Source organism: Aythya ferina (assembly GCF_964211825.1).
Source record: "Aythya ferina genome assembly, chromosome: 20".
Lineage (NCBI taxonomy): Eukaryota > Metazoa > Chordata > Aves > Anseriformes > Anatidae > Aythya > Aythya ferina.
This window is the reverse complement of record NC_140318.1, coordinates 8,877,340-9,021,518: the sequence shown is the minus strand read 5'-3', so window position 1 is coordinate 9,021,518 and position 144,179 is coordinate 8,877,340. Positions and strand designations below refer to the sequence as shown.

General features: G+C 42.9%; 2 protein-coding genes across 7 annotated transcripts; both read right to left on the bottom strand.

The window, feature by feature from the left end:
• Positions 1-9,290: 9,290 nt before the first annotated feature.
• On the bottom strand, positions 9,291-36,498 carry TNFSF8 (TNF superfamily member 8). Of its 3 annotated transcripts, none has more exons than XM_084494638.1 (8): positions 33,838-36,498; positions 30,839-33,189; positions 30,019-30,072; positions 29,308-29,523; positions 28,727-29,031; positions 23,303-23,348; positions 15,660-15,731; positions 9,291-15,283 (listed from the first exon to the last, which is right to left on the bottom strand). In XM_084494638.1, the coding sequence occupies exons 5-8, from the start codon at positions 28,919-28,921 to the stop codon at positions 14,886-14,888; spliced, it is 711 nt and encodes a 236-aa protein (XP_084350764.1). In that variant the 5' UTR covers positions 28,922-29,031; positions 29,308-29,523; positions 30,019-30,072; positions 30,839-33,189; positions 33,838-36,498; the 3' UTR covers positions 9,291-14,885. The 3 variants fall into 3 exon arrangements, with proteins under 3 accessions (XP_084350764.1, XP_084350765.1, XP_084350763.1); XM_084494639.1 differs by having other exon boundaries at positions 32,980-33,189; XM_084494637.1 differs by having other exon boundaries at positions 29,308-33,189.
• Positions 36,499-60,303: 23,805 nt separating this feature from the next.
• Positions 60,304-137,797, bottom strand: TNC (tenascin C). Of its 4 annotated transcripts, XM_084493657.1 has the most exons (26): positions 137,561-137,797; positions 108,203-108,795; positions 105,946-107,259; positions 103,941-104,204; positions 102,894-103,009; positions 102,635-102,791; positions 101,750-102,019; positions 100,422-100,607; positions 99,613-99,702; positions 98,649-98,912; positions 88,430-88,702; positions 86,124-86,396; positions 84,734-85,006; positions 79,779-80,051; positions 77,988-78,260; positions 72,413-72,535; positions 71,158-71,301; positions 69,867-69,986; positions 69,252-69,395; positions 68,287-68,417; positions 67,207-67,339; positions 65,296-65,447; positions 64,257-64,353; positions 63,459-63,620; positions 62,071-62,234; positions 60,304-61,593 (listed from the first exon to the last, which is right to left on the bottom strand). In XM_084493657.1, exons 2-26 carry the CDS (start codon positions 108,663-108,665, stop codon positions 61,483-61,485), a joined length of 5,970 nt encoding a protein of 1,989 aa, XP_084349783.1. In that variant the 5' UTR covers positions 108,666-108,795; positions 137,561-137,797; the 3' UTR covers positions 60,304-61,482. The 4 variants fall into 4 exon arrangements, with proteins under 4 accessions (XP_084349783.1, XP_084349784.1, XP_084349785.1 ...); XM_084493658.1 differs by lacking the exons at positions 79,779-80,051; positions 84,734-85,006 and having other exon boundaries at positions 137,561-137,795; XM_084493659.1 differs by lacking the exons at positions 79,779-80,051; positions 84,734-85,006; positions 86,124-86,396; positions 88,430-88,702 and having other exon boundaries at positions 137,561-137,792.
• Between the last annotated feature and the right edge of the window lie 6,382 nt (positions 137,798-144,179).

The window sequence follows — 144,179 nt, the reverse complement described above, 5'->3', positions numbered from 1 at the left end:
TGGGGAAAAATGCTGATGAACCCAGGGCTCTAGGACTCCACCTGGCCCCTATAGAACTGATTAAGTCAGAAGATGTTTAAGAAAGAAGTCAATATATTTTCTTTTCTTTTTTTCTAATCCTGTTAGTTGAGTGGAGCCTAGGAAGGGAGGGACAGCTCTCTTTATTTCATAAAGGTCTTGAATTATGGCAGAAAAAAATCCCATTCTTTCTGCTGGGGAGGAGAGGGAACTTCCAGAAATATGGCAAAGTATCATTTTCTTGCATTATTGTTCACATGTCCAGTTCTTTCCCACTTCCATCACTGTATATGGTTTCTGTAAAGATGCATCTAGGAAAAAAAAAAAAAAAAAAAGAAAATCTGGGAACCTGTGCTTGTGACCACATGGGATGAAAGTCCCATTGCTCTCCTCGACACCCACTCTGAGAGATGTTTCCTCCCCACTGCTGCATCCGGAGGTTGCTGAGAAGGCTGCTTCCACGTAGAGAACCTGCTCTGCATTGCCCTGGCGAATGAGGTGCCAAGGAATGATGTGGGTGTTGCAGCCGCAGGGAGCTTCGACGCTGCCAAGGGAAAAAAGGGATTTAAAAAATACTTTCCAAGTACCTGGGCTTGAGAGGGATGCAGCGAGACATAACGTTCTCTGCAATCCCAGCTGGGTGACGCTGCTTATTTGAACGAGGGAGGGGGAAGCCCGAGTATCCTAGGAAGGAAAATTCAAATTTGTGCTCTGTAGGCATCTGGCGGTATCATCCGATTTGTGGCAAAGCCAATAAAATACGAATGTCTGATCCAGTGAAATAAGTGGAGGGTGTTCCACTGTTTTTGATGAAGTTCTGAATCAGGCCTCACTACACTGAACTGAGGCATAGGATTGTAGGTGTGGGTGGCAAAGAAAGATAGTTTCTTTACATCATGATAAAAGTCTGGAGGAGTGCGGCCAGCAGACCAAGAGGCATTGTTAGACCCACCACTCTGTTTGGTGAGGATGAGGCCAGATCTGGAATACGGTGTCCAGTTTTGGCTCAGGAGGGATGCAGAGAACCAGATAGAACATCATGGGGACTACAGGGATGCTCGGGGTCCTGGGCACCATGACCTACTAGGAGATGTTGAGGGAGCAGGGCTGGTTTAGTCTGACAAAGGGGAGATGAAGAGCCTTGGTAATGGGCAGATAATATATCAAAGAGCTATTCACAGCCATGAAGGGCATATTAGGAACCTGATGATGGACAGTAAGAGGAGCTTTTTCACTCAGACAGTAATAGAGCAGAGGAGCAGGCCGTCGGAGAGGTGCCCAAATTCCTTCCCCAGGAAGCTGTCAAGGCTTGGCTAAAGAAAGCCATGGCCAATCTGAGCTAGTGCTGGCAGTGGTCTTCCTTTGGGCAGGAGGTTGGGCTAGAGAACCCCGAAGATCCTTTCCAGGCAGTATAAATATGATTCTTTAACTCATCAATTAAAGAGAGGAATGTATCAAGGTGCTTATGTCTCAGATATTGTAAAAAGTGAAAACCAAGTTCTGTAGCTAAATTCCTGCTATTTCCTGAGCTAGCTTCAGCTTTGCTTAGCACACCTGTAAGATACAACCAGCAAAACAATGTTTTTTCAGCACACAGTTCTGACTATTGCTTTGGGACAGGCTTGGTTATCGCTGCATACAAGTTTATATACGAGATAACTTGCTTTATCTCAGAATTTCTGGGGAGACTTCTGTGTGTCCTTAAGACACAACTGCAGTGATAACTGCTCAGTGTGAGAGAAGAGATGGCCACATGCCAATAAGAGAGCACAGGGATAAGAATGAAGCGAGTGAAGTTTCTGTGCCTTTGGCAGGGTGTGTTGAGCAGAGCTGCCAAGGGCACAGTGGGGACCTCAGCTTCTTTTTGATCTCTCTGGGGCAAGTGCATCATTTGCTTCCCCAGGGTGGTGCAGCTCCAGGGAGGCAAAGCAGGCTGCGTGACGGCAGTTGGACTTGCCTTCCACAAGAGCCCGTGCACCAGATGTGGTTGGCAGCAGCTCAGATGCACAAGAGCAAGGACCTGGAAGGATCCCAGGGAAGATGTGGGAATGGGTTGTCACCAGCAGCACTGTGGAGCTGCAGGAGGACAGTGGGTATCGCTGGGACAGGGGAAGCTCTGTCCTTCCCACAGCACTTCCAGATGTGTGGTTGTCCACAGATCAAGGTCCCCTCAGTGGGAAAGCAAGTGTGGAAAAGGCTGTCCCCTTCTGACAGCTCAGCGGGGGAACTAGGGAGTAAAGCCATGTCTCCAGAGGTGAAATACACCTTTACTGCCACCCCCTGCACCCTGTCCTTTTGGTGGGTCAACTGTGAAATGTCTCATGGCTTAGGATGGATCTGGACCCAAGGGCTGTCCCACATAGTTTCTTTGTTCAATCTTTCTTTTCTTAAAGTGTGTATCCCAGAAGCAGAGCTGTCCCTCCCTGTCAAAATGAGCTAATTGTTTGCCAGGATTGACCCAAGTCCTGGAGTCACTCAGATCCCTGTCCGGATGCTATTTATTTTGCAATGTGCCCAGTCAAATGTGCCAAAGAACCGACCTCTGCATGTTGCAGAATGAAGCCAAGAGCAGTGGGAAGCATGTGCAGGGCTCCCTACTGTGCACCGTGCAGATTTAGGTGCAAATGAGAGAAACTACAATGGGAGGTACAATAGGACCTTGAGGTCTTGTGCTGATCTTGATGAAAATATTAAAGTAAAACAATGTCAAGTGGGTTGTTGGCTACTTGTCTGGACCTTTGATTAATATGAAAACTCTTATAATTAATATTTCAAGCCCTTTGAAAAAGGGGGAAGCTCTTTCCTGGCATCAGGGTTGTGGTGGAAAGCAGCAGGAGGTAGGTGCTGTATCTCAAAGGCATGTCTAAACACATGTAAAATAGGAACGTTCAAGATCTGCACCGCAAGGATGTCACTGTGCTATTAGGAAATCACGTAGGTTGTTTTGTTCGCTTCTGAGCAAGAAGCCAGGTATATAAGGGGAGCATGGAAATGCAAGGCAAACTGCTCTGGTTTCTAGGCTTGTGATCTTCCTCCTCATGCTCCTCATGCCCCTTCCTTTGTAATGGAGCTCCTTTCTCAGTTATGGAAAAAAGTGGTAAGGATGGTATCGTTGCCTCCTCTGTCACAGAGGCCTGAAAACAGACAAGGCATATAACAATCCTCTTAGCAGACTGAACAGCAGTTGCTGGCTCATGTCTCATAAAATACTCTCATTCTCCCATCACTTTTTGCTCTAAGCAGTGGCACCTGGGAGCATCAAGTGTCACTGTCTCAGAGACCGGGGGACTTTTCACTGCTTGCATTTGAATCACATCTTCCACTTGTGCAGGACTTGTGCATACCCCTCTTTCCATCACGGGGGTGATCAGAGGTTTTGAACTGACCTCTTGGATCCTCTTCTGCATGGTGTGCAAGTTGCCACCAAAGGCTGGCTGTTGAATTCGGACCAGGCTGCCCCAATGCCTGAAAAAAGAGTGTGTAAAATCACCTCCCAATGGTCTGCCTTCAGTGATTTCCTCCTGTTACTCACCCAAACGATTTGCTGCATTAATCAGAGCCTGTTATTTTTTTTGTTTGTTGGTTTGCTTTGATTTTTTTTTTAATTTATTTGTTTATTTGGAAAATTACTGGGTATCTTTTAGAGCCTTGTATTAGTAATACATATTTGCCATTTTATCTTGTGGCTCCATTTGTATCTGCTGACACACAAGAGGGTCAGGCTGCCAAAAGCCCTTCCTTTCCTGCCGAAGAAAGCCACAGGAGTGACAGGAAAAATACCGGCATTCCCAAAGAAATTCTCTGGGTGGTAGTATCTGGATCACTGGGGAAAGGAACAACCCTAGGGATTTTCCCCTCCTCACCATGGCTATGGGATGTCCAGGCCTGACTGCAATGAAAATCAGGCTGTGTGACTTCATTAACGACTTGCCATAAACAAATGAGGTACTGAGCTTGTGTCGCAGCCAAGAGTCGGCTACGGGATTTGCTGTTCCAGATCTGATTGCAGCTCGGGTTGCGGTGGCTTTGCACTGCACGTAGACAGCTCTGCTGCAGGGGCGCCAACCCGGGGAGGGTGGGGGAAAGTGTGAAAACCAAAACAGTTCTTGGGCTGCATGCTGTGCTTGACAGCTGCTGGCTGTGAAGGGAGGAGGGCTTTTCCTTTTCAGTCATAAAAAGGAAGAGAGGGAAGGTAATGAGAGTCATGCTTGGAGTGAAACATATGAATAACTGCATAAATGTTGTTTGCAAGATTTAGGGTATTCAGCAGCTCCAGGTTAAGCTGGTGGGAGTCTTTCCAGTGCTTATGTTTGCCTAGGACCTTTAAGTAATTTTTCTAAATATTTTCTAAAAACTAATTGAAAGAGAAAGACCTTCCACTGTACTATACAGATAATTATTTTTCTGCATAACATTATTTTTTTTTTGCCCATTCCTTCCAACTCATTATAATGAGTCCCAATTTCTGATACACCATGTCAAGATTATATTATTTTGAGTAACCTGATATATTGCAAATAGAAAATATGGTTAAATAGCAACACTTTGAACAGAGGAATGGACTGCAATTTAAAATTCAGTTTAATAGCAATAGTAAACATTAGCAGAATTAAACTTTACAGCATTTTTCCTCGTGATTTGTTCCTTGGAAGACATCTCTTGACTTGTGGTTGAAGTCCTATGTGTGATGAATGGTTGAAACATCTTCCAGCTATCTTCAGTCTATCTAAGCTGTCAAGTTGCTGTAGTTATTTTGTGTTTTCATAGAGAATAGTTGGATCCTGACTAATGGTACTGTGGGATCTGCCTGCACCACTTCTGTCACAGGGATTGCATGCCTGGGTGTAGTTCATGCACACCCCATAGGGAAAATCGACCTTTTAAACCCGTGTCTTCTATGGATACATTTGTCATCATCATAAGTTTCTCTGTTGGGGTCACCACTGTAATTTTGGACCGCCCGTCTCATGATGCAGACCTAATGTATTGTTAGGCATTTTATTGTGGATCAGAAAGCATAAGACTGAGATGGGATATGAGCCAATGTTTTCAGAAATGGTTGCTCATTTTGTGCAAGTGCTTTTGGAGGACAGTGAGGGCAAAGATGCACCTCAAGCAGTGCCTGTGAAAATGAAGACAGCCTCCAAAGGTTGCTCTTGACTTGCTGGAGCTTGCAGATGATGCATTTGCATGCTGAATGCGGTTTTCAGCAGGATCCTGACTCCAGCCTTGCTGTCCTTTTGCTGTCCCATGCTGTCAAAGCATGGTCTGAGACAAAACAGAAACAGGCACAGCATGAGACTTGGCAAGGGATGTGGAGGAAAAGTAAGCCTTAATATAGGCCATGAACACATCTGTCAACAGATGCACTTGGCCAGCCTCACTGCCGGCCCTGTAGCAACATCACTGGTCCCAGCATCCTTCCCAGGATGGCACTAGCCTTGCTCCATGTGGCAGGAGTGGGACTTGACATACCCTGACCCCCACAGGTGCTGTACCAGGAGCATCCAGCACTGTGACCAACACCATGCAAAGACAAACTCTGCCCTGAGGTCAGCGTAGGCACAGCCATACAGAGACAGTGACAGAGCTGGGAATGCATAGAAATATGAGATCGAAAAGAGCTGGTAGTCAAGTGTCAGAGAGTTTCTAAGCAAGCTGTGTTCTACTCCAACTATTTTTCAACTTGGAAAATCCCAGCCAAAATACATCCTGAGGTCTGGCAAGTCAGAAGAACATTGCGTTCAACTCACAAAACTTTCTTCTCTCTCCTACTCCTGCTACATTTTTTTTTTCCTAAGAAGAGGAAGCAGACATTGGTGTCCCAGTGCCCTTCTGCCAACAAGTTTCTGTCTGCCTCTGTCTTCAAGACGTGGCACCTCTCAGTTGCATGACGCTGCCCGAGAGTGCTGGAGATGAAGGTGGCAGAGACCTTAGCTGGCATGAGCAAACGGGCACAAGAGAGAGATGCACTCGAGGAAAAGGAAAGAGGAAGCACTGGTCAGTAGCTTGCACTTTCCACCTTCCTCTGTGGGAAAACAAAATAAAAAAGAAAATAGGTCCTGGCACGAGTTTTCCATAGATGTCTTTGCTTTTAAGAGAGGAATCAGAGCCTGATGCCAGGAGGAGAGTGAGGCATAGCTGGAACATACATAGGAATGTGGGTGAGGGTGAGTAGTCCAAGTGCTGCTTGGTGACTGATGCTGTTCCACGCGCTCTTCCAAGGGAATAATTTGCAAAATCTGTGGGGGGGATGGGAACTGCCCTCACCAAGGAGTTGCATAGGATTTTCCAGATGAGCCCAACAACTACAGTCTGTAACTGTTGAATTTGGCTCCAGGATTGCTCGTCAGTTTTGCAAGTACTGCAAACCAAAGAATGGAAACCTGTTTTCTAGACCTCTGGTACATGGATAAGGCATTCAGGTTCCCTTGGGTGAAATCAGGACTACCTGCACCACTGACCCTTCCACTGGGCCCCTGCAGTGCTTTTGTTGCAGCAGTAATCCCCAACTGGGAGGGCAGTATCTCCTCTGCTGCCGAGGACAGGGACACCCCAAAAGCATGTTATTTATCCTGCCTCTGGGGAGAGCCAGGCCACCTGGATATTTTGTGCTCGTGTCTTGGTCTTTCTGTGGTTTTGACCAGAAATTCCAGCCTTGTCTTAGCAACTTCTGCTGATAACTGTTTCGGTGAAACTGGTGCTTTCCAGAAAAAGAGAAAAAGTGGTTTTGTTGAAAACTCATGGCTTTCACTTTCTGGGATATTGTTTTACCTTGTGGGGCTGAGCCCTGCAAACTTTGGGGAAAATAAAAAAAAAAAAAAAAAGAGGGGAAGAAAATCAATTTCATCTTATTTTATGAGAACTGGCCTTCTTTTAAAGGCTGGTTGCCTTTAACTTCACCTGTAAGCAACTACTAATACAGAACTGATAAACAAATTTTCTTCTTCTCCTTTGGATCCTGTTCTTTCAGGAAAAAAAAAAAAAAAGGAAAGAAAGACAGAAGGAAATAGAAAGAAAGAGAGAGAGGGAAAGGAAGAAAGAAGGAAAGGAAGGAAGTGAGGGAGGGAAGAAGGAAAGAAGGAAAGAAGGAAAGAAGGAAAGAAGGAAAGAAGGAAAGAAGGAAGGAAGGAAGGAAGGAAGGAAAGAAAGAAAGAAAGAAAGAAAGAAAGAAAGAAAGAAAGAAAGAAAGAAAGAAAGAAAGAAAGAAAGAAAGAAAGAAAAGAAAAAGGGAATGAAAAGAAAAAGCAAAATGGAAACTTAATACACTTTCCCATCAAGCACAGATGCACATTTGGTCTTGGAAGATTGAGAATATTTTCGAATTCTGAAGGATAAATCAACTTATTAAGCCTATTCACTTCTGAAAACAATTAAAGGATAAACTTTCTTGCTATTAGAAGCCAGAAGTATTGCTAATGAACCAGAGCAGATTTGAGTCTGATGGTTTATGTGTTGGCTTATGTGTTGTAGTTACTGTTGTTCAATGCATTCACTGTGTCCGTTTGACAGGTTGTGTTGCAAAACCAGATGATTTCTACAGAAACACAGTGTGTAAAGCCAGAATAGCTGAATGATCTCAAAAATTTAGTAGGCGCTGTGTGACTTGGCTTTTCTTCATTCATGTTTAACTACTCCATCTTTCATGCTTTAGCTTCCACTGCCTACACTTCAGTTAAGGATGGTTCCTCCCCACATTTACTCACTTTCGCTTGGTTTTGTGGATGGCTTAGATAGCAACAGGAGAGAGAACATGTGGGATAGACTGTAAATCCCCTAAAATCAGCTCTGACACCTCAACTGAGGGACATTTGAGTCACATCTACTTTTGGAACATAATAAGAAAAGCCAAATAACAGTGTGTCACTCTGACAGAATGGCATAACCTAAAAATGAGAAAAAAGGCTTATTTTTTCCCTAAATCTCCAAAGAATTCATCTGTGGTTGCTATGCTCCACGATGATCATGAGCTATGAGATTTTAAGCTGATCTGTAAAAGCAATGGGACATTTATATATATATAGCATGCTAAGAATGATAAATGGAAAACATGGTGTGAGAGCTGCGGGCAATCTGTGGGGACAGGATGGTGCCAGGGCACAGGCACCATCTCATCCTTCACCTGTTAATGGGGGTTCAATGGGGGGGGGTTAGGTTTCAGCTGGCAGTCTCTGATAGTTGCTGCTAGTGAAGCCTGTCCTTGAAAATTAATAACATCTTGGTGAGTCTGCCTTAATAATTCATATTTTTCTTTCATTGAAGTCCTGCCATTGGTAAATCTCAGACCTCAATAGAACAAAAAAAAAAAAATCACCTTTTGAATTGTACATGGTGTGTCCCTTGTGGTATTGATTATTTATAAAGCTATTTTCCAGTTTCTTTATCTTTTACAAGTGAGTGCCTTTGTTTGATCTGCACAGAATTTACAGTAAGAGAACTTGCAGGTTGATTCATGCCTATTTCGTTTTCTTATGCAAATTTATGGTTGTTTTAATTTTCAATAATAGTTTAATTTAAAGTTTTAAAAAATCAGCTTAATAATTTTTTTGATCTTTGACTCTTCAGTTCCTGTTATCCTTTGAGTGACTTTACGTAATACCTAAACAAAATGCACACCAAAGTCCTTGGTGCTTAGTGAGTTTTACAACCTTAAAGTTGAACTGAAATTATTTTGAGCTCAAAAAAACATATATATATATATAAAAATTACATGGCAATGAAGGATCAAAGTCCAAGGAAAAGCTCAAGTGACTCTTCACAAATATTGGCACCAGAAAAATACACAGTAGTGAATTGTTCCTGTAATGCCATGGTCCGAAATTGCTCAAGCTTCTCATACAAAAGCACCTGAACTCTTGCACTGTGTCTCTCCTGTTTAAAAACACTCAGGGATTTAAGTGGCTGTGTGGTTTCAGAGCCACCTGCTTGTAGGGAAGTGTACCCTGCAGTGCTCCCCTGAGCCACAGCACAAGTACTGAGAGCTTTCCAGGGCTGGATTCCAAACCTTTAATTAGCACCCAAATAAATGTTTAAGCCAGTCAGTCTTCATACAGACATTTTGTTGTCAGCAGAGAAAAGCAAAAATTCGCAGAGCATTGAAGGATCCTGCTCACTTTGTGCAAATTTCTCTGCCTTTGCGAACTCACTGCAGGCTCGCAGCTTCTGTTATGTTTTTGGGGGCCAGATCCGCCTCTCAGATTCCCATCGTATCACCCAGACACTGTGTTCAGGCGTTTTCCACCCAGATGTGTTTGATTAAAGACATGCTGCACTGCAATATGAATCAGACGTGTTTATTCAGGAAAACACTCCCTCCCCATCCCCAACTCAATATTTTAACTGGAATAATTAACAACATCAAAAGAAAAAACTTACGTCATTTTACATGATACAATTATTTTGACATTTCATGTGTCTATTGCTAAAGCTCCCGATGCACTGTCTCACAACACAGTCAGGTTTATACATGAAAAAATACCCTTTAAATATAAAGGCTCTGATATTCTGCACACAATCTGCTTGCCAAAGGCAGAAGTTCTACTCTTCTACCACTGTCAAGCTTGAGGAACTCCTTGAAGCCCCTGGAATTTACATTCATATAAAGTATTAAAAAACTGCATATTCTCATTTTTAAGCATTAAACTTATTATTCCTCTTAAGCGTAAGCTTTAGAAATACCTATTTTTAAACTGTTGCATATGCCAACACACACTCACATCCTCAAAGTTAGAGTATCAATAGACCTCATTTAACTGTTCAATCAGTTTTTTTCCCAGCTCTTCATGTTTCGGTGGTTTCCTTCCTTTTTCCTCCTTTACATTCTATTTTTTTTTTCCCATCCATTTTTATGAGAATGAAAAATAGAATCAAAAAGAGGAAGAAGCAGAATAACAGAAAAACAAGGAAAGGAGGAATTTTCAAAATTTCTCCGTCACTTCAGTGCCTTCAGCAGGTTTGAAAAAAAAAAAAAACAAAACACCACTTAATAAACAGTTTTAGGTGAACAAATACTCCCTTCAAAACTTAAATACTTAATTGGTGCCTAATTCCAAAATGTTGCTCCCCCCATCAGTTCTGGACAAGTCCAAGCAACATGCACTAGTGGTAGTGAAATGGCCTAAGTGGGAGAGACTTATTCTTTTTTGCACTCATACATCTAACAACTTACTCAGTTGGCACTGGCATTTTATCTTACAAACATGCTCTGCAGGAGAGCCGCGGGCTTTCCAGGAATCTCACCCAGCCTCACAGCACAGGTAGTGCTCTGCTCAGAGCTGTAGAAAGTGCCATAAATTATCAGGCCACAGATTAAATGATCGTTTATCATCTCATCTTGAATGGAGCTGTTGAGAGCCAGGGCTTGGTGGACTGAGTAAAGATTCAGTCACCAGCTGACAGTGTGTAAAATAGGCAGCTAATTTGGGTACTCTGACTCACCGCCTGGACGTTCTTGCTTCAAGACAGCTATACAGGGAAACAGGGATCCTAAATTTAGATGGTGTGGACATGGCTGAAGGGAAATGGTGTGCCAATATCTGCAGGATATGGCATCTGAGGAAAAACTGATCTTACTCATGGTCTACGACATCCTTGTCTTGCAGCAGAGGAGGGTGGTTGCTGCGTACAAGCAGCCCAGAGGTGATGGTGAGTGCGGAGGGGCTGAAGGCTCTGGCTGTGATGCAAAGGTCTCACAGCAGAGCCTGCATGCTGGGAGCTCTGGAGCTTCACTCTCCTTAAGGCATCTGAATTTTGGAATGCGCTGTGCCAGGCTTCTTTGGTCTCTGCCCTTTTCAACTCCAAATCTTTAAGCTCATGGGACCACTTCTGAAAACAGAAATCAGGGGGTCCTAAACCTGAGCTCCCCCAAACATTTTTCCAAGACTCCATATCCTCACAGCCCATCATGTTTTCTTGCAGTTGAGCCTATTACAACCATAAAAAGCTGTAGCTGGAAGAGGTTTTGAAGGTCACTCAGTGCAACTCCTGCTGTCGCAAGTGTTGCTTGTAAGAATTTGCGTCGTTACAGTTGTTCCTCCTACGGAGGATGCCTTTGCTTTCCCTTATTCTTCATACTGAACACCCATTGTATCACTTCCACTTTGGAAAGACCTGCCAGCAGACGCAGTTAGAGGTCCCCAAGATCAAAGGCTTCTTATTTATTTTGCTTTTTGGTTGGGTATTTGTGCTGGTTAGTCCCTTTCTTACTTTAATTGCATGATAGGGTACTTAAAAAAACATAGACCTGCTTGTGCTTTTCATATCTAATACTGAATTATGAAGAATAACATTCAGAAGAAAAACATATTAAGAGCATGAGCTAGTGGCTGAGGCTTCTGCAGAATGTTGTTTGCTCTCCAAAGGAATTTGGGTACGTAAGAGGCATGCGGAGTCAGGCAGTTAGTTGGCAGAAGGCCAGTGCGGCACTGATCCAGGTGAGGTTTTTCAAACAGGACTGTTCATTTTTGGGTAATACACAGCCCCTTGTCTGGCCCATGGCACAGTAAGGAATTTCTCTCTAAGTGACTAAGAATTCCTCCCTGTGGGAAGTGTGTTAAAACATAAAATAAAACAAAACCAGAAGTGAAGTGAATGCAAAACTCCAACTCCATCCATCAGCACTTGTTCAGCCTAACTAGTGCATGTGTGTCAGATAAGCCGTGACCTCATTTTCGGATCTGCACTTTGAGGAGTTTGGGTTCAGGCCAGTTTCACAGGAGGTGTCAATGAGCCCTGTGCAGTGTAATTACAAGCCTGAATTAAAAGCCTCTGCAGCTTTGGGGAAGTTTGGATCCAACTCTGTAATCTCTTATATTAAGCTTGATTTGATTTTGATTTGCTGCCCCCGGGTGAGCTTGGATGGAAGTGTATTGCATTGACTTGACTTCATTTAAGTTCCTACAAACGTTTCCTACAGCAATTAACAATGGCCAGAATTAAACCAGTAATACACACTTTTTCTATTAACCAGGATTACAAATAACAGCATGTATTAACTCCTGTAGATGCTTCTTCCTCAAGCAGAACACGGTTTAAGAGTGCAATTTCTTCAGTGTCTGAGAAGGGCCAAGAAACCTCATCAGAGTAGACTTCCTTGTGAGATTGCTGCAGTTTCCTGTTTCTGGTCAGGTTAGCAATAGAGCATATGCACAGAAAGCCACAGGTTTGCCACATCTGAGGACCAGGAGAGGAATTTTCAAAATTTCTCCGTCACTTCAGTGCCTTCAGCAGTTGCCCTTTGCCATGGACTGAGGGCTGTGGTGGGGCACCAGAGCAGGTTCTGCTGCTGCTTGGGAGCTCCAGCACTTGGGGAAGGGCAGGTCTGGGTGAGGACCCCAGAAACAAAACGGCTCTGCTGCCAGCAGGGAAGCTGACACCACGGGAACAAGTTCTTCCCCAAAGCATTGCTGTTGCTGAAAAGACGTGGTGGTGTGTAGGATCCGCTTGGATTATTTTTTTTTTTTTAAAGTATTGTTGTCAAAAATAATCTGCCTCAAAGAACTAGGAAATAAAAGAAGGAAAGTGATGAAAGAGTGAAGTGACGTGGAGTCTGCCAGAAAGTAAGGAGTCTGTGCTGCTTGGCTCGCGGCCCTGTTTCAGTGAAAGCTATTTAACATTTTTATAACTGATGGCAAAATTGCACGCTATTAATGGGCCCTCTTTATGGCTCTAATTTATTCTTATTTCTCAGAGGCAATGAAGTAGAGGCCAGATTGCTTTATCCTGCGGTATTAAAAAGCCTGGGGCTGAGAAGCTTAGCACTGCTTTGTCAGGATTTTCTCCATCTGGCAAAATAATAGAATAAAATCATCCTATGCAGAGAGCTGCTTGCTTTTTTTTTTTTTTTTTTTTTTTTTTTTTTTAAATAATGGGCTTTCTCCTTCAATTCAAAGCCTTCAGGGAAAGGCAGTAGTGGAGGGAGTAAATGCATATTTTCATTCATTAGCTGCCTTTTCGATATTCAGGAGCTATGATTCCTAACTGCCAGACTATCTTAAACTTCTCTGAGTATTAGTGGTGTGTATCGAGGTGGAGGCAGACAGAGGTTAAAAACCCTGTTCCAAGATGGGATAGATTTACAGGGGCCAGGCAGGTAATGTGATCCGAGTGGAGGTTACAATGTCATAGGCAAGGCAAGGGAATTCTTATAAAAATAATTTTCCTTTCTTTAAGGGGGAAAGAGAAAAAGAAAATATGAATTTAGTTTTCTTTTTTTTTTTTCTTTTTTTTTTCTTTCTTCTTTTTTCTTTCCCCCAGCTATAGATAACAAAGGAATTTTTGCTTTCATCAGTATCTGTCAAAGCAGAAAGCAGGTATCCCTAACAGTGAATGAGCTTGACTGTTCGTGATCCTCTGAAAGGTTTTTGTGTATTTTGAAATCACCTGGTCAATGGATTGAAACCTCAAGTATGTACCAGGAGTTTCCAGTGAAATAACACAAGTAGGAAATTAGTTCCATGAGGAGTAATTTGAGTGTGCTCACACAAACCGTTCATCAGATAAGCCTGAATAATAAAAGACTTCCTGGGTTTCTGATGCCAGAAACTGATTTTTTAACCAAACTCATGACTAAAAGGTTTGGTGAAAACTGTTCACCCAGCTTAATTATGTATAAGGAAGAATGCACAGGTACCCAGGGCTGAGTTCCAAATAAAACAGGCTTTAGTAGAACCTCGGTGATGAAGAGAAAAAGGAAAGCATGAGCCCTTTGTAACTTTTCAATCCCTCCCCTCACTTTAAGAATTACATAGAAAGTAAAAGTCTGTGTTACTGAAATTCACAGAATAAGAGGGCCTGAGATTATTTTAAGTATACTTAATTATCTAAACTTTTAACTCAAAGAATATCAAATGACCTATGTCCACTGGACTGTCTGAAATCATCTTTGGGGAAGTCTGAACCTCAGATCTAAATCTTGGATTTTCCAGGAGTGCAGGTCTTTGGGTGTGTTTGCACACTGGCATGCCGTCGTGTCACTTAGGAAACTGCCAAACAAGCAGAACAGGATTTGAGGAAAATATATCATAACAAACTTTGTTATGTGGCACAAGATTGTTATTTTAATATTCTTTATGGAAAAGTCTAAAAGCCCTGGGTGAAAACAGAGGCTAAGCATTGTGCATATACGAAGTCTCTGCTCCAAAGAGCTTAATATTAAATAGAAAAAATGGATAAATAGTGAAAAGGAAGACACTTGGAACTAAATTGCATAAAGTCCATAGCAGAATGCAGCCTGGAAATGTCTGGTGAGTCCCAGGTCTCCTACATCCTGTCCCAGAGTTTTAGCTACCAGCCTAGGAGTCAGTAATTTCCTCATCTTTACTCTCTATGTTCTATCCATAAACCTGCTCCAGAGTTGTGGTTGCATGCTCTAGTTGAAAAAAAAAAAAAAAAAAAAAAAAAGCCTTAATTACAAGCTTTGACTGTTAGTTAATTTTTTTTAATGACCTTGCCAATGACTAGACCATAAAATTTAGACAAAAGGATTTCTCCATCTCCTGAGCACAGGCACCTTGCCAGCAGTGCATTAGCCAAAAAGCCTTGATATTGTGTACTCTTCCCATAATGTGGTTGCATTTTGGCCTCTATTTGCACAGCATTGTTTTGAGGAACCACTGGCACGTCTGTGGGTTGTGTGCTGGATAGTCCAACACCAGTCCTACCCTGAGCCAAAGCAGAGCAACCCTACTTCTGCCAGGTGTGGGTCTTGTAGCTTTAGATTTCATTCTGGGACACAAAGTTCCTTGTTTACCCTAGCAATAAGGTAAGATAGGAAACATGAAACAAGGTGTAGCCTAGTAAAAGCAGGCTGCTGTCATTCAGAGAAAGACAGAGAAAGTCTGGGCAGCAGTGGGAAGTCAGAGGACTTCTCACATTTCATCACTGTACCTCAAGACCCCAAGAACATTATCATTGGGAAGGGAAATTTCATTCAAGAATTTAGGATGATTAAGTGTTACTGATATCCGGTCCTCCACGTTCAGGTACGTCAAATGGAACTGGAACAAGGTCTTAAAAGTCTTTTCTTGGCACGTGTCTGATGCGCACCATGTGGATAATGTTTGCCGGTTGACTTTGCCGTTTACAAGGAACTCTATCTTGAGGTCCGTGGGGCTGTTTGAACAGTTGGCAAAATGAAAGTTCAGGTGGCAGTAGATCAAGTAGAGGCCTTGTTGCCGTATCACCAGCTCTTCGCTCTTGCACTGGATGTCTTCACATATGCCCTTCCCAACCAAGCTCAGTTTTGAACCATTTACTGGACTTGACACTAGAAAGAAAAGCAAGGAAATTGTAAAACGAGCTGACAAACTTCACTGAGCTAAATTCAAATGTATGGGACATGCAGCAAGGTATTTTCTAGTAAATGGAGACACCTGCTCTGAGGTTGTCCCATAGAAAACTCACAGAGAGAGCCCCGGCCCGGTGGCTGTGAGCTCACAGATGGAAGTGGGGTGCTGAAAAGTCGTACGGACTGTGCAGCCCTTTGGGAAAGCCGAGACAGGGAGACGTGGTTTAAAATGGCCTTCTGCAATATTTAAGGGAAGTGGAGATGCATATTTGTGTGTCTGTGTGGGGAAGGCATCTATTATGCCTTTTGAAGTTAGAGAAAATATTAATGGGATCAGACAGGGCACCTCACTGACCTCTCATGTACGCAGCAGCTCCCTTGGTCGGGACATTCTGTAGAATTCTTAAAAAGTCTTCGGAGGTGTTCCCTGAAGGAAACAACACGTTAGGTGACCAATCCTGATTTCTTTGTACTGTAAGACATACTGTCAGTGTTCGGCACCTCTCCTGTTGCACCCGGGCTATGGACAAACCGCACAGCAGCAGCCAGAGGCGTGCGTGCTTGGGAGCTGGTTCCTGCACCTTGGCTGGTAACACCTAACCTGCACGGGGCTGCCATAGCGCCGCAGCTCCCTCGGTAAACCCTTAACACCCTACAGTGCCTGTAGGACGCAGTTCTCGCTCCCAAACGCGGGCTCCCCGCGGGCCGGGGCTGGATGCGCGGGGCCGGCTCCCTCCCGCGGCCGCGCCCGGCACTGCCGGCGGCTCCGGGGCGCCAGCACAGCAGCCCGGTGCCACAGCCCGGCCCTGCAGCCCAGATCCTGCAACCCGGTGCCACATCCCAACACCACAGCCCTGCACCACATCCTGGCCCTGCATCCCAGCTCCTGCATCCCAGCTCCTATATACCAGCTCCTGCATCCCGTCTCCTGCATCTCACCTCCTGCCTCCCAGCTCCTCCCTGCCCCTATCCCCTTCCCCCCCTGCTGCTTCCTTTCCCATTTCACCTCCCTTTCAGCCACCTTTCACTTCCTCATCTACTTTTCCTAAGCCTCTCCTCCTTACTGAGCGCTGAATGCATGGCACTGATTATTCCTCTTTTATTCTGCGATTATAAAGAGCAGAGTTAGCACAGCTCTGTGTAGCCCGCATGCCTGTGGATTCACAAATGAGATGTACATTCAGGAAAAGAGTGTATCCCCCATGGGGCAACCAGGCAGGTTGGTGGTTGTTCCTCATTGCACTGACCTCTCCTTATTTACATCTCCTGGCCCTGCTGATGCTGGGGAAAGAGCAGCTCAGATGGGAGATTGGGAATTCCCTGTGTTTTATTCCACAGCTGAATACAAGGAATGCAATATGAAGAAATTTCAGGAAAGCCCAACCAAATTATACAACCCTGTCCCAGGGAACACAAATCATCTCTATTTTCCTGTGACTTCATTTACAAAATCAGTATGAGTCATCCACCCAGAAGGGTCCCTGAGGTACCAGTTAATACGCAAAATTAGATATCCAAGACATCAGATGACATATATCTCATTCCTTACATGAAAAGTATAGAAGTTTACTAAATACAGAGTAAGTCAAGAATCTTAACTTCCACAGAATTCCTGAAACTAAAGGTACAAGAAAGCACTTCAATCTCCAGACCCTTACAGTGTCTGCTTAGCCTGATTTTTCAGAGATGCTTGGTCAGGAGGATAGATAAATGCGGGAAAAGCGAGTCCCATACACAGGTCTCACTGGTTTGTAACAGTGCCCCCTTTGCACTCGTACTGTTGGAGGAGGCTATGTATGTCTTGAAAGAACTGTAATCTCTCTCTGACTCCATTAGCTGAAACACTTTTGAGGGGAGCAGGTGTTCCCTGCTCTCCAAGAATGAGTAAATTGTGTATCAAAGTCCCTTTTCTGTGCTGGAAATCCCCAGAGAAAAACCAAAGCCTGCTTTTCTGATGTTAGTCATATCAACACAGAGTTTTAATGAGTGTACAGAAATAAGGAGATGGTGAATATAAGAAAACTCTTCTGACCCTTATTTCAGGCTAATGCTGATACAGTGGTAGCAAGAGTCTTTGGCAATGCACAGCCAGCATCCTCAGCCCACTTGCGTTACTGATGTCCTTCAGGAAAGAAGAGTAGTTTTAGAGAAACTCGGTGCCATTTCGGGGCTTTACCCTACAGAGCAGAAAATCCCCTGCTGCTCAAGCAGACCTTGGAAGCTGCAGCCCCACAACTTCTGCTAGGCAAGCAGAAGTGTTGTACCCGCACGCAAGCACCTTGATGTTGCCAGGAGCCCCATCAGCCCTGAGCTATCTCAGGATTTTCATGGCATCACTCAAAACCTACCCCTCACTCATATGGCTGTGCTTGCACTTTCAAAGCTGTACTTACACCCATTGATGTCAGCAAGTTTTGTACATGTGTGTTTAAGCCATTTGTTTGGTGACATCAGCTGTGTTTCTGAGAAGGCAAGTTATGGAAAAAAACGTATAGAGACATTTCCTGCCCTCGCTCTGCTGAGACAGCTTGTAACCTTTTTCTAGTTTTATTTCTCAAGTTACTTCTTTTATCTGAAACATTTCAGCACAAGCCGGCAAAGACTGAAATTACTAGAGCTTCAGGACTGATCAATGGATATGTTCAATCACATCGCCTAGTTGGCTTTTCTCTAGTAGCAGTGTAAATCAGAAGTAATCCCACAGAAGTCAGTTGGATTATATCAGTTTAAAAACACTGTGAGAAGGAGGAATAGCAAAGCCACAACTGGGCCTAAGTACCAAGGAGCTCACACTGGTTTCATGTCCGCTGTGATGCACGGACGCTGCAGATCAGGTTGCTTGAAAGAAACCTGCCTATAAGGAAGGACTCATAGCAGGAAGCCATTTAGGTTATTTTGCCCTAAGGAAGCCCTTAGGAGACAATGCACTTTTGTCTTCCTGACCCCTTTTACCACAGGATAAGCATCCAGAGGGGGGCAGCCCTGAAGGAAAGGACCAAGCAATTTTTGTGTGCATTACGAAGCTTTTCCCCGCCGAGCCAAAGGGGCTGTGAAACGGCTCAGTGGAGCTGCAGCATCACTGCCACCTCCATGATTTCCACCTGCAAAATGGAAAGAGCCTTGCATTGAAACAGCAGGACCTATAGAGGCTGTGTCTGCCTGCCAGGAGGAACCTGAGGCTGCAGGACACATGGTTGTGTCTGAGCCAGGTCTGAGGAGATGTGGCTCCACCTGGGGAACATTCCTCACCACTTGCTGCCTCAGTTTCCCCACCTGTGAGATGGGTATAACAGGAGCAGAGGCACAGGGCAGTGATACCAAGAGCCAAAAGCGGCATGGCAGATCAAAGCATTGCTACCCAGGAAGGAAAAGCCCCTTAGATGTTTTGTTTGTTTGTTTTTGAGGCTCCTCCTAGTACCAACCACCCATGTGTTACGGTGAGGTTCCTCTGCAGGGCATACAGCATTAGGGCTGGCTGGGAGCTGAGTGAGGACAGACAAACAGATCAAAAACCTATCTTATCTTAAGGATAAATTAAATAAGAAAAATATCCTTAAAGGTAAAGAAGGCAAGAAACAGCTTTCAATCCTTTCTTATACTCTACCAACTTAAATGCTGACAAAATTAGGCAAGGTGACTTCATCTGTTTCTGTCAGAGTGCTGGAGGCAGCAGATCTTGCTGTGCTTTATTTCTTTATGACACCCCACAGCTCTCTCTGACCTCCCCCCTTCCAGTTTCAGTGTTCTGCAAGCAGCTGCTGGCCGGCACTGGTGGAGAGCCCCAGCTGCGTGGTGCTGTGACAAGTGCCAGCTGGGTGATGTCCTCTCCTGGGCTCCACCTGTGGCTGCGCTTGTTGTGCATGCACTGGGTGTCTTTGGTCCTTGGGAGCCCAAGGACAACCACACTGGTCCTTCAGAAGCATCCCTTTCTTTCCTTTGGATTTGGGAGTAACATCTTAGGAACTCTTCATCACAACAAACCTGACTACTGCAGGGTTTTTTGCACAGAATTTAAGGCCAAAACTCTTCAAGGCTTTCACCTGCTTGCCAGTATTGCGTGGGTCACAAAATTTCATGGAGCTGTTTGTATATGTATATATATGTTCATCTATAACTTGCATTTTTAATATTGGAGAGGCAGAGGATCTAACATTCAGCATTTTGGCAATACTAATCATCTCGTTACTAGCTAAATAAGCCCCTCTTATGGCTAACTGGAATCAGGCTAGCAGCAGTTTCCGCTGGATGCTTGCCAAGGAGCATGCCTCTGCACTCCTTCTAGCATTTGCAAGCCCAGGCTTGACAAAATTTTCTGAACCGAGAAACACAGCTCATCTGCCCTGACCTTTCTGAGAGCAGACAGACCCTCATACAGTTTTACATATATTTGCACAAACATGCACGTGTATTGTAGGTGATAAAGCAAAAAAAAAACACTGGTGTAAACATCAAGTGTCCATTTCTGAAGAACCTGTCTGCACTCAGATATTTTACCACAGTTCTGGAAAGACTGTTTGCTTCACCAGCTTCAGCCTGATTTACCCTAGGGTAGAAAATAATGTATAGGTGAATGTCACCTGTATTATCTTTAATTCCTGGGACCAGATTTTCTATTTGGGAAGCTATTTCCCCTTGCAACTGTGAATGGAGTGCTGAATTTCCTTTGAATTATCTTTATACATATGAGCAGTGCACGTGTACCTATGTATCTGCAGGTTTTTTATTTTGTGAATGAGAGCGGATTTGGTTTCATGTCTCTGTAGTCCCAAATAAAAAGAAAAGCCACCAGTCCAGGTTTATAGCATTTCAAGGGAAATGAGGCTTGGTGAGGACAACGAGGAGAGGATGAGGACTGAACATCTCCAGATGCTGGCAAATCATAAATTTCTCTGTGCCTTGTTTTTTTTTTCCACCAAAATGAATCTACCAATCATACCCTTCTGGCCTGTATTAATATTTATGGCAACCTGTGATTCCATATTTATGAATGTGGATGAGTTTCTGCAGAGAAATATTTCCCCAGAAACAACATTTCACAAACATTTACCTCACGATGAATTTAATGCCTTCCCCTGTTGCTTCAGCAACGATGGCACAGGGGTTTTCAGGAAATTGCTATCGTTTTTCACACAAACATTTAATTAGCTGACGTTGCATCTCAGCTACTGCTTGCACATTTCTGGAAACCCATCCATTGAGGACAGACAGCTGAGTCAGGAACGCAAAACTCCTATAGATCTGCTTTAGTGCCCACTGGTGTATAGCTAATAATAGAACACAATCTCCTTGGAAATCTAAATGCAAATCACAGTGTTTTTCCTGCCTTGAGATCACTAAATTAATTCAGGGAAGTAGCCATGTCTGGACCACTGTCCCTTCGTAGTGCAATGCACTCTGCTCGAGTGAGGTGCAGACGTTCCCACCTGCACACTCCTGCATCCCCTGTTAGCATCTCCGAGAAGCTTTGCACAAGTTGGCCCCTTCAGCCTCCCCATTTCTACAGACACAGGGTTGGAGCAAGGCTGAGCACCCAACTGGCAACTCAGCAATGCTCAATTTGCTTTCTCGGCCTCCTTTCAACTCAGGGCTTCCAAGTCCCGTTGTGAAGCAGGGGGTGCAACACCCTCCAAATTACATTATCAACACTGGGGCTGTCCAAGGGGCAGGCACAAATGCAAACCTAAATCCACAGCCACTCCAGCCTCACCACCATTGCCATCCTGCAACATTTCTTATGCTTCTGGTCTTACTCTGCAGCTGCGGGATGGGACTTGCAGCAGCTGCCGAGGCTCTCTGCTTAGAAGTCAGCAAGCGATGCCTGGCAGCGGACGACAGAGCTCCGTGCCGAGGGGCCCGCTGTAAATTACCCACTGGGATCTATTAATCAATTAGCCCTGCTTTATGCATTTTAAGAGAAAAATAAAAGGCCATTGTAATTTGCTCACACTTTAATGCTCCATTACCCCATCAGAGCTGTGCAATAGAGCCTGACAGGCGGGGAGGTGTAGGCTGATCGAGCACCTGCACACACTGCAGACAGCTTTCGGCAGCCCTTCCTGCCTTGTGGCATTTTGCTATGCCCTCCTTTGTCTTACACTAATGGCATCACTGCAGATTTAACAGCAGAATTTAGAGCAACAGGATTCCTGTAATTGATATTGACCCAAAGGCAAAATGTTTTCTAGCTAAGGAAACACGTCTTGTAAATTCCTGGAAAGAACATGCTCCTCCTGCCTGGCACCTGCCAGATGTTGATGAGGAGAAAGAACAATTGGCACAGATTGTGAGATTTGAAAGTAAATAAATAAAATTGCAATGCAACTTTTTTTTTTTTTTTTTTTTTTTTTTCTCAATGTGAGACCTCTCCTTCCTACTTTGGGAATGCCAATATTGCTTGTGTTTTGCTTTTACATAACCCTGACCTACGACAGAGGCTCAGTGGCTCCTCCTCTGTCAATCACTAGACACCTCTCCGACGGCTTTCACTACCTCTTTCTAATCGGTGGTAAAACTCAGCCATGAAAACCAGCGCCGTTCTGGTGATTTCTCTGAGGTTGGGCTGGCTTGTGAGGCAGAGGCTCTGCTCTGGGGCTGCACCGCTCCACAGGCACTGGGGACTTGCTGCCACCATGGGGGATGTGGGCAGCCAGGCTGAGGCTTTGCAACCACTTAGGTTTGCAAAGCTCCTTTCTGGGCAATTTTGGGGATGCACTGGAATGAGGCTGTGATAGGGCTGCCCAAACTCCCTTATTCAAATCTGCCCTGCATGTTAAGACCCTGCTTTATTTCTGAGGATCTTCAAGTACAAGCTATAGTACCAGAAAGCCATAGAAAAACTTAAGGAGATATATAGAAGATACACAGAGAGAAAAAAAAAGCACTGAGGGGAGAAGAAAATCCCTCCTGTTTTACAGGAGTTTGAAAACACACAAAAATGATGGTGAGGTTGATGCAAAGTTCTCAGGAAGGGCAGTGGGACATGGAGGGACAACTTCGTGTGGTATGGAAAAAGCCCAATACAGAACAGTCCTGGATTCAAAAATTCTGCTAGTTAGAGTGTATATTGCCCAAATGCTTCATTATGTCACCTGTGCACAAAAACAGAGGTGCAGAAAATATAGTTATGTAAGGAAGGTTTTCTGGACCTTGATTTTTCAGATTCCTGTTGTGCCAACACCTCTAGATGATCACTGTGCTTCAGTTTTCCCATCTGAGGAGTGGGAGGTGATGCTATCTCATGTCTTCTGGGACTAACTAGGAACTCGTATTTGCAAGTCAAAATACTTGGTGCTAAGGACCAAAGAAACAGGAAGGCAATAGAAATTAAATAAACAGTGCTTCTCTGATTTATACTAAGGGAAAACAGAATCTTGGTAGGCTGTCTCTGCTAGGCTAGTTTGAAAGGTTTCTCCAATTTTGGATTCCCTATGTCCGTACTCTGCCTGTTTAAATTCCCTGCTCCTTGCCTCTTGGTGCTGTTTTCCACTTGCTTCTCCTCGACCTACCCCTTCCCTCCTCCCTTTTTCCTGCAAGCCAGTAAAAAACACGTAACTACTCCAGACCAGAGGAGTTCAAGAGGAGCTCCTGTTGTTTTGAAATATGTGCTAACACGTTTACACCCTGTCCCAGGACAGGGACCAGGGACATTATGTCCCCATGTGCAAGAGCCAGCCCTTAAAATAAGACCTAATAGAATGATGTTCACATCCTCTGGCAAAAATGCTTTCTTGCAAAGACACCTCAGGGCAGATTCAGAAATGCTTGTTATTTCCTCAGCTATGCCCTGGTTTCCGGAGGTACCGAGTAATTTGAAAGTTTTTTTCTTCTTCTTCTTCTTCTCTCTCTCTCTCTTTTTTTTTTTTCCACTGCCTTGGCTTTTCACCAAGAAGTGACTTTATGTGAAATGTTGAGATGTGCATAATTGCCTTACTCACGATCCTGGGCAATACTTGCATTACAAATGAAACACAGCACAGGCTGTCAATTTAGGTGTCTTACCTTTGCGGATGGGTTCTGTGATGCCCTCTGTGGCAGGATCAGCTGCCTGGAAGAGAAATGAGAGTGGGGAGGTTATTCTGGGAGCAGGGCACACCTGTGTTCAAGTGGGACTCTATTTGTCGATATTAAAAGTTTCCACTGCATCCCAGGAAGGCACTGCAGAGCTGGGAGTTACACAGCATATGGCTCCTACAGAGCACCCCAGCATCCCAGTGAGGGAGAGCTGTGGAGCACAGCCCTTCAGCAACTCTGCACTTAGAAAATTCATCCTCAGTCATTCCTCATCACAGCTTTTTTTTTTTGTTTGTTTTGTTTTGTTTTGTTCTGTTTTTTGTTTGTTTGTTTGTTTGTTTCCCTGAAAGTAGTAGAAATCTACATTTCTGACACAGCAAATTTCCCAGTGCTGTAAGAAATGTGTGTGGCTTTTGTTGGGGTTGTTTTGGAAGCAGAAGCCCTGAAGCTCTCCCTGTGGCTTGCAAAGCTTGGGGGGAGTAGGACAGAGTGGGACTGGACACCCTTCAGAGCCAGTGTTTGGCCCTGGGAAGCCTGGCTGGATGAAAATAAAAGCTGCAGAGCCCCAGCACAGGTCTGGGAGCAGCAGTGTTGTCCTGCCTCACCTTTTCTCCTACTTCTTGCTTCTTGACCCAAAGGTCAAAAAGGAATGGGGAATTGTCCTCTGTCAGCATGGCCTGAAAACTTCTCAGGAAACATGCTCCAAATGTGAAAGGCGGTAGGCTTCCTCTGTGGTCTAGCTTCTGTTTTGGCATACCTCTCTGCTTTCCAAACATGAATTCCTCGGGCCTGTGCCTGCTTGTGTACCTACTTCCATGCAGGTTATAGCTCTAACAGCTCATAACTGTACATCAGTGCCCCCAGGGAGCAAACAAATTTTCCTGACAGCTGTGGAAAGAAATTGTGAGTGCCTCAGCACTTGAAACTCTGTGTCATGTCCCTTCGCTCACACACAGTGCTAATTTCAGTATCAGGGAGTGGTTTCTGTTCCCTTCCAGGCTATCCTAAACTGACTCTTTTATTCTCAAATCTAATGACCTGGGCTAATTGTGCTGTGTAACCTGGCCAGGCCCAATTCAGCATGTCCAAGGATTAGAAAGTTGGGAATCTGGTACTAGCTTTGGCAGAACATCTGTTATCTCCTGGGAAAAGCAAGGCAGCCTATACATGTGGCAGGAGACACCATCATCCGCAGTGGTCTGGAGATCTCAAGGGTCTTAAAATATGAGCACTTTATTTCTAGGTGTAAATAGAATAATGTGTGGCATGAGGAGAAAGAAGATGGTTGGACAGTAAGAGACGTCACGCTGTGTCTGTTTCTGGTACTTAATGTTGTGGCCTTAGATGTTTAAGAATACATTTAATTTTGACTTTGGCCTAAAGTGACCGTGCTTTCAACTACAGCTGAAATGTAGAGAAATGTCTGTTCCAGGCAAGCTGAAATTATCCTTTGGTCTAATAGCAAGATATTGCATCCTGCAGATAGAGATTGTATAGGTGCTTTGTGATTTGGGAACCTACAATATCTGAGTCGTTCATTTTCTCTTCCCACACCCATGTAAGACAGGGAGAAAGATGCTATCTCCCCAGCAAGATTACGCTCAATATGATCAGAAAGAAAAGCCATGGCTGTCTATAGAGAGGTTGGTAAAGTAACTGAGATGTTACTATCAGTGAGGTGCTCGCCTCTCAGCCCTCCCTCAGAGACAGCATGCAGGATGAGGCTGATGGCACACAGCATGCTTTGTAGCCAGGGCAACAGAAAAAGAATTAAAATGAATTAACATATTGTGTCCTCACTTGGGAAGTCTCCCAGTGGGTGAAAACATGAGATATTAATTCAATTTATTTTAGTGGCAAGTGACTAGGTATTCAAATAACACTTTAGATCTTGCTTTGAAATATTACTAGCATTGCTGTTTTCTCTTGTGACAGCCAGCACATTGCGTGTAATAGCGTAATTTGGAATGCACAGGGACGCATGCTAGGAGCTCAGAGAGGTTTAACAGAGCACTGGCTCGGGAACAATTCAGTACAACGAATTCACCCTGTCTGCAGTGATCTGGGTGCTGCTGATGAAGGATCTTAGACTTGGCAAGCAGAAGAATTTGAACTTGCTTCATTAGAGAAAATGATAATCAGGTGCCAGTGAAAGTCCTGTCTTTCTTCCTTCCCTTAATTACTTTACAAGAAAGTTTCCCAAGCTGAGACAGACCGATGCTGTTATAGTAGTCACTGAACCACAGAATGGCCCGAGTTGGAAGGGACCCACAGGGACCATTGCATCCAGGCCCTGGCTCCGTTCAGGACCACCCAAAAAACAGACCCTAGGTCTGAGAGCATTGTCTAAATGCTCCTTGAGCTCTGTCAGCTCAGTGCCATGCCCACATCCCTAGGGAGCCTGTCCCAGTGCCTGACCACCACTGCGTGCAGAACCTCTCCCTAACACCCAGCCTGAGCCTCCCCTGTCACAGCTCCACGCCGTTCCCTTGGGTCACTCTAACACTCGGGCTCAGAGCTGAGTATTTGTTTAACCAGAAGTCTCCAAAATGCGTGCCCACCTCTACAAAGCCCAGGACAACGCATCCCAAAACACAGTGCCCCAGAAATGAGCCTGAGATCAGCTTCATGAGGCCCAGGGCTTTCGCAAGAGTGCGTCCCGCAGGTCCCAGCAACAGAAGCTGAGGACATTAATTAATCTCCGGGCTTCAAACCTTCGTTATCCGTGGCTGGCTGAGCCGGGGGGCAAAGCAGACGTACTTTGGTGTTCAACGAGTGGGAAATTGCTGGCAGGGGCTATTTTAATTTCCTTTTTCCTTCGTTTTTGTCAGGGTTGTCCACCAGAGGGGGCCAGCAGGCTCCGATGGGCCTGCTCTCGGCAAGGCTCCTTACAGACCTGTAAGTAGCCATAAATCAGCCAAAGGCAGTGCAGGGACGTGGCTCCTGCAGCCCCACTGCTAACGGGGTTTGCAGGGTAACTAGCGGCAGGACTAGAGGGAACGGCCTCAAGTTGCACCAGGGGAGGTGCAGGTTGGAAATGAGGAGACATTTCTTCTCAGAAAGAGTGGCCAGATGTTGGAATGGGTTGCCCAGGGAGGTGGTGGATTCACCGTCCCTGGGGGTATTCAAGGAAAGGTTGGACGTGGTGCTTGGGGACATGGTTTAGTGGGTGACATTGGTGGTAGGGGGATGGTTGGACCAGATGATCTTGGAGGGCTTTTCCAACCCTAATGATTCCATGATTGACTCCAGTGGCCTGAGGAGGAGACCAGCAAACACAAAGACCAGCACTGACTCCTAGCAGTCAGCTGGTGCCTGAGCCACACTGAGGGGACTTGCCCATGCTGCTTAGAGGGTAACTATATGGCCCCTACAAAATGCAGAGCAGTGACGGACTGTCCCAGACTTCACCCAGAATCTGTTCATAGTGCTACACCTCATGGCCTAGGTGTCTAATACAGCGTACCTTGCAGTACAGTCCAAGGTGTCCTGGGCTTTATGTGTCCTAATTACAGTTCTCTATTCCTTTCTTACCTCTTCCACTGATTTTCTCTCTCTCCATATATGCAGACATCTACATAGGTGTATGTGTGTTTATCTATATCTACCATCTATATCTATCTATATATCTAGCAGCAGTGAACCGCAGCAGGCAGAAGCACGGAGGCCTCATGGCCCTTCTAACAGTGTTAAGAGGGAAAATGTAGGCAAAGGTCCACTATGCAGCAACTGCTCTTGTCTGTGAGGAAAAACAAAAATCACTTCTAAAAGATGTAGGTAAGTGAATGGGCCAATACAAAGTGTTTCTGTAGATGAAAGCTGGGAACTGAACTGACTTCAGCTCTGAATGTAGTTCCAAAAAATGACACTTCCCAGGTCTGACACTGTGCTGTACCGCCTTTCTTGAAAACAAAGTGTAAAGGAAATTTCTTAGGGTGTTGGAAAATGTGGGGGAATGAATAATGTTTCCAAATCTAACACTGTTTCCGAAGCAGCTGCAGTAATGTCATTACTCTTTTAAATGAAAACCTTGACTCTTTCAGTAATATTGTTCCTCTGGCAACTGGTGTAACTGCATTTATCCTGATGGAGAAGTAATTTAATGCTTACTTTCATAATAAGTACAAATGAAAGCCTCATTATATAGGAAAACTGTGGCAATTCTGTAATTACCCAGGCTGTTATTTTAAAGATCTCCCTTAATGTCCCACTATTTATCACTTGAAAATCCCCATGTCTCATTCTAACTGTCTCCAAACTGCTTCTCTTTTGGAAGAACGCTGATTTCAGGTAAATGACTCCTTGCTGGTACAACTTAAAGAAGTATCAGTCAAGCTTTAATGGTTTAATTTCTGGGTAATGAGCATACACAGATACATAAATTGTACAGGATCAATTTAGTAAGAGAAAATATTGTGCTGAATGAACATATTTTGTTTTCCATGGCCAGCATCATTCAGCAGCTCCATGCTGGTGCTTTCATTCTATGAATCATAGCAGAGATGCTTCAGCACTTAGATTTTTGCACTAAGATTTCAAAGACTATAAAACTTCTAACGTGATATTATACTCTGGTAAAATTCATAGCAACATTCCTGGTAGGATCAGAAATGCACCTTTTGTATTCACAAACCTGTACCTCTGTCCTGGATGGACCTGTCTCACTGATTCCCCATTCAGTCCCAGATCCTCTGTATTTTAAGAAGGGGGAAATGTCATTAGGCAGAGGGAAGAGTTCTTTTTCTCAGACCTTGTCTCACTTACATCCTTCAGCTATCCTTGCTATAACTATTTTTGCATTAAAAAATCACTCCCGAGAGCAAGACTGACAAAAACGTTGAGGCATCACGAGGTTCCTTGCCACATCCACTGCTCAGGGTTGTTCAGGGGAGCTCTGCTTCACTGCCTCTCATGGCATCCTATCAGACAGCACCACACAGCGTCACACAGCCAGATGGCTTGTACTGTGTCCATCCCTAACAGACACTGCCAGACCAGGCAAGACCGGACCAGACTATCTTGGACAGCGGTTGCTCTCCAGAGAAGTGGCAGGGGATACATAAGCCAGGCAGCAGACACTGAGGCACTGATATGTCTTCGTTCCACTTCTCCTCCTAACTAGGCTGGACATAGTGTGGATTGACTCTTGGATTATGAGCTTCCCATTTCCATTCATAGAGAAGAAATTGCATGCTAGAAATAATGTTGCCCATGGAGCAATGATTTCTTTTTTTGAAGGTTCTTTGCTCTCCCTCTTTGTTTTGTCCCCTATCTTGTGTGTGTACTCATTACAGATGGCAGAGATTGATCTGCTAGCTACAGAATATTATTTGGAGAGAGGGAGGTTACATTAGAAAATAAAGAAAAAAGAACAAAAGAAAAAGGCAATGAATTAAGTGAGAAATTGCTTACCGTCCTCTGAATGACTAAGACCATGATGGTGGCTAGTGCAAAGACGAGTAATGTGGCGAGGGTAGCGATGATGAAATACAAACATGTTTTGTTAGTGGCTCCAAGCCTCCTTGAAACGGTGTCTTCACTCACATGCATGGCTGATTCATGAGAGTCCTTCACCTGAAAAAGTGTTTGCTCTTGTGCCGAGCACATTCTTATATAGCTCTCAGGGTACTGCTCTGTATCTCCCCTTGGTCAGGTTCAGGTCGCAGCCCATCTCTGTTCCTGGCAGGATTTTCCCCCTTCATCCTGGCTCATGTGATCTGGAAAAAAAACTTCATCACTTGTGGTATGAAGAAAGAAGGACCTGGGGGCGTGATGCAGGTTGCAGCTGTGAAGAGGGGAAGGAGCTTCATGTTCTTGATCAGGGATTTCGCGACAGCCGTCTTGTATGCTGCATTGGAGGTTTCTGATGTCAGAAGGTGAATAGTTACCAAGATCAGTCCCCCCCCTCCCTGCCGCTGGCTTTCTGTGAAACAGAGAGCTATGCAAATTTTGTTTCATTTTATACTCAGTGCAGCTACAGCTCGGTACAGTACCTCACCCCAGAGCGCTGCCTTCCTGTTGCACAGAGTAATCTCTTGTGATTCTCCGCAGCGTCCCAGCGCTGTGATCGCCGGCGCTCTGCATTGACCTGGGCTTTGTGTCTGGTGGCTGCTGCTCCTGCCTCTGAAGTCTGCAGATGGTGGGTGAGATTATGCTTGAACATTTCTCAGAAATTGTCAGGAAGATGTCTCTGATGCAGGACACAAATTCTAGGCAAAGGCATAGACAGAAAGTGGTCACACCAAAGTAACTGAAAGCATGATGTCAGGATGTGCCTGCAGAGCATGTCTGTATTTGCTTCCATGCCTTGACAGCAGCTGCTGAATTTATCCTGGTTTATCCCTTGCCGACAAGTATCTCTGTTCCAGGCTTGTTCTAGCACCCAGCCATGAAGTTTATCACCAAACCCAATCGAGACTTCTCTAACTGGAAGCACCGCCACTGCTTTCCAGCGTAGAATCATCAGTAATACCTAACCCTGCATTTTTTGTGTGAGATGACTGCTTGCTTTCTGGCTAGCCCAACTCAAAAGACATTTTGGTGTTCTGAAAATTTTCACAGTTAGATGCATGCCCTCTTTTGATTCATAACTATGGAAACCAAATAACTTGTGTAACAGATCAGGATGACTAGGATTATTATTTATTTTAGCTATTCCCAGTTCAGTGATATACGGTCATCAGAATGAACAAACAGGATCTTACCAATGGTCCATCTATCTCAACAGCTTGCCTTCTGTAGAGCACAACAGGAGATGCCTTGGGAAAGATATCAGAACAGAAAAAGCAGGTAAAGTTATTTATTGAGTGTAATTATCCAGGTTCCTCTGATTTTGGCTAATGGGACTCCCAAGCCAGACGTGGTACCTTTCTATTTTAATCTAGTTCTGCTTTATACCCCTGACATTAAGACATCCTGGCACCTTACTGTTATTAATACTTAGCTTTAAAAAATATCATCAGAGCACAGCAGTACAAAAGCTTGTATAGATTTCCAAACAGTGTTTTTCAGAGCATCACTTATCACTGTGGAAACAGGCAGTCTATTTTAATCAGGAGACAAAGGGAAGAATCTTCTCCTGAAAGATGAGATGGTACAGTAAGATGCTTGGTCAGGGCTTCCTCAGGAAGTCTGTCACTCAAGCCTGGGAGGTTGGATGAGGTGGATCTTCACCCTCTCAGTCCTGCCTCATGGCAGCAAACATTTTGGACAGCACCTGAAAGCAGTGGTTCTCAATCACCCTGCTATGCACTGGAAATTAGTCTTGATTTGCAAGGAAAAGAACTGCACATTCCTGAAGGCTCTTTTGACCCCTTCCAGCAGCCAGTCCTGCAGAGCTTCAAACCTATCCTTGGGAAAGCAGAGCGTGGAGGCGTTTCCAAAGAGCATCATTGCTCCGTAGCAATGTGACAATTGTGAAATGCAGGAAGATCCAAACTGCAAAGATCTTGCAGTGACTGACGGCATCTATTATACTTTAAAAGACATTAAGCATCTCTTGCTCATGGTGGAGCAGATACATACCTCAGCAAGGAAGATGACTTGCATGAGAGTAATGGTGTTGTAGTTTTAAGAATGTCCCAGCATCTTCAGTGTCATGAGGAGAGCACCGTCCGCTGTGAGCTTGTAGGTGTTTGTGGCTGTGCAGAGATGTGCATGGTCAGTTCTACCTGCAAATGTCAAATACTTGTGCTAGCCTTACGTATAAGTAGATAACCAGATACTGTAGTGGTGATAATGATAAAATGAGATCAATGAAGGCCATTAAAGGGAAATGGAAAAAGTTCAGCCCCTGTGCAAGCAGGTGCAAACCAGATTAAATTTGGCTTGTTACTTTCTAGACTAAATTCAGTCAACCCACTAGCATGGCACTTGAATGCTGCAGTGTTTAGTGAGCCAGCAAAGTCTGCTCGGAAGGTCACATATAAAATATATGGCAGGCACAGAGCGTCTGCTTGTGCAATGATATCATGCAGTACAGATTTCAAAGACAGCAAACACCTAAGAATGCCCCAGGTAACAGCAGGATCAACAGATGATTCCTCTTCTTTCACCGAGGAGGGTGAAATGCCTTGAATTGTCGAAGGGAAATACTGCTCAGCCGAGCCAGATGTACAGCTAAGGCAGCCAGTAGTTTTGCAGCAGGATAACATGACAGGTTGACTGGATGCTTCTGCTCCTGTAGCTTTGTCTTAGGCAGTAGATAAACCACCTCACCTCCCTGTGAAATAGCTGCTCTTGGGGTACAGTGGCTGTATACCCTGGCTTGAGGGTGGTGATGCACTTTAAGACATAACTTTAATGCAATGCTCTGTTACCCTTTATGTCCAACAACCTCACTCTACAAAACCTATCATGCCAGCTGCCTGATTATGCCTGATTTCCAGAGCCCAGTTCACTGTTTTCATGCCTTCTGAGCAATGTTGCATCCATTCTCACAAGCTCCAGTTGAGAGGCTAAATAGCAAGTGCTTGCCCTGTATTTGCATTGACTCTTCAATATGAGGCGCCTGCTGCATCCTCTGCAGCAAAGAGCTTTGCTTAAAAGGACAAAGAGGGAGAAAACAAGTGAACCACAAAATCAGCAGTTCTAATGATTTCTTGGTAGAGTTTTCAAGTGAGTGTCTTTAGAAGAAAAATATGAAATATCCCAGCCCCCTTTTTAATATTTATTTATCTACTCCTCCACTGAAAGGAACCAAATAAACTTTCTGAGAACTGAAAACTCATCCATGTGGTCAATGGAAATTCACCTTTGACTGAAGTTTGTGAGAACTGAAAACTTTTCTGAAAGACATTAAAAGCCAATTCTTCAGAGACATGTATGTGCCCAGCTGCCACTAAAATCCAGAGGCGTGAAGAGTGCAAATGCCTTTAGCAGTTTCTGTTTTGATCCTCAGTGGGAACTGGGTCCGTTTCTCATCAAAACCATCATTCATGTTTATGCTCATATAGTTTACTGCCAGAGCTTTGTCTTTAGATTTCCACGATCTAAGAGAGCTTAGAATATGTACCATGATGTATCTTTTATTATCGTGTATGATTCCTCACCTCATCCCCCTAATTAAGGGTTTTAGATAGCAAATATGCTTTTGGGCTCTTACCTTCAAAGAGACCCTCTTAAAGAAAGAGCTCTTTGACTACAGCTAAATTGTAAATCACTTGAAATGGAAATGCAACATCAGTAAACTGAGGTTACTGCAAAACATCATTAGTACTCAAGGTATGAATCACAGGATTTTAAGTTTCCTCCGATGAATCATTCTCTTGTATTGTGCTTTGGTGTTATGTTTGTACTCCGCATCTCAGCCTGAGCTGAGGGAGATGGATGCCTGGGCCAGGGTCCTTCTGCTTGAGCACTCCTCGCTCCTGAAAAATGCTTCAGTGCTTGATCCTGCAGGAGTAGCACATGCACTCATAACCATGGATCAGCAGAGGTCTGGTCCACCTTGCCTTTCATTTACTGAGACATGGTAAAGTACATTACCTGCTAGATGGACAGGTTATTGTGGGCATCTCCAGAACAGTTCTGCCCCCCACCAACTTCCACCAGGGGGAGGAACTAAGAGGATATTCAAAATCCCAGTGATGCCTAATTTCCATCGAAAGTCAGCAATTCAAGGATTGAGAAAGATCTTTTAAAATGGTATTTATTAAAAACTGTACCTATTTGTGTGATCCTGATCCAAGGCTGGTCACAGAAGGAAGTAAATGACATTCCAGTATCACACTAACACTGCTGTGATGATATTGTTGGCAGTTACCATAAAAGAGTCTTCTGAAGGAGATGCTGCATATCTCATCCAGGCTTTCTTCTGCTCTTGCAACACATTGGAAGGATTCCAAGAAAAGCAATGTTCTTTTCTCATTTTGTTTCTGCAGTAAAATTACGGAATAAAAATAGACATCAGACAGTAGGAAAATAAGAGAAAAGAAAAAAGGTTAGAACTGCCATTGCACAGTATTATCTCCTCGGGAAGCTACGTAATGTTTATTTGTGCTGTGCAACTGTCTTTGTTGTTCAAAAGAATTATATCACTCAGCCTTGTAAGGCAATAGAAACACAGGTATATTAAATTAGCTGAAAATTGGCTATAGGGGGAAAAACATCTTTTTATACTGGAGGTGATATGCACCATCCATCTCTCTAGAAGTACAGGTAGAAAGCAGAGTGTTAAGATAGATAATAAAATGCAGTAATAAAGCAGTATAAATGGAACAGTTATAAAAGTACAATAACTTCCACAGATTTGTCAGAGAGTGCATTTGCTCAGTAGGAGTTATTCTCTTCCCAGACAGTACCAGTTCTGCCCATGTAGCATCCTTCCCAAAGAAAGGAGCTACCTACTCTGGAAAATCTTTGGTATTTTTCAGCAACATTTGCTGTCAAGAGTCAATCAAAACAGAAATGTTCTTTTCGGAGCACTAATCCCCTCTGCATTCTGATGAATGGCTTGGGAGTAACAGGAAGGAGGTAATGCATGAATCACCAAGCTGTAAGAAATAGGAAGATTAAAAACATACCTTAAATCAAAAGTGCAGAGTTCTTTAGAATGTGATTTTTTCAAGCATGTCTGGAGTTTTCAGGTACCTCGAATTCCAATTATTCAGTGAAAAAACACTGGGAGAATCTTCATGCCCAGCATGGTGTTCATCACTTCCTGAACACCAGGCCGTTTCTGAGTGATTCGAGCAGCGTAATCAAAAATGGAGCCACCCAGAGCTATACTCAGGCTCTGGTGCCTACTCTGGATTCTACATTTAAAAGAAGAAGGAGGCGTGCATCACTTTGCATGGCAGGAAGAAATAGCTGTAAGCACTGAAAATTGCAGAACCAAAGGACTTTTGGAAGAGGTCTGCAGAGACCATGCTTTGACCCTCTGCTGTGAGGGAAGGCAGCACTGCAACCTGCCGCATCCAGACATCCCAGGGCTGGCAGAGAGATGCAGCACTGTGACCAGGGCATCTTAGAAAAGGATCTTACAGTCAACATACATAATAGATTCCTAGCTTTTAAGTCACGAAGGGGCCATTAGATCACATAATCTGGCATGCTAATTCAGGTAAAGGCCATACAATATTACTCAGTCATTCTCAGATCGGCCAAAAACCTTGTTGGTTATTTTGTTTGTTTATTTGTTTTCAGGAAAAAAAAAAAAAGAATCAGGTTGATGAGCCATGCAAAGAAACATCAGGTGAGGGCTGACTTGTGAGACAGGCAGATTTTTGTTTTGCTTGAGTTGTGAGACTCAAACAGATTTTTGCAGTTGTGTATGGCCATCCCACCCAAAATAAAGAAGGGTGAGGCACATAGACACCTGGGGCTGCAGGTGAGCAATGGATTTGGTAATGATGACAGTGCCGCTTAGGTGGAAAGGGGAACTGAGGTCTCTTTGAAGACATCAACATAAGTGCCTAGGGGGAGGAAATGCCCTAGGAGGGGCATTGCTCTGGAAAGTTGAGTCTGCAAGAACAGGAATTTTCCTGTGTATGAATATGAACATGAATATGAAACTTAGTAACTGGTAAGAAATTGAATCCTGAACTAACAACTAGTTGATCTGAGTTATGTCAAAAACTATTATTTGTGTTCCTTGCATGAGAAGAGTGTATCGAAAACTTTTGATTGAGGAGCGATGAGTAATTTGGAGATCAGGTGAAAAACAGTGAAACATTTCCAGGGGATCAAATCATCTCTGGTTAAACTTCACTAGAAGGGCAGAATTACATGACACCTGAATTTAGCTGACAGTGTAACATACACAGATCAGAAATAAAGGCCACATGAAAGCTGGTCTTTATTTGATGGCTAATAAATCTCCCTGTGTCTTATAAAAAGGGAAATATACATAACTTGCTCGGTGTGGCATCTGTACCTTAAACCCTATCAGGAAATAATATGTGAACCAGGGAAAAGTCAGTCACATCTAGTTTGAAGCACAGTTCATATATCACAGCAGGAGCATAACTGCATTGTGAAAGCATATTTATAATTCTGGAAAGGTGAAAGACTTCTGTAGTTCATCCTCCTCAAAATAGTAAAATACCATCACTCATCTTCTCAAAGAGGAGCCTGGGAAGTTGTTTATTTTTTCCCAGTCCTTATAATGTGAGGAAGGAAAGAGTTTGCAAAAGCTGTTACGCCACTGTAGGCATATTGTGGAGTACATGCTATTGTATACATACTGTACATACATGTGTAGTGGGTTTACGTGGCGAGGCTTTGGTAGCAGGGGGCCATAGGGGTGGTTTCTGTGAGAAGGATCTAGAAGCTGCCCCATGTTTGGTAAGGGCCCCACTGCTGACCAGAGCCGAGCCAATAAGCAATGTTGTTTTGCGCCTCTGTGAGAGCATATTTAAGACAGGGAAAAAAACGCTGCACCACACAGCAGCTGGGAGAGTGATAGGAGTGAGGAACAGCCTTGCAGTCACCAAGGTCAGTGCAGAAGGAGGGGGAGAGGTGCTTCAGGTGCCGGAGCAGAAGTCCTCTGCGGCCTGTGGTGAGGACCATGGTGAAGCAGGATGTCCCCCTGCAGCCCATGGAGTACCACGGTGGAGCAGGATTCCACGCTGCAGCCTGTAGAGGAGACCACGGTGGAGCAGGTGGCCCTGCACTGACGGAGGCTGCCGCCTGTGGAAGACCCCTGCCGGAGCAGATTCCAGGCCGGACCTGTAGCCCGTGGAGAGGAGCCCACGCAGGAGCAGGTGACCCGGCAGGAGCTGCTGCCCGTGGGGGAGCCAGGTTGGAGCAGTTTCTCCTGAGGGATGGACCCCGTGGTACAGACCCGTATCTGGAGCAGTTCTGGAAGAGCTGCTGCCTGTGGGAAGCCCACGCTGGATCAGTTCATCAAGGACTGCATCCCGTGGGTGGGACCCCACAGCACAGGGGACGAGAGTGACCGAGAAGGAGCGGCAGAGAAGAAGTGCTGTAGACTGACCATAACCCCCATTCCCCCGTTCCCCTGCGCCGCACGGGGGGAGGAGGTGGAAGAGAGTGAACGGGGGGGTGGAAGGTGCTTTTGGTTTCTTTCCTTTGTTTCTCACTTCTCTAGCTTGTTAGTAATAAGCAATAAATCTTACTATCTTCTTATGCCGAGTCTGTTTTGCCCGTTACAATAATTACTGCGTGATTACTGCACCGATGGGCTGAGGTCAACTGCATGAAGTTCAACAAGGCCAAGTGCCGGGTCCTGCACCTGGGGCACAACAACCCCAAGCAGAGCTACAGGCTGGGAGAGGAATGGTTGGAGAGCTGCCAGGCAGAGAAGGACCTGGGAGTGATGGTGGATAGTCGGCTGAATATGAGCCAGCAGTGTGCTCAGGTGGCCAAGAAGGCCAACGGCATCCTGGCTTGTATCAGAAACAGTGTGACCAGCAGGGCTAGGGAGGTGATCGTCCCCCTGTACTCGGCTCTGGTGAGGCCGCACCTCGAGTACTGTGTTCAGTTTTGGGCCCCTCGCTACAAGAAGGACATCGAGGTGCTTGAGCGGGTGCAGAGAAGGGCGACGAAGCTGGTGAGGGGCCTGGAGAACAAGTCCTACGAGGAGCAGCTGAGGGAGCTGGGCTTGTTCAGCCTGGAGAAGAGGAGGCTCAGGGGTGACCTTATCGCTCTTTTTAGGTACCTCAAGGGAGGCTGTAGCGAGGTGGGGGTTGGTCTGTTCTCCCACGTGCCTGGTGACAGGACGAGGGGGAATGGGCTTAAGTTGCACCAGGGGAGTTTTAGGTTAGATGTTAGGAAGAACTTCTTTACCGAAAGGGTTGTGAGGCATTGGAACAGGCTGCCCAGGGAAGTGGTGGAGTCACCATCCCTGGAAGTCTTTAAAAGACGTTTAGATGTAGAGCTTAGGGATATGGTTTAGTGGGGACTGTTAGCATTAGGTCAGAGGTTGGACTCGATGATCTTGAGGTCTCTTCCAACCTAGAAATTCTGTGATTCTGTGATTCTGTGATCTTCTCATCCTTATCTCAATCTTTGAGCCCTTTTCATCATATTTTCTCCCCATTCCTATTTGAAGAGGGGGAGTGAGAGAGCGGCTGTGGTGGAGCTTGGCTGCCCACTCGAGCAGAACCACGACAACATGCTACTTCACTCCCCCCCCCCAAAAAAAAAAAAAGAAAAAGAAAAAAAAAGTAAACAATAAAATAAACGAATAAAATAAAGTAAAAAAAAAAAAGTCATAAAAAAGGAAATAAACCCTTTACCTCCTCAGACAGTGACCTAACCACCAGGACATGTTTTTCCTCAGGATGTGGAACTGTAGAAATCCTAAGAATGGGGCAAGAAAGATGTTTCAGTAATCATTAAATGATGAAATATGGCGCTTTTTATTTGTGGCTTACTCAACAAGGTCAGATAGAAGCCACTGGCAGCATTTGGTTACTATCAGGCAGCAGCTGCTTTCTAGTGGCCCATAGATAAAGGTGAAAATCACCATAAGAAGAGCAACACATTCCCTCCTTGGAGCCATATAGCCCTTGGGCACAATCAGCACCTCTAAATGGAGATGTTCAGAGTCAAGCCCTACTTATTTACAATTACACTGATTTAAAGTTGTGTTCATTTACATCTCCAGATGAGCATTGCTTTTGCAGTGAATTTTCAGAGTTGTTTAGCATCAGGCAAACTTGGTTCTCACAAGCTCTGCCTTTTGACAAGGGGCAAGATTTTCAGAAACCCATTGGACAAAAATTTATCTGGGCTCACCAGGTCAATCCCAAACACAGGTGTCAGCGTGAGCTAGACTGTGCTTCCTTGGTGTTTCACCCAGCCAAAAATAGTTGAGTTATATGGGGTGAATCATTTTGGTAGTGCTTGTGTTCCGAACCAATGTCATGGAGAGATTGTGGAAACAGCCTAGACAAGTTGTTTGGTCTAAGTACCTGTCAGATTTCTAACTCTAGGGAAAATGACTGGGGGATCTTGTGATGTAAGATCATAAGCCCAATGAGCAGGCAGTAGATGAGAGTCTAATTACCAGAATTATTGTGAAAAATCACACCCACTATGTGGGAGAAACACCATCTTTCTGAGAAGGAAGCCCAATTAAAGATAACACACCACATTTGGGAATGAAATAATAAAAGGCCATTATCAAGCAGGAATGAAGTAGGGATCGAGAGCTACCTCGGCTAGGTGCATCTAGGGTGGAGCGGTACCAGGAGGATGCAGAAATCATGGCATCACTGCGTCGCAAGGCAGCCGGGGCTGCCCTGGAACTGCCAGGGTGTAATTGCCTCTGGAAAAACTGCTTGTTCATTTACTTAAGCCAGAGAAAATGTATGAGTCATTGGACGATGAAAAGGCAAAATTAAAAAGACCGTAGCCTTGAGCTACAGTCCTTTTTTGTGCGTAAGAAGGTAAATATCAGGCAAAATAATGCATCTGACAGTATTTTCACCAGAACAGTTACCCTAAAAATGTCCAAAGCTTTTATCAAAGCTGTATTTCTTATCCACAAGAAGGACATCTCCAACATGGATCCGGTTCTGTCTGCCCTCCCTGGAATTAAATTTGGTGTTTCTGTCTTTGATTTCAGTCACTGCATACAAAAGCTCTGTACATTTCCATTGATATTCAGATCATTTCTACTTCAGCTTCCTTTGAATTAATGTAACCCAGGAACCTCAGCAATGTCAGTCTCAATTTATGCAGGCTTAGGCTGAAAATTTTAATCTTGTCTGTTCTTGATTTTTTTTTTCACCAAATTCTTTTTTTCTTTCTTTCTTTGATGCCTTTATGCAAATATGTCAGTGCCTCAATGGGTCTACAGCACTCCACTGTTTGTTTTTTTCTGATGGAAAAGCAGTTTTTTCATCCTGTCCAGAAGAGCTAGACACTGAGATATTCCAAGGACAATCAAGAAAACTCATCAGCATGAACAACTGTACCAAACAGCAAGTGGTTTTCTGTCAATGCTACTTCTCCATACTTTTTCCCCAGACTTTTACACAATGGAGGCCTGCCAGCCAACACAAGGGTATCCAGCTGATTAGAACAAAACAGATGGAATTCTGCAAGAGGAGGCTCAGCCATGCCTTTGAAGGTGCTACCTTGAAAGCAGCAGAACACAGGTACAATTCACAAGTAGCCAGAGAGTCATGGAGTCCACCAAACACCAGCCATGGTTCAATGAGTCAGCAGCAAACACAACGCAGAGCAACTCAGTGGTGCTGAGCTCAGTTAGCAAACCTGACCTGCGGTTTCATACAAACCCTTTTTCCTTCTTTTAGACTACATGGGTTCATGCCCCCTGAATTTCGCTCTCAGTTTCAGGTATGAATGAATTCAAAATCTTTAGGTAAAATTCAGTGAGAAGAAACTACCTAGTTTTGACAGGTTTCAGTACAAACCCAAGCAAAACCACAAAATTGCTCATGGTTTCCAGACCAAACCATATATTTCACCTAGTTTTTTGGGGGTTTCATTATGAAATTTTCATGGAGTCAGAAAAAAAAATAAGCATGCAGCTTAATGTCCCCAAAGCACTTTGAACTGCTATCTACACTTCTGTTTTCTGAGAATAAAATGTTTGAAAGTGTGTATCTTTTCTATCAGCCAACGGTAAGATAACTGATTGCAAAGAGATGGTTCTCTGCACCGTGTGAACCCCCAGTTTGCTGTAAGTGCAAATGGATTGGCTTACTGACCCTCCTTGGCTCCTGGGCTTTGGATTTGATTTTGGTCCTTGTGTTGGGCTTGTTAGTGTAGCTTCAGCCTTGAGTACATGCCTGGAAGAGAAAAATAAATAATTCTCCTTCTCAAGGTGGGAAATCTATGGATGCTGCAGGCACAGCATAGACAAGTCTGCATCTTTTACACTTTCTAGAGTAAAGAATATCTCTGGGTTTAAAGAGACTTGGAAAATACTGAGACTCCAATGGTGTTCTTTCTTATTGCTTAATAGTGGTTTCTTCCAGCAGAGAATAAAGCTTGTATCATTTTTAAGTCAGGTCAGGAAATTCGTCAAGCATTTGGTAGCTACAGCTACTCATACATGTGTAAGTGTGGTGCAACAGGGGCTGTGCATACTAACATAGCTTCGGACTCGAACTCATGATAGTCAAGCAGCAGACAAAAGAAAATAGCAGTGAGATGAAGACACTGAGAGACATATATTTTACTACAGAAAATTTGTCACGAGATATAATGCATTTTCTGTGATACATAAGCAATTTTTTTTTCCTGGACACATTTCTGAAGGCTGTGTCTCACCTACTGAACCAATTCTGTCATCTAGAATACATCAGTACTAATTCTCTTGCTGAATTCCATAGGAACTAGCTTATTGAGCACAACTGAACCAGGAAACTCAACTAGACTAGAAGATTTCATTTTAAAAGACATCTAGCTTTCTTTTCAAAGACTTCAAGCTATGATGGAGTTGCCATTTCTTTCAAGGAGTCATGCCAGTATTTAAGTAACCTCAGCTTCATGGATTTGTTTTTCTCTCCTATGGAGTTGACAGAGGCAGACAGACAGGAAGATAGAAAAGAGGAAAGCCCTGGGGTTTGTTCACCTCATCTGTCATTAACTCTCACTTCCAGTGGTCCAAACTTTCCTTTTCCCAGTTAAATTCACATGGACCCAGCACCAAATTTTCTTAATTCCTCAGTTTGATTAAATAAGTAGACCAAATTGCTTACATTTCTCTAAGTAAAGGCATTTTCTAGACCCTTGATCATATACTCACGCATACCATTATAACTATTTAGCAGGGAAAACTTGTAACAGAGGATTTTTCTCAGAACATGCAGGATGGGAAACTGCACCTTCAAATAGTGCTTCGAATGAAAAAAAGAACACACAGCAAATAATTGAAAGTTAGAGACACCCACTCAGATGCAAAAATATCCCATACCTCTGTGGCAAATGTAAATGTAATTAGGCAGTTTCAGGATGTGTCTTGACAGGCTGTTTTGTTTTGTTTTGTTTTGTTTTAGCTGTTTTCTGGAGAGGTATGGCCTATTGGTAAAACTCAGACTGAAAGGAAATCTGGTTTCACATCCGGGCTGCACCACAGCCTTGCTGTGTGACCAGTGCCATGTCACTCCCTGTGTCCCCTTCCCTGGCGGCACAGGGAGGGAAGCAGCACTCTTCCCCAGGCCGACATACGGCTTTGCTGTCTGGCAGCATCCCTTGAAAGAGCAGAATTGTTTTAGGTGAGGTGGTGGTGACTTTGCCTTAGTTTCGTAGGCCAAAAGCAGAAGGGAAGAAGGGTGGGAGGTGAGGGAATGAGCGCTCTGCAAGGAAAGGCAGCCGTGCACTCTCTGAACTTGTCTGCTTGTTCTGCAAGGAGACAGGTTTGAACCCAGAAGTGAGCAGGATGCGCTAATGCCTTCGGATATATAACAGTGTGCCTGTCTCCAGCATTTTCCTCCCCAGAACTCTTATCTTTTTACAAGAAAGATCTACGTGATTTCTGCCACTTTACAGACAGAAAAACTGAGGCACTGGCTGGAGAAGTGACTAATGCAGCAGGGACATCACACGTCTTTCTGAAGCCTTTGCCAGATGCTTTTTGAAAACGAGATCCTTGGGGCTTCTACTGTGAACTCAGCCAGACTGCAGAAATGGCATCGGGGCCAAGGCTCCGCGTGCCCACGGGCAGTCCCTAACAGTCAGGCAAGCCAAGGAATGAGGGAAGGAGCCTGGTGAAGATTATGAGAAAGAGGAGGAGGTGGTGTAGGTTGTGAGAGAAGATGAAACAGCTTTGACACAAGCAAAGGAAACTTCAAGTTTGGAATTTCAAAAAATCGACTCAACATTTCTGTCGTAGCAGATAAGCATCTATCTGCTTTATTACTGGGAATCATTTTTATTTTTTTTCTGATTATAAATAGAAACAGAATGCTACTTCGTTATTTCCTCTGGGTTTTTTGGGGGTAGGTACATGTGGGTGGTAAACAGCTTGCAAAGAGGTTGTTGTTATTATTATTAGTCAATATGAAGAACCAGAGGGTAGCGCCTGAGGCTGCGACGCACTGGGTATGGGATAGCCACAAACCAAATATAGGTCATTCACTCAAGCACATCTATGACGAAGGGGAGAGAGGACAGCCGAACCACTAATCTGTAGCTGTGATTATTGTTGCTTTGCGATACTATCTGTATTGCTATACAAATTTTTTGTGTGTGCCAAAAGGCAAGCAGAGACACAAAAAACCTCAAGGGCTTAAACTAACAATGAGACATAAAACCATCAATAAGCAGCTGAACAGAGCTATCAGTGCGCTTGTTTAAGAAAACTTTTTAGCCTCAACAAAGCCCTGCTTGTGTCGTGGTAACAGCGAGCAGTGGAAACGTGCGGTATTGGTTGCTGTACAAACATATTACAAGATGCTTTTGTGAATCTGCAGTCTAAACAGGCGATATAAGGTCTGATAGGAAGACAAGCACTGAGCTTGGGTTATCACATTATATCAGGCCATTATGGTGCCATCTTCCAGCCTGAAGTGCATGAACTGCCCTTGCTTACTTGGAGCATCCCCAGTGATGGGCAGCAAAGCCCATCGGGGCTGGGGACGAAGGACTGTCCCGTGAGGCACTGGTCTGGCCTCGGGGAGAGAGAAAGGTAGGGATGACCTGGGTGGGGATTCTGGGGATGGAACTTCTGGGGCACCCACAGGCGTGTGGGCTCCAGGCAGGGTGGGGAGTCCCAGCAAGTGATAGATAGCTGGTAGGTACGTGCCAGTAGGTTCACCAAACACAACAGGAAACTCCATCCCATGGGAGAGTCCTGGGTGCCATGCTCCATATGTGGCTATTGTGGATCTATCAGGCCAGTACAGGCTTTAGAGTGGCCTTCAGGGCAGCCCTGATCACCAGTGTGGCTCTGTCCTGAAAGATGTGACCTGGGACAGTCAGCTGGTCTGTGCCAGCTCCCACACCAGGACAGGTCTTCTGAGTCCTGGTCCAAAACGGGTGCAACCAGCTGGGAAGGATTCAGTAGATTCCCCATCACTAAACAATGCTGTTTTATTGAAAGCTAAACCCCTTATCAGAAAGATGGCCGTTCTGATAACACAGGTTGGAAAATTTAAGAAAATAATAAATTAACAAATTTGAAAGAAACCATTTCAGCATTTTGAGAACTGAATGATTTCATTTTTCTAAAAAAATAATGTTTTGTTTTGGAACACTTCGCTTGATACTATTTTATTTATTCGATGTATTTATTCAGCTCGAAACTCTGGGAAACAATCAAGCCCTTTGATCTCCAGTTGCTACACTTTTGTGGTGGAGAAAGGGACTTTTGCTTTGTGACACATTTCTACACCTCAGTGTAATAAGGACCAGATGACGTTGCACAAAGACATGGGGCGAGGGGTCAGGGACCAGCAGACAGGCAAGGCAGGTGGGACATGGGAAGAGCTGCAGGAGAAGTAAGGAGCAATAACAATTGGAGAGCGGTTGTGAGACTGAAAGATTAAATCCCTGGGTCCACAGGAATAGGGCTCCCTACCTCTGCCACCACTCAATCTCATTTGGGAGCATTGTAATGCACTGGGCCTCACTGGGAAGTAGGTGTAGGGCTACCAAAAGGGGGTGTCTATTCACAGCATAGCCATACACCCCACAGAAGAACTGTGGTGCTGTTGGTGACTCTATTAAAGCAAGATGAGATGGGGCTACCTTCTAAACAAGAGCACATCTTCTTCCCTGCTTGCTGCAGCACTTGAGAGTGGCAGAGAGCTGGGGGAGGGAGCTGGGGTGAGGGGGTGCCTGGGGTGAGCCTCAAGGTGGGGGCAAGACAAGGGTGGAGAGATTGTGAGGCTCTTCTCTGCTCCACACACCTCCAAACTGGGGAAGGGATGGAGATGGCCAAGGGGAGGGCACAGCACAACCGGGCTTTGCTGGAGGAGCAGGTGCCTGTCCTCGTGGGTGACCACAGGGATGGGGGCAACTGCTCCTGCGGGGCAGCAGACGGCCACTGGTGACCACACTTTATGTGTGTGGGGAATTATTGGCTTGGGAATCATTTCTTCCGAATAAAACCAGCGGCTGTGACATCTCCTCCACACAAAGGGGAAATTTCTGTAGGGCACAGAGGAGAATTTTTTCTTCCCTTTCTATATGATGTCAAAATCTAAATATTTAGCCTGACCTACAGCTGACTGCGTGGCATAATGGAAAGGAAACCAGCCAGGCAGAAAGCAAAATGACAGCTCATGGGATGGGCCTGCAAATCAAAGCTCATCTCAATCATAAGGAGACTGCGAAGGCTGATAAGTTTAACCCTGGCAAATAGTGAGCTGAGTAGCTGGATGGTAATAAACCTGTTAGGTTAATTGAAAGAAGAGGAGGAGGTACCACAAGTGTTCAGGTTACCACAGAAGATACTCCTAGATGGCTGCTCTAGATGGGTTGCGCTTTCAGCACTCCTACGGTGGAATTGGTTGTGATAGTCATCTCTCCGAGCAAAAAGCCAGCTTCCATCAAACGCTGCAGCTCGAAAGCTGGGAGAAAATGGCTCAATGAATCATCAGTTCATTGGAAAAGGCACTTTCGGGCTGGTCAAGCCAGTTCATGAATGTGAGTTGAATTTTGCTGAATGGTTGTGGCAAAACCACGTATTGCTGAAAAGTTCTGGAAGTACTGAAATACTGGAATTAAGCAAGATTAAACAGTGTTCTAGGCAGATCCAAGCTGAATTGTTTTGATACTTCTGGCAGGTTTGTTTCTTGCCAAAACTTGAGGTAAGCGATAGAAACATTGTTCCTCTTTCATTAACTCGCTGATGAAGATACTAATGCACACTGTAATAACCGTAGATATGATCTCCTTCTCTGACTAATTCAGAGCACAGATTTGAGCAATGCTCTCCCATCCTCACAAAATTATTATTAAATAATATTCACAAATCAGAATACCATAAGCAGAATGAAAGAGTAGGAAAATATCTGCTAATAATTTCCTGAAAACTGCATGTTAAAATCCCCTCCCTGGGACTCACTTTAATAGGATGAGTAAGTATTAAATAAGTGTGAATTCAGCCATTCATGACCTTGCAGGAGATCAACAGTATTAGTTTTCAGCATTAGTTGGATAGAGAGAGAGCTGTAATTTTATCTTTACCCCAGAAATAGCAGCAATAGGCACTGGAAAGGTGTGACCCATATGTACATAAAACCATTGTGGAGCAAGCAGATGCAGATTGTCAAGGGACACTTAACAAAGCATTAAAAGAGGTCACCACCCACAGTCATTGGCCACTGGAGTGAGTCAGAGCACTGTTCTGAGTCAGACCAAATATTCATTTAGCTGAATACACCATCTGCAAGCACAGTCATCAGATGCTTTGGGAGAAAGTATAAGCAATAGACAAAATATAGCAGTCATTCACCTGAGTAATTTAATTTCTATTTTAGTTCAGATACACACTGTGACAATGAGATCCATAACTGAATTGTGCTATGTAAAAAACAAATTTTCCTTTCATTTATTTTTATGTTTTGAAGGGCTTGCTTTCCTGGAATACTTCTTTGACATGACTGCAGGGGGTTCAAAGGAGGGCCATGAAGATGATGAAAGGGCTGTTAGAAAAAGGCTGAAGGAGTTGGGTCATTCCACTCTGGAGAAGAGAAGGCTCAGGGTGGGGGCCTCACCATAATATTCTAGCACTTAAAGGGTGGCTACAAAGAGGATACAAGCTCTCCCTTCACAAGGACCCACATGGAGAAGACAAGGGGCAACGAATACAAGTTGCACTGGAACAGATCTTGTCTTGATATAAGAAATTTTCTATAGTGAGACCAACAGGAACAACCTCCACAGGGATGTGGCAGGACTCCCGTCACTGGAGGTTTTCAAGATGTGGTTGGGCAGGGTGCTAGATAAGCTCACCTACTCTCCCTTTCCCACAAAGGGCAAGACCTGATGATCTTTCAAGGGCCCTTCCAAACTGGGCTCTTCAATGATTCCGTGACAAGGGGGGATTCACCCCTGGCTCACTGCATCCATGACGTTTGATATTTTCCAGTGCTCCTCCATACTTCATAGAATCATAGAATCATAGAATATCCTGACTTGGAAGGGACCCTTAAGGATCATCAAGTCCAACTCTTGACACCACACAGGTCTACCCAAAAGTTCAGACCATGTGCCTAAGTGCACAGTCCAATCTCTTCTTAAATTCAGACAGGCTCGGTGCAGTGACCACTTCCCTGGGGAGCCTGTTCCAGTGTGCAACCACCCTCTCTGTGAAGAACCCCCTCCTGACGTCCAGCCTAAATTTCCCCTGCCTCAGCTTAACCCCGTTCCCGCGGGTCCTGTCACTAGTGTTAATGGAGAAAAGGTCTTCTGTCTCTCGACACCCCCTTACGAGGAAGTTGTAGACTGTGATGAGGTCTCCCCTCAGCCTCCTCTTCTCCAGGCTGAACAGGCCCAGTGACCTCAGCCGTTCTTCGTACGTCTTCCCCTCAAGGCCTTTCACCATCTTCGTAGCCCTCCTCTGGACACTTTCCAACAGTTTCATGTCCTTTTTATACTGTGGTGCCCAGAACTGCACACAGTACTCGAGGTGAGGCTGCACCAGCGCAGAGTAGAGCGGGACAATCACCTCCCTCGACTGACTAGCAATGCCATGCTTGATGCACCCCAGGACACGGTTGGCCCTCCTGGCTGCCAGGGCACGCTGCTGGCTCATATTCAACTTGCTGTCTACCACGACCCCCAGATCCCTCTCTTCTAGGCTGCTTTCCAGCGTCTCATCACCCAGTCTGTACGTGCAGCCAGGGTTTCCCCGTCCCAGGTGCAGGACCTGGCACTTGCTCTTATTGAACTTCATGCGGTTGGTGATCGCCCAGCTCTCCAACCTGTCCAGATCCCTCTGCAAGGCCTTTACGCCCTCATTTGAGTCCACAACTCCTCCAAGTTTGGTGTCATCAGCAAACTTGCTCAAAATACCCTCTATTCCTACATCCAGATCGTTTATAAAAATATTGAAAAGTACCGGCCCTAAAATGGAGCCTTGAGGGACCCCACTGGTGACCGCCTGCCAGCCTGACACAGCCCCATTTACCATAACCCTTTGGTACTTCGGTTCTTAGGGGTGATGGCAAAGCCCAGAATCTGTTGCATCCTCTAATGCTTTGTGCTGTCCCCTCTGCCCGCTCCCCTCCCACCCATCCCACTCCATCAGGGCTGAGACAGCAGCGACAGCATCAGCAGACATCTGTGACAGGACTTCTCTGCATATTGCACTCCACTTTGTAATCAAGAGCGCGGAATAGGCACTTTTCAGAAGCTTTTGCCTAGCTCATGCTATGTACCTGTTTTGGGGTGCTTTGTGCCCTAGAAGCTGCTGGCTCTCGTCCGTGACTCAGCTGCTGTCGTTTGTGCTATGAGGGGGCTCCATCCCTGGCACACTGGGACAGAGAGCCCAGCCGTGTGGAGGTGCAGCCACCTGAAGTCGCAGCCCATGGGAAAGAATAAGGACTGCCCAAAAGCAAGGTGTGTTCCCCAGCATGAATCCTACAGGGCAGCGAGACCAGAAGAGGAGCATCCCCCAGCAGCAGTTGCTGGTGATACCCAGGGGACAATGAGGGCCAGGAGTCTGTGCCTGTGTCTGCACTTGGAGGAGGAGGTGCAAAAGGTATAAAAATGGCAGGGGACTGCATTGGCATGGGTCCTTGGGAAGAAGCCCAGGACCCCCACATATCCCCCCCAGGCTGCCCCCGTGTACCAGGCAGGGACAAGCTGAGCTGCCCTGCTGCAGCTCGGGAGCTCCTTTACCACCAGATTCATCCAAGAGCAGAAAACCCTACATTTGCAAAGAAAAATTGAAAAAAACAAACAATATTTACACTGTAAAGTATCTGAAGCAGTTTTTTACGTTTGTTTTTGTTTCAGCTGAGGCCAGGTCAGTTTTTCTTTTGATCTATAGTAGTCCCCCCATGCCTTGCGAGGCACAGTGTGAACACACTTTAGACTAGCTGACAGATTTCTGGTGTGGTTTTGTATGGTTTCCTGCGAATCAGGGGCCATTTGTTGTTTTGCAATTTTTCAGAAACCCACAAGTATGCCTAAGTGCTACGAAGACCTAATAAACAGGCAGGTGTTGTGAGAGGTTAAAGAGGGGCAAAAAAACTGCAGCACTGCCACGGCCAGCGCATCGCCTGGCCCCTCGTTGCTGTCAGCAGAGCCGCGCTGAGGTTGCCGGCAGCAGCAGTGAGCACGCCACGCTGAGGGATTTCGCTGTACCGATGAGGCAGAGGGTTGTGGAGCTGCAAGAAAAATGCGGTTAGATTTTACTAGCACCTGTGGCAAATTCCTCTCAGAGGTCCTCCCACAAGGCAGAGTACGAGCTGCACATGCCAACGCAGACAGAGCAGGAGGAGGGAGGTGATGGTGTCATATGTTCCCCTCGGGCTCGCTATTTTATTTCTGAAAAAAAAAAAAGCTTTAGATTTCTTTGTTTTTTCTTATTTTCTTTCTATTCACAGGGGACATTCAGTGGAAACTATTACAATGGCACTGTAGGAGAGAGCCTTGCACCCTCTGTCTGTGTGCTGAGCTCATCCTGATCCCTGTGCCTACAGGAGGAGAGCGCCAAGGAGGAGAGAAAATGCTTGCATGGTTAAAGCAAGGGGATGGCAGTCAAGGGAGGAGGGTGATGCTTCTGGCTCTGGCATTTGTATGGATCAAACCCAGCATTTACTGCCTCAGTGCTTGGGTTTTGACACAGATAAAATGGAAATCCCTGTTTGGAGCAGTGGGGCTACTATCACTTGGCACGTCCGAGCGGTTCCAGTAGGAAGTGCTTTCCATCAAATTTCTCTTTGAGAAGAAAAATTTAAGAAGAAGAAAGATTAGGAAAATATTTAAAATAGAGAGTGGCAGTAAGTAACTCTTATTTTGTACTCTTGCCCATGCCCACGTGCCCCTGGAGTGCACACATTGGTGGCCGTGCTTTTTTGCAATTATACAAGCAATGACATAAGGGTAGCCTTCTCCTATAAGCGTTCATATAAGAAGAAAGCAAGAAAGTTATAGTATCAATGACAATGGGTGATCTATGAACCAAACCATCTTTCTCTCCCCAACCACAGCACCACACAATGGGTTTTCACTTTCTCCCAATGGCCCTGAACATCCTCAGCCCTAGGAGCCGACTGTTTCGGCTAACGTTTCTGTACCTCAAGCTATGAAAACAGGCTGCGGCTCTCACTAGGGAAGGCACTCCTGTGTAATTGCTGATATACCTCTTTCTTGGTTGGTGGGTAAGAAGAATTAAACCACTATCCTGTCTCTTACTCTAGAACATACAAACCAGCTCTTGAAAGGACAATGACATGAAAATCTTGTGGCTCTTACAAGGGCTAACTATGTATCCTTTGGCTTAAAACAGAAAAAGCACCAGGACCATTTATTGCTGTACACTCAGCTAGAACCAACGTAAGCAGGGAAATATGCTTCTGATGTGAAAACTGGCTTTTTAGCCAGTGATCAGATTTGGAGAATAGCTCCACATATCAAGCTTTTTGATGTCCTCCTTGGTGAACTTTTTACTGATTTGCTGAGTATCTTCAGACCCATTGGCAGTCAAAGGGAAGGTCCTGCAGCTGAAGAAAGAAGCCTCCAAACCTGGCCACATGGGAATGGAGTGCCCCCAGCATCACAGGTGACTTCCAAAGAGTGGTCAGCCTGCCTGAAGTGAGAGCTCTTTCTGCCTGGCTTGGACGTCCACAGGCTGTAGGCTTCAGGCTGTCAACAGCTTTAAACCATAAAGAAAGAGAGTCTACCAGAGAAACATGTTGGAGTGATGCTCAGACTGCACTCATGGCTGCTTGGAGCTATCTACAGGTGGTTCAAAGTGATGCATCACTGCAGTAACTCCACTGAAACAAGCTGTGGTAATTCGGGGATAAATTTTCCTTGCTGATGAAGTCCATCCGGCAGCTTACACGCAAGTGGGCAAACACAGCACTGTCTTTGGGGCTGTGGTGCCAACTCACAACACTGCTAAGATGCAAAGCTTTGTTAGAGATAGCTGAGTGGGGTGGCATTTTCTTTGAAGAGGGTTTGCTTTCTGTGCTTTATTTTTTTTTCCAGGAAGAGATAGCTGAATCTCAGAACTGATGTGCTCCAAAGTCTTAAATGCTGGCACTGCTTATTAGTTGTTTGTGCAGTGAAGAATATTCTTCCTTATATAGGCCTTACAGAAACTAGGTCAGAGGATTAACGTGAGTACTGGTTGCTAAAAATCCTCTTTGACAGCCTGCCTTCCTTTATTATTTTCTCGCCTTGCCATACAGAAGCCAGCACCCTCCAGCTTCCCTATTGATTCCTGCTGGGGCAAGCTGTGATGGGCGCCGCACTCCCTGCTGCCCTGCAAAAACCTTGCCCGTGTTTGTTAGCCCCTGATATCAGATGTCATCCCAGGAAGGGGATGGTGTTTTTCAAAGAAATGTGGCAGTGCCATATTCAGTTGATTTGTCAGTGGAAAAATATCTAAACGCAGTTGCCTGCAGGGGCTAAGGGGTGGCACACTCAGGATGCCCAACCTTTGTTTTCTGAAGGCACTGTACTGAGAAGAGGGCAGCTGGGCTGAATGCCAGGTGGGGTGCTGGGTGCTTGTACGATGCTCCCCTTAAAAGCTATCTCTTCCATCAGGGCTTCTAGGAAATAGTGCATTGCAAATAAAGATAATAATAATAAAAGCCTTCTGCGAAATGTTTGCACTGAAACATAAAATGCCATGGAATATTCTTGCTTTTAGACACTGTTGTTAACTCCGAAGGATCAGTCGCCATACATTTGAGCTGATGGGTTATTTCTTGCCAAGTTATTTACAGGAGATGACATCTTTCTGTGGGATACACATATATAGATAATACATGTACCCACTCATATTCACACATGCACATCACCGATAGAAAACTTAAAAACTATCATTATACACCTACTTGTCTAAAATAAAGTGATTTCCTAGCAGGAATGACACAAACTATTAGAAAGATTCAAGGTACATACATATATTCTTAAACTGATTCCTAATCTGTATGCACATGTGTACTTATCTCAACACTGAAGTGTCACAAAACAAGACTCAGAGCACATTTTTACGTCTCTGGATGCTCACTTAGTAAAGTGTGCCTATTTCCAGAAAAGCCAGGTGCACAACAGCCCCTGCCGAAATCTGCTGTACATTCAACACTGTGGAAATGTGATCACCTGGGAGGGAGCAAGGTCCCAACAATGGGTTCTCCTCCTGCAGCTTATCTCGCAGCCTTCCACTTGAAACTAAAGCAACTGAGGTTTCTTTGGCCAGTAATGTATGCAGAGCTCAGTTCTCTTTGCTACAGAAGCCCTAGGCTTGATCGCGTGTTCAGTTTGATTTTTCAGTTGGAATCAAAGTCACTTGTCAGCCAAGCTTTATCCTTCCTGCTTTCTTCCCCAGACCCATCATCAAATCAAGTGTGCGCACAACATATCCAATTTAATGTGGGCACTGACTGTTCCGACAGCTGAGCGTGCCCATGTTTTGCTTTCTGTCTGCTTGCTAGCTCCAGACTGCCCATTAGCTGCAGCTGCCTTTGGTTTTCTTGCCTTTGTGATAGAACCGATGGGATATTCTCTTTTTTACTGCCTCCCATTTAAATGTAAAGCTGGTTTCTTGTCTCAGAGATGCCATGTGTCTCCATTTCTGCTGTACTGTAGGGTTCCCTGGGTAGCCACATAGGTAACGTGATCTGGTGGTGTTTGCTCAGAGTTCAGCTATGATGAAGAAAACAGACTTCTCCAGAACTGAGTGTGCTACAAAGCCTCCCAAATCCTTGCTTTATTGAGATGAGAACTGATGAGAATTGCCAAACTGTAGCAAGGAGAGAAGCTCTGAAGTTACCGAATGTTAAATCCTTCCCTGAGAGAAGCAAAACCTAAGGAGCATTAAACAAAGCTACAATTACACAATTACTGTGCTTACTTTGATTATGTTCCCCACCTGCTTGGGCCTTAGGCTCATGAAGCAAGCTTTGGTCTGGGACAGATCCGACAGATCCTTCCCAGGACAGAGACACCTTTCTGGTTCATCCTTTCCTTTCTTCTTCTGTAATGTACTTATACATATAAACAAGTGAATTAAATATAAGCATATACATAAGTGAATGAAGTGAATCACAGAATCATCTAGGTTGGAAGAGACCTCCAAGATCACCTAGTCCAACCTCTGACCTAACACTGACAAGTCCTCCACTAAACCATATCACTAAGCTAAGTGATTGCTACAGAAGTCATAAAATTCCCACTCATAAACACACTATAACAATAATAAAATCTATAATAATAAAAGAAATGTGATTTTATCACACAGTAACAGTAGAGTGAAGTAAAGTATCCAAACGTGACTGCTTTAGAGTATTGGTGATTTCTGTTTGCTGTAAGTGTGGGGCTGCAGGGATGTTGGAGCCACAAGCAGCTGCTAGCTGAGGGCCAATGCTGAGCTCCTGTATCAGAAGGCAGCAGGAACAAAAGGGTTTCTGCTCCTTTTATACATTGCAAGAAGTGCTGAAATTTATGCTGAGCTGGTAGCACTTTCTGGTCTTTATACCCATGACACTGAGCACGTACCAACCTTGCAATGATTACATAAGTAAATATATGTGTGTGCACACATTTTTACATATAGGTGCGTGTTGTCCGTGTGTATGTACACACACTCCAGTGAACAATGACACACTAGTGGAGCTGCATTTGTGGGCAAGTGCATATCCAGACAGATAATTTCTGAATATGCATAGATAAACACACGTGCATGCATACAATACATATACACGTACACACTGGCTGTTGAAATACAGCTGCCTCGAGGCTGAAACTGTTTGGCAGCTCACGGCAGAGTTCCTCTGCACTTGGGGCTTCATCCAAGCTGTGGAGGGAGGAAGGTTGCCTGGGTGCAGGATGCTAACCCAGTCTGGGCAGCTGCTGGGGAAAGCATTTGCCCAGGCAGAAGCACAGCCCAAAGGCCTTGACAAAGCCACAACAGCCCACACCAGCCTGTGCAAGGCAAACAGGAAAGAAAACGCAAATGGGACAGTACCCGTAGCACTGCATTGCGGGGTGGTGCAGAAGTGACCAGGGATGTGTCACCTAAAGTGACTTATTACATCCTCCAGCACTTGGGGTTTTACCAGGGGAGTTTCCTGCCTGAATTCTTGCACTGGTCTGATGGCATGATGGCAGTCATATGTACGGCAGCACAGCTAACAGGCGCGCACACTTCCGTCTGCACTCGCATACGTGAGCATTGCAATCTGTACGAGGAGCAATCCCGGTCCCCTTGCAGCTGAGAGCTGCTCTGAGAGCAGCACTTCATGGAAGAGATCCTGGTCAAGGGTCTGGGACAGGGGTAGAAAGAGGGCTTAGAAATGAGGCTTTGCTCAGAGGCCCTGAAATTCTGGCAGCTGAGATACTAGCTTGTTTCAATGAGAAGAGTTCAGAGCTGTGGCTGGCACTACGATCGCTTGGAAACACTTTTGGAAAGGAAAGTCAGGCTGGTCGGATGCACTCACACACATGAACCTGGGGAATTCCCTCCCAAGGATCCATGTATCCAGGTACAGCCACAGCTGGAAGCTATTCACTCAGAGCTTCAGAGGTGTCTCCTGGCCTCTTGGCTACTGGGTGGCTGCCAAAACAGTGAGGTGCCTCCTGTGTTACTTGTTCTGATGAGCTTCTTAGTAAAAACGCACCTGCAATTAATCTGACTGATGTACCAGCACTGCAGTGTGGTGCCTTTTTTTTTTTTCCAGGCAGTCTGTCCTGGAAACTATAAGGCATAGGATGCACACAGCTTGTATTTAGAACATTAAAAATGACATATCTGGGGTTGAAGCTCATTTTTACCATTCATTTGCTATGGAAAATTCAAATGGTTCAGGGTATAGACATACTCAGAATACAATGGATTTTTTTTTTTTTTCACTTTATCTCAGCCAGTTACACTTCATGGATCTGTCATAATGGGCTAGAAATTAGGGAAGATAGCATGTTTTTTTTTTTATTATTTTTATTTTATTTTATTTTATTTTTTTTTTGGCAAAGTGCCTTCCTTGCAAGCAGTGCCCTGTTTGCAGGAAACCTGCAACATCTTATTAATAAAAAAGTCCCAGCTCTTCCCAAAGCTCAAGTCCTTTACACCCGGATTGCTGAAAAAGTGGAAATTATCTGCAAGGATAAATCTGGGTAGTTCTGCTCTCTAGTGACATAGCTGGGAATTTTTTCTTCCACGTGGACTAAAGAGCCTATTTCATGTTGCTTCTCCTCTCTCTTTGCCAGTTACAGAAATAGAAGGGCAAAGCAGTAAGTAAAGTAAAAGTAGAGGCAGAGGAAGGGCGGGGAGGAAACGAGCACTTTCAGTCCTGAAAGTAGTTTCAGTTTAAGCAGTGGACAAATTTTCAGGTTCGCTGTTGTTTTTAACCCCTTCTGCACAACCAGAAAGCAGGGGGACGCCTTCGGCAAAGGGAGCCGCAAAAGTGGCAGTGAAAGGGATTGTCTGTACTGAAACCACCCTTGTGTTGGTTGTTGGGGTTTTGTTTTGTTTTGTTTTTTCCCCAATCTGTCTGTCTGTCTGTCTTGCTCTCTCTTTCCTCTTCACAGCATATAATTTACAGTAAAAACACAGGAAACTGAATGATTTCCTCTGAGGAAAGTACCTGACAAAGAGGTGAACGAGTAAAATCAGCGTGCGTTTTGACTTCATCAGTACCCGTGTATCCTCGAGGGTTTGCAGATGCTACCTCATAGCGCAGGCCTTTCAAGTGATTTTGCCCAAGCAGGCCGGCCTGGAGGCACACCAGGCATCAGCCTTTCCCCGCAGCAAGCCAAGCAGAGCTTGCTTTCAATTTGGGAATGCCAGCAGCTATTAGTGGCACTGCCTGTTGTATACCAGCAAACCTCTGAACCATTACTGCCTCTGTCACTACTGCTCATTCTGCAAATGGTGCTTTGGAAGCTCATCTTCATATCCAGAGGCTGCAAAGCGAGGCTGCCAGGCTGGCTCCTGAAAGCTGCAGCAGGAATATGGGGCAGGAGGAGGCAGGTTGCGAGCTCCTCGCTGCGCAGCATCACCATAGCTGCCATTTCAGGTCTGTCCCCTCTGTTCCCCTCTGCAATCTTCTGGAAGTCAAGCTTGGGAAGCAGCTGTGACTTGAACCCCCTACATCACATGACCCCATTGAAAAGCTAAGCTTGAAATGTTGCAATTGCAGAGATCCTGAAGAGGGACTTTACCCTAAAAAAAAAAATAGCCTCAATGTCACCCAAAAGGGCACAAATGAGTAACTTTTCAGATACCATCTCAGTGAGGTCTCAAGTTCCCCATACTTTAAAAGTGACTACAATGAAGTGGGTATTTTAGTGTGCATGTATCGAAATGTAGGAGTAGAAGGGATGAAAGATAGAGATTATAGACTTGGGTAGATCAGTTCCTCTGCTTAACTACAGTGCAACATCTTCCTCTATCTTTCTTTTCCATCTCCTACTAGCTCCATAAAACCATCCTTCAAATTATGGAGGTGTTGAAATGCTTGCAGGTGGTTTTATTTTCCTGTCCTGTTCTCCGCTTAGGATGTCATTTCTACTGCGGAATGAAATAGGCCTGATTCATCTTGCAGAAGGAACATGATTGATACAAGTCCGGATGGAGACTCATTCTCAACCCCGTGGAAATTCCTCACCAAGGTTGCTAGTCAAGTGAAAACCTCTTCAATGTACAATCATCAAGGTTGTGTTACTGCTCCTAAGCTGCTTGGGCTGGAGCCAGGGAGAGTTTGTGAGCATCTGAGGATAAGCCAGAGCTGTTCTTACATTGTCTATTTTTTTTTTTTTTCCTGAGAATTGTCTTTCTCTCTCACCTAAACCAGCTTCTTCTTTACCACAGAGAGGTCATGTTATTGTCTAGATTGAAGGTCTGATTAAGATGTGTTTTTTTACAGTGAGGCTGTCAGCCTTCCAAGAACAATCATCATATGTGCAGCTTTTGCTGATATTTGCTTGCAGTCTCTTGGTTACAACCACTCCTTGTTTATCAGGACAAACATATGTTGTGCCCACATAAAGCTGCTATGGCACTGCGGGCTGAGATTTCTTTACCTGTTGAGGCTGCTGGGGAAATACCCAAGAAGGAGGCATACGAACAAAGACTAAAGACAAGAGGGTTTCTAAGCAGACTTTTTTCAAAGAAAATGGTAAGGAAATCCTGAACAAGGGGTATCCCCACCTGGAACACTAGTGCTGCTGAGGGGTTTGTGTCTTCTTTCCTTTCTTTTACACGAACCATTGTTTCCCCCACTTCCCATAAAATACATTTAATTATTTTGTCTGATAGATAACTCATAGAAGATCTTAGATCTGTGATGTTATATGGTGGTGTCTGCTGTCTGCTTACTGTTTCCCGTCTGTCTGTAGCTCCTGACCAAGTGCAGAGAAGCAGCAGCAAGCAGCCAAGCACTGTCTCAGCACTCCCAGCTGTGCTCCAGAGGCCTGTGTCACCTGGGAGGCAGAAGTATAGCAAGGTACCTATGAGGCTGATGCCACAAGAGCAGATATTTCATACCCAGGAGCTCAGAGCAGGCCCTTCCTCCTCCAGTGCTCTGCCCTAAGCAGACAGTGCAGCTCCTTGCCATTTTCTGGGTGGAAGACCAAGCTGCAGGTGACACCTAAACATTTATATTCAGCTCACATTTCTACTCATCGGGGTCTGACTGAAAAGTATCATTACGTTAAGCACACAGAATGTTAAAAAAAAATAAATAAATAAAAAAGAAGAAGAAAGAAAATAAATGAAAAGAAATCAAAAAAGTACTGCTCCTGCAGAGTTTAACAGCCCTCAGAGTTAATGCGGCCGCCGCAAGAAGGTTTTTGACAGCTGAAGTTTCGGATTCGGGTAGTGAAAATTGAGGCCAAAGGGGTAGCTGGGGCAGCCACTGGACCGCTCTATACTCAACTGATAGTTTTATGTGCTCTTCAAGCCCTAGTTATACCCAAGTGCTCTTAAAGTAAAGCAAGTCAAAAATGTAATTTCGAATGAAGTGACCTTGTACAGGAAACATGGGAAGCAGAAGATGCCTTCTGTTACAGGTCACTCCAACAGTTTGAGCTACTTGTTCACTAATGCAGGCTCAGAGAAGATGCCCAGGTTTTGTGGTTACATTTAGCCCAGCAATAGATGCAATTAATGCCCTTGATTAACAAAGAAGATGAAATAGAGTCAGGAAGAGAGCTAAAGAGCTCCACCTAGAGATGGTGTAGCTGAAGAGGGTGATCTCCTGGGGTCAAACTGAGCTGGCCTTAAGGTCCTGCTCTGGTTCAGGCAAACAGAAGAATTAAAAGTTTCATCATCTCCCACATCACAAAGGAGGGCTCTAGCCACTCGGTCAGTGTGGCTGCACCCTCATGAAAAAAAAGCAGCATTTAGTAGTCTGAGTCCCACTGCAAGCCAGAGGCTTTAGTAACCTAAAAGCTGCCATCACCTCCAGCCTCAGTTCCCCAGAATGCCCTATCCAGCTGTCTTCTGCCCAAAGCTTCAGCAGCTGGCCCGAGGGCCCCACCTCACCCAAGCTTGAGTAAGAAATCCAAGTCTGAGATTGGGGCTTCAGTATGAGAAAGGGTTTCTGCAGGGCTGGGCATGACTGAAGGAGGGAGGTTAAGTCCAGTGGAGCTGAAAAAGATGCTTTGCCACCTACGTGTCTCAAAAATACCCCTTATGGATACTGGCCTAACCCCATGAATTCCATTCACTTCCCAAAATATCTCCTTCCGTACCTCTGAGACCTTAAGACTAGCTGCCCAAACATTTTTGAAACCCTTCCGCTCCTGCCCCCCTGAGGCTCCCACACTGCTTTGTCATGTAAGTGATGTTTTCTTTAATCTGACAAACTAACCAGACAGGCATTTGGTGTGCCCTTGGCAGGTTTATAAATTAATTTCAAGATTGTGTGTGTTTTTAAGCTATTCTTGCAATTTAAAATCAGGAAAGGAGCAGAGAGAAAAACCTGAAAGCAAATAAATGTTAAAATAGCCATGGCTGAGCTGCTTGGTACCAAACCAAGCTTGTGTCAGCTCTGAAGGGTGTTTTGGCATGTGCTACTTCAAGGGTTTGCCAGTTTCTCTCTCACAGTAGTAATCAAGAAAAATATCAAGCAGGGCATCTGACAGTGAGTAATTACAGGAAATATCATCTTTCTTCTGTGCAGCGTGTGCATGTCACTGCTGGAGCAAGGTACAAATCTCAGCCCATCTCCAGCAGTCCTGCTTGGCTCTGCCAAGCTGCAAGACATCACAGTCAGATACAGGCAGCTTTGTGATGTTACCAGAAGCAAGGAAATAGTTTTATAGATGTCTATTCTTCCCTTGAATGTCTGTAAACACACTGCAAGAGCTCTCAAATCCCCAGTTATACAGATTTAGTGCAATTTTCCAGTAACAGAAAGAACATCTTTAAAAGGGAGCATGTTTCTTCATTACTGGGTTTGCTTTCTTTTATAGTGCCAATCACTTGCTCCAACAAACAGCAAAGAGGGGCTGTTAATTATAGAGAATGGATTTAATATGGTGCTGCAGGTCAGCCCCTTGGCAGCATTCTGGAAGGTTGAAGGAGATTGTGCTCCCTGTGCGAAACAAACAACATGCACTAGTACAAATTCACACTTGGAGGGGGGGAGAGGGGAATGTGTTCAAAGTATGTGGAATAATATTAATGAAGAAAGTAAACAGGAGTTCCTCTTTGTCGTGCTTTTGCTGTGACCTAGCTCCTACTCCTGGAAGCCCCCCAAAAAACAACAAAGAAACAAAAAAACACCTTTTCTCACAGGTCTCCTTGCAAAGTTTCTGCTGCGTGGCCACAGGGCAATGCTTTACTACATGTAATTATTTTTTCTAACAAAGACCTCGGCTGCAGAGACAACACAAGCAGCTGGGAGGCTCTGCGTAGTGCATGCCACTGTACAAGAAGGCAACAGCCAAAGATGGCAATGTCTGGACCTGGATACCTGCAGGATTTATTTCTAAGAGCTGCCAAACAGACCGGGCACAGACCAAGACAGGCTCCGTGTGCCACCTGCCGGTGGCCAGGCCACAGCAGTACGCTTCAGGTGGATGAGGAGAGGAAGCCAGACTGACAATAAAGACACGGAATAGAAACCATGTCAACAGAAGACCCTCAAAGTTTCACTAATTAGGTCCTTCTCCTGCATCCCTAGCTAAGCATTATCCTTTCTCAGACAAAAAATCGTCTGTCCCGTGCAGCATCTTAGCCTGTGGCCCTAATGTGTGCTCAGCAATGAATAGCTGTGCGCTATCGTTCCTAGGAGGTGCACTGTAAATACCTACAAACATTACACCTACACTAAACATTGCTGAAATACAGTTGCTGAGACTGATTATTAATAACACACAGCACACGTGCTTTGATGCTTCTGTCTGCAGCACCATGTGTCTCCGCACAGCAGTTCCTGCTGTCCTTTGGTTCCCTCACAGTGACGCTGGTCTCTGCACACCCGAGTGTGGGAGGTCCCCACCAGGCTCTCCCCTCTGGGGTGATGCCAAAGTTTGAGTCAAGACTGTGAAGAAGATGGCCCAGGCACATAATCATTCCCAAGGGCTAATAAACACTCAGCTAAAGCTCTGAAACGTGAGAATTGAAGGACTGCAATAATATATACATATAGTAAGAAGAGACATCAGAAATTAGGAAGGAGACACCCAATGGCGAAGGGAAGTGATTCCTTCCTTCCTTCCCTCCCTCCCTCCTGATTTTGGAGCTTTGTAGTGCTATTTTTCATGCGCGCACACTTTTTATACCCTGTGTCAAATCAGCAATATGTGACCTTACTTTGTAGCACGTACCATTAAGTCTTATTCTCAGAGCTGATCAGATCAGAAGACTGAGAGCATCTTCCTTCCCGGCCGCCTCCCAGTGTCGGCTGAGGAAGGGGCTGAAACACTTGTTCTGTTTGAAAAGGGCAACCTTGAAGCAGGGCAGAGAGACTGGGTTAAAACAAAAGATCTTTTATTGTCTCCAACTGAAGAGCATGATACAGAGGAACTACACAGAGGTTTCATTCATACAAAAAGAGAGCCCTTTATTTACACAAGTGTTCAAAGTCACCGGTGGTACCTAACAACTCTGTACTTTCCTTGCTTTCTTTTGTTAGTTCTTCCCACCTAGATGGAGCGAGCGTTGGTCAGTAACACTGAGAAAAAACATGTAAAAGCTTTTGGGCAGGAAAAAAAAGAAGCATGTTCTAAAAGAAATCAAATCCTTAGAGGCCTTTCACTGTAACAAAACCAGCAGAATACTTACAGCCAACCACTAACAAAAGGAACAGTTTTCAGTATGGACTCAGCAGCCTGATCATTTTCAGCCTTCCTTTTACTTCCCCATGTAAGTAAATATACCCTGGACATGCACAAACTCAACATGTATGAAAAAAGGTAGAAATTTATTTAAAAGTAATTGTGCTTTTATTTTTTTTAAAAAAATTTACAATCAGACACTGTCCTGCTGTGTTTCTGAAAGCATGGTTCTCATAAAAATGACAAAAACTTAGCTTATTATTATCATTATTATTATTACTTTGTCATTATATTAATAATATTAATTTTATGCTTAAGTTTAAAAATGCACTGCTTTCCCTTCCCCACCCCTTCCTTATCTGTGGTACTTGATATATATATAAAAAAGGCTTTCCAACAACCAAAGGATTTCAATTATATCTAATAATAATAATAATGATAATTAATCGTACACATTTCTGTGTGTAAAAATATGGCTGGTTCTAAAACAAACTACCAATATACAAAGCTGTTCTCCCTCCCCTACCCTGGGCCACCCAAGAGATAGTCAGACTGTGGAAGAACTTCATCCCAGAGGCTGAGAAAAGAAAAATTAACAAAACAACATACAACCCTTGAGATCGCTGTCTTTGGCGTGAAGGACATTACTGGTGGGCAGCAGGAGCTGCTCTGCTGGAAACGCTGGGGCATGTAAGGCTTGTTGGTTGGACTGCTGCAGAAGCCTCTGTTGCGCCAAGGGTCATCAATGCTTTGGTACAACTACCAGCTCCTCACACCCCTCCACCCCAGTGATGCCAGAGGATTCCCCCACACCCCCTGTTCTCTGTCCCTCCCCCCCATTGCCCTGCCTGTAGCCCTTTCACCACCCCAAGGCTTTACGCTCGCTTTCGTCTTCCTTCCAGATTTCGGAAGCTTGAGGGTCTCAGCTTCATCTCTGCGAACTGGATGGAGTACTCATGGCCCTTCCAGTGGAACCAGTTAACACCCTGCAAAGACAAAGATGAAGCATGAGAAGTCACACATCCATTTCTTACCCTGCTGTCAGCCTTTGCTGCTTGCGTTTCAGATCTTGTTTTCTAACTTGGGAACAGACAAAACAAAGTAAAGGGACTTTGGGAAGTACAGGGGCCACTAGCACACATGGCCTGTACAAGTCAAGTCACAAGCTGTCCCCCAGAGCTGTCACTCTTTGCCTGGCCTTCATGGCACGAAGAACATTTTGTTTCACATATTGTAAACTATGATTATTAGACTGCAGACTTTAGAGATGCCCATGGAAAATGACACAAAACCATCAGTATTTCCCCAGCTGACAAGAAATTTTTGTTTTGTGAGCAACTGTCTGTTGTCTGGGGTGTGGGCTTGGTTGGTGGGCTTCTGGCTAGCTGAACCACTGGACAGATCCATAATTGCAATTCCCCTTCTTCTCATGCAGTAGGGAAGCCTTCGAACACCAAACTCACCTGACTGTGGTTGTTGTCACCGTATCTGCCCATCAGATTGACTCGGTGACAGTTCTTGTACCAGAATGCACCCTTGTATGACAAAGCACAGTTGGTGATAGCAGAATCATTGTCCTTGTCAAAGGTGGAGAAGGACCTGCCGTTATGGTAGGTCATGGAGTCACCTAGGTGGGGATGACAAAAGAAAGAACCAGGTCAGTGGCTTGTGTGGTTTAGATTACATGGGAGTGACCATTCTGCACAAAAATTTGGACTGTGTGTCTAAGTCATTTCAAAATTGACTTGTTTTGCTTCAGAAGGATGTACACAGTTTTTGTTGTTGAAGGCAGCTCAAACATTTTTCCAGTTGGTCTGTAACCCCCAAGTCATTCAGTGGTTATTCACAGAGCTGTTCCTGCACATCTGGTTGGAAGCTGGACTTCAGCCCTGAGCAGAAGGCAGTGTGAACAGACTGATCCCAAATGGACCCCCATAAAGCATGGGCAAAAACCAAAGGAGTCACCACACTTAGCTGGTCCCTGCAATTAAGACACCCATCTTCATTAGCCTGAAGCACAGAAGGAGAAATGTCTGCCTGCAGCTGACTTCCCATTCCCAAGGCCTGGGTACTGGTTTATAGATGGGTGCAGTGGGAGCAGCCTTCAGTGCATATGTGCCATAGGATCTGTGTTACTGTAACATTAACCTTAGCCCTGAACACTGAAAAATGGGAAGCAGTAGGACTGAATCCTAATCTCTGTAGCAGCTACTACTGCTCTGCATCAGTGTGTTTGCCCTAAGCAGACATTAATTCTACTGCTGCTTATCAACGTTTGTCTGCTTCCTTATTAGCTGTGCAGAAAGTTCATGTCAAGGTCACAGAGCAGAGTCCACACGCATCTTTGTGGTCTGGTTTTTGTACCTTACAGTAGTATTTCCCTTTAAGACACTCTCTGGAGCTGGATTTCTCTCAGTCCTCTGAAGCACTGAAGAGGATCCAGTAAGGGCTGCAAGCATTGCCCCAGTATGACAAAAGGCAGATAATTTGTTCAGCAAATTAGAAACCATGTTATAGCAGTACTTGGCTGCATATTCCACTGGCAAGATGAGACTTTGCCAAGTTATTATTAGCTGTACAAATGACAGTCAAGCACTGACCAAACAAGATATGTGGCTGTTTAATATACTTGTTTATATTCTGTCATAAGTATGCCATAAAAAGTGGCACCTAAATGACTGGAGGATTTAGAATGGAAATATAAAAGATATTGTTATTTTCATATTTTCAAATACCTGACATACAAGAAAGAGGTACCTGCTGTGCTGCTCATCTGCAACATTGACACAATGGTAACTTGAGCCAACTGGGAGGAAATTGAAGAACAGAAGCAAAAAATATTTCAGCTTACCTGCTGTGCCGCTGTACCCATCCACTCTTAGCCGGTACCGGGTCTTCGAGTCCCCGACGCTGAACTTGTCGTACACAGCGTAAGCTGTCTCGCCTCTGTCTCGCAGATCCACACGCAGCTCATACTGGCCCTGAGAAGTGATTTTGTGGAGGTTCTCAAGACCTGTGGGAATACATGAACAATACGTTTGTCTTATAAAGGGCGTTTAACTGGCCTGTGTAGATACACCAGGACATCAATACTGGTTGGGAGGGTGAGCTATTTCAGTTTTATGGTAATGTTGGTGCAAAACCAAAGAGAAACAGGCAGATTTAGAGACCTTCTCAGCCCTTCAAATCACAGCAGCATGAAGCCCTTAGAGAGATGTAATCAAAGCTGGTGCTGTGTGATTATCTTTCATCTGTGAGCAAATAAAATGTAGTGCAATCTTTGAACATTTGCTTTTTACTTCTATTTACCCCACTTTACTTTGTCGGGTCATGTGCTCTTGTTGGGAACACCCTGGGAGTACAGCAAGTTTGCAGTTGCTTCTCAGGTTACTTTCTGACTTCTTACAGAGTACCACTGGGCATTGGTTTGGTACATTCAGTGACCCAAGTGTGACATTCATGAACTGCAACTGAAGGGCTGGACCCGGCAATCTGTCTGCCCTGCAGCATGCTGTGCCGAGTCTCCTTTGCCTGGACTATGTTCTCCTTTACAAATACTCTTGCCAACTGAATGGAGGCTTCCAAGTGTCTCCTAGACTTTTGGGCTCTGTGTTTTATTTTTAGAATAAGATAAATTCTTGCCACTTACCTATCCAGAATTCATCCTTAGGATCGCCAAAGCCAGCCGCATAACTCTTCCAGTTCTTGTAGAAATCTTCCTTTCCATTTTGGCGCCTCAGGAATACCTACAACCACAGCATGCAAATGTTGTTGCCAAACTGCCTTTGACGGAAGGGACACCAGCAACATAGCTTCTACAAATGCAGAGCTTGGCACCCCTATCACTCAAACCAGCAGTCTCACTGCAATTGTTCCAAGTCAGGTTAACATTCTTTGTATTTTTTAGGTAAGTCTTCTCTACCGCGTTCCCAGGATACCCCATGTGATGTGGTCTTTTAGTTTCTATTCTCTCCTTTTTTAATGGCCCCACACAGCTCTGTATTTTTCAGCCAAGACTTTCTACATCCTCGCCTTCTACCCATGCATTTCTCCAGCTCCTTCTTCTTTTCCCTGCCCTGGGTCCCTCTGTCACGTTCATATTTGAGGATGCCAGCACAGACAGCTGGCATTTTTGTTGCCATTCATTTGTTGTCTGGGTGGGACACAGCTTCTGTAACAGCCTGGGAATCCTGGCCAGCCACCATGTCGTGTGGCTGCTGAACAAATGCTTTCTCTGACCTGGTTCCCCCTGTTGTAAAGAGGGCGCCTCTGCTTTAATGTCATTTACTCTCCCATCTAAATTGAGTGAGTCCACCCTTGTCTCACCTATTAACTATTTAAAAGTTATTAAAGATGGTCATTTCAGCTCCCTGTCCATCCAGTGAAGAGACATCAGGGTTTGGGGGCAGCAATTCATGCCTTTCTAAGTGCTGAGAACACTGAGATGACCCATTCCCTGGAGACATCCGTCCCTCCTCCAGCTACAGAGAGCTAACAACCTCACTTCTAGGCACCTAGGTGTCCTATCTGTGATAAAATTTGCCAAATTTATAGACAAGTCAGCTCTATTCTGATAACATTGCTCTGTGAGTGACACTGTAGGAACACAGGGATGGGATCTGCTACCCCTGCTCTTGGCACAGGCAGACGAATGCAAAGGTGGCATGGGCTCCCTCCCCCTTACTCACAATCCATCCGCCCCCATCTTCGGCCATGTCACAGAAGACTTGCAGAGGCTGGGTCCTGTCGCCATTCAGATAAATTGTGTAGAGCCCAGAGGCGACTTCTCCATTCAGGAGAGCCTGGGAGCAGTCTTTAGGGTAAGGATAGAGAAGACCAGCTGCATGAAAAAGAAAAGACAAAACAGTCCTTAAGAAATCAGCAATTACAACAAACCTGCTGAACTTAAATGACTCATGAAAATCTGTGGTGGGTCAATGGCATGGCCAGGTACAGAGCTCAGGAACTGGCTTGTAATTACTAGCCCCCACACAAAAAACTTTCAGTTAAACACCAGATGATGTATATTTTTCTTTGGAGTAAGCTTTTACACATCTGTCTATGCTTTTGAAAGAATTGTGAAAGCCAAATAAGTACTCCCTGCTATGATGGGAGTATATCTGCCAGCTAAATACTTGAATGGCATGCCCTATGTTTACAGCACCTTTTGGGTAAAATCAAACCTACCAATCTTTGCTTATGTGACAGAGAAGGAAGGTGGAAATGGAAAAGCAGAACTACAACTAAAAATAAATAAATTGGGCTTTGTTTTGCTAGCAAATACAGTATTAAATACTATAAGACCAACGTTTTAATTAACAAAAGCAACAATAAAGCTTGAAACTACAAGGAAATGTCACCAAGCACTTTTTCCTGATAATTAATAGTATTGTCACAGCCAGGGCAATTTCTAACTCCAAAAAACTTTTTTTCTTTTTAAATCCATTTTGTCCATTAACTTTTGTAGCCAATGGTCTAATTAATTAAGTGATGTTCTTGGTATGTCCATCAGAGAGGTTTTAGCAGTTGCTGCTCATAGGGTGGCTGCTCCCCTTCCAGTGTGCAGCACTTCACTGTCTGTGCCTTGGCTACCAAGAATTAGCAACAGCTTTGGGATGTGGGGAGAAGCAGCTCTCTGCAGGGAGTGTTTCCCTCCCTCCTTCAGTGTTTCCCTCTCACTTAAACTAACCATACATTTAATGTAAAGCCCAGACTCGAGCATCTGTCTGGACAAGGCTGATGCTGCATTTGCCTGGGGCAAGAAACCTCATTCAGTCCCTGTTTATGGTCAATTTGCCAAATGTCACTTAAATACACGCAGATTTAATTCTATTTTTGGTTGCAGATCCCAGCCTGTTGGTGGTATTCACCCTGTTTTACACAAGGGCTGACTGTGAGCAGACTCGGGGCAATGTGACTTTTATGAACACTTTTGTGAGTCCTTGGGCTAAAGTTTGTGTAAGGGTAGAAGGAGCAATGGAACCAGCCTAAGGGCCTGCTAGGTCTGAAAGGCTAAAAGCCGTGAAAAGAGAGACAAACGACAGGCAAGGCTTTCACAGTTAATACTGAGCAACATTTTATTTTCCTTGCCATCAAAAGATGTGTCCATGAGACCAGTGACGGACAGATATGTCAACTATGAAGTGACCTTCAGAGAACCCAATCTATTCTGGCACTCAGCTTGCTGGAGAGCTGTCCCTTTAGAGTTGGAACAGACATGCCAGCATCACCATGTGAAAACTGATCTCAGAGCGAGGAGAAAAAACCTGTCCAGAAATTCTGCTCTGAGGACTGCTGAACTGATTTTTATGTCTGTGCATGTGTTTTGCCTCATTTCAACCTAAAATGTGGATTTGTTTTAACAGATTGCTGCACATCAATACAGAGATAAATCAGGGTGTCTGTCTGGATTTTAAAAAGTAATGTCCCTTTTAGCATTTTACATGGGAAAAGCAGGATGTTTCATCAGAAAGAGGACTGTAGAGATGATATGGATGTAAATTTCAACCTGCCAGTTTGGGGGAAGCAGATGGCACAAAGACTTAGGGAGAACAGGGACTTTTGCACTTTTGGCTGCTTACACACTCTAACGTCCTTACTTGTGGTGAAAATAGTCTGGATTGTTCTGCTCTTCAGGGATCTGTTCAGTGCCTGGAGTTTTACCGTGTACTGGGTAGATGGACTCAGCTCTGCCAGGGTGTAGGAAGTTGTCTCAGGGTCTAGGATGACTTCCTATGGGATAAATAATACAGGGAAACCTCAGTAAGAAAATTATAAGTGGACTTGCAACATATTTTAGTTTGTCAGATTATTTGTGGTAATTATGATATTTTAACCATTTAAATTATTTAATACAAAATGCGTATTTCTCAAAGATTTTTGTCATGATAACATTATTTAGAAAAGCTGTCTGGAAATGAATGTTAAATGTCATAGTGTGTAAGTTGTGTGGTTTAAAAACAGGTCAACATAAATGTTTACATACCTTGAATGTTCATATTATATACACGTCTCTGTGAAACTCATAAAAAATTAGGTAGGAACACCCTTTAGGACAAGCCTGGAAATATCAGCCTCTAGTCCTCAAAAGTTTTTTCTTTGCAACCATAAAGGACTGATTTTCAGTGTGCTCAAGTAATCTGTTTTCCTGAAAATCCCTTTCTAACATCCCAGGCTGGCCATTCAAAGTCATCTGTCATTTTTGCTAGGAATTACTTCATAAAAGTTTAAGCATCTAGTTTAAACTAGTCATGTAGGAACTAAATAAAATTATTAGATAGCAAGAGGCATTTCCAAAGGCTTTAGGCACCTCACGCACACAAGGCTGGGTTCTCTTGTGTTAGAAAAAGGCAATCCCATTCTATGGGGTTGTGAGTTTGCTCCATGACACAGGTTTGGAATAAGAGAAAATAGCTGCATGTGCCTTTATCCTTATTGCTGAGAGATGACCATCAAAATTCAGGCTGCAAATAAGCTTCTGTTTCAGGATATAATTTAAGAAAGTACTTTAACACGTTTTAAATCCATTCATGTTCAAGCTAGCACTGTAAAAAGTACATAGTATTTTACCACGTTTCTCTTAAGGCATGTGCTTAGGTAACCAGTGCTGGGCACTTCTGAGCATCTCTACTGCCTAGTACTGAGGCACAGACCTTCTGGTGTGGATGTAAATGCTATACCTTGACTTTGCCATCAATGGACTCATAGATCAGGAGATAACCAGTGACAGGAGCACGTGGAGGCCTCCAAGTTATCACAGCTGTTTCTGACTGAACCTCGGTAGCACTTAAATCTCTTGGAGCATCCATTCCTGAAGGAGACAGTAGACCAATTACAATCACATTGATTCAGAGCTTAGTAGAGAGGCTGTCTTATGAGCGGGGTATTAAAACAGGCCAGGAAAACAAGGTTTCCCTCTGAAGAAATTTTACATAAAAAAAAAAAAAAACAACTTTTAATTTTGTGATTTAAAAATACTTTCCCCTCTGGAAGTTTTAAAATACAGGTATTTACTTAATTTAAGTTAAAAAATTGGCTTGTCTCAGGTATGTTGGTTTATAAGCAGCTGCATTGAAATGTCTTTTGAAACAAAACCATGCCTTTCAGTATTTCACACAAGAAGACAGATCAGTATTTCCATATTCCCAGGAAAAAAACTTTGGTTCCTATGATGCCTCTTTTGAACAGGCAAACCTTTCACAGTCGGTCTTGCTACAGACTCCCTTCTCCACCATAATTATAACTGAATTTGCTCTTGGCTTTCTAGTAAACTCCCTGGGACAAGTCAAATAACTTTCTATGCTCAGGAAAATGAGAAAGTGCATGATTTCCTTGATGTGCATGAGTCATAAGGATGTAACCAACTGGATACATTCAGCACTGGTACCCCAATATTACCCCTCAAAGATGCAGCTACTGCTATTGTGAGAATCTGTAGAACTGGTGACAGAAAACCACCTCCTGGGCCAGCCACACCAGCTTTGTAGTAGGAAAAATCTCCTGAAAATGCTATCAAAATTCAGGTGTCTAGTAAAAAATTATCGACGTGCTGGCTGACTTTATGGTAGTAGAGAAAAGTAGGCCTGGTAGGACTGGGGGAGATACAGCCCTCCCCCTCTCCCTGCAGTGAGGTGGGAGACAGCACCTGTAGTGAACTGGGTGGAGAGGGTCTCGCTTTTTTGTGTGTCCTTCACTGCATGGACGCTCAGTGTATACTCAGTTGCAGGTCGAAGGCCATTCAGGTCATACTCCACAGTGTTTCCTGATACCATCTGAGTAACTTCTGGCTCTAGGAAAAAAAAACCAAAAACACAGAAGAGAACCCGGTATTATTCAGACACGTCATTATGTGCTCAACTCCACGCTCCACTCAGTGATCGTTTTGTTACCAGCTGGGAACCAAGTGCAAAACAGTGAAAACTCAGAGCTTGTCTCCCTGCTCACACCTTTGCTGAATCTGAATTAACAGAAGAAACCTTTCTCTAAAAGTATTAGCACTCTCTAGTGTTCATATGAATTATAACACCATGTTTTCTTTTCAAGAATATTGGTTACCTTTGTTCATGGCTGAATTAGGAATGCATAACTAAAATTATGTTATTTGAAATGCTTCAAGCAAGGCTTCTCCATCAAGTAACAGCCCTGCTCCCCTTCCCCCTTGAGCCTATCTTCCTGGAACCACATTGCTGCACCCATTTCTGAGCATCTCTTGAGAGCTGTAACACTGTCAGCTCCCTGACCCATCATTAACTCTTCTTACCATCCTCAGAAGCATAGGAGATAACGTAGTTATCCACAGCAGCAATTGCTGGCTGCCAGGTTGCCAGAGCCTCCGAGTCTGTAATGTTCACCACCACTAGTCCTGATGGGCTGTCCAGCGCTGAAAGAAAGAGGATAGCAGGCTGAAAGGGTTTGACAAATACTCTCAGCTCTGTGCAATTCTGTCTTGGAACTATATGATGTAAAACGTGCAAACATTTCTGCTTGATGCAGAAGCTTTTATGATTCCCTTTGGAACAGTGCAGCTCTGTAGCAGAGACGTCAGTGCCTATTAACAGACACCAAATGTGTCTACTGGAAAGCGAGGTCAATGCATGAAAAGATTAAATGCTGGGAACAGATATAACTAACTACATTCTCAGATCAGTCTTGATATCAATCTTATTAGCTTTGACAGAGCTGACATATTTCTCTAGGCACCCTCAGGTCTGGACTGCTTTTTGGAGCAAAATCATGACACAGAGCTTGGGAAAAATAACCATCGTGACGGCAATTGATAGCCACCATGACCTTCCACCAGTTTGCCCTCCATGTTTAAAAATAAACCAAACAGCCAGCTAACCATCCAAATTCCCCAAACATCCTACCTTGCTTCATCATGGGACTTTGTTTTGTACCTAGTTTTATGCTCCTGCACTGGGAGAGATACCTGCCCTCGGTACAGCTGGAATAGGCTATAAATTGGCTATAAATTTGCTATAAATTTCACTTTATTGTCCAATATGCATCATCTTGTCCTTGCCACAGTTCTCTGAACACTTGTCAGACTCCAAAAAAGAATGAATGAACAAGACTTCAAGGTGGCAAAAACAGGACCATAGTGGAACCTTATTTTCCATAGGGATATTTAAAGATAGATTGAAGAAGTTAGAGTTTTTGCATTTAGGACACTGTCTGGAACTTGAGAGATATGGAGAACACACAACAGAAGCTGGGCTGAACTGCTCAGCTGTTCTGTTTTCCCACATCTGCAAAATAGGATTAATTAAACTTCTGTTGTTTTCTGATGTATTAGGACTGTGAACCCATGAAGTGTCCCTGTCACAAGGAAAGTCAGTTCAGCTTTAGCAGAATGGAAGCCTGATGAAACTTACAATGTCTCCACTCATTTTTAATACAGACACAAAGGGAGAGTGGATAAGAAAAAAGTCCTACAGTTTGTGTAGATGGCAAAAGTGGGATCTCAGTGGGTCTTCAGCTCCATTTCTTAAGTCTATCCTATGGCACAGAGAATGTATTTGAAAACCTGCTATTTCTTCTTCATATATTACCTGTTTTCAGAATTCCAGAGATGGGTTCACTTTCTTCAAAGCCTTTCACAGAGATGATATTAACATTATAGTCTACACCTGGGACTAACTTCACCAACTTGGTCCTTGTCTTACTTCCATCGACTGTAACAACATTGGGAGTACCTATGATGAATACAAGTGCAAGGGATTAATTGCAGTTCTCCAGTAAATGTTTGAAACATGTGTTTCAAGTTAAAAACATTGTGACCAACATGGATGTACTTGTATGTACAGAACGAGATGAATTTTTTGCCAGTAAACTGCAATCACTGATGTCAAGGAGCAGCCTTGGGAAAACATATTGTGGCCATGACATCTGAATCTAAGACACTGTTTTCTGTTTTTAACTAGTGGAATGTCAACAGTAAGAAAAAAAAAACAGTAATTCTGTTCAGAAAAGTAACATAATTTATTTTGAAAACACAGTACTGTCTACATACCAGTTCATAAACCTGTGAGGACAGGACTTGCTAGTTTAGATCTGCTTCGTTTCTTGTGGGAGATGAACAGAGACAAACTTTTTCTTTCACCCATCTCCTTTCTAATAAAGATGTATCTTATATCATTTCAAGTTGTGAAGACTTAGGACAGATGCCTATTTCAAATTCTGGGTTTATTCCAGCAAAACACTTAGGCAAGTGCCTAATTTTATGACTGTAGATTTCTCTGAAGATTTTTTTTGTGGTATCATTATGTATTTAATGCTGCACATGTGCTTACATACAACATTATCCAGAGGCCTATATATTTACCTGTCTTATTCAACAGCATTTCTTTATGGTCCTGATGTCTGTAGTGTTTGCTTTTTAGTTGCTTCCTTTCAGAGATGTCCCTAAGTTATGCTAAAAATTTGCTTAAGTATAGGAAGTTTTTTAAACTGAACACTAAAACAGGGATATAATAGATGCAGTGAAATAACACTGGGGAGCACTAAGAAAAATCACTACCTTTGAAAAGTATTACAACCATGGATTATGATTATTATTTCTGAGGGCCATCTTTTGCTCATAAAGTGCCTACAAAATAACAAGGCAGTTTTGGAATATATCCTTATTTAGGAGGCAGAGTGTTTTGTGAATGTTGCCTGATGAGGGGCACAACAATTCCAGCATCTAGCTGTGAGCTCCCTTACAAGTCTTGTCCATGGGACAAGATTCCTATGCACTGAGAGTTGGATATCAGTGCAACAAAACCTTTCTTCTCTCTCCTTTGCCATGTCCATTCCCACACTTACCTCCTGTGACAGGGACGTAGGAGATCCTGTAGCTGTCCACGCGGGTGCGCGGGGCTATCCAGCTGACTGTAGCAGAGTTTTCTGTGATATCAGAGAATGAGATTCCCTTGGGAGATCCAACAACTGTCAGTGGAGAAGAGAGGACAGACACACCACATAGAAAGAAAAGGTAAATAATTTGTTTATCAGTTATTAGTGCTGCAACAGTGATTTGTTCCTGTATCCCAAGAGCTGATGCTACCAATACTCTCTGCACAAAACAACATGAATCCAGGGAGTAGCAAACAGTTAATGGTTTTATCATGTAGCCTACTTGGTCTAAATTTGCCTTTTTCGGTAACAATACAGCAGTGCATAGCTTCAAAATACCCTAGACATCTATCGACAAATCATGTTCACAAAAGTAACAGAGATTTTTCAGTGTTACAGAAAATTATGGAGCAATACTTACAGGAATATTATGCTATTACCCAGAGTCATTGTACTTATCATTTTTTCTACCCCAGTTTCCACAGAGTCTCAGAGCCCTAGCTGTGACACATGGCAACAGCAATGCTTAGCAATGGGGAGATGCCTCTTCTTCAGCATAAGGTTTCTACCACAGGATGCCTAAAAGAGACCTGGACTCAGTTGTCTGAGTGCATCAAGGGTTCATCCTCTCAAGCACTGACTGCCTGTAACTTCTGTTTGCTTAACACCAGAACATTGGATTTGCTTCTTGGAATCTCTGTTTGAGACCATGATGTTTCCTAGGTACACCCATCACCAGAAAGGCACTTGTAGTTCACTGCAGCTCTTTGTCATACAGCCCAGCCTCACCCAGTATAAACCTGAGCACTAGGTTTGCCTACATAAATAAGATCAGCAAGCTGGGACAGATTCATTAGGATGACCTGGTTGTTTTGCTTTGCAAACAAAGCCTAACAATTTTTGCCAAAATGGCCCAATTTTAAGATGCAAGCCAACATATCACAATCTGAAACATTCTACTTTAAGGCTTAATTAAGCTACTGAAAACACAAATTGAAAGGGCTTCTGGAAGGACATGGTCGAGACCTAACCCTTCAAAGTTTACATTGAGCATCTCACTTCCAGTTTGCTTTTTTGACTGTAACCAAAACAACCCTGACATTTGTTAAAAGGAACAAACAGCCACACATAGTAGGGCATTAGCAGAAAGGGGACAGATACCAAACATGAACCACATTAAGAGTGGTGGAAACAGGCTGTGGGCAGGGGAAGGGGGACAAATGAAGTCCACAAGTGACTGCGCTTGAAATAGCTTGGAAAGAACGTGTCTGCAGGAAAGAAGTCAGAGAGGGCTGTTTGTTCCATGTGTCCCCAAAGATCTAGCAGCAATGCAGTAAATCAAGTGAAAGTCAAGGAAAGAAAAACAACAGAGCTCTCAAAGCTCTCAAGAGAAATGTAAATTATTTCTCCGGAGTTCACAAGACATTTTGGGCTTAGAGGGCTTTGCTCATGTGGAAAAGCCAAAGAAATAAAGATAAAGAACTAAAGATAATGAAGAAAGCAAGGTGGGGTTAGTAAAGCTGCATGGCACCCAAAGTTGCTACTGGTTTAGCTACAGTGTGAAAGAAACAACCATAAATAAAGAAAACCTGTGAAAAAGAAAGAAGCTAAAATCACACTGATCATACTCTATGGTGTAGGTGCCCTTAGTTACTGATGAAAATTGCTAGTGATGACTCTGGAGAGCACAGCTCTCTTTGGACCAGCATTTGGGGTTTTAACACACTCACAGACTTCAGCCTTGCCCAGAAAATCAAGTACCTAATCCATCCCACCTGAACTCTGCTGTGCATACTTCTGTAGGCACAAGCTTCATGCATGTTTTCTGCACCAGGTAAACTGCCATGTAACAAAGAACAATATACAAAGAGCCTTGGCTATGTGAGAGTCCAACATCCCCACTACTCCAACTACTTTTCTGGGAGCAAATGTGACAGACAAAGCATATAGGACAATCCGAGTAAGCATTGGTCCTGGAATGAGTCCCAGGCAGGTAACGGAGCAGTTCCTTTGAGCACAGGGAAATGAAGAAGCAGCAAATGAATCAATCTTCTTAGGCTACCTGAAAGCCAAAATTAAGCAGGCATAATAAAGCTTCTGTCTTGTCACTCACGAAAAGCGCAGCACAGCTGTTGGACAGATACAAATGATTAGCATTATCCTCCAGCACCATCCCTCATCCCTCTATGAGAGACTGAGGACTTTCTGTGAGGTTGTTGGAAAATCCATCAAACCTGAGTTCTTGCCCTATTTTTTTTTTTTCTTCTAAAAAAGTTCTTTCCTCATTAACAGACCACTGTCTTTCTTCAAGCAACAGGAAGCATCAGACTACATTTATCATGTAAATAGATCATGTGAAGTGTTTGGGGAGCCTCTCAGATGAAAAATGCCATCACAGCGTGGCAAAACATCATTAGAAGAAGGGGAAAGTAGCAGCATGAGACCCACACTTCCTACCAAGGATATTAAGTGGCACATGGCCATATCGTGGTCCCCTGCTGACGGCTGAATTGCATTTCAACAGACATTATATAGATGAATTTCCAAGAGACACAGACCTCCTCTGAGAGCAGCAGTGGGCAAACTTTCTGGTGCCAACTCGATTAGGCACTGCTGGTCTGTACAATGCTGCCTCACACTGCTCTGATTTTGTGATGTATGTTTTCTATCACACTAGAATTGATGAAAGTAAAATGACAGACAAATGCAGAGAGTGGGTACCATCATCACCCCAAACAGGATAACTTTTAACAATGTTATCAGCAGCAGTTGGGGAGGGGGGAATTACTGCTCTTCACTTGTACGTACAAGTAAATGTCACCTGTTATGGAGGAAGAACTGTTGGTGTTGGCTGGAGGAAAACAGGACTTCATCGTCAGCTCCCATGCACAGCAGTTTCACACCATGCCCCTGGTGTGATGGGAGCCAGGGAGATCAGCCAGGCGCTGAGCCACCAGCTGCAGAACCAACACAGCTAAACGGAGAGCCTGACAAATCCCAGTCCTGCCCGGCTCCCTCCTCACTGAAAGCCCGTGGCTGTCACTGCATCGCCCCCCTGGCTGAATTCTTAAAAGAGAAAAGGAACGAAACCCTAGAGGAGGACAAGGCACCTAACGGTGAACACTGTGAGGTTTTTCCTCCTTCTCCCTGCTTGCAGCAGCTGGATGGTTTAACACACGAGGATAAGAGGTTGGACCCTCAGAAAGGATAGCTCAGTGATGCTCAAACCAGACAGCTTCAACTGCACTCATTTATACCAACTGCAGATCTGTCTCTGGCGGCTGTGTTTGTGTATAGAAGGCTGTGTGCCCATGTAGGGAAGAAGGGAGAACTGTGAGCGATAAATACAGAGAAGGAGTTTCAATACAGATTATTTTCCTGACTTCATTTCTATGGTAATGTTTGGTTTAGGTTTGCTGGTCTGTTTGCTAGCCGTCTTTGTTCCTACTGTGATTTTACTGTTTCCTCTACTAAAGCTCAAGACTTTCTAATTTATTCCTTGCTCGCTCATATATTGTACGCAGGCTAGAATAAAGCAAGGCTGCTTACGAGTCTGTCTGAGCTACCCACTCAGAGGCAGCAAATGTTTCTTTGCCAGCAAACTGGAAATGCTATAAATATACACGTGTTTATCTAAATAACCAACTCCTAAATAAGAAACTAGTTAGATGCCTTGGTGGCCCTGGCTGCCCAATGTGGTAACATGCAGTCTGAGTTATTTAGCTGGATTTTTGTGGCTCCGACTTTACTATCAATTATCCATGGACTATTTATAGCTGAAAAACATCTTTGGGGCTATTGGTGCCACTAGGTGACATGTGCTAAATCTCTCTTAAAAACTGAATAAGAATGTAGTCACAAGGAAAATGATAGCTGTTAGTGGTTTACCATAAATATCCTGGAAGTCAGTGAAAATGGGAACACGCTGCTAACAAGTGCAATTGAATTTAAACATCCTTCTCCATTAGGAGACAACCCACACGAGCCTGGAGAAAGGCAGCTTGTGATGGATGTATGTTCTCCCTCATGTAAAGGCCTGGGTGAGTGTGTATATGCTCATGCTGCTTATTCAGAGGATGTGATGGCAGTCAGTGGAGCTGGTCAGAAATGTGCATTTCTAACAACTGGCACCACAGACATTGAGGTGAGTCGTGAGGCCATGCTATTTGAGGACAAGTTGTTTCATATTGAGTTATTGTTGGTCCTTTCTGTGGGCTGTCTGCAGTACACTACTACAGCTGGGCACATGCTTCTTTTACACTTTTTTGGTGGCTTCCTCACACGCTGAACTTAGTTGTCCTCTTCTTGGCCCCCTCCTCCCTGAATTAGGTCGATCTGAAGTAATTATTTTTTCAGATCAGCAAGCCCAAAAGTTTTCAAAGAGAGGATTTGTGTCAAAGAGCATTGCCTCATTTTTTATATATTTTTTTAAGATTTAACTATGTTTCAAAATGGAATCATGATATCGATGGAAAAGAATTTGAAAAGTTTCCTTCAAAAGTGCCAAAATGAAATACTTCAAATTAAGAACCCATTTTTTGTTTAAGTTAATCTGAGGAATTCAACCTAAGCCTCAAGAATTTTTTACATGACTAGTATCTGCAAATTTTCATACAAAAACAATATAAGAAAAAATATTCCAGTTATAAATAGCAAAAAAATTTCTTCCTCTCCCTGACACTGAGAAAACAAGGCTGTGTTCTGGTAGAGATTTTTCATAAACAGAAGTTTAGGCTAGCTTCAGGATACTAGACATTTACAGTTATATTTACAACGCTTCTTCATCATTGTGAGACTATGAAAGGCAAGAACTCTGACTTTGTGGAATTGGCATACTGCAATTGAAAATCAGGGCCTTGGAATTTTTAAACAAAATAGCATGAATTGGCAGTCATCCCTGCATCTTTTCCTCATGATGATTTTATCTAGGCTAATTTACACCAGGATTTTTGACACACAAGAATGACAACATATAGCAGCTTCTGCTGGGGGAGTTCAAAGTTTTGATTTTGCAAGAATGTCTAGTTTATTTTGAATTATTGAACACATGTTGCTCCTGTTAAAACCAGTCTAAGTTAATGGTGCTTAGTCCTTTGCTGATAAAGCCATAAATAAACTTCTCAATACCTCTGTTAAATTCATTTTGTCATCTCTCTTTTATAGGGAGGTAAATTATCGAGGAGATACACAATTAATCTGATGAAATCACTGAAAAAGGCTGATAGTCATTATTTCCCAGCTCTTAAAGCCAGCACTTTGAATGCTAGACTGCTGTCTAATTCCAGATCATGGAAGTAATTAAGTGAACCATATTAAATAGGCACTGATGAAGCTAAGGAATCTGAGACGATTCACTATAAATAACTACATCAATACACTACATGATTCACTATAAATAACTACATCATGAAAAAAGAAACTCATAAACGACATGCAGGAGACAGTTCGAAGACCTCGGTAACAGCTCAAATTGGCTAGGAAAAGGAGAAATGTTAAAACAAACAGGCACAAACAGATTATACTTTTCCTACTGCAAAGACAATACCTGTGGTTGCTACTGAATTTATGGGTTGGGAACGCCGTCCACTGCTAACTCCATAGAGCTCAATTTCATACTCAGTACCCTCTTTCAGCCCTGTTATATCGTGGGTGCGCTCATGGCCTGGTACTATTAGTTCCAGTGGATCAGATTTCCTTTTGGTATCCCTGATTCTTAGAACAAAACTGTCAAAAACCCCATCATCCGCAGTCCAGGACAGACGGAAGCCGTCTGGAGTAGCATCTGAAACCAGAAGGTTGTCGACCTCGGGTTCTGCTTCTAAAAAAGGAGAAGATAGCAGTAGGGGAAAAGTAAGTGATTGTTTTAATCAGTTCATTAGTGACCTGCATGAGGTCTGGATATAGCATACTGCAAGAATCCAACCACAGTTCAAATAAAGGGAAACAATCTGCTGGCTAGTGAAAAAAAAAAAAAAAAAAGAAAAAAGAAAAAAGAAAAGAACATTAGCATTTTACAAATACTGAAGATGTATGTGAGTGTGTTTGGGTGCATTCAAACAGTTCAGTCTTCAACAGCAAATCCACTACATGGAAATACACCATTTGCCTCTGCCATGCAAAATTACACATGCTAATAGTAAGTTCAAAGTGCATTTGTCCCTTGCTTTTCATTGCATTACCCATCATATGTGAAAACTTCATGTAGGATAAAATCAGGCTTTTGTTATAGATCTATAGGCATGCCTGTAATACTGTCAGGTCTCTGTCTGTTAGGAGGACAACACAAAAGCTGCTTGAAAGAGTCTTTTCCTTCATGCAAAACCCTTATTCCATGCATTTCTGGCCTCTGTGATACCTCTGAACAGATGAATCCTTCACTTTGATAATAAAAACAGGCTGAAGCAGCAATGGGGAATCATGAAAATTCATATTCCTTAGCACACTTAAATCCCAAGTGCAAGACCTACTGTCTTTAGCAAACAAACCCACTCAAGAGGATCCCACGAGCTGTAAGACATTAAATAACTACAGCACATCTTCAGCTCAGTATGGTCAAGCATCACCACCTACAGAAATGCTGCCGGAGTGGTTACTGTCTTACAGCATCTCTAATGCAATTCTATCTTCCACAAGAAGATGTTCCTATTTATTTTTTTGTGAAGCTCCAATCAGGTAATCCCCAGCTTTACTGCTGCATAATCAGTAACATGCAGATGAGACTTGATGGTAATAGGGCTAGAGAATCGGTCTGCAATGCCTTTTCAAGAAAATTCAAATGCTGCTGGAAAACAGCAGCTATGATGAGGCTGAGAACATGAGCTAAGGTTTTGTGGAGAGCAAAATGCCATCTTTACAGTTGGCAGTGATCACACTCGATTGTCTGTGTGTGAAACCCACAGACAGAGTGAAAGAAATGAGGCCATAGGCAGGAAAACCAATATGACTTTCCTCCTGAAGATCCTGACAGTTGGCAAGTTGGGGAATGCTGACGTGCCCAGCAGCTGTTAACAAGATGAGCTCCCACATGCAGCTAGCTGTCTCAAAAGACTCCAGTTAGAAGTACCTGCATGAACATAGCAGAAATTTTCACCCCTCAACCCACGTCATGCGTCTCTACAGGATCCCTCACAAAGACAAAAAGGAAACGTCAAGTTAAAAGGAATGGAATTTCATTGGTGACCCTATCAATCACAAGGAGTTATGTGTAACCACGATGCAAAAAAGGATGCAAAAGCCAAGGTTTGTTTTGCAAATGGACCGCATAAAACATCTTCCATGTGAGAAGAAAAGCAAGAAAGATAGGGTGGGAGAGAACAATTCATTCGCATTAAAATACCTGTAATGGCCACAGTGCTTAGGGGCTTTGTTTGGTGCCCCTTGGCAAAACCATAAAGCATAACCTCATAGCCAATGCCAGTAATAAGGCCTTTAAGCTTCAGTTGCCGCTGGGCTCCCGTAAGGAGGAACTCCTGTGGGTCCAGCAGCTTGCCAGAATCCACCACGACTACAAGAAAGCTGTCAAAGGCATTCTCCGATGCCATCCACGACACTGTGAACCCGTAAGGGTTAATATCAGAGACAGTTAGGTTTCCCAGTGGGGGCATGGCCTCTAAAAGAAGGGAAGGTGCAAAAAACACACACACACAAAAAAAAAAAAAGAAGCAAAAAAACATTGCAAATTAGAACGTGTCACAGATTCCAACACACATAAATCACATTTTTTTTTCCCCCAAATATGGATTTAATTGAAGTGTATAGTCCGGACCACAGGACTAGGATTTTCAATGGAGCCTCTAAAAGTTAGATGCTCAATTGTTCATTTTCCTCAAGGGTGTCTTAACACCTCATCTCACAAGCTCCTTTGAAATTCCTTCAAAGCTCAATGTGCAAGCACATTTCTTTTGTTACACATGCACTAGAAAGCAGTTATAACAAAAACTGTTTGAGAAATTCTACACATAAGGCTTTCATTTCCTTTCACTTGTCTCCATCACGGGTGCTTTAGGGACAATTTTCAACCTTGACATTCACAGTTCCTATATTTTGCATTCTTTTCTCTCTAATTCACACGAATATCTCCAGCTTTTTTTTTTTTTTTTTTTTTTTTTTTTTTCTTTAAACAGTGGAGGGGTCAGCAGTGCCAGAAGGACTGCCAGAAGCAGGGCATGAATCAGCCAGGGTCATAGCTCTTGCAAGTACTAAATACTTGCAAGATGGCTTTTTGGGGGGGATAGGAGAGAATCAAGAGTTTGCACTGGCAGAGGGCAGGGGCTAAATGACTGCAAAACAGAGCAATAGCCTGACCAAAGAGCTTCACAGGCAGCTGCTAGGGTGGCATGTTGACAACTTAAAGAAATTCCAGTGAGGGGGCTTTCTTTTTCACATCAGCATGACACTTGCCAATGTTTAGAGCACGCAGACCAACTTCTCAAAACTTTCCCACCATGTCTCTGAAAAAAAGGCCAAATTTTCACAAGATTGTTTCTCAACAGTTTTTTGCTTGCTCAAAATCTGACAAGTCAAATAGGAAGATCAACTGGCTCTGTTAAGCCCTGGCCTTCATCCAGGTTCCCGGGCATTGCTAAAATTCTTTTAAACTATTTGACAAACCTTGTTTTGTTGGCCCAGGAGCTAACTCATCAGATCTTCCATCGCTCAAATTCCACTCACTTAAGAAAGTACCAGTTCCCAAAGATCCCCATTTCAGTTTGGTAAACAAATAATGAGCCCCAAATGCTGAAATTATTTTCTTGGGATAGGTGTTGAGTGACACCAACGTGCTAAACCCAGAAGGTTTATGAGAACTGTTGGCACATCCTAGTGCTCTGTAGAGTGCCACATATTTATCTAGCTGTGGGAAATTTCCTCAGAAAATAGCAATGTCTACGGTTTGTTTTCAAGAAGGAAGCATTTGTGCTCTGGTGTAGCAAAAGATCAGGAATTTTGAAAGCAAACACTTGCTCACTTCTATCTACACGTCATCAGGGGGCAGATCAATGTTGGTGCAAAATGCAACCATTTTCCCTCAGGGAAATGATCATGGTCATTGCCTTTCACAGAAAGTGCTGGCCCAGATGCTGAGGGATGCTGCTACTGTGACTAGTTCTCCCACTGTGCATTAATGAAGTGAGGGGGGAAAAAGAAAAGGATTCAATTTCTGCTTAATCCTATTTAGGCTGTCATATGTCTATGTGACAATCCCTAGCAGTGCATACTGGCCACATTGTACATAGAATGTGAACTCCGTGGTATTTATTTGATGAGTTAGGCTTGTGATGTTCAATTAATCCCAGTTAAAATCTAGCCAAATTATTCAGATGTAAGGGATATGTAGAGGGAACATCACAGAACAAGAGGTGTTTTAATATCCAGTCCTCTCCCTCAGATGGAGCTACTGACAAATTTCTCCCTTAAACTTCAGGATTCGAAGAAGATTATTACACATGGGAGAAAGACCCTAGAGGGCTCTTGACTCACTTTAAACTATTACTCCTCCTGGACAATTTTTTAAGGCCAACATGCCTGCTGTGACCCATTCCTGCATGAAGCTTGCAAATGAAAGCATTGTTGCTGGACCAGATATTCAGTGCTACAGAGAGTCTGCTCTTTTATCCATGCTGGAATATATATTTTTATAAACTGATAAATATACCCCAAACCTTTAAGCAGGTACCTGTCATGACAAAAGCAGTGAGGGGCTCTGTGTGAACACCTGCATCGGTAGTGCCCTTAATGTTAATGTCATAGCCAGTGTAATCTAGCAGGCCTGAGATGTGAGCGCTGCGAGCACCTCCTGACACCGTAAGCTCCTGGGGTTCGTGTGCTGCATAGGAATCTCTAATGTGTATAACAAACTTGGCAAAAGGCCCATCTCTTGTGGTCCAGGAGAGGTTGAAGCTGTCGGGGGTAACATTTGTGAGTGTGAGCGTGCCCAGCTGTGGCTCAGCCTCTGAGGGAGAAAGGAACACAGGTGAAGAGAGAGCATTACTTAATAGGGTGGGGGAATTAGCCACGGGAGGTTATCGATTCTTGAAGCCAAAGCTGAAGCTTTTAGCCTTGTTTTGCAGTGGTTAAAGTAAAGAGGAGCACCATAACAGCTATTTTGTAAGGTTTTGGAAAGAAGCCAATGAAATTAGTGCTGACTTTTTGTTGTTGTTGTTGTTGTTTTCATTCAGTATTTTTAAATACACTCAATTTTCCTGTTGAAATGTGGCCTGATTTACAGAAATGCCAACAGCATACAGCCCCATGGTAAAACCATGGGAACTGCAGTAACTCAGCACTAGAAATGTAATGGAGATATCCAGACCCAAAGCAATTCCAAAATAGATGAAATAGGATTTGGGCAGGAGTTAGGTGGGTCCAAACCAGACATCCTTGAAATCCCATTTCAGCTTCTTCTTAGTGTTCCTGTTGCCTGGCAACGTAGATACAGAACCCTGAAGTTCACCAGGGTTTTCATCCTGGTAGTGATCATCTCAAGCACTAATCTCAGGCCAAAACCTCCCTGGATTCCACAGCTAAGGTGTTCCTCATCCCCTGATTAGGCATAATCAGGGAATATCTAATGGACTGGACAAAGCAAACAAGCAAATGAACAAAAAACACAAAACCAAGAAAACACTGCTGTAGCTCTCCCTCTTTCCAACCATTCAATGGTAAGGGCTTTTCTTGAGAAAGCGAAGACTTTCCTTTTCTGCAAAATGAAATTTAAAATCACCTCTCTCCCCTGCTAAGGGAGAATCTCAGCTTTTAGGCTATAGAAGGGGGAGAGCTTCCCACCATTCCTGTTTTAAGCTGTTCCGTTTAGCATAAAATCATCAAGGATTCACAAGAGCACAGAAAGACCACAAACGTGACCCTGCAGTCAGGTGGTCAAAGAATCCTGTGTCTGCTCTCAGGGCTGAATTTCTATTTTTTTCTCTTGCCAATTGAGTATAAACCAAGAACACCTTGGGAAATGCAGCCTGTGAGATACAGGAGAATAACTGTGTAAGTGATAAATGTTGAGAGAAAAGCAAGAAGGACTTGTCACACTGACCAAGAGAACAGTGCAAGAATGAATTCCTTTTTTAAACTAAAACATGAACTGCTGCAAGATGTTCCAACTTTTAGCTGCCGTCCCCAGTGGCAAGACTTTTAGATAACAGTCCACCTCCTTCTCTGGAAAAATCTTGGAAGAGGTGAATCCAAGTGGCCCCGATTAAGGACACATGCTGCTGTCATGCTGCCAGCCCGTGGCCATCAACGCCCTCATGGCTAACAGTGATGAATTCACCATGTAAGCACAATACTTCTGAAGACAGGGGAGGAGATGAGAAAATATCCACAGTGCAAACAGGCTTGGGAGGAGAACCCAGTGAAACCGAGCATGGAGCCATCAGCCCTGCATGCAGCTCAGAGCTGACAAACCAATCCTTTCCAGTCTGATTCTGAAATGGCCACATTCCTTTGCATGCCATTTGCATCCAGTCAGGCAGGCTCACATCACCACAACCAAACTCCGAAGAACACTACATGCAAAACGAGTGGAAATTTTCTTTTTCAGTGAGTCCTGCCATCACCAAAGGAAAAGCTCTGATATCCAGTGAAAACAGACAAGTTTTAAAGACTCAGAGATAGCAAGGCAAGTGAGAGTGGTGGGCTGACCATCAAGAAAGGGTGTGCTTCTTGTTTGAGCCCAGCTCTCTGCTGGGAACACGTAAAAATGCCCAGCAGAGGAGGAACACCAGAACCAGCACAAGGTGACCAGACCACTCCATGCAATCTTGGCTGGTCATTTAGCATGCTGTATGAAAATCACATAAGAGATGCAAATGTCTTGGAAGACATTTGGTTTTAAGATGAAAAAATCAAAACAACATGCAGGTGCCTCTCTGGTCTGACAAAGATATGAAGGCCTCCCACCCACAACAAAGCAAGAGAGGATGGGACAAATGGAAACATTCAGATCAAGTGCAAAGATATTCTGTGAAAAACATCAGCCATCTGGAGCATGTCAGTTATATATACACAGTACTTGCAGATAAGTGTATATATAATGAAACCAATCATGGTTTACTACTGGCTCCCTTAATGCTGGGGGCACTTTTTCAGCCTTTTCCATCGTCTCAGATATCTCTTTTTCCAAGTGCTCACAAGCTCATTTTACTTCAGCCTCCCCTCATGGTGATCTTCCTATAATTTACCAAAGGAACGATGATGAGTTGGAGCCACGTTTTAGAGCAGTTCGGTGGACACAAAAAGAAAGAAGAGAAAAAAGCAAACCTAGAAGGTGAAACAAAGAAATACCTGTGGTTGCCAGTGCTGTCAAGGTCTGACCACCTTGCCCATCAATTACACCATGGAGTTGGATAGTGTAATTAGTGGCAGCTTTGAGGCTGGTGACTACATAGTGCCGTGAGGCCCCTGGCACTGTTTGCACCAGGGAGTCCAAAGGGAAGTCAGAATTTCTGACTTCTAGAATAAAATGGTCAAAGGCATTGTCCTGCGCCTCCCACGTGAGCAACATGGTGTCTGAGGTAGCATTTGATACAGTGAGTTTGCTAAGGAGAGGTTCCTCTACTATAGGAAGAAAAACAAATGGAAATACGTTGCAATTATTAAAACCCAAAGCAACAAAGTAAAATTAAATAAAAGTTTGAATTCACCCACAGGTCACAAAGACCAACTAGCCCTATATTTCTTGATGTTTTCCACATCACAGCCCCTGTGGTCACCCTGCCCACACTACCTATGACTCAGTGAGGATATTTACAATCTGCTGATGCTAGAAAACGCAGTTCTATATTATCTTGAGCACTCATGTTTGATATTAAGCTCAACATCACTGACTACCTTAATCTATTGCTATGACAAATTGCTGTGACTTTTCCTAAGATCATGTCAGCAGAAAAAAAAACACAGTAATATTAAATGTTCAAAACATGAGCTATTATCTGCCTGCTATCAGAATACACCTTCTGCTTTTGTAACCTAGTCCTCTCCTTCCACTTTCACACTGTAACTGTCTACAGCACATTTGACACTTAACTTCCTTTTCTTTGAGTGTTTTCTGGAAAAACTGTCAACTGTAAAACCTCAGGATGTGCAATATGCCAACAGCTAAATGCCTACCTATTTAATTTACCAACATCAAGTAAATGCTCTCTTTCACTATCTCATCTAACATAAACTGAATTAATAAATGTATCAGCCTTGTAGGAGTCTGCTGACACAGACTGAAATGTGCCTGAAACCCATTTAGAGAATCAGGATAAAAACTGTGTCTAGAAATTGGTTTATCTGAGAGAAGGAGTGTGTCCTCTATGCTGTCTGACAAACGCATACTGCAAAAATAACATAATGAATCATCTCCCACTTGCTTCCTGGGAAATTTATTTTGATTCTCATCAACAGCAGAAGTTGTCCCTACCCTAACGTTTGAACAAGAGCAAACATATTATTATGTGAATGAAATCACACCATACTGTGATTGACTGCCTTTGCTGGATGGGATAGTGGAATAACATTCACAGTTCAAAATGTCTGCAGCAGGTCGTCCTTAGAAGGTGTCAGACAGTGAGGTAGAGAATTTGGCAGTGGGTAGATTGGTAGGGTAGCTGAGGGCTAGGAAATGGGCACAACCTGCAACAAAGAGTTAGAAGAAAGCAGAATTAGCATTGAGGTAGGTTTTATGTACCTGTTGTAGCTGCAGAGCTTATTGCCTGTGTGCGGAAACCATTAGAGATCCCATAGAGGTAGACAATAAAATCAGTGCTGGGGGAAAGCCCTGAGATATGAGCTGTTCTTGAATTGCCTGAGATGTTGAACTCCATGGGCTCCAGCAACCTGTTAGAATCAATAATTTCAATAGTAAAGACGTCGAAGTCCCCATTGGTGGTTGTCCAAGAAAGGTTGAAGCTTTCAGGAGTAATGTCGGAAACGGTTAGCTCACCAACTTCTGGGTGCACTCCTGAGGAGGGAAACAACATTGGTCAGAAGGGAACAGCCCAGTGTCTTCTCCTACTAGAAATGCTGTGCTTCATTCTGCACATGCTGACAGCACTCCATGCTGCCCTTGGAGAAAAGGGTTTAAATGGAAGCTTGCTACAGCAGGCAAACAGGTTTTAAGGGGAAGAAATCAAATGAAAGCATCTCAAAATGCTAAAAAAGAAAAAAAAAAAAAAAAAAAAAGGAAAGGAAGGTTTAAAGCTATGGCTACTTCCCTTTGCAGCCATGTGTCTTTGAGGTCTGAGCATGAAAGCAGTTGCAAATGAACATTTCCAAAAGCCCCAGGGCATTTGGACAAGTCAGCTTCCAGTTTTAGGAGAAGCTAAAACTAGAGCCATTACTGTATCCAGAGGAAAAGATTGTGTTTTGTTTTAGTTCTTCTACTTTCCCTTTCAGCTTATGCCTATGAAAACTGGCATGTAATTTGGGAGCTGGAGCCAAAATGCAAAGCAGTGATAGCTGCCTTGGGGTTTCTTCCTCTCCGTAGGCATCCCTGACATGCTACAGGAAGGCTCAGAAAATTCTGACAATTGCAAGTCCCCAGAAAGGAAAATTTTGAAAAGCCGGATGCTGAGTATGACCCAGAAAGGGAAGGGAAAACCTCAGCAGGGCATCTTCTGGTGTTTTCATTAAGTTAATAAAAGGAGAGAACATTGCATATTTAGGCAGGACACCCATGATGTCTGTTTTCTTGTTTGTGCTTCTACTGCTTCCCTTGTCTAGCCACATTTGTCTATTTTCAATGGGCAATCTGCTACCAGCTCATACTCAAGACTCTCAAAGCAAAGGACTTCCAGACTGCAGCAGGACACAGCCCAAGGCAAGTGCCTTGTGCCACACACATTTCTACTTAAGCCAAGCTGCTTAAAACACTATTGAAACAAGCAAGCTTTACCGTGTATAATGTTTTTGTTTTGTTTAGTTCTTACATGTACTTTTATCTCCTTCCGTGCTGAGTAATATGTGCTTGGGAAAAGTAAATAGAGCAGCAAACTTTTGGCTGTCCCACAATTTTGGGAGGCTGGGAGGTTGCAAAGGTCTGTAAGGAAGCCCAGAGGCAACAGATATTGTCTACAAGAAATAGTTCCATCACTGGTGCCCCTCTATTGTCAATTCATACCCTGTTTGTTATAATGATCGTAACACTTGGAAGAGTCAGTGAGCCATACAGAACAGACATATGTTTATATTTGCTTCTCACAGTAGAAACTTGTGATGAGCAATCCTTTATCCAAAATGCAGTGTTTCACAAGATCAGCCAGAAAATTATTTCTGTAGCTCTTGCTTAGTTTCATGCAAGCTTTTGATAATGTGGGGCTTACCCTCCTTCTTTCAGGTCAGTTTTATCCAGAGTACTTTGGTTGAATTTGGTCTTGCATTGTAATTTTTTCAGAACAGTCCAACTGTTTAACAACCTTATGTGGCTCAATATATGATACCATGCTTGGAGGAAACTCACTTGTGTTCTTTTCTATATGAGAACATACAGAAGGTGTCTGTCCTTGGGTCAGACACACACACTATACACTTGAGACTGGATTTATTAGGAAGCTGGCGCAGAATTTTGGAAATAGCTTCTGAAGGGTAAAACACAAACATGCTCCTGGGCTTTGATTATCTGGGTTACAAAGAGCAGATTTTATAATTTTTACAAGGCAACCTGGGCTTTCCTGAGCATGTACAACAGCCAGTTGGGTTTTGCAGTTAGTGTCAACCAGCAGAGAAGCAAATAAAAGGAACAAAACAAGCCATTCTGAGGGGGGTAAAAAGAGCATTCCTGAAAGCAAATGGCTCCATGGGGGCGCTGAGACTCATATTGGAAAGTCTGATCATGAGACATTTCCATGCCAGAGATGTTCAGCCAAGCTTTAACGAGTTCAGCGCGCCCCATGCAAAGCAGACCGAGTGAGCAAGCTTTGTCGAGCAGTTGCAATTGCTCTGGCTCATGTCCCTGTCTGCAAAGGAAGGGAGCCATGAGACTGGACGAAAAGATACCTGTTGCAGTTTCAACAGAAAGGGGTTTGGTTCTGTAGCCGTTAATCACACCATAAAGTGTGATGTTATAAGGTGTGTTGGCCTTGAGGCCTGTAACATTCATAAAGCGCAGTCTGCCTGGGACTGTGATATTCCGGGTTTCTTCTGGGTTGTCAGCCTCCTGCACCTGAATGACAAAGTTCTCATAGGCCCCGTCAGCTGCTGTCCAGGTGAGCTGGAAACCATCCCAGCCAGTCTCTGATACTGATAATTTTCCAAGCTCAGGTTCTTCCTCTGAATAAGGACAGAGAGTCAGTCAGTTACTCAGATTACAGACTGGTGGTGGTGAGGTATTACTTAATGACTTTCAGAGCTAATGAACTTCATTTGTAAGCAAGTGACACGGAGATGCACCCCCACACACATTGACATTCTCAGCTGCCCCGGATAACTCATAAAGTCTCTTCAGAGACTTGGCAAGACAGAACAGAAAGAAAAGATCCATAATAATAAATAATATTCACAGTAATGCTAAAAGACTGCTTACAGAAAGTGGTTTAAAGACTGTCTTACAGCTGCGAGTGTTTTGCCAATATTAATTACAACTCCCTATGAGACAAGTAAGTATTACTATAACCACTTTATTCCAGCTAGTAATGACTTGGTGTTTGTCATTTTAAAGTGACTGTGAATACTGCAGTAAGCCTATCGTAAGGCTAGAAGGATGCTGAGCATCTACTACTCGGGATTCTGATGTTTATGCTTTTAATTGAAGGATGATATTTATTCTTCCAAACTATTTCTAATCAAAAACAGTTAAGAAGGGAACATTTCCTTCAAGTCTACATGTCTCCAGTTTAATGGAGTTATCTTCATTACATTACATTACATTATTCTGCCCTGAAAACCTTTCTGGAGGCAGAGAAGCTTGGATTTTCAGAGTTATTGATATTAATCTAAAATTGAAATCTACATTCACAGAAATCAACATTTTTGTATGCCATCACAAGGGTGGCCTAGGAAGTCAGGAACCATCAGAACTAACTCTCTGATGCTGTTTTATCTGAAAGTTTAGGTTGTTTTCTCAGCAGGAATAGAAAATCCTCCAGTACCGAGGATTTTCTTAAAAGTTAGCAGTCACATGAGAAAATGACCCAGTAATACCTTATTTTTTCTACATGGAAAATCCTGCTACATGATCTATCATTGGCCAGTGGGCTGGGATAAGTTTCTAGCACTTTTCTCACTTCCTTGCATTGTTAACACATCGGCATTACAGTAAGAACTGAGTCTAACTAAACAATCCCAATCTGCCTGCCTGAGCATTTGTAAGAGATATGACACACAGAGGGAAATGGATCTGAATTTTTCAGTTCTAAACTTCAACTTCAGACTCTATGTAAATTTTGAGTCAGTAAGGCTCTGAAATAAATGAGAACTAGGCTTAGCAACATTATTCATATAAATTTTCTTCCTGTAAAAAACAGAAAATCTCTTGTGTGACTGCTGCATAGCCTTGTATAGGTAGGTAGGGCTGCATTTTGAGAGGTAACACTCATGGGTAACAGTCAATTACCATCAGTGAGATTCACTAAAGTATAGCAAATACTACTATCCAGGAACATCAAAGTCTTGACAAGCTTTTTCTATCCTGCTAGAAAGGAAGAGATTGTTTATGAAATAACACCATGTTCAACAAAAAAAATGCATGAATCCTAGAGCTGTTTAGCTTCCTCAGTAACAGGAATGAAATACTCAGAGGCAAAATATAAATCATGTCAAGATAGCACCATTTAGCTGAAAAAGAAAGCAGAACAGAAAAGGAACGGGTTGAATCAGAAATAATGATCTTTTGGTGGCAACAGAAATAAATAAAATAAACACATTGCTTAAAATGAAAATGAAACTAAACCAAAAGTTAAAGCAAGGCAAAATATTTCACATAAAAGCATGATTATAATAAGTAATGCAGTAACCATCACAGCTTAGAAGCAACTCAAATTTCTCCAAAGAGTACTCAGTTTCATTCACCTCCGGGATGCAGAGTCCCTTTTTCTCCTGTTTATTTCTCATGCATGCCTGAAACGGAAGCGCACTCAACCCCATCATGCTTTCTAGGGACAGAGAGATTCTCATATAAAATCATGCACCAGGTTGGACAGCTGGAGATCTCTGAAAGCCTCATCCGCAAAGCATTCAACATATGTGACAAAACAATGATAATGTCATGGCAAATGATATCAAGGGATGATGTTTCTTAGCTTTTAAAAAAAAAAAAAGAGAGAACAAACCATTGAGAGATAAGACTGCTCTAGCCATGTACTAGGTTCACAATGATCTTTGTGTTTCTATGTGAATATATTATCGCACATCATGAATTTAATTCTTGGCTGATGGTTTGCTATAGTCATTAGTCTCTGGCTATGTTCTTTAGGAATTAACTTTGACATTGTTACTTGAAACATTATTGAACTGAACTCTGTGGCTACAAGCCTGTTTCCTCATGAAATTCATTTAAGAGGGACAAGAGGTAGAAGTTTTCAGAAAGGTATACTCCCAATGTGTTTCAATCTTTTTTTTCCTCTAACATCACCACTTCCATGCCAATGCTGCAAACTGCAACCTCCTTGTGATTTTTCTTGGATGCTTTGGACCACAATCCCTGTAATATCTTGCTATTTTCATGTCCCTTGTAAATAGCAGATGCATCAATGCTCCTCTTTGCATGCAATTTGAAAAGAGAGAATTGATGCTACATCACTTTAAAAGCTGTATGGGGCATTGTCCATGCTACATAACCCAAAGTTCTCATTCCATAGCAATAAGAGTTTTATCCCGTGCAAAAAGAAGTAAAAAAAATAAGAAAAAAGGAATCACTCACAAAGCCTAGCATTTCTGCAGTGGAACAGCAGTACGAAAATGGAGTTCTGTATTTCAAAGCAGAAAAGGAACACGTGGCTAATGAATCCATAGAAAATACCTGTAGCAGCTAGAGCTTCCAGGGACCAAGAGAGCTGACCTTGAGTGCTTCCTTGGAGGTTAATCTGGTATTGTGTGCCAGCTGTGAGATTGGTAATTTCTGTTTCTCGTTGCTTTCCCAGCAAAAAGATTTCCTGCGTTCTGTTTGAGCTGGACAGGTCTTTCAGAGTGATAAGGAACTGATCAAATACCTCATCCTGTGCTGCCCAAGACAGGGTGAAACTACTGGAAGTCCTGTGCGTTATATTTAGGTCACGAAGAGCATCAGTGACTTCTGAGATGGGAAGGTCAGTGGGCACCACAGGCAGAGCATGAGAACCAGGACTCGGGTTTGTTAAATAACTTAGCTCTGTAGGTGCAGGACTGGTAGGATTAAATGATGTTTCACTGTTTGATTCTCCAGGTGATGTGACTAGATGTGCTAAACAAAGGTAAATTACAAGTTAAAATTTTCTGAAAATAACCTCCCAAATATACCCAGTGACAGCTAACACCTACTACAAAACAGTTTCTGTGTTTTCATTAACAAGCTCTAAGAACAGAGAAAAAAAAGGTAGGTACTTCTATTTTGGAGACTGAATCCAAGCCACAAGCAGAAGTAGCATCACCAAGCACAACCTGGTTCTCGCACAGAGCCACACTAACCAGGAGACCCAGAGCAACAACCTTTAAACACAGATAAGCTGACATGCTTTCAGTGGAGAAATGGATAGGTACATTCTCACTTGATGTGAATCAGGACAAGCTCCAAAGAACTTCACTGATTTACATCAGTGAGGATTTGAACCCTCAGTCTCTCAAACATGCCTTTTATCTTTACTACAGCACGTTGTTGCTACTGATACAAACCAGAAGTGGAATGCATGCCAAACATCACAACAATATCCAAATCCAAACAAAGAAACAAGACACAGAGAAACATGCTAAATCTCTTCCTACCCAAATAAAAACATGCTTGGAGGAGTTATCCACTCCGATACATGCAGAAATTTAAGAAAGGGGAAGGGACCCTTAACTAAAAACCAAGACAGAATGAACTTGTGGGATTTTTCTTTAAAGAGATCCAGAGGGATGGAAGGGAAAAAGGCTTGGCCTTCAACATGCTGAAGATCTGTGACAGTATCTTGTAGCACAGTCAGGTTCTGAAAATCTGAGAGCTGTGGAAATCACAACAAATGGTTTCTGATCACTGCTGCAAGGCAACAGGCAAGTGATTTTTCTGACACTTCAATTAGCCATGCAGAATTATCTCCTCATTAGTGGAAAACCACATCATTTCACACCTCGATGACTGCCTTGCTTTCATGCTCCATGGCATTCAATTAAGAGAGAGTGAGTCATCTACCACCATCAGTTCAGCACAAATACGTACTCAGGATTCAGTATCTGTCTCCAAATTCACACATGTATCAGAAAAAAAAAAAAAAAAAAAAAGGTTTTAGATGAGAAAGATCAACTTAAACTGTTTTCAAATAAATGCAGAAATTTTATCTTGAAAATATACTCTCAGGAGAAGTATAGACCTAGAAACGTTGCTTTCTGCTCACCTCCAGAAAAGAGCAAAGCCTGTGAGGCAGTGACTTATATTTACATATATTATATATTACATATATCATATCAGTGACAGTTGACTTAGGTAAGGGTCCTCCTAAATTACACCAGCATGTGATCTGAACCAGGCCCTACATATCGTGCAACCCGAAGACAGCAAAGTTGTCATCACACCAGCATATGTGCAATGGTAACTGCTAGCATAGTTCATTCTTTCTTGGAAAATGTGCTGTCAGAACTATTCCCTGACCACACAAGGGTGACTGAACTTCTGTAACATCCCTATGGAACAAAGCAGGAAGACATGCAGCACTGAACCAGTAGCCTTCTCTGACTCTCAGCTGCTTTTGCACAATCATAGTGCTGGGAACACGCAAAAACCTATGGCATCAAGCAAGTGCACTGGTACTTGTTCAGACTTAAAGAGGCTTAAAAATACTTAACATGCATAGTGGCAGCTGGGCTTTACTGTGGATTATTTCTGCAGGAGACATGCATAAATAGAGGGAGTGAACAGACCAGCACAGAGGAAGAGAGCAGTACATTATACAGGTAAGCTCCATGCCATGGAAGGTCCCACTGGGGAACAGCCACGCACCTTGAATTCAAAAACCAGGACTAAGTGTCCAAAAATAGAAGGGAAAATGAAAACATGAGGCTGTCCTTAAGCTGGCATACTAAGAATCCTTCGGAAACCCCAAGAAATATTAGTCAAAATTGGCTTCTCATTTCCCCTCATTTTCCTTGAGCATCCCTATTGATACTTATCCCAAATTCCCACCAATTATAGTATAAACACACAAATGGGAAACATAGCAACAGTTCAACTGCATTATCTAAAAAAGGAGGGACCAATTCCTGTAACTGGCATTTTAATTCAGCATTTTGCTGTCACAAGTGGGTTAATTTTTTGTGACATCTTTGACAACTACATGGGTGGTTACCATGTACAGGCTGTCCTACAAAGCACGTACAATTTATGTAGTTACATTATCTCTGAAACTTTTTTCAAACCTAATTCGGAGTATTATCTTGTGTTTAATGACTGACTCCACAAATGAATTTGTGGTCGAGAAAGGGTGGTCTACTGTCTACACGCACATATAAATGCACAGGCACACACCTATTAGTACATTGTGTAATAGAGGAATATGTGGCTTTGTGTACAAACATGCAATGGGTAGAAAAATGCAAGTGATATGAACATGCAGAAAACACTTGGATACCATAGATAGTATCAGCATTCAATGTTTAGCATACAGAATATTAGCTACAGAGTGGATAACAGAAAATTTGGAAAACAAACTGTAGGATATCAAGACCAATGGAGATCAAACACTTGACAAAGCAAGCAGGGCAATATATGGGAAGAAAACAGAGCTATAGGAGCTCTAGGTGGGTGGCTGACAGCCAGACAGGCTGATGCATGATGGTGAGATGAATAAATAGTAAATGCCAAAGAGCTGAAAGTAAAGAGGAAGGGAACTGGATGGACAATAAACACGCTCTTTCTCAGACTGGAATATTTCTTAATATCATTCTCTTAGTAGAATCTTCAGGCTGAATATGGCCTAAATATGTCCACACTGCTGCTGCTGGCCTTTTGAGGAATTCCACTGTAATGCTTCACTGGAGTTTTTACTGAGAAGAATGTTAATGTCCTGCCAGGACATTTCCCCGGTTACTCAGGATGGAGCAAAGAGTATTCTGTATTATTTCTTGCTTCCGTCTCTTGGATTTTACATTATTTTCCAAGAAGGGCTATCAGCCAGTTTCTCTGCAGAAGTTCTCATCACATCGACCTCACTGTAGGATATGGCTGCAGTTTCCTGAAAGAGGGTTGCAGAACCACAGCCTACCAAGATATTTGTGTTCTTTTAAAAACCCTTTGGCTAAATGGCTTTCCCCTCTCTCAACCAGCTGATTAAGTGGTCTTACAGTGCCTTTGCACCCTTGAGTTCCAATAATAAAGCATTTCAATAATATCACAGGCCAGAAATAATACAGAAACTAGAGCTAAAAATCTTCATATTGAAGTCTGAGATCCCAGGTACTCTCAGCAGAGGAAACAGGTGAAGAAACGGACAACCTTTAGTGGTCAATCCATTTTCCCAGCAGTTGGCACTGCAGTTTCCCATTGAACTAGGTCACCTAATCACTCGTCCTAATGTTCCTTTGAGTTTGTATAAAGAAGGGTGGTGCAATCTGAGACTAGTAGAAGCCAGGAGAGGAAGAGCAACTGACGCATGACACAGACAAGGGTCTTTGGTAAAAAACATAAATTTTCTTAAAAACATTCAACAGAATGGAAAACTTGCTTCTGCAAGCCATGCTCCTATGTGCAACTCATTTCCAGAGGCAAGACAGTATCTTATCCATGATTCATCAGCAGTTGCTGCACAATCTGGGTCCTTCAGCAGAGGAATGTGAGGTTGGCACTTGGTTTCTCTTATGTTCACTCATTTATTTCCACAGCCTTCTCATGCCTGATGTATTGCCATCCCTCCTCCTCCAGGACCCACATTGTGCTACGCAGGCAGGGCTCCAGAACCAGAACAAGAAGGAACAAAGCTGCAGTCTGAGTGCTCAGCTTTCTCAGAGCTGGGTTACGTGCTCGCTCTGCAGATTAGTTGTCAATCTTGCACAACATTCTCCAGACATGCTGCCAGGAAGGTCCCTCCAACTAGTAAAATGGCTCATTTTCTGTGACTTCTGAAGTAGTTCTAAACCAAAACCTGAGCACAATGCTGGGAAGGACCTTTAACAAGAGAGACCCTGCTTTGTGGTACCTTAGTTAGTAACAGAAAGGAGGTACCTGTTGTAGCCACAGCTTCCAGAGGAGGGGAGCGCTGTTCTCCAGCCAATCCATACACCTTGATTTTATAGGAAGTGTTAGCTTGGAGGCCTTCAATCACAGCACCTAGGGAATCTCTAGGAAGGAAGGTTTCTGCAGGGGACCCAGCTGCCAATGACACTTCCTTGTACTCCACCACAAAACTAGTGTAGGCTCCTGTGTTCACATACCATGAGACACTAAGGCTGTGGTCTGTAACCCCTGAGACCACAAGGTCCCTCAGTGCATTGTTCTCCATCCCTGAGATCTCTGGGGCAACAAAGCTCCCAGAGCCAGAAAGCTCCTCTGGGTCAGGAGTCATTGCCTGCATTAGGGTTAGACTACGTGAAGCTACAAAGAAACAAACAAGCAAATGACAGTGTGAAATATTCAGTCTTTCCATTTCAGTAGAATAAAATAACATTTAGCTAACTGGTCACTTTATAATTTTTAGCATCCCTTGAATGCAGAATCATGGACATCAGTATAAAAAAGCTTTCTATTGAGCAACACTTCATCCATATAAAGAAACAGAAGCAACATAGGGCTGCCATCCTGCGGTGTGAAAGATTTCATGATGTGCTTTGCTAAAGGTCTGTGAGCTCTCAAGGTTTTGGCCACCTGTGTGCGCTAAACTGTGGAAAGATAACCAGGAGAATGTGAGAGAGGAGAGAGCACCAACAGAACATCTTCAGTTCTGGGGCTGAAATAAACCTTACTCTCAGTGACAGATGATTCACTGTGCAAAGAAACAAAAATAATCTGCAGGAAACGAAAGCACTGAAGCTTCTGGATACCTGCAGGCAGAGAAACCTAACCAAACTATCAAGAGGCTGGGGAGACTATAAGATGAAAAACTGGAAATCTGAAGAAGCAAAGGGAACTGAAAGAAAATGTTCTCAAGCCTCCCACAGTCCCTGACTCCCATGCTCAGTGAGGACAGCACATGCCCCTCTGAACAGCAGGACTGTCTCCTCCACCCACCAAGAAGAGCTAGTCCAGGCTTAGCTGTGCTACTGGCACTTTCCACATCAATCATTGCTCTCTCTGCATGGTTTCTCCAAAGCACTCTCCTCAGCAGTGCAATGGACCTGAGTTCCCCCAGAGCTCTGCAAGAGAGGGCAAAATAACAAGTTTGTTTTGCTTAGCCTGAGGACTAGAGGACCCCCCAAGTACTGGGAACACGGAAGAGGAGGCCTGGCTAGAGGCTGGAGGAAAAAGTAAACCAAAGAAGTGATCTCTTGTCTTATAACCCCCAGGCTTACAGAGCACTTCTGCCTCCCCATGCTCTTGTGTTTGGATTTGCCCATTCCTATACAGGAGGAAGGTCACTGAGGCAGGTTATGTCAACTACTGCTGTTGCTTCTACACAGCACACTGCAGAGAACTCGTTGTTTACTGGCTGATCTGAGTAAAGACATAAAACAAATGCGCTGGTCAGACAAACTTGTTACAAGAAAAATAATAATCCAAAGAAAAAAGAAGGCATCTTTTGGGACTTTGGAAGCTGGTGCTGGAAAGACCAAACTGTGAAATTCCACAGCATGTTGTTTCTGCCTTTTCACCCTCTACACGTACTTCTTTTGAGACTGTTCAGTCTTCAGACTGATGGGGAAACAGATAACTTTGGAAAAATTGAAGCCTACTCACTCAAGACACATAACCTTCAGCTTCTTTTTGCATGGATGTGCTCCAAGACTTCCTAATTTTTCCCTACATGGGACACAAACCAGACTTATGCATCAAATAAGTAATTCAGGACTAAATCTTTTCTGTAGTTTACACCATATCTTATAACTCTCTCCTGTACTGGATTACTGACTCTGTAAATTCATAGGTGCTGCTGGCATGAACACTGCTAGGGAATATGGCACTGTTGGTTTTTGTTGTTGTTGTTGTGTGTGTGTTTGTTTGTTTGTTTTTTTTCCCCTCGGGTCAGTTGTATACAGTTATTAGTTTGTAAAATCCACAACTTCTGGCACGTGGTTACCTCATAGGTGGTCTTTTGTGGAGAAAAGGCTAAAAGCCTATGTGCTAAGGAGACTAATTCTAGCCCAACTGATTCTGATTTTACTGCCTCTGCTGCCTTATAGCAATTGAGGCTATGCCTCAGAAGATTTAGGCTGAAGGCACTTAAAGATTCAGGACTCATTTGTATTCTATACTGAGATATGATCTGTATGCAACCAACTTTGGGTCAAAAAGTTTCAAAAACAATAAAACCTTATTCAAGAAGTGGTGCGTTGATTCTAGTTAAATAGAGTTGTTTGTACAAATGGAGATGGCAGAAATGGACCCTTTCTTTGCAGACAAGTAAAACAGTCATGGTATCCAATGAAAACAGTGACTGTGACCAGATTTGTGACAATAGCTTGTTTCTGCTTTTGGATGAGAAAAGTGAAAAAGGGCAACAACAGAGCCCTGCTGACCCTGCTGAAGCATGATGGGTGGAGGCATGCTGTGAAGAGAATTCATTAGGCAAGAACAAGCAATGTTAAACACATTCTGGTTGCTCTTCCTCTTGGTTTTTGGCTGTAGAAAATAAAACAAGTTATAAGACACAATGTACAAAAGCACAGCCTCATTTAAAACAAAGGACAAGGTCTGTATTTTCTCCAGGACAAATAGCTTTGTTCTTTGTGAGTCTTCTCAAAAGGAAAGCAAGAAATCCTTGAGAATATGGAGCTAAACACAGTAGTAAGGCAAATACACAGCTATCCCTCAGTGAACCTGTCATGCTAGAGAGAGCTAAGTCTGCTCTGCAGGCAGTGGATGTTTTCATGCAGTTCCCCAGAGACGGCTTACAAAATCAGGTGAAGTTTTACTTGGGCTAGTCAATGACCTTGCACACGGCACTCATCAAAAGCTTTTACTCACCAGTTGATCCCTTGACAGTTGTGGGTTTGCTTTTGTGTCTGCCCTTCTCTGCCACCAGACTGATGGTGTATTCTGTCCCTGCCTCTAACCCTCGAAGGATAAAAGAGGTGCTATCCACAGGGATCTCCACTTCATTCTTCCTTCCAGAAGGACTGACGTAAGTGAGGCGGTAACGATCAAACTTGGCCACTGGTCTTCTCCAGCGAAGTGACAGGGTGGTTTCTGTGCGGTCACCGACTTCCAAGTCCTTGGGGTTATCAAGATCTATGGGTCAAAAAAGCAAAGTTAAGCTGTCTTGGTACTGCTCTGGGACAGTTTTTCAGGCATCTGTAGACACAGCAGCAACTGTACTGGGTGCCTAGTGACAGCTCAGAGTCAGATCTGCCATCTGAGCTTTTGAAGCCCTGCTGCTTGAGGTGGAGGAAGATGAAGTTCTGTTTTACAGACACACCACACTAAATCTAAATTTCCACCACTTAAATTCACTTCAGCAATCACTACATGAAGAAGAGAAAGAATTTAATCCCCTACAGCATTCACCCAGGGAGAAAAAAAAAGGGAGTGTTGTAAGAAAAGTGCTGTATTTGAAGGATAGTCAGGACTGTTGAAACCCCTGAGGCTATACTCTTTGTCCAGATGACGTTTCAGCCATAACCACCATTCCTGCCAGAAACCCTCACAGCTAGAGAACAATTATTATAAAGCAATCAATTATTACTATGGTGAATAACCAAGAGTGTTAAGAGATCCTGGTACAGGAAAAGAAAGCCAGAGTCAAAGATCAAGATCTCTGGGAAAATACTTTTTCTTTCATTTGTAGGGAAATGTCCCATTTGTACCAAAAAGAAATCAAGAATTTTCTAAAATATTTCTTACAGCATTACTTAAAAAGGGAAGAAGCACCAGAGTGGCTCCAGCTATCTGCTGCTTCCTGCAGAGTACAAGAGAGGATCAAGCTACTCACCAGTGCCAGCATTAATGGTAGCAGGAGCACTTTCCCTGTCCTGTTTCACTGCTGTCACTCCAATGCCATATTCAGTTCCAGGCCTCAAACCTAAGAGATAAGGGATAGAAGCATGAGTCCCTGTCCATGGAATTTGCTTATTGGCATCTGTTTAAATAAACGAGTCTGAATATATGCAAGATTAGATACATGCTTTTGTGCATATGCAAAGAGTTGAGGTTTCAGTTGCCCTCCAGCTGACCTGAAGTGAATAAATCCTTTTCCACAGACTTGCCAGAGGATACAGACTATGGCTGGCTGAGATTACATGCTGATCATTGTGCAAATGCATAGTCAGAGATAACTTCTACTTTCAAGAGATTGCAGTGTAGGTACTCCTGCCCCGAGAAAAAGATCCACATTAAATGAAGAAATCTACCATTGTAGGCCAGTGTGGCAACTTGCACACACTCGGAAAACCTGCAGGCTGGCATCAGTAAATACCATTCCTAGCACATACAAAAGCCTCTTGAACTTAAAGATGTCAAGCCATCTCTGCGAAGATATGTAGCAACCTAGAACCCAGGCGAGTGACTAGTGGGGTTCAGAGACGCACATGGAAGCAAAATGGCTACACGTCTGCTGTTGGCTAGTTATCCATCTGAAGTACATAAATACACATCACATGGACTTTAATTTAATCATTTCTACTCAAAATGTGTAACCTCTGCTTGTAGCTCTTATGTATAGTTACCAAAAGGTTTTTTGGTCCTGTGCTCAAGGGTGATGGCAGCAGCATGACATTAATAACAATCTCCCAATTCCCTTACCTGTGAGTGTAGCTCTGGTTGTTGCTTGGCTGCCCTTTGGCACTGTGATCTCAGCATGGTCTCCACCAGAAATGGGAGCAAACTTAATTCGGTAATTATCAATGTTTGCATGGCTATTCTTCCACTCCAAAGTAATGCTATTGTCTGTCTGTGAAACTCGCTTCAGGTTTCGTGGAGCATCCAAGTCTGTAATAAATACATAAATAAATAAACACATAAATAAATGGAGTAATGCTCTTATGACAACACACTCTTATGACAGCCATTTTTAGAAACTCAATATGATTCATGAAGCTGACAGATTTCCTCTTATATGATGCCACTATATTCTCAACTACATTAATTAGATGTCTTTTAGCATGAAGTGTAGAGTTTGCTAGCTTTGGGAAACAAATCAGTGGAAGAAATTCACCATTTATCTCCTGAAACAAGCAAAAGAAAACCATTTCAACTTCAGTAATTAATTTTTATTACAAAATACATAGTTGTGGGAAAACATATTTGGATGAAATAATACTTTACAAATACCTTAGCTTTCCAAATGAAAAAAAGTTGCTAAGAAAAAGTAAAAGACCAACTCTAGAATGTCTGTTCAGTTAATATCTTGGGCACATGGCTGAAGGGAACTTTAAATCTCAAAATGCAAGGTGAATATTTTATAGAAATGCAATAGGCTTTCCCTGTTTATACCTATGGTAGGCTCAAATCGTGCTCTGAATAAACTGCCACATTTTGGGATGAAATGGGAGGTAATTCGCCATGTACCATCTACTCAGGTCCCTTAATATATCCAAACATTGACAATATGCTGAAGGACCCACATTTTCATAAAGCATTCACAGGATAACAAAGGAGCAAAGAAAACTTAAAAAAAATACATGAGAGAAAACATTTGCAGACCTGGAGAAGGAAAAAGAGCAATGTTCTCTGCTAATCTGCTATGGGTTTAGACAAACAGAAATAAGGTCTTTGATGGAATAAGAACCATGGAAGATATTTAGCTCAGCAAACAGAGAAGTAATCCGGAGGAATTTGTTTTATGGAGTAAAGATTTATGGTATGATAAGCAAAAGCTTCTAAGTGACTTAATAATATAATTCCCATTTTCAAAACACATTTAGAGACTGGAGGGGCCTAAATATTTTGATGAGCCAGTAAAGTATACAAGACACAGAAAACCCTCCATTTTCATGTACCTCTATAATACCATTGTTTCTGTGTTGATCTTGTAACTATTAACTCAAGCAAGACAATGCAAACAGCACAGGAAGATTGATGGTGATTACATTAAACTCCCAGAAATCTGGATTGGTACCCAAGCTTCCTACCTGTGACAAAGACTTCTTTCATGGGGTCACTTTCCATGTCCCCTCGCCGAGAAATAAGCGTCACTTCATATTCTGTGTGTGGTCTCAGGTTTCCAATAGAATATTGGTTTTCATCCTCAGAAAGGTCAATGGTAGTTCTGTCCCCTGGAACATCCTTGGGGCCATAGGTGAGCTCTATGCCTTCAATTTCAGCCAAGGGTTTGGACCATGTGATCAGAGCTGTGGTGTCTGTGACATCTTTTGCCTCAATTTGGCTAGGGGCATCAAGCTCTGTAACAAAAGAAGAAAATGTCTTTTTTTTTTTTTATTTTCAATAAAGCTTACCAGAAAACTATAGCACTTAGGCTTTTAATTGCTTCAGAACAAAATTAAAATGAATGGCTCCTACAAACTGAAGCTTATCTTCATATTTTTCATCCTTTACTTTTTACAGCTGTAGAAGAAAGTGCCAGATGGAGCCAATTCGTAAGAAACAAATTCATAAAAATTCATTAACATCTGAAGTTGCCAAAACAAAGACAAACAGAAACCCTAAGAGTCCTGCATAATGGAAGCTCTCCCCTAAGTAATTTCTTTACACCAATACGACCAGGAAGAAAGAAGTTCTAGTTACTATTGATGCACCTTTTAAAAAAGGATAAAAATAGATAACTGCTAGCTACCTTCTAAATAAAATTAAATTTACTTTCCTCTTCAAAAAGGTAATTTAGGAAGGAATTAATTTATCTTCATGTCTTCCTTAACAGCTCCAATGCTTCCCACCCCCTTTTTTTTTCTTTTCCCTATATAAAGCTTAGCTTTCCAAAAAAATTTTAACACTACCAAGACTACATCAAAAAGCAACTGTTTAATTGGTTGCACTATACCAATACAGGTTATGCTTACTTGTGGTTATCACTTTGGATAGTCCTGGTCCCCTGGTATTGTTTTTCACTATATGAAGGGATACATTATATTGTTGCCCTGGTGCCAAGCCTGGCTGCATATATGATGTCTCTGGCCTTTTCAAGCTGCTGGTTATATCTCCATTATCGTCCTTTTTCTGTAATACATGAAACAAGCATTTATTATAAAAACAAAAAATTCAGGATCTTTCACTTGGACAAGAACCAAAGCTTCTGTACAAAGAACATTGCTTCCTTACCATATTACGGAAGACCAGCTCCCAGCCATCAAATGAAATGCTCAGAGGATCCCACTCTACCTGGACAGATGTTTCTCTAACAGATTTGAATTTCAGACCTTCTGGAGCAGGCAGATCTGTGACAGAAATAAATAAATAAATAAACAAGTAAATAAATAAATAAATAAAGGGGATAATTACATGTGCAACAAGTAATAAGTGAGGGCACTGGGGTGGGACAGCTACATCTATCCACAGCTATAACTTTCCACAGCTTTCCATAGTTTTTCACAGCTATATCTATCTGCCATGTAGGGAGCTGTATCTGAGATGTTTTAACTCACTTCACAGCTAGGTATTCTGCCTTTGGACAGACATTCCTCTGACCTGTTCTAGATTTCACCTTAGAATAAAATAAATGCCCTCGAAATGCCTGTTTTTGCCCTCTTGAAAGAACCTCCTGTGGCCATTTGAAGTTAGGTGAGATAAATCCTGCCCCAAGTCTCTCAGAATGAGAACAATGACAGAAGTCAAAGAGCATCTTTTGAGACTGGCATGTTGAGATATGATTGTGATGGGCACAACACAAAAAGGGAAACGGACAACAAATTATCAGATAAGCAGATAGAAAAGCAAGTTGTGGTAAAACACATGGAAGATGTAAAACCAATATAATCTCCATTTTAGTCAAAAGATTTTGAATCCAAGTGATTTCACATTACTCTTATTGTACTTTCTGTATTTATTTATATATATATATATATTTACTTATTTATTTTCAGGAAGCATTACCAGAGTTTATGAAGAAACTGAGGGTTTTAATTTACAAAGACCCCACAATATTCATTGTCTTGAGATGGCCTCAGAGAGCAGAAGAGCTAACAAACATTACTTTTAACACAGACATTGGTATTGAAAAAGAATAGAAAATGAAAGTATGAAGGCTGTCCTTGTCCAGAACAGAAGGTGAGCAGGAAATAGAAAATACAAAAGGAAGAAAACCCTAACAAAAATAAATGCTTGCTGCAGAACAGACAAATGAGTGAATAAAGAGAATATTAAACTCACATGTTGCTACTCTGGCACTGACTGGAATACTCTTCTTGTTTTTAAGGATTGCAAAGACACGGATAAAATATTCCACACCCGGCTCCAGTTCATGAATGGTGGCAGATGTCTGGTTTCCTGGTACAGTGAACTGCAGATCTAAGCCACCACTGCTGGTAGGGACATAGGTGACAAGGTACTCATTGACGAGATTCTCATGCTTCCATTCCAGATTTACAGTTTTATCTGTTACATTTGTTACAGTCAGCTCTGTTGGAGGAGACACTAGGGAGGGGAAAAGCAAAACAAAACTTTTCAAGGCTCAGAAAATAATGACCTACCCAGTTTCACATTTTCCCAGAAGCAGTTTATAAGAATCATCTAACAAATAGGGAATGGGGAAGCCATGCCACACAAATTAGCCACTTGTAGAAAGGAATGTTCAGTTGATGAAGACTACAGATGTTTCCAAAAGTCATGGGCCAATTTCTACTTTCATACTTGCATATAACCTATGGCTGACTGTGTTCCAGATCCTCCTCTCATGGCTACTACACAAGACTACTATAGCTGGGTCGTTAGGGATTCAGATGATTAACTCAACTGCCAGCAACACACGATTTTATAGTTGGAAGTGCTGGGGTTTGGATATACAGAATTGCACAGATTTTCCACAGTAAAATAAAACATGATTATTTTTGTAAATACTTTCAATAGATTACTCCCCATTTGCATGCACAAGGACACAGAATGTGGCTTGGGAGCCTTCCAGGAGGAAGAGATGAAAAATGGGAATTTCTTTCAAATCGTATTCATTGTCTTTTACAATGTTCCCAACCCCAAAGTACTCTTTGATTACTCTACAAAGATCTTAGTTCTAAAATACCTCCCTTGGGATCTCTTAAAAAAAACCTGCCTCCTTTATAGCGTAACACCTGTCATTATCTAGCTGCCAACATTTTCTATCGATTTCCATAGAGTCAGTGGTAATGGGAAACTAACCTGGTTTTATAGCTAAGTTTCCACTCCAGTTGATTCCATTATTTTACTCTAAGCTTTGTCAAATCTAACAGTATATATGTTCCATGTATATATATAATACACACACACATATATATTTTATTTTAGTTAGAAAAATCAATTTGGTCACTTGAGTGAGAACCAAGGCCCCTGCAATAATCCTGAAAGCTTGCATGACAGTATTTGTGACATCTGGCAATTCCATCATGATGGGTGTCTCATACTCAGATAGGACAATCTTATTTTCTGCTCATGCCTTGCCTCCACCAGGGATCCAGCTCAAAGGTCCATCTTCAAAGTAAGGTCCTTGGGGTCTGAGCCCTTAGGGTCTGACAGCATACACTGTCAGTGCTATGCATTTTGGTTTCAGCTCCCACAATAGTGATAGCATTGCAAATGCAAGTTCCCTTTGTACTGGTCCAGTGTGGGACTGTGAACTAGAAACTGCAAGAAGTACTTGATACCTAAGCTCTTTATTCCCTGAAGTTCTTACCCACACCGCCTCATTCCTGACAGCATTATTTTTTAGGCAAAATTCTGTCCATATTCTCTCGACTAATTCTGCTTAGTATCTAAGTAAGAAGTTTCTGAATTCACCTCCCTCTTTCTCCACAGCTAGTACAGTTTCTTTAAGATGCATCTTTTTAGCATCATGAGAAACCAAAAGGTAATAGTGACAAACACCCATCCGGTGATAGCTACAGCTCCAATGGCATTGTATCAGGAGCAAATTTGGAGACAATAAATCGACTATTACCATTATTAGCCTTTTAGATTGCTGACCACCACAATTCAACAGAAACCACTACACTATATAACCCTGAAAAAGTAAGGGAGGTGAAGTGCTTTCTCTCAGTGCTGCAACTCCATCAATTCAACTGTTCAGACTATGATGAAGAAGAGCAGAAATAGCTACATGGAAGACATTCATGGACCCTCCAAGGCTGATAGATGGACACAGAGGATTACCCAGGGGAAGCAGATGGAAAGGGTCATTGCAACCTACCATCAGAGCAGTCGATTCCCATGTAACCATCCTCGCAGACACACCGTCCATCGATGCAGCGGCCCACATTGTTGCAGTCATTGGGGCAGGACCGTTCACGGCAGTCTTCCCCAGTGAAGCCCTCGTGGCACACACAGCGCCCGTTGACACAGCGCCCACGCTGGTGGCAGTCGTTGGGGCAGGACAGCTCACCACAGTCCTCCCCTGTGAAGCCATTGTCACACACGCAGTGCCCCTCCACGCAGCGCCCACGGTTGTGGCAGTCGTTGGGGCACCTCAGCTCACCACAGTCCTCTCCCGTGTACTCCTCGTCACACACACACTGCCCATTGATGCAGCGCCCGTGGTTGTTGCAGTCGTTGGGGCACCGCAGCTCACCACAGTCCTCCCCCGTGAATCCTTCGTGGCACTCGCACTGCCCGTTGATGCAGCGCCCGCGGTTGTGGCAGTCATTGGGGCAACGCAGCTCCCCACAGTCCTCCCCGATGAATCCCTCGTCACACACACACTGCCCGTTGACGCAGCGCCCGCGGTTGTGACAGTCGTTGGGGCACCGCAGCTCCCCGCAGTCCTCGCCGAGGTACCCCTCATGGCATACGCAGCGCCCATCCACACAGCGCCCACGGTTGTGGCAGTCCTTTGGGCACCTCTTCTCACTGCAGTCATCCCCAACGAAGCCCTCGTGGCAGACACACAGCCCGTTCTCGCAGCGCCCATTGCCATTGCAGTTGTTGGGGCAGGTCAGATCCCCACAGTCCTCTCCGGTGTAGCCCTCCTCACAGAAGCAGGTCCCGTTGACGCAGCGCCCACGGTCAAAGCAGTCGTTGGGGCAGATGAGCTCGCTGCAGTCCTCACCGGTGTAGCCCTCATCGCAGACACACTCGTTGTCCACACAGCGCCCGCGGTTGTGGCAGTTGTTGGGGCACAGGGGCTCGCTGCAGTCCTCGCCAGTGAAGCCCTCATGACACACGCACCGCCCACCCACGCACCTCCCGTGCACGCTGCACCCATGGGGGCAGAGCTCCTCACTGCAGTCTGTGCCTGTGTACCCCTCAAAGCACACGCAAACCCCATCCACGCACTTGCCTTGGTCGTTACAGTCGGAAGGGCAGGAGGCCTGGCTGCAGTCCTCGCCGGTGAAGCCCTCGTCGCAGATGCATTTGCCCTGTAAACACACTCCCCGGTTGAAGCAGTGGTGCGGGCAGGTTGGTTCAGAGCAGTTGGGGCCTTTCCATCCAGGCTCGCAGACACAGCCGCAGATCTCGGTGCTGTAGTTGCCATGTCCACTGCAATAGGGTGTCGTGTCCAGGCGGCCTGTATCAAGAGTCAGGAAACCCGTTACCCCCTTACCTCTAGGATGTGTTAGGCCAGTGTGACACACAACCTAAAAGGGTCTGATTTTCCCTGTTCCCTACAGGTCTGATTTACAGAATCACCAAAGGTTTTGAAAGACACGCTCCCACTCTCTCGTAAGATTTAGTTTACCAGGAATGCTTTAATTCACACTGCTGCCAGGGAAAAGCTGCTGCCAACTAATAGCTAAATGAGCATCTTAGATTCCTCTGCTCTTCTCAAAATCTCTCTTCCACTGACTAAGCAGCTTTCCTGACTGCTTCATTATGGCACACACCCGTATTCACCAGAATGTGTTCTATGTTCACCAGAACATAGAAAGCCAGGCAGCACACTGTGTCATCCACAGTGAGACCAGATCTGAGTTCAGAGAGACAGATTACAGCTGTACCTATGTTTTCTCTATCTTATGACCAGCGACTTACCTCAGTTTAAAAAACAGCAGGAAGTATACTTTCTTTTTACCTCTCAAATCATTTGTGCTCACTAGTACTCATCTATTGCTTATATCCTGCTATATTTTTATTGGTCTCTGTTAAGGAAAACTTGGACATGAAAACAGTTACATTGGCAGCCTGCTTAAGGGGACAAAACATGGAGCCAAAAGCTTAGACTGTGTGAGTTTTAATCTAAATTCGACACTGACTGTTACCTTGTCCAAGTGCCATACATGCTCAATGCCACCACTACAAGGCAGCCCAGACAGACTCCTGACCCCCAGATCCACAAAACTGCAAAACTGTGAATGAACCAAGCTGGCAAACACATTCCCACTTTTGATTACATTTCAAAATTAACAGGTTGACTTTTGCTCATTCTTGAAACAGATTTGAGTATCTACTCTAAACAAGATCTGCTGCCAGCGTAAGAGTTTCCCTGAGAGTGGCTCCCCAGTCTGCCTTACCTTCTGCTGTCTGCGAATTAGGACAGCATCCAGCCCCACTGGCACACTGCTCCCGGAGGGAGGATACCAGCCCCTCCAGCTCCTCTAGTCTGCTCAGCAGATCCTTAATATCTGGGGCAGCTGCACAGCCACAAGCCCGGCGGGGGATGTTGATACGGTGAGTGAAGACAATCTGGTTCTCATCTTTCACCGTGTGCTCCTCGTAATTCTTGACAGGCTCAATTTCTGCCTTTAGGTCTGCATCACCACTTGCTGTATCCAGGTCCACAGAGCAAAGGGAGCCAACAGGCAACTTAATGTTGTAGACATGGTTAAAAACGAGGGGCTGGCTGTCCTCTGGTAAGGTCACATTTAGCCCAGTTTCCCGCTTCTGCCTGATAATTCGCTTGATGAGTCCACCACTGACATGCTGGTACAGCAAACCTAAGATTGCACAGGCCAAAACCTGCATGGGGAGTCCCATTGTGGCGTTCAGTTCCTTTTCAAAGCTGATGGAATCCTATGTTTCTTTGGCCTTTGTAGTCTGGAGGGGAAATTGGACAGCCAGTTCAAGCCAAGTTGGATTTCCTTTCCTTTTCTGTCACACTTGTTTCCTAAAACAAGAAGAAGCAGTGTAAGAGATGATCTGCAGCTATTCCACCCAACAAAAGGCCAGTGGCACTGGATGTGTGCTGGTGTCCCTTAAAGAACATGGCTGTGGTGCTGCTCAGTGTACGATCTCACTTGATCAAAATTGCTGAACTTGCTCTTAAATTACAGTGCAGATAGAGGTATGTACAATAAATCCATGTTCTGCTACTGTTCAACTCATGGTAGAAGTCTGCATTTCCTTCACCCGCTAGGGCACTGCTTGAAGGATACTGCAGGCTGGACCATGTGAAAAACTTGAGACACTGTCAAAAGGCCTATTAACACTAATAAGCCCATAGCAGCCCTTTTCCATATGCTTTAATTTGTTTCAATTTCTAGGGAATCTGAACTCTAGGGCTTGAAGCCCAATAATAGGTTTTACTACACTGACGATCTGCCTACAGCATGAAGATAAACAGAGCTCTCTGAAGAACACTGCAGGTTAAGGGTGCTAGTGTCAGTCTTTGCATCATCATTCTAGCAATATTTTAGCATAAAAGTAATGAGATGCAAGAGATTATCCCAGATGAGGCTCCAACAAGGGAGACACCGTGTAAGAAATATCAGCAGAAATATAGGAAATCTATCAAACCATTGAGTACAATAGAAAACTTCAAAGGACAGGAGAGCAAGCAGGTGGGTAGGAGGGAAAACCAGGGTAAAAGAAAATGCACACAGATACACCAAACTGGGGCTGGAGGGGAGGGAAGAGAAGGAAAAGAAATCCTTTGATCATCTCAGTTCTCCCAAAGAAACAGAAGGCTTTTTATGAGTAGAGGTGTAAAAAGTCTTTTTAGCAACCAATAAGCCTTTTCATTACACAACATTTCTCAGTGTCTTATCTTTCACCAGCAAGTATTTCACTCAATACCTTGCATAGGGTTGCAAGCACCTGGCTGGGATTTACTAGCTCTTCCTGAAACTCACTCTTTTCAAATAGCTTCAATATTACCTCTTCCTCCTCAGTCTGAACCCATTCCTTTCAAATTATATGAGTCAGGGGAGCTGAAAGACATCTGTTGACTTCCATGCAGAATCAGCCCTTTAGCATGCACAGTGAGAACTAAAAGCAGTTAATGGACAGACTAAACAAGTGTACCTCTTAAATGTCATCTTAATATTTGTTTTTCTTTCTGCTCGTTTAAATAGTTAGGTCAGTGACTGCGCTTTCACTAATTGTAAGCTTCTTCCACTCTTCTGCTTCCCACAAAGTATATAGGATCATTTTTCCCATATTATTCCAGCTGCTTTTGTGAAAAATAACAATCATACATCACACACTTTACTGAAGTAACTCTGTGTAGACAATGTTGAGCTCACAAGGAGTGAACTTCACCCCTTTTTATTGGCAAATAAATCAGAAGTAAACATGCAGTGGTGGAGGCTTTTGTCTTGTGGAAAAGCATTCAGCTTGAAGCCATTTCTAACACTTACCCTGTTTGTTCAAATATGTCTGCAACCCCTATCTGCACCAGAGGAGATCACAATTAGATTAGATTAGGTAGCTAATAAAGAGTAACAGAGACAGACATGGTCCAGGCCTCATTTGTGACTCAAGCCAATCCCTAAATAGGGCTGCAGTTCATGAAACATATTCAGGACAATATCTGAAGTGGGATTTAACTTTCAAGCACCCCTATATGTTTGCAAACTGCAAATTCCATGCAGTGGAATCCCATGTGCTAAATACGTTTTGCCCTGAGACAAGGTTATAGAGCTGAAATTGATGCTTAGTCCTCAAGTAGTTGTTTAAGGTACACACTGCTTGAAAGAACAGAACAAACTATGCACCTAATTCTCACTGAATTTCAGTTTGAGTCTCAGTTTATTTATGGCTTCTGTAATTCCCAGCCTACAAGAATATTGGCCTTGTCCAGACCTAGAAAGCTGATGGAAGTCTTTCTGCTAACAGCTGTGAGCTTCCATACCATTTTATGGGGATACAAACTGCGATTTTTGTATATGACTGGAAAATAAAAGCCCTGCTTCTGACAAAAGCTATTCACTGTTGCCTTCACTACAGATGAAAGCCACACTAATACTATTAGTTTTACTGGATATTCATCACATTAGAGTCAGCCAAACCTCTCAGCCTACAGACAATACTCAAGACATAATGTATCTTGGCTGACATCCTTTTGAAGTTTATGAAGGGTGGTCTGGAAGAAGCATTCCAGTGTCTGATCTGTGACCTCTGTGTTTTGAAAGTGAATGTGATGTCTGAGCTAATTTGGATCAGGTGTTTCTCCTCTGATCTGCCAAGGGCCCAGCACGATAAGCTGAGCTCCACTGCTAGATCTGAGATCTACAGAACAAGACACCTTCATACAATTATTTGTACATTAGCCTTATTTTTGGCTGGAAGAAAAAAGATGCTGTCCTCCCATCTAATATCCTTCAAACATATCTACATAACAGCTCAGGCCATGATGGACCACCCAGGAAGGCACTTCTAGAGAAAAATGGAAGACAGCAATTGCCAGGCTCAGCTGTTCCTTCATTTATTTTCCAATCTTCTTCCTTTCAGAATGGCCCAAGTAGATTTTGCTTAAAAGTTGCAGACACACTACCTCTTGGAGACAAACTTTTCTTTGCAAACATCAGCTGCTGGATTATTTACAGGGACCTAGAAGTCTGGCAGCAAGAGTCTGCAAATGAAGGTGACTTTTCTCATCATGAGCTTGGACGTGCTGCAATGCATATAAAAGGTGTTCGGTGATGTTTGTGGCATGTTTGTCAGATATGCTGAGTGACTTGTCTGCCCCAAAATGTGTTCTATTTTACAAGCAATTAGTCTAATAAGAAATCCTACTTGTTTCTTACGAACTGTGCCCCCTAATGTCTTACTACCATCCTGACTACAACATGACTGCTTCAAAAATCTTGGCAATGACTATGTGGTTCTGCAAAATCTTCTGCTTGTCATGAAGAACACTATATTCTAACAGCTCCTCTCATCCCACCTAATTACTGGCATCTTTCTGTGGCCATCACCCTCACTGGGGCAAATCTTATCTTTTAGTTCTCTCCTTGTAGATCATCCCATGCCAGAGAGCCTGCAACCACAAAATAAATAATAACAAAAGGCACTGTGGCTTCTTACACCTGTCCTAATTTTACTGGATGAGATGTGACTTCCTGCAGGCCTGAATTTTGCAGTCATGTCATTTAAAGTGTTGTGGCTAAAAATTAAGAAGCTAATCATGGCATTTATGCAGTACTAGCTGACCCAGAACGTATTAGGAAAAGGAAATGTCCTGTATGAATAGTAAGTGTAAATATTAGATGTTATCCAAAGAGGGAAAAAAAAAGACCATTCCTAGAAAAACACTCCTTAAAAACATGATCACTACATGGTAATGCCCCTAATAATATGTGGTGGAAGTGAGATGGACTGTCAATAGCACAAAGAAAAGAAACAGTTTTCATTTCCACTACACGCCCTTTCATCTGAGGATCTCAAAGCGCAACATCTGTTTGTCTGATTGTCAAAAATGAGAAAATATTAAGGTTATTTTTTGTTTTAGATGACTCCTTTCCCCTCATTGACATCATAACTTTTTCAGCACATTTATATTTAATTAAAATTTGTTTCTTAATAGGAAATGGTCAATCCATCTTGGAAAAAGCTGAGGAACTCCCGAGTCCTAGGAAACACTCAGCAAAGGTAACATATGAATATTTTCCTTCCCCACAGATGTATTTGCTGGAAACCAGCAGGTGTGAGAAATTAAATTAATATGTTTGCATAGTTTACAGTTCTAGTTTACCGCTTTGGTCTCTCTTGCAAATTCAGGAGTGGCAGAGCTGTAAGATTATTTGCCAGCACATGGAGCGATAAATATGCAAATGAGATCCCTGTGTGAGTTTAATCAAAACAGATTGCAGCAATGAAGAAATGGAGGTGTTAAAAAAATATCTCAGCTGTCCTTCTTAAAGGAGGCAGAAGGTTGATTAGATTTGCTCAGGCACCCTCTACATGTCACGGCTTGGAAATTAGACTTAAAGAAGGCATGATGAAAAAAGAGGGAGAAAAAAGACTACAAATCCTCTCCAAACAGATACTTCCAACATCACAGCGGGAAGGGATCACATGATCTCAGCATATATTGTATTCAAGCACACCTTGTTAAACATGGATGGAAGTATCAATGGGAGGGATTCTGACAGAGGGGAAGACTCAGTTGGAGGAGAGCCACAGCCCTCTGCAGAAAGCAGAATGGTGCATTTTAGGGCTTAGTAATTGCTCATGTCAAAATAGCTTTCTGTGATTTTTTAACAGAAGAAATTCTATATTTCAATAATTTCCAGCAAGGTGTGATCTAGCCATCTGTTCCTTCAAGACTGGGGTATACAGCAGTGCCTGTGTCTCACTGGCCTCATGATATCACAGTGCTCTTCTCCTTATCTATTGACACACAGACAAGAGTCTCGCTGGGAATTTGATGGGACCTGGGAGACTCCCTCATTGCAGACACAGGGAATTTGTGCATTTTCTACAAGGAATAAAAGCAGTACTGTTGCAGAGGATTAATAAATTGAAGCAGTCTGCCAGTGTGCATTTTTACAAGGAAGATTTTCAAAAGATGCAACCTTTTGAAGAAAAATTGCTAACAATATAGCTTTGCCAAGAGCATGTGACTCTAGAGGCTCCAGGCATCTTCTCAAACAGATGGATTAAGTCTGAAGTAAATTGAAATGTTCACAAAGAAAGAGACTGAGGGAGACTGCAAGTTTTGACACAGCAGGCCAAAACATGAATAGTTCTGATTTCATCATCTTTCACCGCTGTTTCCATAAATTTGTAACTACAGAAAATCATTTTCTTTCCATTCCCAATTGCAACTGGGCAACGGAATCAGCAGGGAGTCTCAGTGTAGGTCAAACTATACTATGTCACAATTTAGAGCTGAAATTCATAATAGTCCTGAAATATCAGTGACAAATGTTTCCAGCAGACACATCCAAAGCCAAATTGTTGCTGTGCTTTTCTCCTTTATTTACATTGTAATCATTTTAAGGAGAAGATTTTTAAGGCAGCCAAATCTGACTCAGAAAACTGGAAATATAACTCAGAAAATCCACTGTTTTCTCTGTACGTGCAAAGAGAATTTGCAGTTGTTTCAAGAACAATCAGAGACCACAGATACAAACAAGACTTTAGGAGGTGAAACTCCAAGGGGCAATATTCATAATTCAGAAATTTTCTTTGAAGTCTTAAGTCAACTGTAGAAGCAGAGGAAAACCTGTTTTCACAAGTATCAGGGAAGAAAGAAAGAAGCCAACTCCCTTATTCCCAAAAGTTCTATCAGCTGAAATGCAGTGTGATAAACTGTAATCCATCCAGGTTCCCAGTTGCACAGTGAGGATTTACCTCTAATTCATGTCCAAACAACTTCACGTCTATCTCTGGCCAGTTCATGAAGAAATTCAGTCTTGTGTGTGTTCTAGGGATTCCTATGACATCCCTACATTTCTGTAGGGAGCTGGGTTTTGTTTGTTTATTTATTTTTTAACTGAAAAGAAATCCCAAACCTGGTAAGCCCCCAAGCAAACAATGGATCCAGACCCAGTGATCCCGCCTGTTTATAAATGACAACATACAAAGGCATGGATTTCAATGCCTTTCTCCTACCCAGCTCCAGATTTGCAGACTGAACCTATTCCTGAAAATCAAAAGGAGAGAAAGGATTAGCCAAAAAGACCTTTCTGCCAGTGGATGCCCAACAACACCAAGAGGAAGAAAGCACTCCATGGAACAATGGTACAGAGACAGAGGCAGAAAGGAAACAACTGGAAAGGAAGTTTTTAAATACGCTCAACTAGAGAAGCACAAAATCTAAAGACATGGGGTGATATGGGTAATAAAATCCTCTTTCTGATACAGAAATGATTCAGCAATATCCCTAAGTCCAGAATGAGGGTCCCTTGGCATCCACATGTGTTTTGGGGGGAAAGAGAGGGGGAGGAAGGGGGGAAAGGAGGCAGAAAACCTTTTTTCCAAAAGTTTTAGCAGTTAAAATGGAGAGACAAAGCCTCATTCCTCCATTTTAAATATGGGAAACTGAGGCACAAAGAGACACTGAGACACCTGAGCTCCTAGAAGCCTCTGTTTTAGGAATAGGCATGTCTCAAAGCTGAAAAAGGGTCCAGTTTTGCTAAGTCTCATCACAGCAGTTCAAGCACAGGCACCTCACAGCACCAGACCCTAGAACCACACTTTCTTTTTCCTTATTCTGCCTTTATGACTTCAATTCTTACTATTTAAGAACAAACTGGCATTTTCTCTTTGATGTGGTTAAGCTCCCACAGCTCAGAGCTCTGGATACATCCTGAAGCCATCTGCGTTTCATCCAGTGCTGGCACTGGATGTTTGCAAGGAACCTTGGTTCCTGGGGCTGAGAACACTCACACAGACTGGCACTTTGCACGCTGAGATGGGAACTGATTTTCGCAATTAATTCTTGATCGATTTCTGAGCTCTCCTAGATTAGAGTTGTCATGTGCAGAATGCATGCATTATATGTTCTGCGGGCCTCATCATGCCAATGTACTTACTCTTATAAATAAAAGATTTTAGACTACCATAAATGAGCCCTGCAGTAGGTCCTGGTGATCATTTGAATTACAGTCAGACTTGTACCTCAGACTGGTTCAAAGAGCAGCAATAAAAAAGATTCACACACACTTTTTGCCCCATCCAGCCCCTGAGGTCCTACATTAAACACCACTCAGCTAAGCCTGAACTCCTCACTCCAGTTAATTTTTCATCTTTGGCTTCAGCTCTTAGGTAACATTTCTGCTTTTGGGAAGCTGTGTAGTTTCTGGTTCACAGATCCTACTGTACGTCATCTTTAAATAAAACCATTTGGATTCCTTTTAGCCTCCGCCCATTCTACCTTGGCTGAAAAGCAGCATATAGACAGGACTTTGCCAAGGCTCTTTGAGAAGGAATTTTAATTAATTGCTTTGTGTACAATTTAGAATTTAGCAAAGGCTCATATTTCAAAGGCATCAGCATGACAGTGCCACAAAGAGGGAGGAAAAATAACCCACTGAAGCCAACATCCATAAAAATGTGAAAGAGCTATGGTAAATTCTGAATGATAAGCATAAAAGCAGCCCCTTGAGAGACTAAACCTTCTGTCGTACAGTGACTATTTTGAGTTAAATTAGCATGATTATTCCATTATAAACTACTTTGTTTCAAGAGTTTAGTATTCTTAGCCATGGAAAATCTCCCTAGGTCTATCCTTGTTCAGGATCTCAGAGAGAAAACAGACATTTCTAAACTAAACAATGAGCTTGGCTGTTTTTCAAAGCAGAGCAGAAGTTCAGAGATCAGAGGTGGTCTTCTTCCAGTATCAGTAACATCTTTGATCAGTTAAGTGTTAGTGAGCAAATCTCATGAATTAAATGAAAAATGAAGTCAACTGGCAGAGATGCAGCTGGGAGAAAAGGACTGCTGAAAACATGCAATAATTAAACAGAAGTGAAAAACACATTATATGATGAGGTGCCTGCAATAACAGGATATTGAACTCTACGACCAAGAGGTGCCTTCCAGTTTCACAGTCCTAAAGACTTTTTTGATTTATGTTTCTTACAAATTACCTGGCTGATGATGAGAAAAGCAAAGAAACTCAGCCTGAATATACTGCTGCTGCTGCTGTATCATCGAGAGCAAAGGAGCAGGAATTCAGAGGACAGCCAGGTGTACGGAAATGGCACTGTGTTGGGACTTGTGAGATCTGAGGATGTTCCTAATTTCTGGAATGAGTTTAGCCAAGTCAATTAACATTTTGATTTCTAATAAGTCTATAGGAGATTTGCATCCTAAACAAGTTATAAATAACTGAATCTAAATGACTTAATTCCTTTGATACTTCCAATTTCTTTGAGAGATTCTTCAGTCTGCTCTGTAGAAAACTTTCCCTCCTCTCAGTTTTTCTGCCTAAATTCTATGATCTTTATCTAAATGAAGTAAGAGAACCTCTGGTACAGAGTATCTACCTATATTAGAGCAAGCCAAACATGTTAAGGAATAGCAGCCAAGTGGCTACAGTTCTTAACAGGAGGTTTGATCGCAGTCACCTTCTGAATGGACCACAGATGGACAGTAGATAGGATTAGCGGTGAAAAGGGTGAGTGAGATGTCTTTGGATATTTTACATTCTGGCTGGAGCAGAGCTGCTCTGAAACAACTACCATGTTGTTTAGGGCTGCTGGATATAAGATACTCTTGTTAAGGCCATGCCTACGTAATTATTTATAGATTAAACTCAATGCTTCCTTTGGAGCCATTCCAGAGGCCAGCCACCATTGGAGGAAATTAAATAACAAACCTGTGTTTAACATTATTAAAAGAAGATTAGCCTCATAGCAATGCTCTGTGTTACTGAAGAGGATTTACATTTCAAGTGCATTCTACACATCCCAGGACAATACCGAGAAGAATAAATCCCCTCCACCTCCCACAAGGAACAGGAGCTGAAGAGTGGTGCTTCCCCTTGCAGCAGCTTTGCCTGGGCAGATCCGTGCGGCATGAGCCCCCAGGGACTGCTACAGATCTCACCTCCTGCAGAACACCCCCAGCATCCATCCCCTGGCTGCTCACAGCCAGCTGCTGGAAAATGGCTTCAGCAGGATGAGAACAGCCACCTACCTGGGGTGGGTTGAGGCGTGCTTATAGCACCTGGAGTAGGGATCAAACCACTTTATGGCAGGATGTCAGACTAACAACAACCTGGTTTGATCTTTCTGGGGCCTCGTTTGGGGCAAATCAAACTTGTGTGCAAGGAGAAACAGCTCCTAGGCATAGTCATGGGCCAAATATTAGAAGTAACCTGCAGATGTGCTCCTTCTCCAGGTAGCTGAAGGGGTGGGTGGTTGCAGCAATAGCCCCAGACCTTGTTTGCACAGCCAGCACTGCAGAGCAGAAAAAGATGCAGCAGAACCTGCACTACCCTGAGTGTCACCTCCTGCAGATAACTTCAAAGACATAAATCCATCCTGCCACACTTAAAAAAAAAAAAAAAAAGCCTGCTGTCCCTTAAAGAAATGTAAAGGCATGACTTGTATTGTAACATGACACACTCATACTATCTTGAGCATATTGTCTTAATCAAAATGATAACAAATATCAACTAGGAAATCTCAAGAACAAGGGTTTGCAACATCTATTGTCCTACCAACAGGTATCACAAGTGTTATGCAGAACTCACATTTTCATGATCAGACCCTAAGGGAACGACATCTGCTTAATCCTATAATATCCCAGCTTCTCTTGGCTTGTGTTTGAGCCTTATGACTTTTTAAACACAGTTGTTTTATATCCCATGTTTACATAAGGAGACTCCAACGTGGCATTATGTAATAGTTATATATAGCCAACCAGACGCGGGAAGAGACCCATATTAAACACAGAAATCAATAGCTCGTAATAACTCACTTTTGGTGTCACTGGAATTGGTAAATTTATCCGAGTGTCCTGGTTTCAGTTAGCACAGAATTAATTTTCTTCCTAGTAGCTGGTGGAATGCTGTGTTTTGGCTTAGAATGAGAAGAGTGCTGATAACACCCCGATGCTTTAATTGTTGCAGAGCAGTGCTTATACTAAGCCAAGGACATCTCAGCCTTTGCTCTGTCCTGCCAACGGGCAGGCTGGGGGGTGCAGTAAGAGCTGGGAGGGGACAGACCCAGGACAGGTGACCCAAACTAGCCAAAGGGGTATTCCATACCATCTGACGTCATGCTAAACAATATATAGGGGTGGCTAGCCGGGGGGAGGGGGCCGGACTGCTCGGGGTTAGGCTGGGCATCGGTCAGCGGGTGGTGAGCAATTGCATTGTGCATCACTTGTTTGTACATACTATTATTACTTTCGTATTATCACCATTGTATCATCATTATTATTATTGTTATTATTATTTTGTTATTTTTTTTTTTTTTTTTTTCCTGTCTTATTAAACTGTCTTTATCTCAACTCACGGGCTTCACTTTCCATTTCTCTCCCCCGTCCCAGAGAGGGAGGGGGGAGGGTGAGCGAACGGCTGCGTGGTGTTTAGCTGCCGGTCGGGTTAAACCACGACAGTCTTTTTGGCGCCCAACGTGGGGCTCGAAAGGTTGAGATAACGGCAGATCTGATCAGAGTGTGTTAAACTAAAATTGGTGTAAGGATTAGACCTGCTTAATAGTCACTTGTCATGATGCTGATTGCTTTAATCACAACTCTGCTGCGCCTGTTTTCCAAATTGAGTATTATAGTACATTATTTTCCGTATTTGCTCTCTGTAGTGTTGTTTCTCCTCTCCGGGCCCTGGTTTCAGACCATTATGGTACTAAGTGTTATAGCAATGGCTTATGAGACGATAAGATATCTGGTCATGACTCTAACTTGGTATTTATACTCAGTAACATCGTGGACTCTGTACTTTGGAAACAGCAAGTGCCAATTGCTACCACAACTGTGCACCGGCGGCAATATCGCACCAACCGAGACTCCCTGATTCCCATCCATAAGCTAATTCGTCAATTGGAGAGCCAAGGAGTGATCAGCAAGACTCATTCACCTTTCAATAGTCCCATATGGCCAGTGCGAAAGTCTAATGGCGAGTGGAGACTAACAGTGGACTATCGCGGCCTGAACGAAGTCACGCCACCACTGAGTGCTGCAGTGCCGGACATGCTGGAACTTCAGTATGAACTTGAATCGAAGGCAGCCAAGTGGTACGCCACAATTGATATCGCTAATGCATTTTTCTCCATCCCTCTAGCAGCAGAGTGCAGGCCACAATTTGCCTTCACTTGGAGGGGAGTCCAATATACTTGGAATAGGCTGCCCCAGGGGTGGAAACACAGCCCTACCATTTGCCATGGGCTGATCCAGTCTGCACTAGAGCAGGGGGAAGCTCCTGAACACCTGCAGTACATCGATGACATTATTGTGTGGGGTGACACAGCAGAGGAAGTTTTCGAGAAAGGGAAGAAAATAGTCCAAATCCTTCTGAAAGCCGGTTTTGCCATAAAACAAAATAAAGTCAAAGGACCTGCACGGGAGATCCAGTTTTTAGGAATAAAATGGCAAGATGGACGTCGTCAAATCCCAATGGATGTGATCAACAAAATAACAGCTATGTCTCCACCAACTAACAAAAAAGAAACACAGACTTTCCTAGGTGTTGTGGGGTTTTGGAGAATGCACATCCCAAATTACAGTCTGATTGTAAACCCACTCTACCAAGTAACTCGTAAGAAGAATGAGTTTGAATGGGGCCCTGAACAACGACAAGCCTTTGAACAAATCAAGCAGGAAATAGTCCATGCAGTAGCCCTTGGGCCAGTTCGAACAGGACCAGATGTAAAGAATGTGCTCTACACTGCAGCCGGGGAGAACGGCCCCACCTGGAGCCTCTGGCAGAAAGAACATGGTATTGAATGGGTGTATCACATCCCCTATCATGCACCAGCCTCCGGGAAAGTTGAACGATACAATGGCCTGTTAAAGACTACCTTGAAAGCAATGGGCGCTGGGACGTTCAAAAACTGGGATACGCATTTGGCAAAGGCCACCTGGTTAGTCAATACTAGGGGATCTACCAACCGAGCTGGACCTGCCCAATCAAACCTGTTACGTACTGTAGATGGGGATAAAGTTCCTGTAGTGCATGTAAAAAATATGCTGGGTAAAACAGTCTGGGCTACTCCTGCCTCAGGAAAAGGCAAACCTATTCGTGGAATTGTTTTCGCTCAGGGACCTGGATATACTTGGTGGGTGATGCAAAAGAACGGAGAGGTCCGGTGTGTACCTCAAGGAGATTTAATACTGGGTGAGAATAGCCCATGAACTGAATTGCACCATGTTAAATAGTATATTATACTGTATGTTATCACTACCATGATTACTATAGGTGACTAATTAGAATGTATGGAAAAGAGTGTAACCTGAGCATGACATAAATGGTATGGAATAAGGGGTGGATAGATGTCCTGGTTTCAGTTAGCACAGAATTAATTTTCTTCCTAGTAGCTGGTGGAATGCTGTGTTTTGGCTTAGAATGAGAAGAGTGCTGATAACACCCCGATGCTTTAATTGTTGCAGAGCAGTGCTTATACTAAGCCAAGGACATCTCAGCCTTTGCTCTGTCCTGCCAACGGGCAGGCTGGGGGGTGCAGTAAGAGCTGGGAGGGGACAGACCCAGGACAGGTGACCCAAACTAGCCAAAGGGGTATTCCATACCATCTGACGTCATGCTAAACAATATATAGGGGTGGCTAGCCGGGGGGAGGGGGCCGGACTGCTCGGGGTTAGGCTGGGCATCGGTCAGCGGGTGGTGAGCAATTGCATTGTGCATCACTTGTTTGTACATACTATTATTACTTTCGTATTATCACCATTGTATCATCATTATTATTATTGTTATTATTATTTTGTTATTTTTTTTTTTTTCCTGTCTTATTAAACTGTCTTTATCTCAACTCACGGGCTTCACTTTCCATTTCTCTCCCCCGTCCCAGAGAGGGAGGGGGGAGGGTGAGCGAACGGCTGCGTGGTGTTTAGCTGCCGGTCGGGTTAAACCACGACACCGAGTTCAAACTGAATGAAGATAATTGCTGACTTAGATGTGTAATGTAGAAATATTCAGTCCGTGCCCATAATTTGGTGATCAATTTCTCATGTACTGTATTGGTAATTGTACAGAATTAGAAATAAATAAATGGCACATCTCAATCCATGTTGAGTATGTCTTGCCTTAAAGCATGCTCCTGGGCTCCTGACTATGGATAACGTGACTTGTACCAAACATACCTCCAACTCGTGACTTGGCAGGATGTTGTCATGTCAGTTAATTTTACTTCATCAACGGCAGAGACTTTTCCTGCCTTTTCTTGGAGACCGTAAGGTCTCTGCTGCTATACATTATATCCAGCACAAGTGTGTCTGGGTGGGAGGCTGCATGGCTCTACACGTCCTCCTCTGCATTCACAAGGGAAATACAAACTATGTCTTTGCTCCGACATTTCAAAGCACCTGGCTAGAAAATATCCACGTACTTCCTGAGAGTGGCTGTAAAAAGGATATTCTAAGAATATTGATGCTGTCAGTTGGTAGTGCTAGAAACCCTGAGAGCACCGAGACAATACAATAGTGCTGCTTCTTATACATTAGGGAGAGATGTGTGCCGCCTTCTGGCAAAGGGTTAGTCTTGGGAGTGCTGTATCTGATGCCAGAAACATTCCCAGAGCCAGCCCTTGGCTGTCGAAGCTCCAAGCACCCAACAAAACCAAGACAGACAATGGAAGCTGTGAGTGAAAACCAGACTTGCTCCGCGACTGCAAACCTGTGCCAGAGCTCCCTGGTTCCAGGAGGGCAATGGCCCAAAGGCTTGGTCCAGCCAGCAGCTTTTGAGTGCACAGCAGGTTATTTGTGACCAGGAAAATCTGCCTCTTGTGCTGAATTTCCATACACTTTTAATCCCAGTGACTGAGGAAGACGTTGGCAAAGCTTATGCCCTGCTGAAGGCAGGCGAATAAAGCACCTCGCTGCAAACGGAGCCTAACATTTATTTTGGGTGTGCGATGGAGTCTGAATTCATGTGATAGAGTAATTCTGTCGATGAGGTCATGTGTTCCTCTGAAGGGACTTCTTTGTACCCTGGGTTAGTTAGCAACGCTTTTCTGTTATCAAGCATCTGATTAAACTCACAAAGGAAGGGTCTTTAAAAAACAGTCTCGAGAAGTGAATAAATAAATTGTTGTGGTTTTTTCTTCCTTTTTTTTTTTTTTTTTTTTCTTCCATTTTATCCAACAGGAAAAACAGAGAGGAGTAAGATGGGGAAGGGGCACCAGAGAGGGAGTCGTTCTCAAATGACAGAACAAAGCTCTTAATCTATTTTTAAATTTTCTACAGCACCCAACTCTGTGGCAGGTAATAGTTATATGCATCCATATGGCACGTTTCACCTTGAAGGATCACAGTGCACCATTCTAATAGGGAAAGCCTTCCAGAAGCCATCCTATACCACTCACTGCTGGAGTGACACAGAACCTACTTTCTGCAGTAGTGAAATCCTTACCAAAACACTGGAGGTAAATTAAAACATACCTCACATTGTTATTTGACCTGGAGAAAGACTCAGCCCTTTGTACGAGAATGTTTTGCCCTGCAGCTCAGACACCTTTTCTAGTGTTTTGTAGTCCCCTACACCATGTGCCAGGAATAGCAGCTCAGCTCTGACAGCAGGGAAAGAATGAATTTAGCTAAATCATCATTAATTTCCCTTACAGGACACAAATCCAAGATCACCTTAGATTGTGAAGTCTAAGAACAGCAAAGCTCAAGATGTTAGTAAGCTGTAAGATACATGTTTTTAAATACCTGTGCTTATTAGAATTGTATTAATTCACATTAGTTATTTGGTTACCTCAGTGGACCATTATATTAGAAAACAAACAAAAAAACCTCAGCTCCTCTCCTTGTGGATTGTTTCATTTAGTACTTCCCTGCCCTCTCCATTGGTTCTCTTGGCAAACAAACAGCTGTATAAACGTAGGTCTATTAATAAAAGAGCAGTAGAAAACAGCTGTGACCGACTGATGACAAAGTAACAGATTGTCCTGGTTTCAGTTAGAACAGAATTAATTCTCTTCCTAGTAGCTGGTGGAATGCTGTGTTTTGGCTTAGGATGAGAAGAGTGCTGATAACACCCCGATGTTTTAATTGTTGCAGAGCAGTGCTTATACCAAGCCAAGGACACCTCAGCCTTTCGCTCTGTCCTGCCAACAGGCAGGCTGGGGGTGCAGTAAGAGCTGGGAGGGGACAGACCCAGGACAGGTGACCCAAACTAGCCAAAGGGGTATTCCATACCATCTGATGTCATGCTAAACAATATATAGGGGTGGCTAGCCGGGGGGAGGGGGCCGGACTGCTCGGGGTTAGGCTGGGCATCGGTCAGCGGGTGGTGAGCAATTGCATTGTGCATCACTTGTTTGTACATATTATTATTACTTTCCTATTATCACCGTTGTATTATTATTATTATTATTATTGTTATTGTTATTGTTATTATTATTTTGTTATTATTATTTTCATGTCTTATTAAACTGTCTTTATCTCAACTCACGGGCTTCTCTCCCCCGTCCCAGAGAGGGAGGGGGGAGGGTGAGTGAACGGCTGCGTGGTGTTTAGCTGCCGGCCGGGTTAAACCACGACACAGATACAGCTGGTTGAAAAAATTTTCACAACCCTTACTTTGCCATTGAAAGATACCATTTTTCATTCAATTCTGAACACTCAGCAAGAAGAAAACCAAAGTATCAGCAGCATTTCAGGAGTTTCCTCTCTCAACAAGAAATTCTACCCTACACCTGAGAAACCATTCTGAGGAAGTCATCTTTGAAACCAGTAATTTCTGTTCTGTGGGTTTGCTTTGAACAAAGTGGCATTTTTTAAAGAATAACTGCCTCAATCATGTCTTCAGCCTTCTTCTTCCAATAAAACACAACACATTGCCTTCAGTTACTAAATGAAAAGTAATACCAAAGTGAAACTACAGTGCTCATGTGCTCCTCCATCCCAGGACAGGAGAAAGAAAGTGAATTTGCATTCACTTAAACCTCTAAAAGTAAAGGGCATCCACAGGGAAGTAAAGGCATGTCAGTGCATTGCAAAACACCATTAGACACCAGACGGAATTTTCAGGTACCAAAACACTTCAAGAACAGCGGTACAAATGCTGACAAACTTTTTTCTGTTGGTTACTGATTGTGTCATTACTTTCCTATTTCTGATCATCTTGGGGGCACAGATTCTTATATTTGCAAGGCAAGGCCTGCTAATTCTACAAAGCCCACCACAACTATCATAGCTGCTGGTAACTAATATGCCCTCCCACACCCGCAGCACACTTGGCAGGAACCAGGCTTGGCTGAAGATGTGAAACAAACAGCTTGAAAGCCTGTGAAAGGAGAAGAAAGAATTGTTGAGGAGGGGTAGGTGGGGAAGCAGAGGGGGCAAATACTCAGATGTCTCTGTTTTCTAATGGGATTGTGCTGTTTTGGTGTACCAGCCAACCCCACTGTCTCTTTCCCTACAAAGCATGTTAGACCAGCTGGTGAATATGACCTGTGGCACTCCAGTGACTCTCAATAGCTAAAAATATGTCTCAGCGTTACTTTCTGTAAAAAATGCAGGGTTTTTTTGAGGCAAAATGAGGATAAGATCATGTAAAAATAATGCCTCTCAATGAATTCATGTGAATAATGCAAACTACAGTGGGTTGACTGAAGCAATGTCTCGCATGGCTTATGCTGCAGCTCCTTTCTACCTCAGGGCTGCGAAGCCCAGGAAATGAAAATGTTCCATCTACAAAATACTTTTTTTTTTTTTTTTAAACAGGTTAAGTGTATTCTCTTTATGATATAGAGAGATGAAACTGTGAATATTGAGTTGAAAAAGCCAAGCTAATGTTCATTCAGATCAAGATTCTTTTTTTTTTTTTTTTTTCAAAGTTATATTCTAGCCATTTGCAACAGTGGTTTGTATGTTGGTGTGATTTGGGTCCTGCCATGCAGGCAACAAAAAAAAAAAGGAGTAAATATCCTCTGGATTTGTCCTGCTGGGACATGTGGGAGGTGACTGCAGGCAAAGGAGCGCACAACTCCCTGCTGCTATACCACAAAGCTGTGGTTTGTGGTGCTGTGAGGATGGACATCTTGGAGACACTCCTTTATGAAACTGGGGAACACAAACTGCCAGATGGACCTACTGGGGAGTCAACTGCTGACTGATGGGAAAATTAAGATGGAAAAAAAATAATTGAGATGAACTGATGTCTAGGGCAGCCAAAGAAAACATCCATATGGGTGTGACAGTTCAATGGCACGGTGAGGCGTACGCTGCAGCCTGGTAGTGTCATTGCAAAGTGAAAAATGAATAGGTCTCCCACTGAATGGATTCCCCAGGCCTGGAAAAACTACCTCTCAACAGGAGTTGAGACAAAAGCTTCCCAACCAAGGGTCTGCAGTCTAAGTCTTTGGAACCATAAGAGGAGAAATGAAGCTAATTAGAGCCAACTTGTTAGGGCTGGACGCGTGGGGTTCCCACAGAACCGTGTGCCCCCGGCAGAGACTCCTGAAAGTGCTCACAACCTTGGGATTAATAGTGGTGTGGCCTCGTGGTTAGAACCCAGGACTGAAACTCAAGTTTCCTGAAATGAAATTATTTTACAAATTGTCTGGTATGTCTCAGTTTATCCATTGGTAAAACCCCACAGGGGGAGCATACTGCTTGGTGAATAAAGGATTCCAAGGACCTCACGGGAAGGTACTGTCAAATTCTTATTTCAATACTTAGACACTTTCCTGAAGACTTCTATAAAATTGCCAGAAAATATATACGGAACAAAGAACTGGAGAGTTACCCACTACAATATAAGGATGAAAAAGAATCTCAGAGAAATACCCCTGGCACTGGAGAAGAAAGTCTGACCAGAGATGTGCAGCAAATATGCAGATAACTACATGACTGCTGGAAATTCTAGGGTAACAATAAGAAACTGAATACTTAATCTGAAGCCAAACCATAGGATGTGCCAAGCCAATTACCAGAATAAAAAGATGAACCCATGGAAATAAATGATAAGGTTAACAAAACCCACAGAGAAACACACCAGAATTTGAGAAAAATCTGTAACTGAGACAAAATAGAAGGGCCCAACCAACTAAGCTATATCTACAGAATGCCCTTTCATCTATAACAGTCTCCAGACATTTTATGAAATCAGCAGAGGAGACATTCATGCACACACGTACACCCAACCTTCCTCCACAATGAGATGTGTCCACCGTTGTGTAGCAACGCCTGCTGCTGTTACACAACTGCCGTGATTCATGCTTTCGGGCAGGAAGCAAAGAAGAATTCTACATCCAGCTCAAACCACACAAGGAATTTTATCCAAGCCACAAGAAACTAGCTAGTTATTTTAAGGGGTAGAATACTCAAATGTGTCATATATAAACTGAAAGAGAGAAACTCAGAAGAGGTAACTATAGGAGAACCAGCACCAACTCCATCCAGCCTAGCTCTCAATGACTGAGACGAGACACGAGTTAACAGGAAACCCAGTGTGCACTTGGGGCTCGTTTTTTTTGTTAAGAGCTCAGATACCTGAGCATCAATTTTCGGAAATGGGAACTCAGAAAAGAGAAACAAAACAAGCAGGTCAGTGGGGTGCTTTTGAGCTGCATTCAGACTCATGGCAGGGTGCACAGCAATCAGCCCAGTACAACGATTTGCTACAAACTTTTGAGATTAAAAAAGAAGAGAAGAAAAAGAAAAAGAAAAAGAAAAAGAAAAAGAAAAAGAAAAAGAAAAGAAAAGAAAAGAAAAGAAAAGAAAAGAAAAGAAAAGAAAAGAAAAGAAAAGAAAAGAAAAGAAAAGAAAAGAAAAGAAAAGAAAAGAAAAGAAAAGAAAAGAAAAAAGAAAGAACTGTGCATCTGTTAAACACTTTTTTTTTTTTTTTTTCTTCCATCTGCAAAGCAATCTCTGCTCTTTCTGTAGCTTTCAGAGCTGGAAGAAAAGAGCCTTTGACTGACACAGCCTAGACAAAAACAGTATTTCCTTTTCCAATATTTAAAAACAACAACAAAAAATACCACTTTTCATAACAAAAGCAATTTTTGTACACAGTCTCAAGCAGAAATCACTCTTGCCCCTGAATACATACTGTACCTTTTAATGAAGCCTTTCTAATAGCAAAAGCATTTGCTTTCTCTCTTGGCTTTTTCCTCCCCATAGCAAAGACGTATGTAGAACTGGAAAAGATCTACAGTTTTCTAAACTTGTCTTTGGAAAGTTTCTTTGCCAAGTTACACTTTGTCAGGAGCTCATTATTTTCTGGGTAGACACTAGAGACTTCACTTTGAATTATTTTGAGGGCTGTGCTGATGCCGTTTCAAACTCTGTGATTTGTATGCTTTTTTGCATGAATCACAGCAACTTATGTTCATTCCACATACAAAGATCTGTTTAATTTCCAGACCCTTCTCCATAGTGTTTCTCCCAAAACCATCCCTAGGTTTTCCACAGCCCATTTTACAGAGTGTTTTTGTGATAAGATAGGAAGGGGAGAACTTCAAGACTTCTGATTTTTTTTCTCCACTCCTTTCGCTCCCTGGCTATATGATGCTGGTCCTCTCTCCATTCCACATTTGAATCAAGACCAAGGTTTGATTGAATGAATTCATACAATTCTGTCTTCATCTGCACTTTAGAGGAGCCATCCTGGATTGACAGTGAGACTGCATGTGGCCCAGCAAGCTGGACTGTGTAGGACTGATGCTATCTCCATCAGCAGAAAAAACAGAGATGGACTTTGCAAGGCTGAGCCCAGAAAACTTAAGACCTCCTAAGTTCCATAATGAAAACTAGAGAGAGAAAGTAAAAAGCAATGTTCACTACAGAGTACAAAGGTCTCAGAATGCTAGTTCAACGTCAGGCTAAGCAACAGTTTCCGAGAGCAAAGCAGAAACCAATTCTGGGGATAGAAATGTGGACAGTTTCATTTGCCCCTTGAATTTGAATTCACAAGTGAGGTGTGAAGCATCTTTTTTTTTTTTTTTTTTTTTTTTTTTTTCTCTACTGACAACAACAGAGAGGAAATGAATCACCAATACTACTGCCAAGTACAGTATGAATACGTTAATAAATAGGTGAAGAGGTGCGGCTATAAGCAGGTGCCAAATTCCTCATCTTACCAAAGATGCTAGTGAAAACTACGCTGTAGAAAATAGGATCTTCGCATTCATAAGAACCATGAGCTAATGACACATTAAACAAATACACACATAGTATGCAGGTGAATAGCTTAAGCACACTGAGACGACATTGCTTTTTCAGTGTCTCTGATGAAGCTGTTTTTTAAATTGCTTGTGCTTCTAAAAGAAGAGGTAAGCCAAAAATCCACTCCATATACCCAACATCACATTTTTTCCATATTTTAAGTGAGTTGAGCTGAAGGAATGTCACGTATATAGGCAAGTGAAGTGGAATTCTGTTTTAATGGCTTTGCTCTAACCAAGTGCACAAATAATTTACATGTGCATTGGTCTGAAATAACAAGAAGTGTTTAAGAAATATGAGTTGCTAGAGATGATGCTGGTCAGCAGGCAGCAGGATACGTTCAGAATTCATTGTGGATATTCACATGCAGTTTGTAATTTTACTTCAGTTTGACCATATGCTTATTCTAGCACTGCAAATGACACCTCTGAACTGTCTCAGAAGTCAGCCACAAAAGCCTGCGTTATTTTTGGCGATCAGAATTATTATTACTTGCCTCCTGTCATTAAGCAGACTTTGGTCTTCTTAACAGAAGCTGGGGAAGCATATAGGTAACCCGTCCCCAGAAAAGTCTTTGTTTTTCAAGCAATTATTAGTTTGTCTGGGCGGCTTTTCCTCCCCACCAGAGCTCCTCTGTCCTTGGTACTAGCATCTGAAATGTGCAGGAATGTGCGCTTTTTTTCTAACTCACAAAACCACAGAAGGAGTTCCTTGAAATCTGACTTCCAGTAACAGCCCCCAGGCTAGCTGGCTGCTTGGCCTAGTTCTGTCAGCTGCCGTAGCATCAAGAATCTCCATGTTTGGCAAACCAGGGTATGGTAGCAAATTTTAGCAGAACAAAATATATAACAAAGAGTGACGATGAAGTGAAATCAACCATAGTGTGGCAACACAAAATAAAATACAAATTTAGATTCACAAAATACGAAGCAAATCGCATGTGAGGCACTTGAAAACAGAGAAGGGGCCATTTCTAAACAGTCCAGTTGGAGGATTTTTCTCAGTGCTCTGATTTAAAGCAGAAGCACTTATATAATGTAATGGAAAATACAGCCATATACACAGCTCTGAGCAAGTGATTAGTTGCAACGGTGACTGAACTCGGACAAAACTCTGCCCTGCTGTTTCAAATGTCAACAAACTGGGCACTATTACACTAATGGGAGACTTGAGAGACCTCCACCACCAGCGCTCTGACCTCCTTTTCTTAACCCGCAGTGACTTGAAACCTGTCTGTGTTAATGTCTTAGCTGACAGCAATTTGAGCCATGGAATAAAAGAAGGGATGTGGAGCTCAATTATCCAGCAACAGATCTCCAGTGAAATCAATGCAATTGTGTCACATGAGAATTTGGCTGGCAGCCTCGGAGGTCTGCAAAAGAGAAAACCATCCCTCAGAAATGCATGCTGAAATGAAGCAGACAAGGAATAATGCAATGAAGTGCTGCTTTATGCATGAAAAATGCTCGGTGGGTTCTAATTTCCTCTCCGTTAGACTGGTCCTTCCCCATGTAACTCCAGAAGCAGTACTCCTGACCTAAATGAGCACGGACCAAATCAGATCAAGGCAAGGCATCTTCTCCAAAGAGAAATTTCTCCACCGTATGATTAAGACAATGACAAGCAGGTATACTGTAAGTATATTCAGCACCCCGTAAAACTGCTCATGTCAGCAAAACAAGCTATCTCTCCAGGTGAAACAGCTAAAGTTAGATACAGTAGACTTTTATTTGCATTAAGGCCCCCTTTTTATCAGTCTGGTAGGGCATAGTTATAGGATATTAGGATATAGAATTATGGCATATGTAGGGCATATTTATATTTATCAGAATGGCACATTTCTTACTTCAAGTGTGATGTAAACATAAATCTGGAGACTCCCATATCTGTTCTGAATAACATAACTTGCAGAAACGAGAATCAAGCCACAACCTAGAAAGCACGGTGTAATTCCAGATCATTTCCCTTTTCTTACAGATGAGCCTTCACCCACATGAATAGTGCCTTTGAAACCATTAGTAATGTGGAAATGTTTTCACAGCCAAATCTGGAGGGATTCTACCCAAATCAAAGCATATAAACTCATTCAAAATGACCTTCCTCAGCACTGACATGGCACTACCATGTCATTGGTAAGCACGGGGCTTCTACTGAACACAGATGGGACAGTGACACTGGGATCCTGCAGACACAAGAGGCTAAGCACCATGTCCACTGATGGGGAAAGCATGGGCAGGCACACAGGCTTGGCTGGCAGAGCAAGACATATTTCCCTCTTTCTGCCAGTGACCCTCTCAAATCCCAGTGTACTGTTACATATAATTAACAGTATATGAAATAATAGCCTGAGAATGACAAGAAAAGTGTAAATAGCATCTAATGCATCTGAGCAGGGCTCTACCTCTCCAGGTCCTTCATTCTTTCCATCAAATCTGTAACCACAGGACTTTTGGTTCTGGATCACTGTGATTGACTTGCTAACCTGTAAAGCGTGTAAGTCTACATCTTAATTAACACTTGGCAGTGGAAATAAAAATTCCCTGGCTTGCAGATGGTATATCCTCCTATAAACACTTCTCTTGGACACCTATCTGGAAAAATAGATAGGACATTCATAAGGAGTGCTCACTATGGGAAATGCCAGCATTTTTTCCTGGAAGCTATTTACACTGCCAAGATACTTCAATAAGAAAAATGATCTGAGACCTTTCCCTTAATATGCATCCTGTTCTCATTTGACTTGTAGTCTACAGTGTGCAGCATTCATTCTCAGTCAGACTTGAATTACTGCAGTACAAGCAATGCAGAAGGGAAGTACAAGCCACAAGTAAAGGAAAAATATGTGTTACACTGTGTTGCACTAAGAGGAATGGATTGCCTATACATCACAAGCTACCTTTATATCTTTCTTGGCATAGACCTTTGTCACACAGCACAGAGAAACTATTTAGGAGGATTCAGCATATCCAGAAGAGGCTGGTTTTCCAAAAGAACCAGTAGAAACAAAGAACCAGTGCAAAGTGGACACTGAGCTCCCTTTGAAAGCCTGACAAACTGACTTCTGACAAAATGGGATCATGCCAGGCCAAGAAGGAAGACAGCCACTAAGGTCTTGTACTGTGCTGTACAACACATACTGCAAGTAAAGCTGCTAGCCTGTCCAAATAAAGGCTTTTCATCAGACCAAAGAGACTGAACCCCAGTCACAAGTGCTCAGCTCGCAGTTGGCTGTCCCACCTGCTATCCCCACACCCTGCCTTTAAGGCAAGTCCAAAACCAATTGACAAAATCTGTCTATTCACAGATCTTACAATTTCTTGGGAACAAGAAGCAAACTTCTTTCCTGGAATTAAACCTTTTTTTTTTTTTTTTTTAAATCCCTTTTCAGCAGGCAATCCTTAATGGTGGAAATAACAACTTAGCCAGTTCTGATGAACACAGAGGGAAACGATCTCACAGTTTAATTTCTGTTTATAGTCAGAAGATGTTTACATCCCCTTTTAGTTTTGTGCTGCCAGAAAGATGTAAAAGAACGTTAGTTTAAAGAAGAATCAAGACAGTTTGGGTTGATATTTTGGTTAATATCCTAATCCCATAAAAAGTTATTATTTGGAACTTTAGGTTTACAAGGTTATGATGTTCCAGTGCATCCTGGGAAAAAGCACAAATGCTCAAGTACTTCGTTAAAACAAACCCATTACAGTGGAATTTCTCTGGGCACCGAATTTCAGACCCTTTGAATATCTTGGCCAATATCTATACACATATAGTCAATGGTACAGCCTGGCATGGGTAAGAGGCAGACTACTACAATACACCTTTGTCATGCCTATGATTCAACCAACTGGTTTTGAAATTTGTTTAAAAAAGATTTCTGTTCCACCACCCTGTTCTTTCTACTCAATTACTAAAAGGAATATGTTTTCTAAGCATGAAACAATATCATTTTTGTCAAGGGTCTGGAAATTGAGCACTTATATGAATTGAAGAAAGCTTCCTTTCTCTTCCCTGTGCAGTTCTGGTTACAGGGAAAGAGCTTTCTGTGTGAGTAATCTTTCTAAGTAGGAAGCAGAGCTCCCCTATTGCTAGGGAAGAATGGACCTCCAGTAGGCTAATATGTGATGGATGACTGAATGCAAACTTGGCAACGTTGTTCTCCGCTCCCCAAAGAATACAAAATGCCACAGGCTATTCGTACACAGGGACTCGCTGGTTGGAAGTTCTGAAAACTTGGCAACGTCCCACCTTAGTTTAATTGAAACTACAGTGGCAAGACAATTAAGGATGTGAATTTGGAGAAATTGCTTCCAACAGGATGAATTTATCTTTGGAGGCTGACTCATGCATAAGTGAAACAAAAACATACATGGAAGGTTATTCTTGTTGACTCCACAGCCTGAGCAGCAAAATCTCACATTAGCTTTTGATGAGTGCTTCATGGGATATGTCAGGCCTTGTGTATTAACTGGTATTCTTTAAAGACACTTTAACTACATACACATAGACTAACTGAAGCTGTAGAGGTTATTTTGTTATGTCAGTAGCAGGATATGCAGTATGTAGAAGAGAGAGAAATGATGCATACAGAAATCCAGTAAAATATTACATTAAGGCCATGTCTAGTTATAATTTCATGTATATCATCCCAGCAAACTGTAAAGAGCTTTCTCCTAATAGTGAATGTTAAAAGAGATACTAAGTAATTGAAACTTTGTACTTTCAGCAGAAGGATGTCTATTATATTCCTTCTTTTAATGCCCAATTACTTTCTGCAGGACTGAGAGACATCTCTTGTCAGGCAGAATCCCTTTCTGCCTCCCTCTCCTCAGCCTGCCCACTCCACACAGTGCAGTTACATCATACATTGAAAGATTTCACTAGCTGGAAGAATGCCCAGTTTTTAACTTTTCCCACATGTGGAAGGCATTTAACTTCAGTTCAGATTGGACAGAGGATCGAACGCACGAATGGACAGTGAGCGCTGAGCTAGGGGGAGTTTCACACTTGTATAAAACCCAGAGCTCAGTGGAAACTGAGACAGCTCAACATTGTCTGTCAGGGCTGTTCATTTGATCTGCCTTCCAGTACTCCAATTCCTTCTTCTTTTCTCTTCACAACACAAACAATTTTTTGGACTGCTAATGATAGCAATTGTAAGTTCTTTATGGCAAACAGCATCACCTACCGTGTCTGTTCACTCTTTGTAATACAATGAGATGCTAAAATGTTGTAGCAATAGTAATAACATCATCAGCATCTAATAAACTCCCACACAAAACCATCAAGCCATAGACAGCAAATCCACTTCGATACCAAGCAGTTTAGTCAATTAAATCACATCTTATAAACTCAAAAATAAGGAGTGTGTGCAGATCACTTCTATCTCCTGAGTTCAAGTTTTGATATTTTCTGTCCAGAGCTAAAAGTTACACATCCTACAATTCCTTGTGCCAGCTTTGCAAACTTCTGAGCTTGGATGATGATAAAATATTTGCCCATTAATTTTATAAGCTGTAACAGTTATTTTCCCTAGTTTCCTAATTTATTTGCTAACACTGATTATTCTGAAATAATAAATCAGCCACTTCCTTAAAACTACTAGGAGTAGCTACTACACTTAACAGTATTTCCACACATTTACTGTTTGTAGCCACTGGTTTTGATGGCAATGATCAGTCCTTAAGAAGGGTACACTAAGTTCACACCAGAAATTAAGTCAGAGAAACTGACTTAATGTTGGTAAACCAGGGCACAATTTGAAAGCCCAGTATCTCAACCTGCCACAGTTCAACACAAACACCTTTTTATTATTGAGAAGCTGGGATTTCTAACTTTCCAGTGATACAAATCATACATTTATAAGCCTGGAACTTCATGAGACACCAGACCTTTAAAATGTCCCTTTCCCTTCAGCTCAGCAGTACTGTGATGCTATGTTTCCAAAGTCGAACACATCAAGTCACAGACTTCAAATTAGAGTAACTTTTGCTAGTCTGAATTTCTCATGTTTCACTGTGTGCCATACATGTAGGACAGGTAAATGTATAGCTGATAACGATGCAGAAACCACTCTGCATTTATACTTCCTTCCAAATGTAATGTCCAACTTAGATAGACAGCAGGGTTCAGTAATGGAAACAGCCACTGAATGAAAACTTTCTCCCTTACAGATTTGCCAGTGTGGGACATCCATTTACACCCGACTACTATTTTATACAAGCTATACTATTTTACACAAGCCAGTATACTTCATTACTGCTTAGCACCACTCAAACCTCTTGGAGCACACCCTACAAAGCTATAGGAACAGATGAACTGTCATAGGAAAAAGGCAGACAGCAGCACAAACAGGTCTACTATTTTGAATGGTTTTGCCAGAGGGATGACAGGGTTAAAGCTCTGGCTCCAAAGCAACATCACTGTTTCACACATGCACTTGCTCCTTAGTTCTGCTTTGCTTTTGGGAAGGAAAGGATGAAAAAGTCCCGAGAAGCACAGGCCTTCCCGCCTAATCTCATCATTTTATCAAAAGTGAAACAATACTCAAGTAAAAACTTTGACAGTCTCTTTACAGCAAGTCAGAACATCTTCACATGCAAATAGTCTTCAGCTTTTTTTAGACACATTATAAAAAGCAGTAATGTTAAAAATAAGCTACTCCTGGCTGAAGTTTGAACACCTATAGAAATGCTATTCTAGCAACAGGATAGTTAAGTTTAAGTGAGTACAGGGGAGACATGTTCCACCCTTAAAGAAGAGGTGGGATCAAAGAAGGAATAGATTTGCATTAACAAAGACCTCCAGCTAACAAATTACCTGTAGCTTTGCAGAGCACTTTTTAGTCTGAGTATAGGAATATTTCAGCTAAGCTCTAGCATAATTAAGCACTTATAATTCAATGGGAGGATTGGATTTGGCTTGTTCTCTTATCATATGTCTATTTCCACAGTATACCTGGATGAGACTTCTGCTACAGAATATCAGATTCCCTCCAAATGAGACATGACACACTAATCTGCAGTCTGTATGCTTTTCAGCAGATCCTTTGGCTCTCCTGTGGCTTTGAAAACACTGATAATGTAACGGTAGTTAAAGGATTAAGGACTGGAACTTGCAAAGAATTTTCTCTGGGCTGGAAGGAACCAGAAGATAAAATTAATGAGCAAAAGACCGTGGCAAACAAATAGCAATTTGCTGAGGATAGTGATGGTGATAGAGTCAGTGACACTCGGGATAAGCAGTGTCCTGTACGGCATCCCTCTTCCCTCTGCCTCTTCTCAGCTGCTAATCCCCCTGCTCAATTCAGATGCACATCCTTCCCTGGGTGATGGTGCAGAGGTAGCAACTGCAAAGAGGCTCGCCCTGAACTCCCTGATAACTCTTCAAGTGCTTTCAAAATTCACTGCCAGGGAAGGTCAACTGCAGACAGATTGTGTCTCTTACTTTGGCTAAATACTTTCATTTGCTCCTGGGTTTCTATTAGCAGTAAGAAAAGAAAAAAAAAAAAAAAAAAAAAAAAGACCAAAAGACCCCATAACCCTTTTCTGCAAGTCCTCCTGGAATTCAAAGCACAGTTGCTACCCCCCGCTGTCCAGCTCATTCACTGACTTAGAGCAACCGTAAGGTTTCACAGATCTAAAAAGGCAAACACAGAACCTCACCATAATAAAAAGGAAAGAAAAAGAAAAAAAGTATAACATTAATGATAAACTGTGTAAAATGAATTTTTACTATTATTTTTTTTTTTTTTAATGGTGAAAAAACACATAACAGCTTGACATGAAGGTTTTTGCCCAGTCCATGCACCTCATTGATTTCTATTCTTTTTCATAAGGAAAACCTGATAAATACCTTGCTATGCTTTTTAATTCCATGTCTCCACTATGCAAGGGGACATGCCCCGGTCCTGTCAATCTGATCGTATCTCCTCCAGCATGACACAACACAGACTTTTCAGAAGTTTAGAGCAATTACCAAACACTCAACCTCCCAGTAGCCAGAGAGTGAATTAGGTAGGGAAAACACTGCAAAGGTGATGTAACACAGAGTTTTGAGTAAGAAGGCTTAAGTCTTAAATGAAGCTAGGTGCAATGGTTTTCTCCCAGTCAGTTCTCTGTTTTAAGTCAATTTGAGGCTAACTGGGGAGTGCAGAGGCAGTGACGCAGAAACCTCAGTGCAGCCGGCAGCAAGCAGTTAAAGCAAGTGCCGGGTTTTTCCATGATGCTGGAAGATTTCACTCTCCTGCTGTCCAGAACCCACCCATTTACTTGGCAATAAGATACCAGTTGAATCTTCCTTTGTCTTTTGCTCCCCACAGCAGGCTCAGATGTTATGGGACTTCTAAAAAAAACTAGAGCCAGAGGGGGCAGGGAGGAAGGTGACAAAGGTTCAGAGCAAAGCAGTGTGCAGACAGCAAAGGAAAAGGGCCCGATTCTTTCCCAAGTTACACACAATAGCAAACGAAGAGGAGTTACCTGGGAGGTTTAAGAACTGCAAGTGGATTGCACCTGGTACACGGTGTGAGGATCTGGACACATTTATATTACCTGGCTAGTCAAGAGGGAATCCCAAATCTGATTTTCTACCCAGCCTGTCAGTCAGGTTTCTGCCTATATTCCTGTAGATGTCCAGCTTTAACTTATCCATCCTTCATTCATTCATTGGATCAGATTAACATCATTGAGAGGTTTCTTACATTATCATTGCATCGGATCACACAGACAAACCAAAGGCAGGCATGCTCCAGTTCAAAAATCTTCCCTCCTAAGCTCCCTGACTACTCAGACTGAATAACGTCTTAGCCGTGAGAAGCTGAAGGCTGTGTTATTGCAAACTTGGGTGGGAGAAGAGCTCCTGGGTCTTTTAATTCAGGAAGGAAGCAGACTTACCTTACAGACTCTGACAGAGATTAGATCCTGCTGCGAGCAGCCTCCATGAAATAAAGATGTTAAAGTCAGCTATCAGCTTCTGACTTTGTTGCCGTCCTGTCAAAACTCTGAGAAGTTGTGATGCCTAATTCTGTGTGAGTGTGTGTGTGTGTGTGTGTGAAAGAAACGTTTGACAGTAAGGCAAACTGGTCAGATCAGCCAGATTCTGCTGGGTTTATATAGCTGAGCTGCAAATCCTGATCCTTGGCTCATTCTGCTGTAATAGGATGCCTGAAGGCATTTTTTTCAGTTTTGCTTTAAAGGAACAGCCTCTCTCTTTGGCTTAGCTTCTGAAGAAACACACACGCACTCACATACACACACTGTCATACACAGACACACACACAAAAAAAGAATTTGCATGCAATTTATGGCTAAAGAAGGAAACCCCTGAACCATTAAAAAAAAAAAAAAAAGTCAGCTCAGGGCAAATGACTCAGAAAGCAGAATATTTTCCTTACAGCATCAGCAAAGTACATTATCAGGAGTTTTAAACCCCTCATCCCCATTATTTCAACGTTGCGAAAGAGTAGCAAACTTAAATAAAACCAGGGGAATCACAAGCAGGCTTTCAGTTCCAGAAACTCCTACAGAACATGCTAGGACTAACGAGCAGTTAGTGCAAATCAACCCCACTTCACTGGAATCAACTAAAAAATTCAGATTTACACAAGCTGACGATCTGGCACACACCAGCATTTTTAAGCTTGTGATGTTTGCATCTCAGTGTACTGCCTCTGCTCTCTCAACAGCTGGAGGGAGAAAAGGGCAGAAATCAAGAGAAAAGTCTCACAAGCAGAGTCCTAGAAAGATTCTTTGTTAAAAAAAAAAAAAAAAAAAAAAGAGAGAGAGAGAGAGAAAGGGAGATAGAGATAAAAGCCCAGGGAAGAACATGGGAGGGCTTCCCTTTCTTCTCAGATCTGATGAAAAGACATTAAGTGGTTGTGTGTGTGTAAAGATAACGCAACCACTTGTTCGAGGCTCATGCTTTTCTGGTCACTGCATTCTCTCTGTGTCCCATCCCGGAGCTATCAGGAGCACACATGGTGCTCACCCGGGACAGCTGCAGGGGCCTTGCTGTCTCTGATTACCTCTGAACTTCACTCAGGCTCGTGGCAGAGTTAAGATCACAGTTAAAGGATTCTCATTAGCACTGACCTGCCTCTTACCTGCCATCACACCAAGCTCACTGCTGCTGTAATGCTGTTGTTTTGGTTTGATGTTGGTTTGCTTCTTTTGAAGGTTGAAGGTGGTGGAGAGGGAAAGATTGGGTTTCATCCTTAACTTCCAGGTCTACCTTCTAGGATAAAGTATGAAATTCATATAACGACTCAGGTTGGAAGGGACTTTGAAGATCATCTAACTCCAACCCCCCCGGGTTCCTCTGCTGCTTCATGATTTCAGAAGCAAGATTTATCCAAATACTTCTGAAGACAACTTTACATAGCAATTTCAAGAGACTAGGAGCTTTCCAGTAAGAAACAATGGGATCCTACTCAGGAACAAGGATGCTCACAAGAACTAAAATTACTTGCCCAGGCCCTTCTGATCATTTTCCTTTTCTGAGTGCACCTTCTCCCAGCTGCCCTTTCTCTGGCTCCATGGACTCACATCACTTTTAGGATTTTTTCCTCTGCTGTTTCACAGGCACAGCACTACTATTTTCAATTTCTGCTTTAATTTTTTGACATGCTGTGTTTGAGAGCAGTCATGCCCTAAGAGCAGAGAGGAGAGCCTATCAGACAGACTCAGAGCCATTGACAACTCCCCAGTAAAGGCATTGGATCCTCTCTGCTGATTCTTAAAGGTAAAACTTGTTCTGGTCATCTTCCTTGATCCCAAAGGCAATGGGGTTACTGTACACCCCGATAAATCTTCACTTTTTGCATGCAGTTCTCAGAATATTGTCCAAATGATCCTGGTGCGGGCCTACATTAGCTCTCCCCCCATTACACAGTTCTATGAAATTCAGTTAAAATTTGCACTCAAGGACAAAATCTGGAGATATAACACAGATTTTCCAATAAAATCTGATGGAGACTGAGAAAAAGATGGTTCCCCATACACTAAGCCACTTGCTGTCTGTTACTTCAGTAGTCCTTTCACATAGATGTGAAAAAAAACACATTATTCCTCTGTCCACATCCACAAGTTGAAACAAGACAGGAAGCTTGTGAGTAAACTACGGGAAGCATTATGCAGGGTTTGTTTTTGCAGTGTTTGCTAATAACAGCTTTTTTGCCAAGAGCTATTGAATTAAAATTTAAACTATTTTTTTCTCCTATCATTCCCCACCCAGTTACCTGACTTCAAACAATATGCCTTATGAGTTTCAGGTAAGAGTTCAGGCCTGTTCTTGGTTTATCTTTTCCGGCTCACCCATCCTAAACCACACTCTGTGGCAAATACTGAGCGACACACTGAGTCAGGAGCAAATGGTAGCATGAAAGAGGGAAACATATTTTAATCAGAAAGATAGCTTTAGGTTGCGATCTTTAATGCATGGGACTAAAGCAGAATGATGTGCCCTGTGGTATTCTCTTTCATTAGATAACTGTCGATAGCAATTGATTTTTTAATTTTTTTTTTTTAATGAATTGAGAAGGGAGTAAGTAATTGAACATTAATATTTGTACAAACAGCTGGGTTTGTTGCTGTGTTGTTACACACAAGCTCATACTGCAGATGAAATTCAATCACGTAAGGACAATCAGAACAGACAAATCTAGGAATAGTTAGATGACAGCATGAAATCTAGGACAGCATGGAAGTATGAGAGAAAAACAGTGAATTTCACACTATATACTCATCCTCACCTTGGGACAAAATTGTTGCAACCCAAGTAATTAGACTTGGTTCAACTTTAATACCTGGATTGGTTTACTCCATCCCAGGAGTAATTTACTTTGTAGCAGCATATCTGACAGTGTGAAAGCTGCCCTGAAGGCAAAGAAGTGAGCACAGCAGGAATTAACATCCTGTTAGCACAGCCTGAGATGTGTATTGCCACGCACATGGTGCAGCCGAGTTCAATAGCATGCAGATGGGAACGCACTGAGCCACTGGAATAAAAGTTATGAAATAAAAGGCCAGATCATCGTGCCTTGGGGCAGGGAAATAGGTTCTTGGTTCGAGCAATTTTAGGAGCCAGGAGAAGTGTTCAGTGCCTGTGGCTGGAAGGAAGTACATTTCTCACAGCAACCTGATGTTGGAGTAGGACAGAGCTCAAAAGCAGCATCCAAGAGCTCGGTGGAGATGGCCAGGGCTGATTCAGAACTGGCAGCCTGAGAAACAGAAACCAATTGGGTCATGGTGTAGCAAATCCCACTCAACACAGTTTATCGTATTTAATGCTAAGATAGAAAAAATAAAACAAGTTTTAGAGACAGATTATAATATTACAGGATCTATCCTTAAGGTGATATCACCTTAAAAAAATAAAAAAAAACTTTCTAGGCTCCTTTCTATGCACCAATTCTTATAGTACAAGTAATTTCCAGAGACATTTTGATCCTTTTTCACTGAATAGACTTCCCTTGTATTTTCTGTCCCTCAAGCCAATATTCACTAGGTTTCACTGGTACAGAATAAAGTCCACACTGCTTTTGTCTCAACATCAGCACTGCCATGATTCCTTTGTGACCGTAGCCAAATACAGGTCATTCTAGTTCACACTGAGTGGCATTCTGGCAACCTCACTGTACCTTTGGCTCCTGGGCTACCATCTTACCTGCTGCTTTTCAGTTGATTTCCCATTAATTTGCAACAAACCATGATCCCAGTACATTCACTGCTTCTTACTTGACAATCATTTGCAAACAGACTTTGATTTCTACAAGTGCACTTACTGTTTAGAATCACTGTGCTAATATATGAGACAGTTTAAAGGAATCTAGATATCTAAAACACTGCTTTAAATATCTGCTATTTGCAGCAATTCATGTTGCCCCCATACTAATATTTTCCCATTCATGCAATTACTCCCAAATAGATTATGGGCTTTCAAAAGCATTACAAACTTCTGGCTATTTGTCCAGTGCTTATATTTAGGTGAGAACACTATTTCATATAGTCATTCACAGCCCATCCTTTCCCAATGTTATGAACACTGGCATGACCATGTTCAACCATGTTGAAGATGACATTGCTCTGAGGCTAGATTGATTATGGTAATTACAACCCACGTTGAAAACTGGAAAAAGGTGGCCACTGTTTTATTATGAGAAAATACAGTAGCTTATTCCTAACCCAGGGAACATCTGACAGAAGCAGATGAACACAAATCTGAAGGTGCAAGTTTGCAACTAATGCTTAGATCAGCAGTACTGAGAGTTTCAGTGGAATCAACTGGATGTTTAAATACAGAATACAGTAACGTTTGGCCCCATAATGTCCAGTAAAACCAATAAAATAGTAAATATCATGTCAGTCACTAAATTAAAAAAAAAATAAAAATGAAAATTTTGGATTTTTTGAGAGATGATTTCCAAAGAAGATAATGAAATTTCCTCTATTATTTGGATTTAATATTATTATTGTCAGGATGTTTCCCAAGGGTAGCATTCATTCCCTAAGTGAAGAAATAGGATGCAGCTGTCTGAGAGCAGACCCACTGGGTTTGTGCACTGCTTGTATACAGGAAGCCAGTAGCAACTGATACCCATTTAGCCTTTCTTTAAACATTTTTTTTTAAAGAGCTGATTATGTCTTGGCAGTATTTGTATGACCTGGAAAGAACACAAGCTGAATCACAAATAAAAGGTAATTGAGAAAATGTTGGTGTTTAATAAAATTATTTCAAACTCTCTTATCACATCAGTGAAAAGAAACTGTGCCTGTTAAAGGATACACAAGAGTGGAGCCAGATGACTAATACAAGGTCTGCTGTGCTCTGAAAGATGATCTAATCATGTCTGTCATCCCTTTCCCTAATATATAAAATATATGTTCTTTGCAAGGTAGGCAGAAATACACTGATAATATATGCTAAACAACAGTTTGTTGTTAGTGGTATCCAAAACATTTACAAATAAAATCTAGATAGCGCTATGCAAAATTCACTCAAAAAAAAAAAAAAAAGTCAAAGCTTCACTGCAAGAAATAACAAGTACATTGAGAACAACCAGTGCATAAGTATTTTCCATCCCAACTGATGGTGTCAGCCTCTGTGACACAGAGTAGATTCTAATCTTCACAAATATCTGTCATTTATTGTATTTACAGTAGACTTTATTAGGAGTTTATAAAACAAAATATGTTTTTTGCTATGTATCAAGGTAGGAAGAGAGACAAGAAGGAATATGCCAAAATTGTAGAGGTCTGAGGGAGAAAATGAAGGTTATATGGGATGGCATAAAGATTTTATCAACATGTTAACATTACTCGTAAGTGGTTACGCCACAGATGACAGAGGGAAAGTATTTGATCTGCTTGCCAGTAAAGGTTTTATATCATGCCATGCCAAATTGTATCTTCTAAGTGCTTGTGTTCATAAAAACATTTAAGCACATTCTTCTATCCATCACTAAAAAAATAAGTACACTTCACTATAATCGTGTATTCGAGCTTATTGATGTCAAAATTACAGCTAATGAAGTCAAACACACCCTTAAGTGACTTGCAGGAACAGTTCCTCCCACACTTAAGTAGCAACAACAACAAAATAAAGTCTGTAGTGCTTACTCATTCCATATGAAGGATTTTCAAATGTAATGACAGCTGCTATCAGTCCTAAAGTGATCAGATTCCTAATACTAATAACGCCTGAAGAATTGACACATACACAGCACAAACAGATGTGAGAACACTTAAGTACCCTTTTGTTAGAAAATGGGATACAATTTCAGCCAACAGTCATCACAAGGACTTGGCCTGGGAGGAAGGTAGCTCACATTACCCCCAGGAACGGTCCCAGGGACTGTGAGCACTTAGGTAGAGATGAGGATACTGAATGAGTGTGGTAGCTGAAAAATGTAGCTCTCCACAGAGAGTGGAAGCAATGTTCCTTTGGTCTGTATCTTGGTATATCTAGTAGGGTTTGTTTAACAAGAACCTGTCTTGATTTCGAGTAGGACCTTGATGGGGCTCATCAGAACTGCCTTTGTTATGCCACAATTACACCCAACCACACCACCTCCACACCACTGCAAAAAAAAGTCGATGTTCTGGAGCCCGTGATGCCCTCCTGGACTAAGTGGTGGCCTTGAAGGGCTCTGCAGTAAGTGGTGCCTGAAAGAAACACTTCCCTGAGTGAGATGTGATTCACAGGGAACATATTCAGTCACTAAGAAACACACCAACTAGAAATGCTCACCTAGTACAAGCAAGAGGCAACTCCTTGCAGGAATGTGTACCTGTCCCACAGACATTTCAGTTTGCTGCTAGTAAATGTAAAAATCTACTACTTTTTTATTTAAAAAAAAAAAAAAAAAGGAAAATAAAGGTTTAACAAAAAGTGACTTTAGTAGCTAAATGCATCGTTAGTTTCATGACTTCAAGACAAATATCTAATCCCAACTGCATGTTTCATTAAAAAATGTCAAAGCATTTGCACATTAAAAAATGAGATGGGAATTTAAAG

What these genes read in the sequence shown, in the direction of transcription:
- TNFSF8 (XM_084494637.1), bottom strand. Translation starts at nt 28,921, where the DNA reads ATGTGCTCGGCACAAGAGCAAACACTTTTTCAGGTGAAGGACTCTCAT. An exon ending in CACAGAACCCATCCGCAAAG is followed by an intron (nt 15,732 to 23,302) that starts GTAAGACACCTA and finishes TGTTTCCTTCAG; the next exon opens with GGAACACCTCCGAAGACTTT. An exon ending in AGCTGCTGCGTACATGAGAG is followed by an intron (nt 15,284 to 15,659) that starts GTCAGTGAGGTG and finishes TTTTCTTTCTAG; the next exon opens with TGTCAAGTCCAGTAAATGGT.
- TNC (XM_084493657.1), bottom strand. Translation starts at nt 108,665, where the DNA reads ATGGGACTCCCCATGCAGGTTTTGGCCTGTGCAATCTTAGGTTTGCTG. An exon ending in AACCAGAGCTACACTCACAG is followed by an intron (nt 99,703 to 100,421) that starts GTAAGGGAATTG and finishes CTTATCTCTTAG; the next exon opens with GTTTGAGGCCTGGAACTGAA. An exon ending in CTCCTATGCTTCTGAGGATG is followed by an intron (nt 69,396 to 69,866) that starts GTAAGAAGAGTT and finishes TTTTTTTCCTAG; the next exon opens with AGCCAGAAGTTACTCAGATG.